A 107346-nucleotide genomic window follows, 5' to 3' on the forward strand; every position below is an offset into this window, starting at 1 on the left:
CAGCCGTAGCTCCAATTTGACTGTGAGCCTGGGAACTTCCATATGCTGTGGGTGCAGCCCTAAAAAGAAAAAAAATTTTTTTTTAATTAAAAAGAGAAATTGGTAGTTCTGAAACAATTTTCGTAGAGTTCTAGCATGGTCAAATCTGGGAAAAACCTGATAGGTAAATTCTAATCCAACCTCTTTCATTGTGTAAATGAAGAAAAGTTTCCAGGAAAGGTTTTTATTTTCTGAAGATGTGACCCTAGCTGTTGCAGTATCAGCACTTGGACAACCTTTTGGTTTGTAAGGTAACTTCAAAAATGTCCAGGGCACCACCTAAAGAAGAAGTAAACATGAAAACTTTTTAGATTGGAAATTGAAGTACAATGAGGTCAAAATAAAATGACAGGAGCAGAAGTTCCCATGTGGCGCACAGAAACGAATCTGACTAGGATCCATGAGGTTTCGGGTTCGATCCCTAGCCTTGCTCAGTGGGTTAAGGATCTGGTGTTGCTGTGAGCTGTGGTGTAGGTCAAAGATGTGGCTCAGATCTGGCGTTGCTGTGGCTGTGGTGTAGGCCAGCAGCTGTAGCTCCGATTCAACTCCGTAGCCTGGGAATCTCCATGTGCCTCAAGTGTAGCCCTAAATAGCTAAAAAAAAAAAAAAAAGACAGGACCTAATCTGTCAAAACTACAACTAGTTCCTGCATTATTCATCATGTGCAAGTTACATTATCTGAAGTTCTTAAACTGTAAACATCTGTTTTTTTTTTTTTTTTAACCTGGACATCTGTTTAAAAGATGAGTCCCTAGATATTCCTCTCCGATGTTGATTCAGGATGACTGGGGGTAGGACCTGAGAATCTTCACTTTTAATAAGCTTCCAAGTGAGTCTGATGTAGGTGTTCCACAGACAAAATTTTAAAAGTGCTGAATAAATGCTAAACCATTCACCCTCAGGCAGTTACCCTAAGAGTAAACAGGAAAAGGAGTTCCCATCATGGCTCAGTGGTTAACAAATCCAACTAGGAACCATGAGGTTGCGGGTTCGACCCCCCGGCCTTGCTCAGTGGGTTAAGGATCCGGCGTTGCCATGAGCTGTGGTGTGGGTCACAGATGCGGCTCAGATCCCGAGTTGCTGTGACTCTGGTGTAGGCCGGCGATTGTAGCTCCAATCAGACCCCTAGCCTGGGAACCTCCATATGCTAGGGGAGCGGCCCTAGAAAAGGCAAAAAAAAAAAAAAAATGAGTAAACAGGAAAATTGCATTGATGAGCATTTACTATTATAGGACTAATTTTGCTTAACTGCAAAATTTTAAAAACAATCTAAAATTATCTTTGTACGTTATGGCGCTCTCCGAAGGCCATAAAAGGAAACAAAAGCACTTATATACAAGGTATATAATGCTGCTTACCATATAAAGCCATGCACTACAACTTTCAGAGCACTTTAAAATAGTGTAGCAAAGTTCTCTTTAATAATGCCCCAGCACTGCTACAAGGTGCTATGGAAAGTTGTCATTTTAAAAGCATAGAATGAGGAAGTTTCCATTATGGCTCTGTGGGTTAAGAACCCGACTAGTGTCCATGAGGATGCGGATTCCATCCCTAGCCTTGCTCAGTGGGTTAAGGATCCAGCATCGCCACAAGCTGCGGTGTAGGTCACAGACACAGCTTGGATCCCGCGTTGCTGTGGCTGTGGTGTAGGCTGGCAGCTGCAGCTCCAATTCAACCCCTAGCCCCAGAACTTCCATAGGCTGTGGGTGCGGCCCTAAAAAGAACAGAAAAAAAAGCATATAATGGGAAGTGACCTTGTGGTGCAATGGGTTAAGAATCCGGCGTTGCTGTAACTGTAGCACAAGTTTGATCCCTAGTCCAGGGACTTCCACGTTGCCACAAGTGTGGGGAGCGGAGAAAGCATATAGTGTTTTTCCTTTAGAAGCAATATAATAACTGGCAGAAAAGATGAAATCAAATTTCTAGGAATTTACTAATGAATCGCCCCTTGAATGCGGATGTAGAATTTGTCGCTGATGTCTGTTAGCAATCAGCAAACCAATTTCGACAATAACACTTCTGTTCCAGTTTGATTGTTCTCTTCGTCTAGGGAGTACAGGCTTTATTATGAGTTTTAACATCAAAGTGGTAGTGCTGCTAGCAAAATAACAAACTATTTGAGTTTACTCTGACATAGACCGTAAGCTAAAACACAGGACATTTAAACTTTTCAGTTCAATTCCATGAATAATAGTTAAGTAATTACTGTGTAGAAGTTGCTACAAATACCAGGTCCCGTGAGGGAGGGATACACCAATGAGTCATCAACCGCTATAACCGGATAGAAAGGTTTATATTTGCATTGTGCATCCGCTGAGATTTATTCATCAGGTGCTACTGCAGATTCCCTCAGCTCCTCCCCTCTGCTGATAATTGTTGGTTCCCACTTGAGGGGTCCGCTCCAAAGCTAATCCAAGAAAGGACACGAAGTGGGGAGATAGCTCCTTCAATGATGTCTCATTTTCTTATTTTCTGTCGTCCTGTCCCCTTGACTCTCATGGGATTCCTGATTCCAGACTATTTTCCTTGGATTTCCAACTACCATCATGTCTGCCTTCCTTTTGACCTGCTGCTTTCTGCCTCTCTGAGAGCATGATGCCTGTTTGTCTAGTTTGCTGACTCTTGGCCCAGTCAGATGCCTGATATCTCTGTTTGTCTTGACCATTCATCTCCTCCTTCCCCAGCCCTTGGCACACATTGAAATCTCCCTTTTCCTGCAACTTACCCAGTCCAGTTGACCCCATGGCAGTTATGTCCAGTTTGCTAATGTCCAGTGTACTCCTGATTAAAAAACAGAACCTACAATAAAGGAAGCAGTGAAATAACTAACAGGAATGCGTTTGAAAGAACCAGAATTAAAAACTCTTAAATGTTGGAGTTCCCGTGTGGCTCAGCAGGTGAAGGATCCAGCAGTTGTCACTGCAGTGGCTTGGATCGCTGCTGTGGTGCATATTCCATCCCTGACCCGGGAACTTCCATATGCCATGGGCGGGCAGCAAAAATAAAATTCTAAATGTTAAAAAATAAACGAGGAGTTCCAGCTGTGGCTGCAGTGGGTTAAGAATCTGACGGCAGCAGCCCTGGTTGCTGTGGAGGTGTGGGTTCTATCCCTGCCTTAGCACATTGGGTTAAATATCCGATGGTGACAGCTGTGGCCCGGATTCAGTCTCTGGCCTGGGAACTTCCATATTCCTCAGATGTGGCCAATAACTAACTAATTAAACACATAAATAAATAAATAAATAAATAAATATAAACCCAGAACAGGATTTTGTTTGAGTATAACACGTGGGTCATAAAAATTAATGGAATGCATGGACTCAAAGGTATGAATCAATGAATATTTGAGTGCCCACAATAGGCAAGGCATTGTATTTAAAGGGAAAGGATCTCCAGCGACTGGAAGATGTTTGCTTTTCAACAAATAATCAAGGTTGCAGAAGATACTCCTTGGGGAGCCTGTTAAGAAAAATTCCACAAAGAAACAAGGAAGAAGAAAAAAAAAAAGACTATGAAATCGATTCTACTGATGCAGCAGCAGCTTAAATGATGGATCTTAACTTACTTCCCGCTGAACTGGTTGATGGCATATTTCAGCAGGGCTTGGAAAACCAGTTTGGTGTTTTAGATATTCTGAGAGAGGTGACTTTCAGTTTATCACGTGGGATTCCCAAGAGTCCAGTTCCTCATTCCAGTCCACTCCATGTTTACGAACGTTCATTAGCTGGAACAGTAGGAAGCAAAAAAAAAAAAAAAAAAAAAAAAATGGCAGGGCAGGAAGTTATCCAATCCTGATAAGTTGACCTGTAGAATAAAGTTGATGGTGTTATTTATTGCTAAGGTAGTCCTGGTGAAGGGTTACATGTGTGTACAGTTGGAGGAGGGGCAGGCAAAAGAGAATGTAGATAAGTAAAGTGAAATAGAGCTGATGTATTCAGAGCTTAAGTTGCCAGAAGTGAGATCAGTTACCTCCTTGCAACTGAAATTTCAAACTTCTGCTAAGCGGGGACCTGAGTGGACGAGTGGTGACTGATAGTTGAAAATATCAGCAGACATCTTAAATTTTATGCTCCAATGAATGAGCAATGAACCAGGAGAATAAGTCCAGTCGTTTTCGGCTGCTGCTAGTTTTTACCGTTTTATTTAAAATCACAGCGCCTTTTTCAATGAATGCCTATGTGACTGTGACTTATTACAATGAAACCAGCAACGACACTTCGACAGAGACATGCGAGTGTGGTGTTTATGGATTAGCCTCGCCAGTGGCTGATGCCGTGGGGGTGGTGGGCATCCCTAAGAACAATAACTACCAAGCTTGTGACTACAACACCGAGTTTACTAATACCAAGAAACCCTGGATTGCGCTGATAGAAAGAGGTAATTGTACATTTTCAGAAAAAATTCAAACAGCGGGCAGAAGAAATGCTGATGCTGTTGTGATTTACAATGTTCCAGAGACTGGCAACCAGACGATACAGATGGCGAATTTCGGTAAGTAATAACTGGCTCCCAAAGAGGAGGGGTCATATCTTTGTTTATCTTAAAATGGTATTTCCATCTAGGACTACTCTAGGATCTGGCCATGAGGTTGTAAAACAAGAGTATTTTGAAGTTTCTTGCCTGGCACTACTCGGAATTGCTCCTCTATTACTTAATATTTGTAATTAATTTGTTCCAAGGACAAAATAACCCATGAAGTGGTTTCTGTTTTCTTTCACGATGTTCTTAGCTCTCTTAGTGTTCTCAGCGTGTATTTTAAAACTGCTTTTTAATAAATGTGCCTTTACCTGTAAGCATGCAAGGAAATATAAATATTTTATTTCATTCTTCATTTGTGCGTTTCATTTTGATTCATTTTCTCATGCAAAAAGGGTTTGTATGTATTCAAGTATGCAGTTAACTGCAAAACCGATTCATTATTATGATTAAACAGTGGCATATTGTAAGTGTGCAAAATGTTTCCAGAAATGAGAATTTGACGCCCTGCTGCAGGGAGGTGAGATTTTGATGTTTGTGGATCTGAGATATATATTTATATATAACTATTCTGTAAGAAATATTACACATTGAAAACAATATGGCTGAAATAGGATACCACTATAATTCACATCAAAAGTAGAGATTTACCTTTAAAATGTTTACATATGACTTCTTAAGTAAATATAATCATCAACTTATTAACTTTATAAAGGAATATACTTCTTAGAATTGCTGTTTTTATTTTGTTTATTTTGTAAAAAAAAAAAAAAGCCACTTTCCTAACAAATGGTACAAATGGTTTTTAAACTAGTGAAGAAGTAGACTTCTGACCCAAGCTGTCTATACTGTGGATGGGTATAGGTATTTTTGACCCCAGTCTTGGCCCAAGGAAAAAATGGTAATTTCAAACAAGGTAAGAGCTGATAGAACACAGTATCAGGATAATTGGTAATGTCACCAGCAAATCTGGCCTCTGAGAAAATTAATATAAATTGAATCAACCAGATTTCAGAATAGTGAGAGAAAATTGAATTTGTGTTAAGAGTAGAGTGATTGGACCATCCAGGTCGTATACACAATCTTACGATTTTGTACTAAAGTTTGATAATTAAGCTGCTGGTTTCTCTGTGTATCAAAAAATCAGGTAGGATGCTCTTTAGCAGTGCAAAATTATTGTAACTGAGCAAAACTCTACCTGCTACCTTTTGTAACATTACCCAAACTCAGGTATTCACGTTATTTTTTCCTTTAAAGAGCATTCCATAAGCATTTCCTGAAAGTTCCTATATTTTTTTACAAGTGACTTTTACTTCTGTAGAAATAAAATGAGGCATCTTCCTGTTGAAAATTGGAAACGAAGCCTGTTCTAAGAAATCTACTTCCTTTATGGTTCAAGTTAGAAATTATGAGTAGTCTAGGTTTCTTTTGCATGGACAATCAGATTCTGTTGTCCACTCCCCTGCTTTTTTTTTATTACTCAAATGAATTTATCACATCTGTAGTTGTATAATGATCATAACAATCTGATTTCACAGGATTTCCATCCCCTGCTTTTTTAAAAGTATGAACAGTGTCAAACAAAATAGTAGTCATGTTTTCAAAACTTGCTTTGCAACATTCAGTAGGGGCCAACTAGTGGAAAGTAGGTACCCAGCCACTGAAATTAAAAGACTGACCAAGAGTTGTTTTGTGGCTCAGCAGGTTAAGGATCCTGTGTTGTCACTGCAGTGGCTTGGGGCGCTGCTCTGGTGCAGGTTTAATCCCTGGCCTGGGAACTTCTGCACAGCCAGAAATAAACAAACAAAAAGACTGAACAAAAGAGTAAATCTCTCCAAAAGGCATATCTATCTCTGAGCAGAGTTTAAGAAACAAAGCAGTTACATTTATCATTGAATATATACTTTCAGTATAATCAAGGATTATACCTGATCAAAGACATTTTTTCAAAACTGTGGCATTGCCCTTGTTTTAAAATAAGCACATTGGGGAATTCCCAGGTGGTAGGGCGGAGTAAGGACCTGGCGTTGTCACTGCGGTGGCCTGGATTGGATCCCTGGCCCAGGATCTTCCGCATGCCTTGGGCGTGGCCAAAAACAAAATGAAATTAAAATTAATAGTAACATAAAATAAGCACATAGGAAAAAACAGCATGATCATAGTAATTGTAAGAGTTAATATCTATTGCCATTTAATATATAGCAGGCACTGTTTTAGACTATTTTTTTTTTTTTTGTCTTTTGTCTCTTTGTTGTTGTTGTTGCTATTTCTTGGGCCGCTCCCGCGGCATATGGAGGTTCCCAGGCTAGGGGCTGAATCGGAGCTGTAGCCACCGGCCTACGCCAGAGCCACAGCAACGCGGGATCCGAGCCGCGTCTGCAACCTACACCACAGCTCACGGCAACGCCGGATCCTTAACCCACTGAGCAAGGGCAGGGACCGAACCCGCAACCTCATGGTTCCTAGTCGGATTCGTTAACCACTGCGCCACGACGGGAACTCCTAGACTCCTTATTTAATAAATATTGACCCTTAACATTGAAGCGTCTCAACCTCGAAGAATTTAGACCTGTCAACTAGTGTGTCACTGGAGTTCTTCCTTCCTAGAAATTTCTCTTACATAGACAGGATCCTATGATGCAGCTGAAAAACATAGGGAAGGAAATGTGGATATGACAAATCTATGACCAGCCCCCAGACCCTTAAAGATTAAGTCCTTATTTTATAACACAAGCCAAAATGTTGTTTGTTTTTTGCTGTGTTTCATTAGAGTTTTGTTTAAGCATGACAGCAACAATTCCCCTTCCAAAAGCTCCAGACTTTATCTTCCATCACCTTATCTTGTATCACCCCTAGAAAACACCTTTTCAGCAAACCCCACTCTAGGACCCCTCAGGCCTGTGGCCTCTTTCCACTTTCTTGGTTCATCCATGCCGTCATTCCTTCAGTTCCACTTTTCTGAAGCCTTCCTAGGCTTTCCACCATGTTACACATCTTTACACCTTACTGACGTCAGTGTCCTCAAACCAGAGCCCACTTGGAACCAATCTGCAGTTGAAAACGTTGGGTTTCTTACCTATTGCAGCGAAGGGAGAATACACACCATGGGGGGGGGGGTCTCAAGAAGAGGGTGTTTGAAAGGATTTCTAGAATATGGGCTTGCTTCAGATGACTTGGGGGAGGGTTTAAGGAAACAGGCCATTGACCAGTCATGCCAGTTTGCCTGAGACTGAGGGATTTCCTGGAACATGGGACTTTCGGTGCTGAAACCAGAAAATTCCTGGGAAAACCAGGCTGAGTAGGTCACTGTAGCTGGCTTTGTTCTGGATTCAGAGGCTGTCAGAAAGTGGGGGGTGGGGAAAGGTAATTCCAAGATTGGATTTCTAAATAAATCTTATTCGTGAGTGGGGAAGACTAACCTGAAGCTACAGATAAAATTGACAAAGAAGCAACAGCCACTCGGAGCTCCCCGGCCTGGCACAGTGGGTTAAGGATTTGGCATTGCTGCAGCTCTGGTGTAGGTCCTGACTGCAGCTGGGATCTCACCCCTGGCCAGAGAGCTCCATTTACAGTGGGACAGCCAAAAATGAAAGAAAAAGAAAAGCGACAGTCACTCATGTTAGCCAGGATGGGAGATGTTTCATCATTTTTGTGGCTTTGGTGCTGTTTGTATTTTAACTGGGTTCAGACATAATTACAAAAAGGCCTTATATTTGTCTTGACCCATCACATTCACAGAATGCCCTTTTCTACTATTGATGCTCTGGGAAATTATGTTCAACCAGAAAACACCTGATTGGGAGTTCCTGTCGTGGCTCAGCAGTAACAAATCCGAGGACACAAGTTTGATCCCTGGCCTCACCCAGTGGGTTAAGGATCCAGCATTGCCATGAGCTGTGGTATAGGTCACAGAAGCAGCTCAGATCCCTCATTGCTGTGACTGTGGCGTAAGCTGGCAGCTACAGCTCCAATTCAACCCCTAGCCTGGGAACTTCCATGTGCCACGGGTACAGCCCTAAAAAGACAAAAAAAAAAAAAAAGGAAAGAAGAAAGAGAAAGAAAGAAAGAAGGAAGGAAGGAAGGAAGGAAAGAAAGAAAGAAAGAAAGAAAGAGGGAAAGGAAGGAAGGAAGGAAGGAAAGAAAAGGAGAGAAAGAAAGAAAAAAAGAGAGAAAGAAAGAAAAAAAAGAGAGAAAGAAAGAAAACAGCTGATTGGTAGTGCCTGGCCAGGTCCCACATGTCAGCAGCCGATTGTGTCTTTCTCACTGACAGTACCCGATGGCCATGCTTTTACTGTTGTGCAGATACATTCTCTCCCTCCCTTTTACATATCGGTGCTTCCCCATCCCCTGTAGCCTGCCTTCAAGAACCCTAAGGAGCCTAGGCGATGCTTCTGCACCCCTTGTCTCTCATGGTTTCATGATGTGGCTACAGAATACTTTTTTTTTTTTTTAAGGCCGCACCAGAGGCATATGGAAGTTCCTGGGGCAGGGATTGAATCCAAGTCAGAACTGCAGCTATGCCAGATCCTTTAACCCACTGTGCCCGGCTGGGGATCAAACTCATGCATCCACATCCACCAGAGCGGATAGAGTCAGGTTCTTAACCCACTGCACCATAGCGGGAACTCCCAGAATGTCTTTACTCCTGGGCCCAGTCCATTCATAGCCCTCCTTCTAGCAGAATCTTTTTTCTGGAGGGGACAACTTCAATCTGAGAAGTGCTCCCACTTTGGAGGAATGGGATATAGCCTAGTACTTGGAGGTAAACTTTTTTTAAGTTTTCCAGTTTGCAGTGTGTTTTGATTTGTATTTTGATGCGGTTGGTTATCGAAAGATACGCTTATGGAGTCCTTAAGTAATTATGTAACTTCTTAACAACGCTTTCCAAATGCTTCAGAGATATCCAACTAGTTCTGTACTAGATGTGCAAGAAAAGGCAGGACTCCCCAGTTATCAAAGCAGAAATTTTGGAATCCGTTCAGTACTTGCTTGCTGACCAAACAGGTTTTGAAAGTTAAATATGCTATTCATAGGTTAATTGCCCTAAGAAACGATTTGATATGAATGTGGTTTATTTCAGCAGTTGGTAATTTGAGAGGGATAAAATAGTTCTTACATTTTCCTCATTTTGGCTGTGTTCAGCAAAGTAGATTACAGGGTGAGGACTGTCTGCAGCATTTCAGAATCCTCCAAACTCACCAATTCTAGAGCAATTAACTGCATGGAAAGGAAGGGTTTTTTGTTTTGTTTTGTTTTTTCGTCTTTTGTCTTTTTCGGGCCGCTCCTGCAGCATATGGAGGTTCCCAGGCTAGGGGTCTAATCGGAGCTGCAGCTGCCGGCCTGCACCACACAGCCCCAGCAACACCAGATCCAAGCCTCATCTGTGAACTACACCACAGCCCACGGCAACGCCGGATCCTTAACCCACCGAGCAAGGCCAGGGATAAAACACACAACCTCATGGTTCCTAGTCGGTTTCATTTCCACTGCACCACGATGGGAACTCCGAAAGTAAGGGTTTAATCAGAGCAGGGAACTCACATATTTTCATAAAACGTTTTCTAAAAATGAAAGGGGAAATAAAAACATAGTAAGTAAATGAAGTGAGAAGGTAATAAAAACATCAATAAGGGAGTTCCCTGGTGGCTCAGTGGGTTAAGAATCTGGCTTGTCGCTATGGTGGCTCAGGTCACTGCTGTGGTGCAGGTTCAATCCCTGGCCTAGGAACATCTGCTTCCCACTGCTGAGGCAAAAAAAAAAAAAAAAACTTCAATAAGTTTTAGACTTAGATATATACCAACTAATCAGTTCCACTTCAAATGAATCTCCAATCTGTCTAGCTACATCTATCTCCAAGACTGCATCCTCAGACCAATGCAATAACTTCCTAACTCATCTCCCTGCTTCTCTTGTCCCCTTTCAAGCCCACTCCCCACACTGAAGCCAAAGTGGCTTTAAAAAAAAAAAAAAAAGAAAAGAAAAGAAACTGGAGTTCCCGTCCTGGTTCAGTGGTTAACGAATCCAACTAGGAACCATGAGGTTGTGGGTTCGATCCCTGGCCTTGCTCAGCGGGTTAAGGATCCAGCGTTGCCGTGAGCTGTGGTGTAGGTTGCAGATGTGGCTCGGATCCCGCGTTGCTGTGGCTCTGGTGTAGGCTTGGCAGCTACAGCTCCGATTTGACCCCTAGCCTGGGAACCTCCATATGCCGTGGATGCAGCCTTAGAAAAGGCAAAAAGACAAAAAAAAAAAAAAAAAAAAAATCACACCCTGTTTAAAATCCTTCAGTAGCTTCCCATTGCCCTTAGCGTAAATTCAGACTCCTTTCTATGTCCTTATCCGGCCATGAATCACCTGGCTCCTGCCCACCACTCTGATCTCATCTCCTCTCACCTCCTCACACGTCCCCCCGCCTCCCCTACTGGGCTCCAGCCACACTGGGCTCCATTCAGTCCCTCCATCCCACTGAACCCTTCCCTGCTGTGAGTCTGAAAGTACTTGAAACCGCCCGCTTCTTCACACTCCCACATCTCATTAAACATAAAATCCTGTTGATTCAAGCTCCAAGCATTTCTGAAATCCACCCCTGTTCCCACCTCTGCTGCTTCCATCTAAGCCCAGGCTGATATCCTGTCTCACCTAGACTATGGCAATAACCTCCCGGGGTGGGGGGGATCTCACTCCTCTCTCGCCCCTCTACAGAGTCTTCTCTTCCACCTGGCAGCCAGAGTGATCCCGTGGAAAATGTACTTCAGTCCCCATGACAACAAAAGCAAGGCTTCATGCCATGTCCTCCAAGGCCCGATGTGATGAGACCAGATTCCACACCCTTCTCCCCTTCATGACTGTGCCTCCGCCACTCTGGTCTTCTGTCTGTTTTTCTAAACCAACAGAGAATGGTTAGCTAGCTTTTTTTGCATTTGCTGTTCCCTCTCCCTAAGTCATTGCTCTTTCATATTTTCACATAATGCTGCCTCCAAAAATATTACCATGTCGCTACCCCCAGTCCAGTGCTGGCTCCTAGCATCTCTCATGCCGACTCCTGCAAACGGCTTCCAACAAGGGCTTCTGCTTCCACTCTTGTTGTGTACCCCAGATTTACTCAACCTGGCAGCTGGAGTGATCCTCTAAAAATAGAGGTCAGATCACATTGCTCCTCTTCTCAAAACCCCCCAGCGACCTTCCATTGTTCTTGGAATGAAATCGAAACTTTATCACACCTAAACGGACTTGCATGATCTGGCCGCTGCCTACCTTCTCCAACGGAGCAGTGCCACTCACCCTCCTAATGCCTAACTGCTCTGACCTTCAGATGTGTTCTCCAACACACGAAGCTTTTTCTGGGAGGCTCTCTGTGCTTGTTTTTCTCCCCATCATCACCATCACTATCAGACATAACAGGTTATCCAAATCCCCGGGGTTTTTTTGTTTTCTTTTTAGGGCTGCACCCGAGGCATATGGAGGTTCCCAGACTAGGGGTCAAGTCAGAGCTGTACCTGCTGGCCTACGCCACAGCCATGGCAATGCCAGATCCGAGCCTAGTCTGCAAACTACACCACAGCTCATGGCAATGCCAGATCCTTAACCCCCTGATCGAGGCCAGGGATCGAACCTGTGCCCTCATGGATTCGTTTCCACTGAGCCATGAAGGGAACTCCCCAAATCCCAGATTAAATGTCTTTTCTTTCAAGAAATTTCCTTCTGATCAAAACCCACTGCTCATTTCTGTTGAAATCTCTTATAATGGGTAATGATTCTCTTACTTGCTTGTTATCTGGCTCTTGCACTCGATTGTAAGTTCCAGGAGGGCAGAGACCATGACGTCCATTGTATAGAGCATGGTGTGTGGTCTTCATAAGTTGTTAAATGAATGAAAGTTTAAGAAACTAGAAAGCAATTCCTTTTTGTAGCTGAAAAGATGGATGAGTTTAAAAGAAGTCGATTCGGTGAATTCAGCAAATTATTGCATTTTAAAATTGTGTTTATTTTTACTTGTACAAGTAATACTTTCTCCTTTAAAAAAAAAAAACACAAGATATAAAGACCTCCTTGACTATTTCTCCCCATCTCAGGCTAGCTATTCATTCAGCAGGTCACCTTTCAGTGTTTTTAAAAATTAATTAAAAAATTAATTTTTATATATGTATACCTATAGCAAATACAAAGTCAACCTGTGTTTTATTTTTATTTTAATTTTTTATAATGATTTTTATTTTTTCCCTTATGGCTGATTTCTGTGTTTTATTTTTAACATTAGCAAATGTATTCTTCAGCTTGCTTTTGTTACTTAATACTAGGAACTGCAGTTATTTCCACGTCAACAAATTTACATTTAGACCTAATCCATTTTTAACTACTGCATAATATTTCATAGCGTGAACAGACTCATAAATTAGTTAACTACTCCCCTATTTAATGGGCATTTGGGTTGTTTTCACCTCTACTCTTTTAGTGACAATATGTCAATGAACATAATTACTGATACTGACCCTGCATCACTATTGATGTTGATCTTGCATCTGGCCACGATGTTGAATGCCTTTTCATTTTAATAGTTTGCCTGCTGAGGCTCTTGAATTTTCAAGATAAATCACCATTTCCGCTACAAAGTTTTTCTTCATCTTTTATATTAATCGGACCTCTGCATTCTTTCCTGTGGTCTTATTCTATTGCCTAAGGCTCCAATAGAGGTAGTACGTACAACTTTGACTTATTTCTGCTTTTACTAAAAATATGCTCTCCCTGCTCCACCATTAAGAGTGTTTGTTTGTTTGTTTGTTTGTTTGTTTTTTGTCTTTTTTAGGGCTGCACCCACAGCATATGGAGGTTCCCAGGCTAGGGATCAAATCAGAGCTGTAGCCGCCAGCCTACACCACAGCCACAGCAATGCTAGAACCCACTGAGCGAGGCCAGGGATTGAACCTGCATCCTCATGGATGCTAGTCAGGTTCATTAACTGCTGAGCCGTGATGGGAACTCCCCTGTTATTCGATAGAAGATTCTGGGAGATACTATTTGTCAAGTTTTGGGATTTCAGTGAGGCTTGCAAATCTTTTATTCTTACTGGCAAGCTATAATATAAATACATATGTATATATACGTATATTTATATATGTATGTGTGTAGGTAGATATAATTACAGCTATAGTCACTATTGTAGGATATTACCCAAAGGGGAAATCCAATTAGTTTACTGTCAGCTAAGGGTAAATAAGAAAGTGATATACAGAAGCAATAGCTAAAAGGGACAGCTTTGTTTTTTAAGATATTGTTTTATTGGCATCCTGGTTAAAAGGATTGAAAATGTTTTTGTTACTTGTACATCTGACTCCAAGGTGAGTGTCAAATCGTAAGCCACAAACAAAATGGAAAAGCATCTCGACGAATTAGAGATACTGTTTATTAAAACAAAATGAAGTACCAAAGGGAACGGTAAAAGAATAACAAAGGTAGAGACATATAAAATAGAAAGAGATGGGCAAAAAAGACACGGTTATAAGGAAAATATTTGCCTGTCACACGGGACCACAAATTAAATAAAGAATGACACGGTAATTTTATTTTTTAATTTATTTTATTTTATTTTATTTTATTTTATTATTTTCCCACTGTACAGCAAGGGGATCAAGTTATCCTTACATGTATACATTACATTTACATTTTTTCCCCACCCTTTGTTCTGTTGCAACATGAGTATCTAGACAAAGTTCTCAATGCTACTCAGCAGGATCTCCTTGTAAATCTATTCTAAGTTGTGTCTGATAAGCCCAAGCTCCCGATCCCTCCCACTCCCTCCCCCTCCCATCAGGCAGCCACAAGTCTTTTCTCCAAGTCCATGATTTTCTTTTCAGTGGAGATGCTCATTTGTGCTGGATATTAGATTCCAGTTATAAGTGATATCATATGGTATTTGTCTTTGTCTTTCTGGCTCATTTCACTCAGTATGAGATTCTCTAGTTCCATCCATGTTGCTGTAAACGGCATTATTTTGTTCTTTTTTATGGCTGAGTAGTATTCCATTGTGTATATATACCACATCTTCTGAATCCAATCATCTGTTGATGGACATTTGGGTTGTTTCCATGTCCTGGCTATTGTGAATAGTGCTGCAATGAACATGCGGGTGCATGTGTCTCTTTTAAGTAGAGTTTTGACACGGTAATTTTAAAACGAGTATGATCGTGAGATGTACCAACAAGTACATAACATGTGAGGTCTCCCTCTCCCTCTCTCCCCCTCCCTGCCCCCGCCTCCCACCATACAGGCACACACATGCATAACTGCATTTAAGAGTTGATATTTTTATAAGGTAGTGAAAGATACAGTACATCTCAATGCTGGTTTCCAAAAAAACAAGCAAAAGAAGTAAAGTCACTATGAACTCTTTAAAGTACATTTCATCTCCTTTTCTCCATTTAAAAATGTAGAAATAGGATTCCCCTTGTGGCGCAGTGGACTAAGGATCCCGTGTTGTCACTGAAACAGTGTTGTGGCTTCACTTCCTGGCCCGGGAATTTCCACATGCCCTGGGCCTGGCCAAAAAAAAAAAATTTAGGAGTTCCTGCTGTGGCATAACAGGATATGGGACTCGGGTTTGATCCCCAGCCCGGCACAGTGGGTTAAGGATCTGGTGTTGTGGCAGCTGTGGCTTAGGTTACAACTGAGGCTTGGACCTGATCCCCAGCCCAGGAACTCCATATGCAAGAAAATATTCTGGGAATATTTATTAATCTAAGAATACTTTGTAAGAGTCTAAACATATGCTTTTTGTTTTTTGATATATTCTTTTATTTTATTTTTAAAATTTTATTTTTTTATATAACGATTTTTACTTTTTTCCATTATAGCTGGTTTACAGTGTTCTGTCAATTTTCTGCTGTACAGCATGGTGACCCAGTTACTCATACATGTATAGATTCTTTTTTCTCACATTATCAGGCTCCATCATAAGTGACCAGACATAGTTCCCAGGGCTACACAGCAGGATCTCATTGCTAATCCATTCCAAAGGCAATAGTCTGCATCTATTAACCCCAAGAACCCCATCCATGCCTCTCCCTACCCTGCCCCTTGGCAACCACAAGTCTGTTTTCAAAGTCAATGAGTTTCTTTTCTGTGGAAAGGTTCATTTGTGCCATATATTAGGTTCCAGATATAAGTGATATCATATGGTATTTGTCTTTCTCTTTCTGACTTACTTCACTCAGGATGAGTCTCTAGTTCCATCCATGTTGCTGAAAATGGCATTAGTTTGTTCTTTTTTATGGCTGAGTAGTATTCCATTGTGTATCTATACCACATCTTCCTAATCCAATCATCTGTTGTGGACATTTGGGTTGTTTCCATGTCTTGGCTACTGTGAATAGAGCTGCAACGAACATGCGGGTGCATGTGTCTTTTTCAAGGAAAGTTTTGTCCCGATGTGGGCCCAAGAGTGGGATTGCTGGGTCATATGGTAGTTCTATGTATAGATTTCTAAGGTACCTCCATACCGTTCTCCATAGTGGTTGTACCAGCTTCCATTCCCACCAACAGCGTAGGAGGGTTCCCTTTTCTCCACAGCCCCTCCAGCATTTGTTATTTGTGGACTTGTTAATGATGGCCATTCTGACTGGTGTGAGGTGGTATCTCATGGTAGCTTTGATTTGCATTTCTCTAATAATCAGGGATGTTGAGCAGTTTTTCATGTGCTTGTTGGCCATCTGTACATCTTCCATGGAGAAATGTCTGTCAGGTCTTTTGCCCATTTTTCCATTGGGTGGTTGGCTTTTTTGCTGTTGAGTTGTGTAAGTTGCTTGTATATTCTAGAGATTAGGCCCTTGTCAGTTGCATCATTTGAAACTATTTTCTCCCATTCTGTAAGTTGTCTTTTTGTTTTCTTTTTGGTTTCCTTGGCTGTGCAAAACTTGTCAGTTTGTTTAGGACCCATTGGTTTATTTTTGCTTTTATTTCTGTTGCTTTGGGAGACTGAACTGAGAAAACATTTTTTCTTTTCTTAACTTTTATTCTATTCCTCTTCAACTTTTAATATTTTATTTATTATGAATTGCTGCTATTACATTGATTTTCCCCCAAATTACTGATAAGTGCAAGGAAAGAATGTGCACACATACGTGTGTGTGTGTTTAAGTACAGAGAAATGCCCAAATGGGATTGCAGAAAATAAAATAGTTCCTCTTAAGTACCCTCTCCCTCTCTTTTCAGCATCCTTGGTTTCAAAGTCCTCTTACCCCAACTTACCCCATCTACCCCTCTTCCGTCTCTCAAGCCTACCTTCCCTAGAAAGCAAGGACTTTGTGTACATCAATTATATCCATTTCCATCTAAACTTGCAAGTCCTATTTAGGTCATTGTTTGACATGCTGGAGCTACTTTGATAAAGTATCCCAGGGTAACTTCACTTTCTGTACCTAGAAACAGTGTGACAAACAAAGAAACCAGATGATAATATCAGGACCTTTGATAGAACTGCAGAGCAGTAAATTGGGGGAAATCGTATTTCAGGGCATCTTTATCACAACGTATAAGCAACAACCTACTCCACATAATGTTTTAGATTTTTAGATGTTTGTCATATTTCTATGCAATTTTCCCCTTTTTTTGACTACACCCATGGCATATGGAAGATCCCAGGCAATGCCACAGAGGTAAGCTGGATCATTAACTTACTACGCCACAACAGGCACCCCATCCACATCTTTCGATAATCTATATAATCGTGTGATCTTCGAATGACTTCACCATTCCATGATTGTGGTCCGATGTGGTTAAATAAATTAGTCTCAGACAGTAATCAATTGGCATCTCCTCAATGGAAAGTACGACTAAAAGGAAATGAAAATTTGCTTAATAATCCATTTGCTTTCAATTTCTGTTTTAAATGACTGTCTCTGCATTATTATTCCTAGTATGTGGAGCTCTTCCTTTTCTTTCAGTCTTGCACAGAATTCCTATTAAAATCTGTTTTTCCTTGCCCTTGGGAAGGCAACTGTTAACGGTAAATATTCTATTAGCTATGTGCTGCCCATTCTTCTAAATGTAATTAAACATTTCGACAATCCATGAGGTACAAAATGTTAGTATCCCCACTTTATATATAGGGAAACTGAGACTTAGAAAGATGATAGCGAAGAACTCAAAGATCAGCAGTGAGAGTATAAACAGGAGAGCTCCAGGGTAGGCAATCAGAAAGTGGGATATTTCTGTCATGATTTCAGAAGTTGAACAGGAGTTCCCGTCGTGGTGCAGTGGTTAACGAATCTGACTAGGAACCAGGAGGTTGCAGGTTCGATCCATGGCCTTGCTCAGTGGGTTAAGGAACCAGTGTTGCCATGAGCTGTGGTGTGGGTCGCAGACGCAGCTCAGATCCCGCATTGCTGTGGCTCTGGTGTAGGCCAGTGGCTACGGATCCAATTCAACCCGTAGCCTGGGAATCTCCATATGCCACAGAAGCGGCCCTAGAAAAGGCAAAAAAACAAACAAACAAAAAAAGAAGTTGAACAGATCAGGATGATAATAATGTCCAGAGGACGGCTGAGGCAATGGGGTGACTATAGTGGAACAGAGACAAAGGTCCCTAGAGTTGAATAATAATGAGGCCTGAGTGTTGGATGACGGAAGAACTTAGGGTGGAGAGAGTGATAATGTGATCCAAATGACGAAGTCTTCATATACGTGGGGAAATGACTAGGAGGTTGGCCCATGACCAAACAGGAAAGGAAGGCATAGAAGGTGATAAAACCAAGGACCATGAAGCCTCTTGACTGCCATGATTCTCCAAGAAACAGGTTTTACTCATGAAGGCAGGGGAAAGTGGTCTGGAAACAACCATATGGGAGTAGGGAGACTCTTACAGCCCTGAAATATGTGCAGTACAGAAGGATGAGCTGCCTCTCCTAAAGTAACTCAAGGAGAAGTGGTGTCCTCTGGAGTAAGATGGATCAGAGACCATAAGGAAATATTAGAAGCTTCAGTATTATCCTCAGTGAAGAGGAAGTGAAGGACTCTTACCAGGTAAGCATGGGTCATGCAACCAGAGATCTAGAAGACCCAGTGGAAACTTTGGGGGAAAGAGAGGTGGAAGAAGAAAGTAATGGACGGTACAGAGAGGGGAGCACAGAAATGAAGATTAAACAGGAGTTCCCATCGTGGCTCAGTGGTTAAGAAATCCGACTAGGAACCATGAGGTTGCGGGTTCGATCCCTGGCCTTGCTCAGTGGGTTGAGGATCTGGCATTGCCGTGAGCTGGGGTGAGGTCGTAGATGCAGCTCAGATCCCGTGTTGCTGTGTCTCTGGTGTAGGCCGGCAGCTACAGCTCCGATTCGACCCCTAGCCTGGGAACCTCTATAGCCCGCAGGAGCAGCCCAAGAAATGGCAAAAAAAAGAAAAAAAGAAAAGAAATGAAGATTAAACAAATGAGCTTCCATTTGGGGCAATAACTAAGGATGACATGACCATGAGATCAGGAAGCATTAGTGTGAAGGTTTCAAACCACATTTTGGAATAAAGCTGTCTCAGACAAATAGAGGACTAGGTTTGCCAGTGTAGAAGGCTGGCAGTGTAGATAAAACATAAGACAATTAGTCACACAAGAGAGCAGGCATTCTTGCAGGAGCTGAGAAGGGTAGAGATGAATAGGTTGGAGATGAAAATATGAAAGAATTTAGATTTGTGGGGTCCTAGAGCTGTAGCTGTAGATCACAAGGGGGAAAGAGGGCCATGTTAAAGTTTGGCCAGGAAGGGGGGAAATACACTGGAAGGTAATAGGTGTTGAATGACCCCGATACAAAATTAACCAGCCCTAAATCTCCGCATGGAACTTCTTTAAAGTCATTTTTTTTTTTTTTTTTAGGCATGGGAATATATTTTTTATTTTTAAATTTATTTATTTTGATTTGGATGTTACAAGGATAACTGGAAGATGTTTCATAAAAATATGAAACCCTTATAAAGAATGAGTACAGGACAAAGTTCTTTGGGGCCATTTTAATAAATCAAATGTTCTGGGAAATGATCTGTTTGCTATGACTAATGCTAATTACCTATCTCTACATTCAGGAGGCTTTTAGTAAAAACTGGTAGAAACCTAGTCAAGGCCTTAGGATGTCAAAATTGCAATGATTAAATGCCTGGATGTTCTGCATTCCAGAATTGAATTAAATCCAATCGACATTTACTTGTGTATATTTTTAGCTTTTAAATGGAAATGTAAATTGAGTTCTTCTCCTCAAAGCAGTCAATTCAGTGGAGGAGGCTGAGGAGGAGGAGTGGAGAATTAGTCAAATAGGATGTTGACATTATATCTGAGCTCCAAAAAAAAATGCCCGCATGGACCAACTAACCATTTGTCAAACTTATTTTCCACTGATTATTTTTATTAACCTTATAGACGAGAGAACATGCATCTAAAGACTCAGTAACTTGTGTGTGGTTACGATTAGCTGCAGTTGGAGGCTACAGTGGTCAATTCTGAGAAATTCAGTCCTATTCCAACCATACAGGCGAATGTTCTTAGAGAATTAGTCTTGTCAAAAAGCCAGGATATGCAAAAAGGCTGTATTTACCAAAGGGCTTTGTGGAGAATTCTTGGAACAGAACGCAGATGGAGAGAGGGGTAGGTTGCATTTTGGCTAAAGGAAGATGTGTGGTTTCTCTGACCATTTCACAAAGAACGCATGCTTTCTCCCCCGGAAAACTGTAGCCCTTTGGCTGAACAAGGGAAGCTTAAAGAAGCCCTAAAGAGAAATACTAGGGTTCTAACCTGATGCATATTACCACAGGACACCTCAACCACCTGGGATCCTAGGGGTGAGGTTAAACACTAGGGCACAAATTCCCCGGGGTGCTATTTGTTCTTGTTTACATATCCATAGCCTGAGCCTAGGGATAGCTCTGCAGTGACTAAGAGGTAAGCACTTAGGGAGGGCAAGCTCTAGCTTACAATTGGGAATAAAAGAAGACAGAAAAAATGTGGGGTTTGGAGTTCCTGCTGTGGCACAGTGGGTTAAGAATCTGACTGCAGAGGCTCGGGTTGCTATGGAGGCATGGGCTTGATCCACGGCCTAGCACAGTGGGTTAAAGGATCCAGCCTTGCTGCAGCTGCAGCAGAGGTTGCACCTGCTGCTCAGATTGAATACCTGGCCTGGGAACTTCCATATGCCACGGGTGCGGCTGTTTTAAAAAATAAATAAAATTAAATTAAAATAAAATGTGAGGTTTTCCTTTCCCTTTCATCTAAAAAGCAAGGGTTTGCTTATTCATTCAACAAATATTTGCTGAGGGCCAATGATTTGTCCTATCGTCCCAAGTTTTCCATTTCACAGGTCTCTCTCTCAGCCTTCAAGAATACAACATGGGTTCTATGAGAAGCAGTGGCATGTGTAGTGATTTAGGGTATGGGCTTTTAGGGATACAGATCTGGATTTGAATACGAGAATCTACTATTTGTTTTCCAGCTGAGTATTTTTTTTTCTCTTTTTTGCCATGGTGTGCAGTGATTAGATGTGAGATCTCAGTTCCCAGTTCAGGGATTGAACCCGGGCCGCAATGGTAAAAGAGCCGAGTCCTAACCACTAGACCACCAGGGAACTCCCATTAACTGTGTGATCTTGAACAAGTTATTTAACTTCTCTGAATTCCAGTCTTCTCATCTGCGTCATCTCATCTGTAAAACGGGAAAACTATTTTTGAGTACTATTACTGGGTGATTGTAAGGATAGAATGAGATAACACATGTAGAGCACTTAGCACGATGCTGATTCTATAGCAGACAAAAAATGGTAGTAGTCGGAGTTCCCATTGTGGCTCAGTGGAAACGAAACCGACTAGTATCCATGAGGATGCAGGTTCGATCCCTGGCCTCGCTCAGGGGGTTAAGGATCTGGTATTGCTGTGAGCTGTGGTGTAGGTTACAGATGCGACTCAGATCCCGAGTTGCTGTGGCTGTGGTGTAGGCTGGTAGCTACAGTTTGGATTCGACCTCTAGCCTGGGAACCTCCATATGCCATAGGTGAGGGCCTAAAAAGAAAAAAAATTTTGTTTTAAATGGTGGTAGTAGTAGGATGATGATGACTAAGTACTTCCACTTCTCCCTTTATTCTCCCTCTTCTTTGCTTATCCATTTCCTTCTCACTTTAAAATCTTGGACAAAATTTATGTCCTAGGAAGTTCCTGTTGTGGCAGAAACGAACCCAACTAGGATCCGTGAGGAGGCAGGTTCAATCCCTGGCCTCCCTCAGTGGGTTAAGGATCCAGCGTTGCCATGAGCTGTGGTATAGGTCACAGATGTGGCTCGGATATAGCATTACTGTGGCTGTGGTGTAGGCTGGCAGCTCCAATTCAACCCTTAGCCTGGGAACTTCCATATGTCGCAGGTGTGGCCCTATTTAAAAAAAAAAAAAAAAAAAAAGGCTATAAGGTCATTGAGTCCCTGTTTAAAAGGCACATGGTCCTGGGAGAGGTAACATCTTAACCTTCACAACGGATACCACAGCAAGGATTGATTCATTGATAGTGAGCGGAGTGCAAAATAGCAGATAGGATGAAGTGTGTGACCAGGAAGCTGTACTAGACAGTGGAGATCCAGGGACCTTGTTTTGTGCATCTCAGTAGAGCACTTAGCACAGTGACCGACTAACACTGGGCCCTCAGTGATGAATGAATGAATAAATGAATGAATGAATGTGGCTGAAAAGGAGAGCATGTGATCTCGCAAACAAGTATTACCTACTTCACAATTCTACCTCCAGCCCAACAGAGTGTGGTAATACCAGAAATATTGGGGTTCGCCAGCTTAATGACAGCCTTGCTGGCTATTGGCTATTAACATGTTCTTTTTATCTCCATTGCCTCTCCCCGAAGCTATGTGGTGTCTCACCTTCAGCTGGCAGTCAGGGACATGACTTCTTTGTTAGGCTGCTTCTATATAAAGCTCTGGCAATAGGCACTGCCTAGATTACGACCAGTGATTCACACACCTACACAGAGTGCCTATGCCCACACGGGGTCATGGAGTGAAGGAAGCAGATTCCAATTCAGGTCTGGTTTCACCGCACAGTAGTGTGGAATTAAAATTCCTCTTTTCACTTTTTTATATCATGGATTGAAGATGCAGGGCTCTGCATCATACCAGGTGAACTGGGGTAGAATAAAAGGAAAATCTCATTAATTCTCACCAGTGTTTAAATTAAAAACCTGGGGTTGACGCTTAGAGAGAGGAGTGGGGAGATGATTAGCTGCCTTCAGAGAATAGAAACCCTTTTTATGCAGTACATAAAAGCAACTATTTTCCTGCAAACAATCTTTGCCTGTTCATTAAAGGATCTCCAGCAGCGCTTCTCTTCAGCATGATTTTAGCACCAGTTCATTGATGTTCTTGTATGACCTGAAAATAATAAAGCTGCATTTTGTATTTTGTTAAAATTTTAACAGGAAGGCCTGTCTGACAGGAAATGTCTGAACCATGCAAGGGCATTTTTAAGCCTATTTTTCAGACATATGCGGTAATGTAATCAAAGCTAATGAAATATAGAAATCTGCTTCAAAGAACAATGTAAATGATTTAAATTAACAGTCCAATTGCTTTTATGTAAATGAATACTTCCTAAAGCACTAGAAAAATTGTGGGTTTTTTTGTGCAAGGTAACTATTCGCAGTGCAGAGCTTATACACATTGTAAATTTTCTTTCATCATAGTATGAGTCTTAGCCCTCCTCCAAAATAATGAAATATCACTATAGTCTACAATTCCAATTATAGAATTTGCCAACTTCAAGCAAATCTGATTTAGTAAAGTTTTATTCTGTTTGCAAAATAATTTCATAATGAAAGTAGAATACACTTTTCTTTATTCTGTATGCTTTGGCTATACTTTTGGCACTGAAAAACGTTAAATAAAAAGAATATCTATTTTGTTCCTTTGTGAACATTGATTAAACTATTGGATATCCTGTGAGTACTTCTCTGAAGAAACCAATATCCATGGCCCATTGATCCTCATTCTGAAAATAATTAAAATATTAGCAAAGTGGTAAATACTGACAGTATGTGTCTTCTCTAAGCAGTAATACCTTACAAATCTGGTACTGTAGCCTTCCATTTGAAGGACCTATGGAGTTCCCAGTGTGGTGCAGCAGAAACGAATCTGACTAGTATCCATGAGGATGTGGGTTCAATCCCTGGCCTCGCTCAGTGGGTTAAGGATCCAACGTTGCCGTGAGCTGTGGTGTAGGTTGCAGACGTGGCTCAGATCCCTCAGATGCTGTGGCTGTGGCTGTGGCTGTGGCTGTGGCTGTGGCATAGGCCGGAAGCTGTAGCTGTGATGTGACCCTTAGCCTGGGAATTTTCCGTGGCCCTACAAAGCAAAAGAAAGAAAGAAAGAAAGAAAGAAAGAAAGAAAGAAAGAAAGAAAGAAAGAAAGAAAGAAAAGAAAGGGACCTGTGCCTTTAACCTATATTTTAAAAACATGCAGTTGTGGGAGTTCCCATCAGGGCTCAGAGGTTAGTGAACCCGACTAGCATCTATGAGTACGTGGGTTTGATCCCTGGCTTTGCTCAGTGGGTTAAGGATCCTACGTTGCTATGAGCTGTAGTGTAGGTCACAGACATGGCTTGAATCCTGCGTTGCTGTGGCTCTGGCGTAGGCCAGCCACTTCAGCTCCAATTGGACCCCTAGCCTGGGAACCTCCATATGCCACAGGTACAGCCCTAAAAAGACAAAAGACAAAACAAAAACATGCTGTTGTGGTATTATATGGGCTTTTTTTCCTGATATTTATTTGGGACATTTTCATGCTATGACTTCTTATGGGAATATTTCCACTTCTTTATAGTAAGATCTTTACGATGGCATATATTTTTAAAATATCTTCTCAGAATTCCCATCGTGGGGTCAGCGGAAATGAATCTGACTAGTATCCTTGAGGACACAGGTTCCACCCCTGGCCTCGCTCAGTGGGTTCAGGGTCTGGTATTGCCGTGAGCTATGGTATAGGTCGCAGACGCAGCTTGGATCTGGCTTTGCTGTGGCTGTGGGGTAGGCCGGTGGCTACAGCTTCGATTCAACCCCTAGCCTGGGAACCTCCATAGGCTTGGGGTGAGGCCCTAAAAAGACAAAAAAAATTAAAATTAAAATATCTTCTCAAGTCACATATCCTATTTGCACTTTAGAGAAAGAAAATATTACTCAGAGTACAAGGGTAATTCAAGACTTCTTTGCCTTCAGCAAAACAGAATGGCAAAAACAAACAAAACCCTATTATCCTAAATATACCTTCAGATAAATTTACTTACTGCACAGATTGTAATATTCTGATTTCGGAGAGACTAATCAGTAAAGTCCCATGTTCTACTGAAATATGAAAAAATAATCTAAATTCCTTTGATACGTTTGTTTTTCTGTCCTTGAGCCAGTTTCACGCTTGTCATTGACATACCACTAACATTCATAACAAAAGGAAAGCAGTGAAGACTAATACACACCAAAGGCGAATTTCTAGTGCTCCAATCATTATTTTGCACCTGGTTTTATTTATTTCATTAATGGTGTAAGTAATTGGGTGTTTCAGAAAACTCAGAGAACAATGATTTCATTGAGGGCATTGACTTAAGGAAGTCCAGAAGAATCTCTGGATTTTTGTCTAGTTTTGTTGATTTTCTTCTTCTGAAGCTATAGGCAGGAACATGTGGCCAACTAAAACGTGGCTGTGTGTATAATTTACACAACCAAAGTGTATATATTCCCATTTGACTATAAGGAAGTTGTAGGGAAGATATTTGCTGAATATTTGTTACTTTACCATAGAGGATGTTAAAAAATATTTTGATCCAAGAAAAACATGGAAATAATTTTTGTGAAAGAAAACACTGAACCTAAATCCCCATTCTTCTGCATAAGCCAAACACTCTCTTAATTTATAGGAACACCTGCTGATTTATAGGATTTGGTCTCAAAACCCTTGGAATGGGGGCGAGATTAAGTAGAGATGCATCTTTGCAAACCCTGCAAAAATTTGGAATTAAAACCCACCTCTTCACAGATCTCTTATGGCAGAATTATTTAGTAGGTTTGCATAATAACATAATAATTACATAAAACATAATAATGGTAGAAATATTCAATTGGTTTATGGAGAGATTACCTGACTATCTTGCTTCATAAAACACAGAAGAGTCCCAAGCACATAACAAACTTTTTTGTTTCTTTGGGCCTAGATAACACTTCATATCTTCCTTTTGAAACTGAGCCAGACTATGCCAGAAAGAGTCATGAATCTATACTTAGGATTCATTCATCGCATGTAATAGTTACAGTAGAATTCCTTTTCTCAACCCAATGTACAATCAGATGACACAGCATTTTTCTGTTCTGATCTTATAAAAGAAAGGCCCAGCAGAGGGCACGTTGAGCATTTTTATGGCTAATCCAAACAAACACCTTGGCACTTGTCTCAAGGATTTTTAAAGAGTAATGTGCTACATTGGTATCTGAAGTAAAATTTACAATTTTTTTTTTTTTTGGCTGCGCCCACGGTATGTGAAAGTTCCCAGGCCAGGAATTGAACCAGCACCACAGCAGCAACCTGAGCCGCTGCAGTGACAATGCCGCATCCTTAACCTGCTGCCCCACAGGAGAACTTGTCAATGTCTTTTGACATCATATGGCAACTCTTTCAATGAGGAGAATACCAAGATACTCAGTCAAGTTCAGCCAAATAGATTTAAATAAAACAAAAATCAATCTAATTGATTACTTTAAAACCAAGCACCTTGAAGATGTGAATAAATTCCCGGAATGCATAAGACCAGTGAGTTCATAGATCCTCTTTGGTGGTTACATGCTCATGGAAGTAATGTGATACACAGAATATAAATATGCTAAATTATGCCCTTAATTTAATTATCAGAAAGCAGTTAGTCCATTGGCAGTGTTTAAATCTCAGGCTAACTTCCTTGATCACTCAAGCTACTTCAGAGTTACCTCTCGTGGGTCTGAAGGGAATGTCTGCATAAAACATAAGATGAAAATGTGCTGAAAAATGCATTTCAAAGCCAAATCCAAGTGTCTTTGATAATCTGCTCTTTTGTATTATCTACATGACTGCTTCCAGTCTACCAGTATTTGTAGCTGAGATCTGACTCAATTCTTTTTTAGGGAACTAATAGACAACAGCCCTGAGAAAACTACACCTTCAATATGATTGTGCTGTGTACCTAGATTTAAGCAGAAAGTGAAAACCAACCCAAAAAAATTAAAAAGTTGATTTCGATATCGGAAGTAGAGAGCCAGGAAAGCAAGCATATTGTTTATATTTTAAGAATATAATCCTTCTAATAAGGGAAAGATGATCAGTGCTTTGGTAAATGACAACTGCTTTAAGCATGAAGGCCCTCTATTCCTAAATATGTGACAAACTGCAAGGAACCAGAAAACTACTTATTGCAAGACACAAGTTCCCTTACATTTTCTGCCACATTTTTCTGCCTACACATCTAAAACGTTACTCGACTCAGTTATTTATTTTCCCCTCGAGTGGCATTGAAAATTCTGCTCTTCCCTTTGCCACAGTATCACATGTGTTTACATGACACCAAAATAAATAAAAGATACTAGCTGAACAAGGCAACTGAATATTTCACTTTTAACCAATTGTTTTGGTATTATGTAGGTAATGACTATATCCTAATACCTATTCATCTGTATCTGTGTTCCAAAGTTGCTTTCTGCACTTGAAACAATTCTTCTTATTTGCAAGTACCAGCCCTGTCTTCTGCTATTATATATAATAATTGAAATGATAAATATGTAGGGTTTTTTTAGATAAAAATTCAAGGGGATTTCAACTAATCCCTTGGTTAAACCCAATACAAAATAAGACATTTATGGATAAAGTAGAATTCATCTAAAGAGGGGGTTTGGGGAGTTCCCTGGTGGCCCAGCAGTTAAGGATCTGGCACCGCAGGTGGAGGAGTTCCCAGCTGGGGTAACTGCTGTGGCATGGGTTTGATCCCTGACCAGGGAATGTCTTCACATTTCAGGGCAGGTGCACCCCTACCCAATTTTTTAAAATAAATACAAATATATTTAAATAAATAAAGAGTGGATTCTTAGGCTGGGGTCCTTGGAGATGCAGGGAGAGGTCACCCAAGGTCTTTAGGCAGCTGAAGTATACTTGAAGTTAGTATATGTGGTCAATTTTTTAAAAATCAAGTAAATCTTATTCTGAAGGTCAAGAGCCATGCTGTCCAAGAAAATATTCTGCAGTGGAGTTCCCATCATGGTTCAATGAAAATTAATCTGACTAGTATCCATGAGAATGCGAGTTCGATCCCTGGTCTTGCTCAGTGGGTTAAGGATCCGGCATTGCTGTGGCTGTTGTGTAGGCTGGTGGCTACAGCTCTGATTTGACCCCTAGCCTGGGAACATCCATATGCCATGGGTGTGGCCCAGAAAGACAAAAAAAAAAAAAAAAAAAAAAAAAAAAAAAAAAAAAAAAAAAAAGAACATTCTGTGCTGATACAAACTTCTATCTCTGTGCTGTCCAACACACAGCCACAAGGCTCCTGTGACTATTGAGCACTTGAAATATGGCTAATGTGCCTGAAGAACTTAATTTGTATGTATGTGTGTCTTTTTGCTTTTTCTAGGGCCACTCCCGAGGCACATGGAGGTTCCTGGGCTAGGGGTCTAATTGGAGCTACAGCTGTCGGCCACAGCAATGCAGGATCCGAGCCACATCTGCAACCGACACCACGGCTGATGGCAATGCTGGATCCTCAACCCAATGAGCAAGGCCAGGGATCGAACCCGCAACTTCATGGTTCCTAGTCGGATTCGTTAACCCCTGCGCCATGACGGGAACACCGATTTTTCATTTAATTTAATAATATTTAAATAACATATTTAATTATAGAAAATATTAATGCTATTTAATTATAAATAGCCACATGAGGTTACTGACTACCATACTGAACAGTAGAGCAGTAGATGAGCATCATCACAGGGTCGCAGTATAAATGTCACAAAGTCCATAAAGCTCCTTGAAATTGTGCACCTAACTGTGTGTTCATGTATTCTGCACACAGGTTTCATCACATTTTCGGAAGTAATTCTGACTCCAAAAAGATTAAGAACCATGATAGCAGAACAGAAGTAATTGCCCCTATTTGGGCTCTATGCCTCCTAACAACATCGTTAGAACATGAAACACAGTAGCTTTTACTGTTTTTAAAATTTTTTTTTATGTTATGGAGTTCCCATTGTGGTTCAGTAGGTTAAGGACCCGACATTGTCTCTGGGAGGATGAGGGTTTGATCCCTGGCCTCGCTCAGTGGGTTAAGGATCCAGCATTGCCATGAGCTATGCTGTAGGTCACAGACGCGGCTTGGGTCTGGCATTGCTGTGGCTGTGGTGTAGGCCAGCAGCTGCAGCTCCAATTCAACCCCTGGCCAGGGAAGTTTCATATGCCACAGGTGTGGCCATAAAAAGGGGGAAAAGAAAGAAAAAGAAAGAAGGAAGGAAGGAAGGAAGGAAAGAGAAAGAAAGAAAGAAAGAAAGAGGGGAGGAGGGAGGAAGGGAAAGAAAGAAAGAAAAAAGAAAGAGGGGGGGAGGAAGGAAGGGAAAGAAAGAAAGAAAGAAAGAAAGAAAGAAAGAAAGAAAGAAAGAAAGAAAGAAAGAAAGAGAAGGGAACTGTATGTTATAAGAAAACATCCAAATTCCTTCGCAAAAAAAAAAAAAAAAAAATGGCCAAAATAATTTCCTGGAGTCAAACCCAAGTAATGTACTGTACTATACTGCAACCAACACATACTCTTCTTTTTAAAAAAAGCACAGGGAACTATACCTAGTCACTTGTGATGGAACATGATGGAGAATAATGTCAGAAAAAGAATATATATATATATACACACATATATATATATATATGACTGGGTCACTTTGCTGTACAGTAGAAATTGACAGAACGCTGTAAATCAACTATAATGGAAAAAATAAAAATCTGAAAAAAAATAAAAACCTCTTTTGAGAAAATTGTAGATTCACATGCAATTGTATGAAACAGAGACCCCATTTACCATTTACCCTGTTTCGCCGAACGGTATCACCTTATATAACTACAGTACTCACATCTAAGAAATTGACGTTAATACAAGCCACCCACCCTATTTAGATTTTTACGAGCCTTACATGCACTCACTTGCATGTTCTCTGCAATTTTATCACATGTGTGGTTTCATGTGACGACTGCCCCAGTCACGTTTCAGACAATTCCATCACATTGCTCCCTCATGTGGCCCTTTAACAGTCACAGACACCTCCACCCCATACCTTCTCCTTAACTTGGGACAACCACTAATTTGTTCTTCGCTGCTACAATTTTTCATCTCCAAGACATTATAAAATGGGATCCTACTGTATATAATTTGGGGGGATTGGCTGTTTTCACTCAGCATAAGTCTCTGGTGATCCATCCAGATTGTTGCATATATTTGTAGTTCATTCCTTTTAATTGCTGAGCAGGACTCCATGGAATAGATGTATCATAATTTGTTCACCATTCACCTATTGAAGAACATCTGGGTTGTTTCCAGGTTTTGGCAATTATGAATGAAGCCACTATAAACATTTGTATACAGGTTTTACTGAACATAATTTTTCATTTATCCGAGATAAAGGCCCGTGACTGATATTGCTGAGTCATAGGGTAGTTACATATTTCATTTTATAAGGAAGTGCTAGGCTGTTTTCTAAGTTGGCTGTACCATTTTACATTCTCGCCGACAATGTATGTGCATATGTGATCCAGTTTCTCCACATTCTCACCATCATTTGGTGTGATCACCTTTTTCAGCCCTTCTAATAGGTATGACATGATATCACATTGTGGTTTAGTTAGCATTTCCCTCATGGCTAATAATGTTGGACATCTTTTCATGTGCTTACTTACCGTCTGTCTATCCTCTCTGGTGAAATATCTGCTCTTGGCCCAGAAAAAAAGCATCCCAAATAGGAATGTGTTCTTTTTACATAGGAATGTGAATATATTACAGTGGATAATACAGTTTTACGAACGAAAGAAATGCTTTTCAACCAGGATTTTTTTTTATTGGCTATCTGCTAAGACAGAAGCCATAACATTAACTCTTACCCCGGTGAAGATGTTTCTGTAGAGAACCAGGAAAATAGAATCCAGGAACCACATTTGGCTTTTTGATAACTTGCCCATAAAAGAGAATTGAGAGAAACAAATGAATGGAGAGATAAGAGAGCCTTAGGTAAGTATTAGATTCAGTCATCACAGGAACGCATTTTCTAGCAAGCACGGGTAATGCATGTATTTTATATCCTCGGTATGCTATTGCTATACTTATATATATGTCATTTGTTGCCTTGTTTTATGAGTCACAGTTGTATACTCACCCAGATAGAGAACAGTCTACTTCAGCTCAGGCAGGACAGCAGCATTACCTGTAGGTAGAACTATTACTCTCTTCCGGAAGGAGCTTGAATCAAAAACTTGCAATGACCATCCACTGCCTAACAAATCAAGACCAAATTCCTCAATACATTATTCAAGGTCAAAAAAGCCCTAACCTACCTCTTCTGCCCTGTCTTCTGCTACTCCTGCTTTTATGCTCTAAACAAACTGAAAAAAACGTTCCCAAAATCCACTCTGCTCTTTCCTGACTCTGAGCTTTTGTTCCTGCTCTGTCCTTTGCTGAAATATCTTCTCTCACCATACATACCTGCGAAAATCCTACCTATCCCTCAAGGCCTGGCTCAGACAGACGTTACTTTCCCCTTGAAATCACCCCTAATTCCTTAAGTCAAAAGCAAACATTCCTGCCTCAGTGGTCACACAGGACTTTGTACCCTCTCCCAGCACCCATCTCTCTGACCACTCTTGCATTTAAGTGGCATGCCAGCGCAATAACAGGTATGAAGCTCACATTCATTTTACGAAGTGAAAGAAGTCAGACACAAGAAGCAACATACAGTGTGATTCCATGTATGTGACATCCTAGAAAAGGCAAAACCATAGGGACAGAAAACAGATGAAGGGGTTAAGGGGGGGAGGCTTTGACTATAAAGGCATAGTATGTAGAATCTGGGGGGGGCGATGAATGTTTTATATCTTGATCGTGGTAGAGGCTACATGACTATGTATTTGTCGAAACTTACCGAACTGTACACTAAAAAAAAAAAAAAAAAAAAAAAAAAAAAAAAGTTTACTGTATGTAAATTATACCTCTACGAAAACAGTGGAAAATTTTCATACCAGCTGGCCAGGAAACTAACCAGTCCACCAGTCAGTTCTTGCCATCTATATACTTGCTTTTCTCTAATGTACTCTAATGAGCCAGGCTAAAAGCTGAGGCTACAAAGAAGAAATGTACACCGTCCCTTCCCTCAGGGAGCTCAGTCTCTGGTAGAGGAGACATGAAAGTAAATAAATGCAGCATAACACGGCAGATACTCTATATAATACAGGTATATGTCAGACACAATGCCGGTATAAAGGGGAAAGCGGTCAGATGGACCTAGATTGTTCAGGACCTAGTGCTCCAAGCTTAGAAATTTCTGTTCTATTCAATACACAATGAGAAGTGACATAATTGTAGCCATGTCTTAGAACGTACACTATAGCAGTAATATGAAGGATGACAGAGTGGGAGAGAAACTAAAAGCAGGGCGATCAATTAGAAGGCTATTTGCAATAGACTAAGAGAAAATTAACATCGCTTCATTTCTTCCTTAGTACGCAATTGAAATTAGACTAGGCTTTCAACGAAAGCTTCTATTGCTTATGATCTAGATGAACACAGGCAAAAACAAAGACAGGGCTCACCAATTTTTCCTTGGTACAATTTATCCCCAGTAGACTAAGATACTTAATGGAGGGACCCTGTTGCAATTATCAGAAGACTTTGTAGATGTTAGAAGCTCTAAAAATGTTTACTCTTCTAATGAATAAAGAACGGGTGGATTTTCTTTTAAATCCCCGAAACTACAAAAGAGAAAATGATAAGTCCTGTATGCCTAGTGATGATTATCACTTACCATTTTGTACGTCAGACAGCCCAGAGGGTCAAGGTTAGTAAAAATGTTTTCCTAAATGTGTATGCTGACTGCAGGGATCAGGTGGGATTAGTCTAGCACATTTTTTAACCAGGAAAGTCTGGTTGTTCACTGCTACGTGACACGACTTGCAGTGACAGGGCTAAGAGTCTGGGTGGTTTTTCTTTTTTTTTTTTTTTTCTTTTTAAAAAAAAGCTGGAAAACAGCAGGCTTTGTAAATCCACTTTGTTCCAGTATACTACTCTTGAGCAATTGACTATCACTTTGGTCTTGGATCTTGAAACCTCTGCTGAAAATGCCTTATGTAGGGCAAAACTGAAAGCACTGATATAAGATAGCCTGGTTCTTGGAATGTGTGTGCACAAAAGTTTTCATCCTGCCTGGAATCCAAACAAACAGAAGGTCCTAAGACCAGCAGGGTGCTGGGCCCTAAACGCCTTGTAGAGCCCACATGTATGCTCTCATCCGGTCTCTAAACACCTCACCCATCACCACCTAAGCAGAATGAAGACGTTTATTGAATAGGTGGGATTATTGAAGGTAAACTTGACGAACCTCTTCTTCAAACAAACAGGAGCTTTAAGCTTTCAATTTCTGCTCGCTCGCTCTCTCTTTTTTCCCCACAGAAAGCAAACACCGCTGAGCCACTTCATTGCTTCTGGTTAAAAGGCTTTTTGTGGCTCCAGAGTTGACAACATCCAGAATATTAAGCAGTCACTGACTTCTGGGTCCAAACTAGTTTGCTCTGAAGCACATGGAGTATACTGATACCATCTACAGCCAACGTTACACAGAGACGACTTAGAAAAAAGTGTCACTGGCCCCTGTTACCTAGAAGACTGTGAGCTAAGGGAGAAGTGACTCTGTGGATTCCTGGGTGTCCTGTGGTTCAATGGACCTAGGCATTTTTTTTCCTTTCCATTTGTGTTTTTCCTCGTTAAGGTTCCTATGTTTTCTACTGCATGATTCGTGGTAAAGTCAAACCAAAGTAATTGTTTGTCGCCATCAAATTGAAAGCCTTTTTGTTGAAGGCCTGTTTATCCCTTGCCTGTTTCCTGTGACCAGCACAGTCATGACACTTATCTAATTCTGGTGTGACAGAACTTAATTACTGAGTGGGAAGCCGGCTGATTTCAGTTGTCTCAACTATGTGCTAGTACCTAGTCACTTATTGCCAGATATTTGTTTACTCCCAGTTATTGATCGATTTTGCACCCTGGCCAGCTGCGACTAATCCTAATGCATATAGTTGGCAGCTGTGAATTTTTGACTTTGCCCCTTGGAATACAAAGGCTGCCTTTACCCACACTCAGGCTGACTTAACTTCGAAAGGGCAAGCTTTGGCCTCAGTAAGTGATTATGATTATGCTCTTCAATATAACTATGCTTATCCTTAAACTGCTTTTCAGAAGCCCTGGCTTTACTAGGAATTATCAAAGTCAGCTCCTATTGAAAAGGAATTCCAGGGAGTTCCCGTTGTGGCACAGCAGAAACGAATCTGACTAGGAACCATGAGGTTGCGGGTTCGATCCCTGGCCTTACTCAGTAGGTTAAGGATCTGGTGTTGCCGTGAGCTTGGGGGTAGGTCCCAGATGCGGCTTGGATCCCTCATTGCTGTGGCTCTGGCGTAGGCCCCCGGCTGTGGCTCCGATTGGACCTCTAGCCTGGGAACTTCCATATGCTGCAAGTGCGGCCCTTAAAAAAAAGAAAAGAAATGAAAAGGAATTCCATTCTTTCTGCAGGTTAAAAAACAAAAAACTCCTGCTGTATAGCACTGGGAACTATGTTTAGTCACTTTTTTTTTTTTTTGGTCTTTTTTGTCTTTTTAGGGCTGCACCCACAGCATATGGAGGTTCCCAGGCTAGGGGTCGAATCGGAGCTGTAGCCACTGGCCTACACCACAGCCACAGCAACGCCAGATCCGAGCCGCATCTGCAACCTACACCACAGCTCACGGCAATGCTGGATCTTTAACCCGCTGAGTGAGGCCAGGGACGGAACCCAGGTCCTCATGGATCCTAGTCGGGTTCGTTAACCACTGAGCCACAACAGGAACTCCATGTCTAGTCATTTATGATGGAGCATGATAATGTGAGAAAAAGAATGTATATATGTATGTGTGACTGGGTCACCTTGCTGTACAGTAGAATATTGACTGAACACTTTAAACCAGCTATGATGGAAAAAATAAAAATCATTTAAAAAAAAAACCCTTACTGCCCATGTGCATTTTAAAGAACTTAACCCCTCCCTAATTTTAGTAAACTGATCTTGTCCCTGCCTGCCAGGCCTACTCCCTTTCTACAGCAATTCTGTCATTTGTCCTCGACAATGGCAAAATCATAGATATTTATTTTAGATACACTAGCTGATTTGGTAGGCTTGAATCTGAAGGAACACGAAGTGGTTCAAAATATATCTACACGCCTTTTCATTCTGAGTATCCCTATACTGTAGCTGAGAAACAAGAAAGAGAAACTTCCTCGGTGTCACATAACCAGTCAACGGCAAAGTTAAAAATAACAACAGAGACTGGAACAGGGGAGTCCTGTGGATCTCGTCTACTGAGCAGCACAAATGGATTGAAAGTAAACGTCAAATATGTGGCTGTATCTGTAGGGCACAATTCATTAAAAACATATTTTTCTCACGCTTTCCCCAAGCAATTGTTTTTCTTTCCTTTTTAAATGTTTTAATTATAGTTGATTGACAATATCCTGTCAATTTCTGCTGTATAGCAAAGTGACACAGTCACACATATATGTACCTTCTTTTTGCTCAGGCTATCTTCCATCATGATCTATCCTAGGTGATTGGATATAGTTCCCTGTGCTGTATCGTAGGACCTCCTTGTTTATCCATTCTAAATGGAATAGTTTGCATCTACCCACCCCCGAATCCCAGTCCTTTCCACTCCCTCCTCCCTCCCCCTTGGCAACCACAAGTTTTGTTTCTTCATGTCTGTGAGTCTGTTTCTGTTCTGTAGATAGGTTCATTTGTGCCATATTTTATTTTATTTTATTTTATTTTATTTTATTTTATTTTATTTATTTTATTTATTTTATTTTATTTTATTTTATTTTATTTTATTTTATTTTATTTTTGTCTTTTTGCCTTTTCTAGGGCCGCTCCCATGGCACATGGAGGTTCCCAGGCTAGGGGTCTGATCGGAGCTGTAGCCACCAGCCTACACCAGAGCCACAGCAACACGGGATCTGAGCCGCGTCTGCAACCTACACCACAGCTCACGGCAACGCCAGATCCTTAACCCATTGAGCAAGGCCAGGGATTGAACCCGCAACCTCATGGTTCCTAGTCAGATTTGTTAACCACTGAGCCACGACGGGAACTCCTGTGCCATAATTTAGATTCCACATATAAGTAATATCATATGGTATTTGTCTTTCTCTTTCACACAGAAATCTCTTGTGGTCACAGATTTAATGCTTTGGAAGTCTTCACCTTACTAGAAGCCGGAGAGAGGGAGGGAGAGAGAGAGAGAGAGAGAGGGACTGCATGAGAAGAGATGAGTTTCCCAAGTAGGTCATCCTGATACCACGGTGGAGGGCAAAAATCACTCATGTCTATCATTCCCTCCAAGCACCTCCACTGTCCAACTTTCCCCAGGAACCATTGCTGCCCCCATATCGTGGGCCCTTCCCCACTTATCCCCACTTATTGCTAAAAAGCAATCTGAGATCCCCTCAATCATTTCCCCAAACTCAAGAAAGATTCCCCCAGTAGCAATCAAGCTGACACAATTCAGCTCAAATGTTCCACATTGTCTGCTATCTGTACAATTCCTTTCTGTGCCAGTTTTCATCAGTGGACAGAAAATATCTTTTCCACGCATCACATTTGTTCAGGCATTCCTCTCCACACACAGCATGAGAGCGAGTGTGTAAACTGAAGAGTAGACATTTATAAATGATGATGAAACCACTGGCCTAAGTGTACTTTCATAATCTCTGTTATCTAGGATTTCTGAGGTTGCTCAGCAAGAAATCAGATGAGGAGGTTCTTAGTAGGTTAAAGGTGTTACTGGATCTGGCTGAAAAACACCAAATCTTGCCACTGTATAGTGGCATATGATATCCTCACTATGTTGTGCAAAAGCAGTACAGCAGATGAAAACAGCATAGAATTTGGAGTCAAATATACGCCCATGTGAATTCCAGTTCTGCCACTTACTAGCTGTGTGAACTTTGGCAAGATACTTTACCTTTCTGAGCCTCATTTTCCTTCTGAAAATAATAGGATTTTATTACTTTGGTAAGAGTCAGATGATCTAATTAACACATGTAAAGTGGCACATAGTAAGTTCTCAATAAATGTAAGTTTCCTTCCTACTTATTTTTTCTTTCTTTTTTTTTTTTTTATCACACCCTTCAGCATGTGGAAGTTCCCAGGTCAGGGATTGAACCCGAGCCACAGCAGCAACCTGAGCTGGGAACTCCTCCACCTACCTCTCCTTTTTTTTTTTTTTTTTTTGGTTTTTTAGGGCCACACCTGAGGCATATGGAAGTTCCAAGGCTTGGGGTTGAATCAGAGTTGCAGCTGCCAGCCTACACCACAGCCGCAGCAACACTGGATCTGAGCCACATCTGTGACCTACACCACAGCTCACGGCAACGCCGGATCCTTAATGCACTGAGAAGGGTCAGGGATCGAACCCATGTCTTCATGGATACTAGTTGAGTTTGTTACCAATGAGCCATGATGGGAATGCCAACCTACCTCTACTTTTGAAGATGGTGTTATATGGAGTGGAAAGTTTCTTAAGGAGAAGAGTGTAGTTTTGTACCAAGACTTGGAGTCAAATTCCAATCCTATCATTCGGTTATTCCCTAATGGGTGAGCTGAGCAAGTTACTTAACCTGAGTGTGCATTTCTTCTTCTGTAAGATGTAGCATATAATACGTATCTCATGGGTATAAGGAGCCCTAGCAGTCTCTCGATGGCAGCTTTTACTGTTATGGGTGTGAGAAGACTGTTCTGTTTCAGATATAGCACACTGTTGTTAAAACCCTCTCTGAAATTCTGTCTTTTCTTTGATTGCATCGAAGTTTTGTTTAAAAAAAAAAATCCCCTGAGCGTTCCCTTTGTGGCTCAGTGGGCTAAGAACCCAACTAGTATCCATGAGGACGCAGGTTCGATGCCTGGCCTTGCTCAGTAGGTTAAAGATCTGATGTTGCCGTGAGCTGTGGTGTAGGTTGCAGATGTGGCTTGGATCTGGTGTTTCTGTGGCTCTGTTCGCAGGCTGGCAGCTGCAGCTCCAATCGGACCCCTAGCCTGGGAAACTCCATGTGCCTCGGGTGTGGCCCTAAAAAGCCTAAAAAAAAACAAAAACAAAAACACAACCCACTTGAGCTGGCTGAGGTTTACTTGCATGTATTCACAAGTGGTGTTATATTACTTGAAAGTATGCTGCAGCATCACATTTTGGGCTTTTTGTTTTGTTTTGTTGGGCTGCTCACTCTCTTCACACCACCATCATCTTCTTGCTATCTGTATGGCAACTGCCTAGAGAGGAAATGTGTTGCCATCTATTCTCTACACCTATATTGTTGAGCTGTGTGGCCACAGCATTGCTTTGATGCCAGGACACTAGTTGTCCCAGATGGGGCTTTGCCATTTATTCAATGGTAAGAAGCCAGATGTGGTATCTCATTTCCCGCAGACATATTAAACGCAGAATACTACCGTCCATCTCGGCACCGCTACAGAAACTTAGTGTGATCAGAAATTAAATCAGCCACAGTGGTACCCTGCTGTTGCTTGGGCAGGATGCTGCTCTGTTTGCCGGTTCATCATTAGATAGTGCACCGCTCAGAATGGCTTTCAGTCAGTGTTGCTGATACAAATAATTTGGCAGGGCTAGACTTTGTGGTAAGATTTGAGGAATTCAAAAAGGCTCCTGGCCCAAATATATCTCCGTGATTGGTCACAGTGCCTGAAATGGATGCAAGAAACATTTCACATGAACTTTCTTGGGTAAAAGGCAATGTTAGAATGCGAATGGCGCTCCCCAGAGAGAAGATATTGGCTATTAGTATATTGAAGAGTGTTGGAATCCTGATTCTGTTACTAGCTACATGAGTTTTGGGGGTTGCTAATTCTTTCCGAGCTAGTTTCCTTTTCTGAAAATGGGGATCATAACAGATGGCGGTGAGAATTTAAGGAGATAACGCACGTAACGAGTATAGCAAATGCTCAATGAACAATAGCTGTTATTAGCCCTCACGACAGTAGGACCCCCAAAGGAATACATCTAGGGCTGGTCAATTTGGTTTGAGGGTCAGGAATAAGGTGAAGTCTGGTACAGGGAAACTGCTCAAAGCAAACGTCCTGGTGGGGTGGCGATAATGCAGTCAGGGAGTAGGATGGAAACTCTGGGGAGCAGGGGTTGGACGAGTTGGGTGGGAGAAAGAGGAAAGATGGAAACAAAATCACACCGCATTTATATGAATGTTCCAACAAGAAAAGTGCAGTACTCCTCAGGATGCAGTTTGCTTTGTGGGGCAGTAAGTTCTGACACTGGGAGTGTTCAAGCAGAGGCTGGGTGCTGGCTACCAGTCAGGAACACTCTAGTCTAGCCCGAGGCTTCTCAGACTTATATGTGCAGACAAGTCACCTGTTCAGATGACTTGTTAAGATGCAGACTCTGATTCAGCAGGGCTGGGTGGAACCTGAGATTCTTCATTTCTCCTGAGCTTGCTGATGAGGTTGATGCCTCAATCAACAGATCTTATTCTTAGTAGCAAGGCTCTGTTGCGGCTTGAAGGGAAGTCACGGCGAGACAGAGGGATATGATTAGGGAAAGCCAGAGAGTTACCCAGACACGTCTCCATAAAGTGGGGGGACTCTAATGCAGTCACAATCTAGGGTCTGGTTCTTAGCCTTGTAAGCTTTGAAATTTGATTGGTAGTATAAACAGAGCCTGGACTCCTGGGGATTGACTCACACTTAACCAAATTCACAAGAGACCAATATATAAGCCAGAATGCCAATTGATTAATTTATAATGAGAAGTATAACTTCCAAGTGGAACAGACACTAGTGTTTGCTGATCAGCGCATTATCTCCCTGTAGGCATATTTACATGAGGAGCTAAATGATAATAAGAAGGTTGCTTGGTGAGGATGGACTCAGAGCAAGGGGAGTTCCTAAGATGATTTTAATAGTCATGTCATCAAGCTCTGACACTCTGATACCTCCGTCTCCACCACAGGGCTAGGCTTCCACCCTTCCCAGTCTCTCTGCTCTTGTCTCACCCTCATACAATCCAGATGATCTATGTAAGCCTAGGTCTGATAACATCAATCACTTGATCCACTGACTTCGCTATACATTCACAGTCTAAACTCATCATTCGAAACAGTTTAAAATATAGAGAAAAGTTGAAAAATATCATCCGTGTGGACCTATATACCCACCATCTAGATTCAACAATTGTTATCCTGGGAGTTCCCTGGTAGTCCAGTGGTTAAGATTCAGCACTTTCACCAATGCAGCAGAGGTTCAATCCCTGATCTGGGAACTAAGATCCCACGTGAAGCTGCTGCATGCTGCGGCCAAAAAAGACCAAAACCAAAAAGCAATTTTCATTTTGTCATATGCATATTATGCACTGAGCCCACACTCTTTTTTGGGGGGGTGCTTTTTAGGGCCATACCTGAGGCATATGGAAGTTCCCAGGCTAGGGGTTGAATCAGAGTTGCAGCTGCTGGCCTACACCACAGCCGAAGCAACGCACGTCTGTGACCTATAGCTCACAGCAACACCAGATCCTCAACCCACTGAGCAAGGCCTGGGATTCGAACCCACAACCTCATAGATCCTAGTCGGGTTTTTAACCCACTGAGCCACGAAGGGAATTCCTGAGCCCACATTCTTTAACATAGTTTTCTAAACTGTTCATGTTCTGGCACAACCCATTTCACTCCCCTTGGCTCCCCCTCTTTAACTTATATCCCAGATATACCTAACTACTGAATATTAGTTCCCGAATGTTCCCTGATGGTCTCATGTAATTTACTATTGCCTATGCCTGAATATCCTCTCTCTCTCTCTCTCTCTTTTTTTCCCTTCAGCTACACCTATGGCATATGGAAGTTCGGGCCAGGGATTGAATCCCACCTTCAGCTGCGACCTATGCTACAGCTAAAGCAATGTCAGATCCTTAACCCACTGAGCCGGGCCGGGGAGTGAACCTGCACTGCTGCAGAGACAATTCCGGCTCTTCACCCGCTGTGACACAGCAGGAACTCCCACTCTCTCTTTTCTTGATTACCTCTATTTGTTCTTAAAGACTCAGCCATGCCTGTGTTGCCATAGCACCATATACTCTTCTCAGTGATAATACGCATTACCCTGGACTGTTAGTTATTTTTGTCTCTCTGACTCTCCTACTAAACCGTGAACTCCTTGAGGGCAGGGACTCTTTCACTGGTGTCTGCCTACCTGCACCTCTCGAATGTCTTGCACTCAGGAAGGGTTCAGGAATCAGAAAATTCAACTGCCTTCCAGAACAGTTCTGCCTAGTTACATCATGGGTACCTTGAAGTCAACATGTCTAAACTGAACTCATTTCTCCTCCTACCCACTCTAGACTTTGAAAACCCTCCTCCTAATTAAATGCCATCCAGTCTTCTAAGCCAAAACCCTCAGAGTAATAACCCCTGACTCTTCCCTGTCATTCATCCTCTGAACAAGTCCTGTTGATTCCATCTCCAAAATACTCTTACCCATCTGTCCATTTCTCTTTATCTCCACTACCTATCTAGTGCAAGCCACCTTCGTTTCCCACCTAGAGCACTGCCAAGAATTCTTTAGCTGGGCTCCCTGCTTCTACTTTGTCTCCTCCAATCTATTTTCCACAGATAAGCCATAATGATCACTAAAATTCAGATCAGATTACATTACTCCCTTAAACCCTGGTTATATTACTTCTTGCCTCTGGATCAAGTCCAAACTCCCTAGCTTTCCCCAAAGGACTCTCAAGAACTGACCCCTTTTTACCTCTATAACTTTATCGCTTGTACTCTGGGTTCCAAACACGTTGTGTTTATAGAGCCTGTGGTACCTGTTGTTTCTCAACATTTTCAGTTTCATGCCCCAATGCCTTTTCTTGTATTGTTCTCTGCCTAGAAAGGCTAATGCGCTCCAACTCAGCCCAGGTGTAACCTCCTCTGGGAAGTTTTTTCTTACTGCCCAGTCTGGGTTAGTTTCTCTTCTCCATCACCCACTTCTGGCCCATGCATATCATAGCGCTTCCACTGTATACATACAGCACTCTATACATATTACAGTTATCAGTTTGCTTGTTTGTCATATCGAAGGTGATTTATGAGCTTTTTGAGAGCAGAGTTAATGCCTTATTTTTTTAATCCCAATGCTTAGACCATGATTGGCATATAGTAGATTGCAATGTCTTTAAGAAAAGAATGAATGCATATGAACAAATGTCTCTCTAAAAATCCTTTTTTTTTTTTTTTCCTGATGGCATGGGATGGGGATGGGGCATGTGGAAATTCTCAGATGGAAGCCACACCACAGCAACCACCTGAGCCACTGCAGTAACAAGGCCAGATCCTTAACCTGCTGTGCCACAAGGGAACTCCAAAAATTGTACACTTCAAGTAAGGAGACATTTTTAAATTTAATTTAATTTTTTATTTTAAAGTAAGGAGAAATCTTATGCAATAGTGCCATGAGTGAATTGTCAAGGCAAGTCAGACTCTTTTTAGTTAGTGGGAAATGGGAAAAGATTAAGTAGTTAAGGTCATGAGTGGTGCAGACATATCCTTTTGGGCAAATCTGGTTTGCGGAAGATGGAAGAAAAGCAGCTTAGTTTTGAGGAGTATGAAAACGGTAATTCTTTTTTGAGGGCTAAGATTACTGTTAGAAGGGGCATCTGATGCAGTATATTTAGCATGAGGTAAGGCAAGAAGTAAATATACAGGTATGACCCTTGTTTGGAGAAAGAAAGGAAAAAGGTTAAAAAAAAAAAAAAGTAACGTGCTCTTCCTGCTCTTCCCTCCCCTCCCAGAGAATTAGTAAACAGCCTGCCTAAGCACCACCCACCTACCCAAATTCTCTTGACTGCAACTCTGACCTTTCGGATCTGTGCTTTTTAGAAGTACTTTCGCACTCTGGCACCCTAAACCTGAAAGGCCCTGTAGGCAAACGTTAGGAGGGACAAATAGATTCTTGCAATTTAAAACGGACTCGAATCCTACCAGCGAGCCTTTCTATTCACTGATTCTCGAGTTCCTCGCCTGTCCGCACCCCCCCCCTTTTTTTTTTCATAAAACGACGCGACATACCTGACCACACAGCCTCAGACCCTATCCTAATGCCTGCCCATCCTGTTACCCTTTTAAGAGGCGGATCCCGCAGTGTCCTTTTCTCCCTCCCAGCCACCTCTACCCCCAGTCGGCTGGGCGGAGCTTCAAGCTAAAGCCCCGGAGCCCGACGCGGCCGCGGCAGTAGCGAGGAGGACTGGAGACGCCAAGAACTGCACCTGCCGCAACATCTCCAGCGACGCTACGTGCCTCTCGGCTCCGACCCAGCTCGCAGCGCGTGCCAGTCTCTCCCCGCCCCCTCCCCACCTGGCGCGCACCTGGTCCAAGCCGGGGTCCCGCCGAGAGCCAGGAGGGCGCGTGCTAGGGGCCCTAGGGAACCGCAGAGCGCGCGCGCCATGGGGCCGCCGCCCGGGGCCGGGGTCTCCTGCTGCGGTGGCTGCGGCTTTTCCCGATTGCTGGCCTGGTGCTTCCTGCTGGCGCTGAGCCCGCAAGCCCCCGGCTCCCGGGGAGCCGAAGCAGTGTGGACCGCGTACCTCAACGTGTCCTGGCGGGTTCCGCACACCGGAGTGAACCGCACCGTGTGGGAGCTGAGCGAAGAGGGCGTGTACGGCCAGGATTCCCCACTCGAGCCGGTGGCTGGGGTCCTGGTCCCGCCCGACGGGCCGGGGGCGCTCAACGCCTGTAACCCGCACACGAATTTCACGGTGCCCACGGTGCCTGGGGACTGGGGCCACAACGTGCAAGTCTCTTGGCTGGCCCTCATCCAGCGCGGCGGGGGCTGCACCTTCGCAGACAAGATCCATCTGGCTTACGAGAGAGGGGCGTCCGGAGCCGTCATCTTTAACTTCCCGGGGACCCGCAATGAGGTCATCCCCATGTCTCACCCGGGTGAGTGCAAGTACAGCTCCCGAATTGCGCCCCAGGAAACCCCTGCCAAGGCCATTTTCCTTATTTTCTTCAGTGTTCTCCCCGTATCCCTTTGCCCCAAAGGAAGACGAGTGTCCTTTCTGTCCCCACCGAGTGAGGCAGGGTCCTCTCTTCCCGGAGATTCACCCTGCGTGGGGGGTTGGGCGGAAAAAAAATCCTTCAGAATTTGCCTCTCTGGTAGAAAAGGGTAAAAACAAACGGAGTACGGAGGCTGGCCACTCAAGGAGGACTGTTTGGGCTCTTTGCGTCGCCTTTTCCGGGTGGTTCACGAGGGTGGCTTGCATTGGATTGATTGCTTGGTGGTGGGCATTGGCTCTGAAAGGACTGGGAAGAAGCCCACTGAAGAAGCCTGCCTGGAAATCCCTTCCTCAGTCCCTTCCTCCTGTTTAACAACCTCAGTCAGGCCCACAGCAGATTTTTTCCCTCCTCTCTCCCTGTATTTCTCTGCATGTTTCCCAGTATCAGGTACAAGATTGTGTTACTGTGCCCTGTTAACCTCATTGCAGTTTTGGTGGAAACTTTGCTTAGCTCTCCCGTTCTTCTCTGCCCAGGGGTCTTGGGTCCCAAGTGATTGTTGGTATCAGTGCTTTCCTTTGCCTTTGCAAAAAAATCTGATTTAGGTTATTGAATGGCAAAACAGGTGCTTGGTGTTATTTTCTTGAAAAAAGAAGGGGTTTATGCATGAGGCTAGCAAAGGCCTAGACTTTGGAAAATGTAGTCCAGGTAGGTTTTAAATTTGTGCAGAGGAGGTAGGTTACTGTTTTTCCCTCTTCAATTATCCTTCCACAATCCTCCCTATTTGTGATTAGGTGTCCATACCATAGGTACCTAGTGATCCTAGGCCCCAAAAGACAAAGGAAAAAAAATGGGGGAGAAAGAGGCAGAGACACGTAATAGCAGTATATTGTATTTGTTGAGAGCTGGGCCTCAAGTCAGACCTTGGTTAAATTCCGGCTCTATTGCTTACTAGTCCTGTGACCTTGAGCAACTTATTTGAAGTCTTTTAAGTCTGGGTTCCCTCATCAATCAAATGGGAAAGAACTAAGTATGAACCACTCCCACAGGTTTGCCTTGAGGATGAAATGAAATAACGCCAGTAAAAGAGTTTAACACATCATCCTTCTCTGTAAAGGTTAGGTGATAGGATTAGCCTTTTAGGCGTCACTGGAGAGATGAATCTGCTTGTTTAGCTACTAGAGGTTCTGTGTTTTTCCTAAAACAATATGTCTGGCCCTGCCTAGAGAGCACTTGCTTTGAGTGGCTGGGTGGTAGAATGGAAAGAGCACTGAACTGGAACTCAGGGGATTTGAGTTTTAGTCCCTTCTATGCCTCTACCAGCTTGGTGACCTTGTACAAAGTTACTCACTAGTCAAATGATATTATAGAGGTAGGAGGAGGAAGTCAAGTTTGGCAGATCGGGCAGAGACAATTGAGCTAGATGAACTCCCTTCCAGCTCCAAAATGCTCTCATTCTTAGATTTTTATAGTGTGATTAAAGGAGCAGCTGAAGCTCTTTTGGTTGATAATTCATTGATTAGAATGAAATTGCTTTTTAAAGGCTGATAGAAGCGAAGAATAAGGGCTGCGTAAATTTTAAAGTCCTTACAGTTCAATTGGCGACCTAAATGCACGGGTTTGACTTTGCCTCCTCCAAATGAGATTCATTTGCACGGATGATTTGGAATTGAAGAGTGCTCTTTAATTAGAGAGTTCCTGTTTAGACCGCTTTTATCCTACTTTTGTTAAGGATATAAACATATTTATCTGATAGTTCTAGGGGGACAATGAAATTAAATTTGTTGAGCTCCTACTATGTGCCGGGCACTCTACATACATCTTACTTATACTTTATTGAGAGACAGTATGGTGCACCAGGAAAAGCACAGGAATTGTAGTCAACACTGGGAATCAAATTCTGGATTTACCACCCAATGGCTTTGTATCCTTGGTCAGATTATGTAACTTCACTGAGTCTCAGTTTTCCCATCTGTAAGATGGAGAGAATATTTACATGGCCGTGATTATTGGAGATAACATACATAAACTACCTAGCAGATAATAAACACTCAAAGTTAGCTATGATAATAGGCTAACAAGATGCAAAAAATTAATGAGCAAACATATGCTTATGCAACTGTCAAGGTAGAAACATGAATAAATACAATGAGACCCTAAGCATGGCTCCTTTGTTTCAGGATACAATATAGAAATAAAGTCCTAAATATTGATCTCTTAATTAACATCCAGAGGAATTTTTTTTTTTTTGGTCTTTTGTCTTTTCAGGGCCACACCCGAGGCATATGGAGGTTCCCAGGCTAGGGGCCTAATTGGAACTGTTGCTGCTGGCCTATGCCACAGCCACAGCAATGCCAGATCCAAGCCACATCTGTGACCTACACCACAGCTCACGGCAACGCCGGATCCTTAACCCCCTGAGTGAGGCCAGGGATGGAACCCGAAACCTCATGGTTCCCAATCAGATTTGTTTCTGCTGCACCATGACGGGAACTCCTGGAGGAATGTTTTGATACTTTAAAAATGTATTATTATCTAAGATGCTGACTGTAGCAATGTTTACCCTTAGGCTAACTAACTAAAAGAGCTAGCTAGTTACTTAAGGAATGGAATCACATTTCTCCCTTGAACTGTGGAGAAACACAGGGGAAAATCACTGCATTTCATCCACGTTATGCTGTTAAATATTTGTTTGCAAAGTGCTGTGCCGTTTGCTTTGCTCATTCCTGAGAGTAATCCCAGGGTCATTGTAGTCTCTTGGATCTTAATGGCAAAGAGGTGGTATTGAAGTTTCAAGTGTTGATTAACTTAATATATGCCATGGGCCACCAAAGGTGGAAAAGCCATTGCTGCTATTGATAAAAACTATTATAAACTACTTTATTTACCTAAACTATTCTTCATCCACACTCCCACCTGTCACAGGCCTGTGACCATGAAGACCCATTTGTTTCAAGTAACAGAACTAACTGGTTTAAAACAGTAGCTTTTTTTTCCCTTTTATTTCTTTTTAGGGATGTACCTGTGGCATATGGAAGTTCTCGGGCTAAGGGTCGAATCAGAGCTGCAGCTGCCGGCCTACACCACAGCCGCAGCAACACCAGATTTGAGTCGCATCTGTGACCTACGCCGCACCTTGTGGCAATGCCAGATCCTTAACCCACTGAGCAAGGCCAGGGATCAGACACACATCCTCATGGATACTAGTCAGGTTCTTGACCTGCTGAGCCACAGTGGGAACTTCTAGAGACAGTAGATTTAACTTTTGTGTGTTGGAAAGAAACTCCATTTTCCAATCAATTATGAAAATGAGGCTGCTTTTTAATTAAAAAAACTTTTTTTGTCTTTTTGTCCTTTATTTTAGGGCCACACTCGTGGCATATGGAGGTTCCCAGGCTAGGGGTCTAATCGGAGCTGCTGCTGCTGGCCTACACCAGAGCCACAGCAACGCCAGATCTGAGCCATATCTGCGACCTACACCACAGCTCACGGCAACACCGCATCTTAACCCACTGAGTGAGGCCAGGGATCCAACCCGCAATCTTGTGGTTCCTGGTAGGATTGTTTCCACTGCACCACAGTGGGAACTCCAAGGCCGTTTTTATGTATACAAAATTTTCCCAAAGGGTAGCTGTAGCCTTGCAGCAACCCATGCAGTTTATTTCTTTTGTTTTGCTTTTTTTTTTTTTTTTTTTTTAGGGCTGCACCTGCGGCATATGGAGGTTCCCAGGCTAGGGGTTGAGTTGGAGCTGCAGCTGCCCGCTTTTGCCACAGCCACAGCAGCGCCAGGTCTGAGCTGCGTCTGCGGCCTACACCACAGCTCATGGCAATGCTGGATCCTTTAATCCACTGAGTGGGGCCAGGGATGGAACCCATGTCCTCATGGAAACTAGTTGGGTTGGTTACTGCTGAGCCACAATAGCAACTCCCCATTAGGTTTATTTCTGCTTATTATTTTGGTTGTAAAGTATCCAGAAAATCCTGATTCACACAGATTGCAAATGATAGGTTTTTTTTTTTGTTTTTTTTTTTTTTTTTTTTTTTTACTAACAGCTGATCCTGCAATCTCTGGATATTTTTCATTCAAATTGATCCAGAAATTGGGAAGAAAATTCAAAGAAAATTTTGGTTTTACAGTTTAATCACTATTCATATGTCTTATTTAAATAAGAAAATCATGGAGTTCTCTGGTGGCCTAGTAGGTTAAGGATTTGGTATTGTCACTGCTATAGTGAGGTTTCATTCCCTGGCCTGGGAACTTCCATGTGGGTGTAGCCAAAATAACAACAACAACAACAATAACTAAGGTAGGCTTATTTTTTTAAATAAATACCTATGAAAATCAGATAAGAAGCAGCGAAAACAGAGTAAGCAGTAAAGCCATCAAAAATGCAGGATTGTCGCACATTAGCGCATGTTCTTGTTATTGCACAACTAATTAGCCTGCTTTTGCTAAGCAGATGAGCCTGAGCCTTGCACGCTTTCTAATTGAACACAGCCCGCAGGTTGAAGTGGCATGGGTACTTCCTTGTAGAATTTTCCTTGAGTCAACATACACAGGCGTGAATTTATTGAAAGACCTGCACAGAGCGTCACCCTTCATAATCCATGACTGATGTATAAGAACTTGAAACATATGCAGAGGGATGGCAAGAGAAGTATTATTCCCGAGGGCTGTAGCAAAATGAATGAATCAAGCCATTTAAGTTAGGATTTGGTGGTGTTCCATGGAATATAGTTTGCTGTCAGATACAGTTGCTTGTCTACATCATTGAAAGACCTCTTAATAAGGATGGCCTCTGCTACTTACTATTTTTAAAATCTCAGACTGGTATTTTACTTCTCCAAGTCTCAATTTGCTCCTGTGTAAGATGGGCATATAATAAACTTGCTTGACAAGGGTTAATGGGATTAAATGAGATAATACAAAGTGTATAACACAGAGCCTGACATTTAGGAAGCTACTATAATTTTTCTTTTTCTTTTGTTCTTTTTTTTTTTTTTTTGACTTTTTAGGGCCGCAGGTGCAGCATATGGAAGTTCTCAGGCTATGGATCATATTGGAGCTGTAGTTGCCAGCCTACACCACAGCTGTGGCAACACCAGATCCTTAACCCACTGAGCAAGGCCAGGGATCGAACCCACATCATCATGGATATTAATTGGGTTCGTAACCCACTGAGCCACAATGGGAACTCCAAGATAGTTCAGTGTATTTTAGAAAATGAAAGTTGAATTGAATGTTTGTGGTCTAAAATTTGAAAATGAATAGCCTAGAGTACTTTAGAGTCCATATTACTTGACCTCTAACTGTAACCATTTAGGAATTAGTTGAGTAGACTGGATGCTTTACAAGAAAATGATCTTTTGGCCACTTAGGTTTGTCATCCTTTTCTCAAAGAATTGCTTCTCCCTTGAGCAACCAATCTCTTTCCATTCACAAAGGACTTTGGAATAGGAATTTCCACTGATTTATCACCACCTAATCCCTTCTCAACCACTTGACATTTAGTTTTTATTCTGTTGTGACTGTTGTTGGTGGGTTTTGTTTTTGTTTTTTGCCCCCTAGGAATTTGATATCAAAAAGAATCTTTTTTAAAAAAATTTTTTTATAGCTGCTCCTGTAGCATATGGAAGTTCCCAAGGTACAGGTCGAATCAGAGCCACAGCTGCCAGCCTACACCACAGCCACAGCCATACCGGATCTGAGCCATAGCTGCAATATACCACAGTTTGCAGCAATGCTGGATCCTTAACCCACTGAGCAAGGCCAGGGATTGAACACGCATCCTCACAGACACTGTATCGGGTTCTTAACCTTCTGAGCCAGGATGGGAACTCCTGAAAAGAGCCTTTTATTGATAGAATGATAGGCCGAAAAGAAAATGAGGGCATTACCTTGTGGCACAGCAGATTGGGGATCCAGTGTGGTCATGGCAGCAGCTCAGGTCCTTGCTGTGGCCTGGGTTCCATTCCCGGCTGGCCCAGGAACTTCTGCATGCTGTGGGCACAGCCAAAAAGAAAAAAAAAAAAAAAGAGAGAGAAAGAAAAATTAAAAAAAAAAAACAGGCAAAGAGATTGGGTGATGATGATTTACCAAGGCATAATAATAATAATACTATTCCAAAATCTGTTCCCACGGGCATCCTTTTTGAGCACTCTGCAGTACTGTATTTAATACTCTTCACCACTCCGTCTTCGAAATGCTTTCCCAAGCAGTCTCTTGCTTCTCTTGTTTCATTCTTGTTGTCTTATTAACACATGTATTTCATACCTCTTCTTCCTTGCCTTCACACTCAGACCCTCAACGCTCTCCTTCCAATAAACATCTGCCACTCCAGTTGATTCCATTATTTTCAGTCTTCTCAGCTATGTTCCTTTCTCCCTTGCAATTGTTATTCCACAGCTTTCAGTCCTAGGTCTTCTCATGAGAACAAATGCTTGGCCTCCTCATTGGTCTTCCTGCCTCCAGTGGTTTCTTCCTCCTGTTCATCTTCCACGTGGCTCCTGGAACACAGCTCTGCTCACACATGTGCCATTGCTCCCAAACCCATTACTCATCAATTTTAGTCTATGTTTCTCAACATAGCGTATCAGACTCTTAGTAATCTGGTCCCAACCTACTTTCGAAGCTTTATATACTTCTTAGCTCATGTTGATCCCTACACATGTTCTCTACCCATTATCATTATCATGGCTTTGTTCATGCTTCTTTTACTTTAAATTAAATTTTTTTTTTTTTTTTTTTTTGCTTTTTAGGGCCACACCATTGGCATATGGAATTTCCCAGGCTAGGGTTGAATTGGAGCTGCAGCTGCTGGCCTACACCACAGCCACAGCAACACCAGATCCCTAACCCACTGAGTGAGGCCAGGGATCCAACCCTCATCCTCATGGATACGAGTCAGGTTTGCAACCCATTGAGCCACAATGGGAACTCCCTTTGCTCATACTTCCGCTTTTGCCTTCATACCCATTTCTTCCCAGCCTTGCTGGTCAAAACTTACCCTGCCTTCAAAACCCAGCACAGATGCCTCTTGAAGCTTTTCACAGTTCCTTCTTTTTCTCTTCCTGTCACAGCCCCGACACCAAAACCTAAATGATCTCTTCTTTTAGCTCCCAGAGAACCCATCTCTTATAGTACTTTCTGCATTTTTGCTGGTAGTTTTGGTTTATATATTTTTCCTTCCTACCTGATTGGAATCATTTTAATGTTTTGTTATTTTCATATTCCCCATAGGAACCTTTGTATTGTATCTGCTCTGGAAATGCTCCTTGACCAGCCTTTTTTTTTTGTCTTTTTGCTATTTCTTGGGCCGCTCCCGCGGCATATGGAGGTTCCCAGGCTAGGGGTCCAATCGGAGCTGTAGCCGCCGGCCTATGCCAGAGCCACAGCAACGTGGGATCTGAGCCGCGTCTGCAACCTACACCACAGTTCACGGCAACGCCAGATCGTTAACCCACTGAGCAAAGGCAGGGACCGAACCCGCAACCTCATGGTTCCTAGTCGGATTTGTTAACCACTGCGCCACGACAGGAGCTCCCAACAAAATAGATTTTAAACAAAGTCTATAATAAGACGGGAACTCCTCCTTGAGCAGCCTTAAATACACAGGAATGCCAGAGGGCCATAAGATTCCTAGAAAAGTATCTAATAGAAAGGGATTGAAATTCAATTCATTGATCAGTTATCAAGAGTCTTTTGTATGCTAGGTCCTGTGCTTCTCGCCTGAATGTACAAAATAAAGAGAAATAAGAGTGTACAAATACTTCAAGCTTGCCGGTTCCCTAATTTTTATGATGGTTTCCATCGCATGCCAGTTTATAAGCTTTTAATGGCAAGATGACCTAGGTAACAAAGAAATAGTGACAGCGCATATTTACACTGAACTTTCCTTGTTCTATTTTTTTTTTGATGTTCAAAAGATTTGATTTACACCATTCAATTTATACCTCCAATTAAAGTGCTTCCCTCGAACATGTTGGTAAACGTGTAATTCCATAACATAAAAATCCTTAAAGAATATAGCTTGATTGATGAAATGTTTTTCTAAGCTCATAAAGAACTATTTCCCTCAGTCCGTGGAAGATACGTGTTTTCTCATACAGAATGCTACATTTAATCTCTATCCTCGGGCTTAAATCGTGGAAATAGAGGACAGTGCCAAAGATATTCTCTAAGTTATTTTCTGATTATGAATCCAACCATGCTTCTTGCAGAAAATTTGGAAAATACAGGCAAGTGTAAAACTAAAGATAAAAGCTACACATAATTCCACCACCCAAAGATAGTACCAGTGATATTATTGTCTTTTGTTCCGTGTATAGGTGTAGTTTTGTATCCTACTTTTATCATAATGGCTATTTTTCATGAATATTAATGGTAGTACTAAGAAAATGCAATTTAAAGGTGAAGACACAAAGCCATAAGTATAACTGTTTTAGTATTTTGAGGTGTTCTGGTTGTCATTGTCTTTGCTCTGCATATATATTATTTAAAGAATTATAATTATATACTGAATATACAGTTTTGGATCTCACTTGTTTTTATTGGCATTTCCCCATATAATTAAACATAAAGAAGTTTCTCTATACCTAGCCACTTGTGATGGAACATGATGGAGGATACTGTGAGAAAAAGAATGTGTGTGTATATATACGTGTATGTGTGTGGTTAGGTCACTTTGTCATACAGCAGAAATTGACAGAACATTGTAAATCAACTATAATAAAAAAATTTTTTAAGGATTTGAAGAGTCAATGGTATGGTAAAAAGTGGAAGTCATAACTATTGAACATGTACTTGACAAATTTAGTAACAAAAGTTAGATAATAAATAACAAAGAATGGTAAAAAAAAAAAAATAGAAGAGTTCCTGTTGTGGTTCAGTGGGTTAAGAACCTGACATAGTGTCCGTGAGGATACGAGTTCAATCCCTGGCCTCGCTCAGGGGATTAAGGATCTGGCATTGCCACAAGCTTCGGCATAGGTCTCAGATGTGGCTCGGATCTGGTTTTGCTGTGGCAGTGGTGTCGGCCTCTGCTGCAGTTCTGAGTAGACCTCTAGCCTGTGAACGTCCATATGCCACAAAAACGAAGGAAGGAAGGAAGGATGGAAGGAAGGAAGGAAGGAAGGAAGGAAGAAGGAAAGAAAGAAAGAAAGAAAGAAAGAAAGAAAGAAAGAAAAAGAAGGGAAGGAAGGAAGGAGAAAAAAAAGAAAGAAAGAAAGGAAAGAAAGAAAGAAAGAAAAAAGAAAAGAAAGAAAAAGAAAGAAAGAAAGAGGGTTCTCTTAAAAGCTGAAGATGGTGGTCTTTCACTGGGGCGGGAATTGAGCTAGCAGAAAGGAAGTGCAGAATGGTGATGGGGAGGGGTGTGAATTGGAACACTTAAAACAGAAATATGTACCACAGACAGAGCTTTACGTAAAAAGGTACTTACTAGCCATAATGTGATCTGGTCTAACCCATATCCATTGCCTCTTGTGGCCTTGGTCTTTTGAAAGGTTTGATCACCATCGATCCTCTTCTCCTATACTGTTCCTCCAGGTGATGTCTTCATCGCAAATGGGCTTTGCACTCAGTTTTCTTGTTACTTGGTTAAGTAGCCCCTCATTGGCTAAAATGGCTTTTCTTTTGCATGATGGCCACTGAACTGTAACCTGTTGTTGGGGTTTGCCCCAAAGATTACTTGATGGGGTACCACAAATACTGCCTCAGGGTGAATACTTTTTGTGTATTGTAAATTTTATTGACGGATAATATACATATCAAACAGGTACCAAAATGATTAACGTGTGGCTCAGTGAATTTTCACAAAATTTTTTTGCACATCTGTGTACCAGCACCTGGCTCAAGAAACAGAACAGTACCAGAACCCCAGAAGACTACCTTGTACCCCAAGGTGAAGAATCTCTGAAGCAGCACAGTTGTTAACTTTGTCTCCTAAGGACACGACTTTTTGCACCTTGGTTATGAGGCCAGTCACCCACAGAGACAAGTCCTGCGCTGCATTGGAGCCAGTTAACTGTGGCGATGCTCTGTAGGGAGCTATTGCCAAGCACAGAGCACACGCACATTTTGACACAGTTACTATGCCAGTTCATAGTTGCCACATTTTGCTGTCAACAGCGGCTTTGGAGCCCTGTGGGCAATGCAGAGCACAAGGGCTCTTTGTTATTTTTCCATTTCCTGTTCTCGTTCAGCTGTATGTATGTCTTTCTCTATATCATGCCATATAATTAGCGCCTGGATTTACCCACAGGCTTGTTACAGCATTGATTTCTTTTGAAAAGAAAGTTGAGTGATTCATGTCTGACTTGATGGAGGCTGTTAGGTTCAGAACCTCGTTGTTATTTACTTGGTTTTAATGCTTGAATGCTCACGTTAGATACACATCAGTGATTCTGAGTTAACTCTATTCATTTTGACCTTTTTGAAAGAAGATGGTACTTGAAGGCACTTATGGGGGGGGGTGTTTCTCTCAAGATATTAATCAGTCATTTCAGATGTAACTCACATAACGGCGAATGTGTGTGGTCCTTTCTTGTTAACACTAACTGGTTTCTTCATATGTAAAATGAGCCTTGAACACTAAAGAACTTTAAAGACTGACTTTTTCTATTTTCATATGGAATATTTCTCTTCTCTAGACCCTTTGTATCACAGTTGTTACCCATATATCACCTTTCTTGGTATTTTTGTTACTTTCCCATAGGGGCCAGCTTCCTCTCACTAGTCCCCTTCGATATCTATTCTATTCAATACTTCTAAGATTAGTGCTAAATTTAACGGCATAGTGTGAAGACTCCAATGTATTGGCACTTTTTACCCGTGACACACTGAGTTCATCTGATGACAATAGCTTTTGTCATTCGAGAACAAAGGAAAAAATGTTATGAGGGTAAGGGCAGAGGAGAACCATGAAGCTCTTCTTTGGCACTTTATTAGTGAGATGGAGAACATACACGTGCAATCAAAATTGCGCTTAAGACATCATTAAAATTGAATTACAGATCTTCCTTGACTTACGATGGGGTTACATCCCGATAAACCCATTGCACGTTGCAAATATAAGTGGAAAATGCATGTGACACACCTAACCTGCCTAACGTCAGAGCTTAGCCTTGCCTGCCTTTAACGTGCCCAGAACATTTGCATCAACCTACGGTTGAGCAGAATCATCTAATACAAAGCCAATTTGAGAATACAGTGTTGACTCTCTCATGTCATTTATTGAATACTGTACTGAAATTGAAAAACAGAATAATTGCCTCGGTCCAGAATGGTGAGTGTATCAATTGTTTACCCTCATGATTGCGTGGCTGGCCGCTGCCACCCAGCATCACAAGTGAGTATGTACCACACATCGCAAGCCTGGGAAAAGATCAAAATTCAAAGTCCAGTTCCTACTGAATTCGTGTGACTCTTGCACCCATCGTAAAGTCAAAAAATTGTAAGTCACACCCTCACGAGCTGGGGACCGGCTGTACTCATGTTTAAAATTGGCATTTCCTGGAATTCCTGTTGTGGCTCAGCAGGAATGCAACATAGTGTCCCTGAAGCTGCAGGTTTGATCTCTGTCCTCGCTCAGTGGCTAAGCATCCCGCATTGCCAGGAGAAAAAAAAAGAAGGAAAAAAATGGCATTTCCCTTGAAATAATTTGCTATGTGAAACTCCACAAGTTGGTTTTCACAAGAAAGTCAGATTCAGGGATCGCTTCTGTATCACTTTTCCTCTTAAGGTACATTTTGTGTCCTACTTTTCTTTCTTTTTCTTTTTCCTTTTTTTTTTTTTTTTTTTTGTTTTTGTTTTTTTTTTTGCCTTGTCCATGGCTTGCAGAAGTTCCCAGGTCAGAGATCGAACCTGAGCCATAGCCATGACAACGCCATATCCTTAACCTGCCGCACCAGCAGGTTATTCCATGTGCCCTACTTTTTTACATGCTTCTTTTTCCTCTCATATCTTGATTAATTCTACCTTAGATATTCTGTGTGTGTGTGTGTGTTACTTTGCCCCATCTTTTCAAAAATTTTTGAGCTTCTATCTGAAGCCATTTCTTTTGAAGTGAAATTAAACATCATAAGAAACCAGTGCTCTCGGGGTTCTCATTGTGGCTCAGCGGGTTAAGAACCCAATTAGTACCTATGAGGATGTGGGTTCGATCCCTGGCCTTGCTCAGTGGTTTAAGGATCTGGCGTTGCTACAAGCTGCGATGTAGGTCGCAGATGTGCCTCAGGTCCTGCATTGCTGTGGCTGCCGTGTAGGCCCGTAACTATAGCTCCAATTCTACCCCCAGCCCAGGAACTTCCATATGCTGCAGTTTCGGCCCTCAAAGAAAGAAAGAAAGAAATCAGTGCTCTCAATATCTAATGACCTTGAATGTGTCCATAACTCATTCCCAGAACCTCCACAGAAACTTCCCATCAACCGTGTAATCCTCCTGATTAAATATGCATTTTGTCATGTCCGAGTATTTAAGACATTTTAAATGTTTTGGGGTTTTCTTTTTGCTTGAATTATTTCTGTGATTTTTTTTTCCTGAGAACTTTTTTATTGCAAATATGGGTTAAATAAAAACTTTTATTTGCTTGAAAGTGTTTAGTCCTCAAAGCATTTCATATGGAAGTAAGCTGTGAGTTCATTTGGGAACTCAAACACTCTTTAGCAGCATTATTGTGGGAAAATGTACTGTCTCTAATTCCAAACAACTCATTGACCGATGAATTTTTGAAACACAACCCATCAGTGTTGCTGTTGTGGTTATTGTTCATAATGATAGCTCCATTAAATATCATTTATTATGTTCTCCCCAATCATGCTGGTTTAAAGAGTTTTCTCTACTTACTCAGCTTCTGTGTAATGTTGACCAAACCTCTACCCCATCTTTTCCATGTGTTTCAACTTAAGGGCTTTGTGTTTGGTTTTCCTAACCTATGATCATCTCAGAAGTTGGCTTATTTTAATAGCGTTTATAATGTCGCCCCAGTTTTAAGAACAGAATTTTGACTTGTGGCTTAGTGAGCCATTAACAGATTTCCCAGGCGCTACCTCTTTTCTCATTTTAAAGGACTTCAACAGTCATTGAGAGGAAGGCTAGACAAGAGTGATTATATTGAGTGAGGTTTTCATTCACAGATCTACAAGCCACCTGTATTTAACACAGTTTCAAAGTGCTTTGAGGTGTAGGAGCATTGCGGGCTTTTGTTTTCCACCACCATCCGTTCATTTTGGCAAAAGAACAGGATATGTAAAAGAAACTGAAACTAGCCAGTGCAGAAGCACCAGTCACCTCCCTTGCCCCAGCCCTCAAACCCCACCACCACCACCACCCATTTTGCTGCTTCTTTCTGGCTGGTGCCTTCTGGTTGAACTGGCAAACAAGACAAGGAAATTGTTTTACCTTGAGTAATATAATTAAAGGCTAACAGATTATCCTTTGATGCTACGGAAAGCTACATGATTGCTCTATTTTTATTTCATCCTGTTGTACCAAAGGCAAATGTGTTCCATTTGAAATTGCAGATAACAGTGCAAGAACAGGTGTCCTTGAGTCAGACTTCTCTGCTTGAATTCCAGCCCTCCCAATTAATAAATATGTGATCTTGGGCAAGCAGTTGACCCTGACTTCAGTTATCTTGATCATAAAAAGGGGGATAATGGCATTCCCCTTGTGGCTCAGCAGAAATGAATCTGACTAGTAACCATGAGGACACAGGTTCAATCCCTGGCCTCATTCAGTGGGTTAAAATCCAGTGTTGCCGTGAGCTGTGATGTAGGTCAAAGATGTGGCTTGGATCCCAGGTTGCTGTAGCTGTGGTGCAGGCCTGTGACTATAGCTCCTATTGGACCCCTAGCCTAGGAACTTCCATTTGCCTTGGGTGCAGCCCTAAAAAAAACAAACAAACAAAAAAAAGTGGGGGTAGGGGGTGGGCCCTAATGCCCATTTTTCTATGGAATTGTAAATAAAGTGTTTGGCATGTAGTGGTCATTTTGTAAATGTTGGTTCTCTTAAACCTTTTGCTAAAGATTTTTTACTAATCATTGTATTTCACTGTTGGTTATTATACTGTTCACTACCGCATTTTGAAAGATGTAATTGTTTTATATGTCGACCTGGGGAAAAAAACTTGTGACATCCACATTACTATTTTTATGGCAATTTCTGAGAAATGCAGGTAGAAATATAATCAAGAAACTGAGGAATTCCCTTGTGGTGCAGTGGGTTAAGGATCCAGCATTCTCATTGCAGCGTATAGGGTCACTGCTGTGGAGAGGGTTCAGTCCCTGGCCAAGAAACTTCCACATGCTTCAGGGTGTGGCCGAAAAAACCCAAACCAAACCAAAAAGTAATTTAAGCCATGCTTGTCCTTCTCCCATGTGTATTTCCATTTTAAGCAGCAGCAAGACCTTAAAATCATGATGTTAAGCTTTAACAATAGAAATGGCTTTGGACCTTTTAATGGCAAAGTGGTAAAGATAAGGGGACTGAGGAATCAGGTGGATTTATATTTGGATCCCAACTCTATTATGTAATAGCTTTTTGACCTTAGCCAACTTAACCTGTTTAAAACTCAGTTTTTTTTAATCTGTAGTTGGGGGATGATAATTGTACTTCCTTCATATGGGTAATGTGAGTGATAAATTAGATAATATAGATTAGATAAATTATAATATAAAATAGATAAATTAGCACTTGGTACACAGCCTAGTTTGTTTATTTATTTATTTAGCTTTTTTTTTAGGGCTGCACTTGCAACATATGGAGGTTCCCAGGCTAGGGGTCTAATCAGAGTTATAGCTGCTGGCCTACACCACAGCCACAGCAACGCAGGATCCCAGCTGTGTCTGCAACATATACCACAGCTCACAGCAACGCCAGATCCTTAACCCACTGAGCAAGGCAGGGATCGAACCGCAACCTCATGGTTCCTAGTCGGATTGTTTCCCCTGAGCCACCACGGGAACTCCCATACAGCCTAGTTTATTAAGGGTAGCTTAACCACCTCCTCACCCTCAGGTAAAGCCCTGTCTTGGGGAAATGTGGGGCTTCTCAAGGCCTCTGATATGCTAACTAAACACTGTTATCTCAAAATACTTAAAATCCGAAATATCATTTGGAAAACACTGATTGCTACGCACTTGATAAGGTAACATCTTTCCTCTCTTCCTGCCCTCTCTCGCTCTCAGATTTGCCTCGTATCTTCATTGTATCAAAGTTCTGTCAATGTCGAGAAGCGACTAGACCAGTTATACTGATTGGATGCCTGTAGCTTTTGCACCTTGGGTTCTGGTGGCAAGGTCAAAATGAATACCCTCTGTCTCAACATAATGCGGTTCCTAATTGTAATGATTAATGCAATTTCCAACCGAATTCCCCTATTGCAAACTATTCCCGAAGAGAATGTACCCAAAAAGCAGTTCTAATTTCAACAAAAAATTTGAACACCCCTTTTTGGCCAGTCTTGTGGCTGGATGTTGTGGTAGGAGAAGAGTGAACAGGAAGTAGCTAAAGATAAACTATGACCTAGTCCTTTCCGTCTAGCCGTCTAGCTTACATTTTCAGCCTATATTGCCTTTTTTTTTTTTTTTTTGGTGTGCTAATAATAACATTTTAGTTTGGCACTCATCAATTTAGGTAGGGCTTTTAGACCTCTACCAAAAAAATGTCCCTCTCTAGAGTTTGGTAATATTTAAGGTACAGGGTACATTTCCCTTCCATACCTCCTTGTATTAGTTTTGCCTCATCTGAAAATTGGAGGGTAAGGTGGCAAGTGATGAAGGCCATGTTCAAATTTTAAGCCTAGGCTATGGCCTGTTTTTGTCTCGTGTCTTTTTTAGAGCCGCACCCACAGCAGATGGAGGTTCCCAGCCAGGGGTCGAATCCGAACTGTAGCTGCTGGCCTATACCACAGCCACAGCAACACAAGATCCCAGCCGCATCTGCGATCTACACCACAGCTCACGGCAATGCCAGATCCTTAACCCACTGAGCAAGGCCAGGGATCGAACTCACATTCTCATGGATACTGGTTGGGTTTGTTAACCACTGAGCCACAAGGGAACTCCTGTGGGCTGGTTTTGTGCTCATTCTTCCTCCCTGGAATACAGCAGGAATTTATTCAGTGGAATTCACCTCCTTCCCAAGGTCTCACATTACAGGAAAACAGAATCATTGGCTACAAGGACAAAAGAGCACCGTAATTTCTAATGCTCATTTGTATAAATTTTTTCTCCCTGAAACCTTTCTCCTGCTTATCTTTTTACTGCCCAACAAATGTCTAATTGTTTTTGACCTGTTGTGTATATGTTGTTAGTCAGCAATTACATCGCCTTGAGCCATGAAGTATTCCTACCAGATTCTGAAGAGCTCTGGGTATTGTGCAATTTATTACCCCCAAAGGCTGAATACATTGATGCTGTGGAGTTTACGGACCCCAGCATTCCTCCAGAAAACATTAATAAATCGTAATGACAAATGCTGAATTTGGTTTCTGGAAGTCTGACTACCCCCAAACAAAAACCATGACAATAGAAAACTTTCACGTAAACATTTTAATATAATGGCAGAAGACCCTATTAATCAAATGAGACACACACGACAAATGCTGCGTGGCCTGGCAATAGCATATCTTGTTATTTTCTTTTCTTCGGCATCAGCACAAATTTAAGGATGTACAAACAGTCAACCTGTTCCGACTGCTTCAAGACTTCTCTTTTATGGCCTCTGAACTTCCTCATAAGTGCCTAAACAGCCAGTCTCTTAGTGGAACAGGATGGCTGGGTTCTAAATTGAACTTGGTCCTAAAAATGGCATCTGTCCTAGCTCCCGAATGGAAGTGTGAAACTGCCGTGGGCTCAAGCCCCAGGATGAAAAGGGATTATTGCCCTAGCAGTATGGTGACTTCAATGAGATCAGCTCCTGAGCAATAAGCAGCACACTAAACCCAAGGTCTGTAGAGTAGGATTAGTATTGAACTTGTTATCTGTGTGTAGATAATATGTCCTTGCTGTAGGCAGCCTTGTCTTGAGTATGTGTCATCTTTGAATGTAGGGAGGAGACACATCTTAGACTTTGTTCCCCACAGTTATCTTTCAGGATGAATTTGTTTTCAGACTCAATCAAGATTCAAAGCATCACTAAATATAGCATATTAAAATCGCATTCCTCAAACATTTGTCCGATTTGTGTTATTGTGCCCGGTACTCTGCTAGACGTTGTAAGTTGTAGTTACAGTGATGAAAGACCCCCATCCCTCACCTGAAAGAGTTAGTTCATAGTTAAGTGAACTCAAGTGAACCAGATAACTTCAAGGGAGGCCTGCACTAGACAGTGTCAAAGCCGAATATCCCACAAAGATGAGTCAGGATCTTATAAAAGGAGGTTGAACTTTATTCTGCAGGTGACATGGCGCTCTTTAAGGGCCTTTGGCAAAGGGATAACACAAACGTTTTTCCCATTTAGAAAAATTTATCTGGTAGCCATGAGCAGAACGAACTGGAGGACCAAGACTGGTGTCTAGGAGACCAGTTGGGAGGTTGATACGATGATTTAGGTGACAGACAATGGTGACACCACAGATGTATTGTCACAGGAAAGAAATGGGCCTGTTTCTTATGTGACTAATTTTCAAACTTCCCTCTGTGAAGTACTCACTGAGAAAAACAAGTCTATCGGCAAGAGTTTTTCTATGCAGGGTGAAGGATTGGCATTGATCTGGCTGGAATGACTATAGACTACCTTGAAACTGCTCAACCATAACAGCAGTCAAGCTAGAATCAAACAAGAATCAAACAAGAAAAACAGATCACAGTAGATCTAAGGCAGAAGCAGATCTGAAAATCCAATGCTCGTCTATTAAGTCTGACATTAGAGATTTGCACAAATGTCAGTGCCACTCTAACTGCATTTTGGGGGAAAATATAATTATTTTCAATTAAAATGTTGATTACATTAATACAGCTATTTAAAGTGAATGGATACATAAATATTTGTAAAATTCCTCTGTTCATTTCTAATATGGTTCATGTAAATAGGAATAATCTGTATAAACACAAGTTCTCTTTGGAGTCCTTATTGGAGTATAAAGGAGTTCTAAGTCCAGAAACTGGGAGAAATGCTGATCTAGCTCTTGGGATCCTAACCATATGTTAAACATACCGCAAGTGGAAATTAGAATAGGCCAGGCAGGACTAGTTTTTTAAAGAATAATTCTAAGGATTGTTTACCTGTGAATATGATATGTCATCCACAAATTATGCATCTGTGATCTTTTGAACAGCATTGCTTCTAATTCCCTAGTGTCTTTAATATGCTGTTTCCTGAGGGTTCCATCTGCCAGAGATTTTTTTGGTGCGATGTCAAATCGGTGACCCATTCCCTAGTGTAGTATTACCTTCAAAACCTATAGCAGGAGTATCTGGAGGTACAGGACAGAAAGAAGGGCAACTTGCTGAACTACACATGGCGGGCCATGAGCCTCTGTTGCATTTGTTGGCTTAAAAGGATGATAATAATAAAAGGTGATTTTGTTCATCTTCACAGTCACCACCCCTCCCGCAAAAAGATAATTTGTAACAATGCAAAAAGTTAAGAACCATTGCTTTAACCAACAGGCAACCTGTGCTAATGCCTATTTCACATTTTGCAATAGATTAGAATTTACCTAAAGGTTAGTTAGGAATGGAATGACATAATAAAGAGATGTGCAGGACTGATTTGTCTGGTTCCCAGTAAACCCCAGACATACATTTGCAGGTACTTTTAAGAAATCATTTGTATATTTGTTGAAATGCAATGATAGAACTAATTTTATTAAGTCAAGAGAGCTGCTATGAAGCAGTCAGTTTAAGAAACTAAATTTGGTTCACTGGTGACTGGCAATAACCAAAAAGGGGCAAAAAAAAGTTTTACAAAACAGGAATTTGAAGAAAGAGCAGCTGGTCTGGCTTAAAATTTTAGGTAATTTTTTTTTTTTACTGGTTTAAAAAAATGGCACTTTCCTGTTGTGGCTCAGCAAGTTATGAATCTAATTAGCGTCCATGAGGATGGGGGTTCGATCCCTGGCCTCACCCAGTTGGTTAAGGATCTTGCTTGCCTAAAGCTGTAACGTAGGTTGCAGATGTGGCTCGGATCTGGTGTGGCTGTGGCTGTGGCGTAGGCTGCAGCTCTAGCTCCGATTAGATCCCTAGTCTGAGGTACCTCCATATGCCACAGGTGTGGCCCTAAAAAGCAAAAAATAAAAATAAAGAAAATGGTACTTAGACATTTGATCAGGCCAATGGATCAGTGACTCGATCTGGGGAGCTTTAGCATCCCTCTTTGTTTTGTTTTGTTGGTCTTTTTGCCTTTTCTAGGACCACTCCTGCGACATATGGAGGTTCCCAGGGTAGAGGCCACAGCCACAGCAACTCCAGATCCTTAACCCACTGAGCGAGGCCAGGGATCAAACCTGCAACCTCGTGGTTCCTAGTCAGATTCGTTAACCACTGCGCCATGACGGGAACTCTGGGGCATCCCTCTTTGAAATACCCTGAACTCCCCCAGTTTCCCAGAGAGTTTGGGCTATATGGGGGAAAACAGCCTTTAAAAGCTCCTGTAGACAAAACGAATATCCAGAAGTTCACTTGAGTTGGTTCCAGATTTTCTAATGGAGGTTTCTTAGAGAATTATGCTGAAATTCTTCACACCTAGAACTAGTTCCCTCCAGACACAAGTGAATTCAAAAGTGCTGACCCTATTGAATTATCAGGATATTGGGCAATCTCGAATGTCTGCTTTGCTTTAAAAGAGCTACTTTGGCCTACAGTTGCCCTTATTGGCTTGTAAGCTGCTCCTGGTGAATACTTCTTTTCTAATATAAAAAGTGGAAAACCGGTTGAAAGGCATACAGGTACAGCTTTCTTCACCTCTTCATATTTTGTGTTTGAATGTCAACATACTGTAAGTATGCCATCATTATACTTAGGATATTTCATATATTGTAAAATGTTTTAGAGTTTATTTCACATTTTGACATGTTAATACTAAAATGTGGAGGGAAAAGATCAAGAAACACAGGGCTCACTGCATGGTTTGCACTTGATAAATAATTTATTCAATGAATTGGTCTGTGTTCACAGATAAATAAGATTAAACCAAAACCACAATATCATTAGTTTTGTGTTTTTTTTTTTTTTAAGAAATGCATGGGGTTGGCCACTAGCAGGATCCTAGGATCAAATATTATATATTATGAATAATAACTAGAAAGTGGTTTGTTGTTGTTGTTGTTTTCTCTTTAGGGCTGTACCTGTGGCATAAAGCAAGTTCCCAAGCTGGGGGTCAAATTGGAGCTGCAGCTGCCAGGCTATGCCACAGCTACAGCAATGTGGGATCCGAGCCACATCTGTGACCTACGCCACAGCTCACGGCAACTCCAGATCCTTAACCCACTGAGCGAGACCGGGGATCAAACCTTCGTCCTCATGGATATTGATCAGATTCGTTTCTGCTGCGCCACAATGGGAACACCCTAGGTAGTGTTTTTTAATCTGTTCCTTCTCTCCGAATACTCTAGAGAGCAGAGTGAAAATGTGAAAAAGGTGAGCAACTCATGTTATTTATGATTTTTAAGTACTGTGCTCAAGGATTCCCTATAGAATTGAGTGACCGCTACATTTGTCCTATCAAGATAAGTGGTCTTTAAGTTTTGCTAGACCCAGGAGCATGTGTTTAAGCAATAAGGGTCCAGATTAGCTCTTCTTTTTTTTTTTCTGTCTTTTTGTTTTTAGGGCCTAACCCACAGCATATGGAAGTTGCCAGGCCGGGGGTCAAATCAGAGCTGTAGCTGCTACCCTAGGCCACAGTCACAGCAACGCAGGATCTGAGCTGTGTCTGCGACCTAAACCACAGCTCACGGCAATGTTGGCTGTTTAACCCACTGAGCAGGGCCATGGATTGAAGCTGCATCCTCATGGATACTATTTGGGTTTGTTACCACTGAGCCATGATGGGAACTCCCAGATAAGCTCTTGTTGACGATTAAATTATCAAGTATAAAGTGCTGCTAATACACTGAAATTGTAAAAATAACAGTTTTTAAAATCAGATACAACGCATTAAAATTTATGAATATGAGTTCCTGTAGTAGCTCAGCAAAAATGAATCTGACTAGTATCCATGAGGACGCAGGTTCGATTCCTGGCCTTACTCAGTGGGTTAAGGATCTAGCATTGCCTAAAGCTGTGATGCAGGTAGCAGACACGGCTCAGATCTGGCGTTGCTGTATCTGTGGCATAGGCCAGCAGCTGTGGTTCCAATTCAACCCCTAGCCTGGGAACTTCCATATGTCAAGGCTGCGGCCCTAAAAAGGCCAAAAAAAAAATTATGAATAAATCCTTGAAACAAAGTGCAGATTTAGAGAGATTCAAATCCTGAAATGACAGCTGTTCTGTGATCAGGGTTTACACCATAATGGTTTGTTGTCCAATTAATGATCAGTTTTCCTCATCGAACACTTTTAGCATATTAAGGATTTATATTGAAGATTTTTCTTTTTGGGGGGGTGGGTGCAATGATTTTTGGAAAAACAATGAAATTAATAGTTGATTTGGAAATTCTGTAAGGATAGAGGAAGAGATGTAGTCATATAACTTTGTCGGACTTCATTTCAGAGCTTAGTATAGCGCCGTCTCCTTCCGGCAAAAGCTGCAACCCAGTGGTCTGATTCCCACCTCAGGGTTATTTTTGCCACTTTATACTTCCTTCCGTCAAACTCTAGTCTGTTTCTGAGTACCACTTTTTAAAATAAAGAGCACTGCCAAATTCAGAAATATCAAATTAGGAGTTCCCGTTGTGGCTCAGTGGTTAACGAATCCTACAAAGAACCATGAGGTTGCAGGTTCGATCCCTGGCCTCGCTCAGTGGGTTAAGGATCCGGCGTTGCCGAGAGCTGTGGTGCAGGTCACAGGCGAGGCTCGGATCTGGGGTTGCTGGGGCTCTGGCGTAGGCCAGTGGCTACAGCTCTGATTAGACCCCTAGCCTGGGAACCTCCATATGCCGCAGGAGTGGCCCTAGAAAAGGAAAAAGACAAAAAAAAAAAAAAAAGAAAAGAAAGAAATATCAGATTAAATACAGTTTTTTTATATTCAAATTATTGGACATTAAAGGAAAGTAAGTTGTCTTTTTTAATACAGGAAGCTATTTCTTCTAACCCGGTGTCAGTTTGGAATGTGATTTAGAAATTATTTTTTCTGCTACTGGCCATGGTAATGGATATGCACAATTCGTTTCACTGGCTTAGGTCAGATTGTTCCTGGTGCTGAATGGTTAATATATACCAGACATTTGCAAGTGCCTAGAGGGCAGAGATTATATTTTATTCCTTTCTGTAGCCCCAAGGCCTAGCTAGCACAGTGTCTGGCATGTGGGTAGATACTCAACAAAATACTTAATGAGTTTGGAAGTACTGTCTTCTGGATAACTGATCCATAAGAAGATGACTTGAATGATAGCCTTGATCTTATTAGCACTGTGTTTTAATCAGTTGGGCTGTGCACCCCCATATTTGGCTTCTTATGCCTGGTACTTTTCAAAGGAGATCGTTTTTATAGCAGATTTTGGATAGAAAAGTGGAAAGCTTGACAACTTGTATAAGAGGTTATATATTAGTACATCAGCATTGGTTTTAAAGATCAACTTTTAAGTGGCCCAGTGGGTTAAGAATCAGGTGTTGTCACTGCGGTGGTAGATTTGATCTGTGAACAGGGAACTTCAATGTCTGCAGGCAAAATAAAAACCATCAACTTTAAGAGTGGTTTAAGGAAATAGCAGTTTTTGTTTTGTTTTGTTTTTTGCCTTTTGTCTTTTGTCTTTTTAGAGCCGCACACGCGGCATATGGAGGTTCCCAGGCTAAGGGTCTAATCAGAGCTGTTGCTGCCGGCCTACAGCACAGCCACAGCAACGCCAGATCCGAGCCGCATCTGCGACCTACACCACAGCTCTCGGCAATGCCGGATCCTTAATCCACTGAGCAAGGCCAGGGATCGAACCCGCAACTTCATGGTTCCTAGTCAGGTTCGTTTCTGCTGTGCCATGACGGGAACTCCGGAAATAGCAATATTTTTAAAGATTGTGGTAAAACTATTTCCATTTAATACACTGTTTACTACTGTGAGAGAGTAAACAGATATGCAAAATTCTGCCACATAAAGAACACAGATTCAGTGATATGTTAGTTTTCTGTTAACTGCACTTGTTTCTTAGGTGTCTGAACTCCCGTATTCAAGAAAGATCCAATTCTATTTATTTATTTATGTATGTATGTATGTATGTCTTTTTAGGGCTGCACCCACAGCATATGGAGGTTCCCAGGGCAGGGGTCGAATCAGAGCTGTAGCCGCCGGCCTATAGCAGGATCAGATCTGAGCTGCGTCTTCGACCTACACCACAGCTCATGGCAATGCCGGCTCCCTAACCCACTGAGGGAGGCCAGGGATCAAACCTTTGCCCTCATGGTTGCTAGTCAGATTGGTTTCTGCTGAGCCACAGCAGGAACTCCGATTCTTTTTTCTTTTTTTTTCTTTTCTTTTTAGCGCAACACCTGCAGCATATGGAGGCTCCCAGGCTAGGGGTTAAATTGGAGGTGTCCCTGCCAGCCTACACCACAGCCACAGCAATGCAGGATCCAAGCTGCATCTGTGACCTACACCGCAGCTCCCAGCAATGTCGGATCCTCAACCCACTGAGCAAGGCCAGGGATCGATGGATACTAGTCAGGTTCTTAACCCACTAAGCCACAAATTCCCATCCATTCTTTTAATCAGTAAAGAAGCGCTTTGAGCTTCTCTATCTAGGAAGGGGATGGCAATACCTCATCCTTCCAAATAGGCAAAAGATTGTATTTTAATTATAGCTTTGAAAAGAATGTCATTCTTCACATTTTCTAAATCTTATGTAAGATGAGAAAAACTTCTGGCCTTTGTGTGCATTTTCAGTGTTCCCTTCACTTTATGTTCCTCCACATGCCAGAAATCAGAGAAATTCAACGTTCAGAATAGGTTCTGAATATGACCACATCTATATTATAATAAATGGCTAACTTAAGATACAGAATAAGTTCTATGATGAGAGTCCTTGCACTGAAGCCCTCGAGCTCTCTCTGTAAGACTGTTTTATTCTTTGTTTAGATCCCAGCTTGATTGACTTTTCAGAGTTACACTTTATTGAAGTGTGAAATTAGAAAGAGGGGAGAGATGCTGCTAGAAGCAGCAAGTGAGAACCTCTCTCTCCCTGAAAGAAAATTTCCCAAAGTGAGAACTCAAAAAAGATTCCGACTGGGTGACTTCTAAGGTCCATTCCAGCTCCCCACATCTATAATTTTGGTGATAAATCATACCAGTTTGGGAACAGGTAACCTAACTACGGTATTACATAATGGCTTACAAAAATGATCCCCTGTCAATAACAAACCATAATTAGTAATCGGTATATCCTTGTTAGGAAAAATAGGGCAGCATAGATGACTTTTTAAAATGTTCATTGAAAATGGTTGAAATTAAGAAGTTCCCTGGTGGTACAGCAGGTTAAGGATCTGGCATTGTCACCTCTGGGGCTCAGGTGTGGTGCCGTTTCAGTCCCTGGCCCCAGAACTTCTGCATACCACAGATGCAGCCCAAAACAAACAAACAAAAATGTTGAAATTAAGTAGTTGTATAAGACTTTTTTGTGACTTGGAAATTCTACTTATATGGAATACCTAATTCCCTGACAGTAGCAGATAAACAGAAGCATTACTGTAGTTATTTAAAAGACAGCCTCTGCCCTTAAAATGTTCCTGATTGAGAGAGGGAGCATGGCATGCCAATTGAAAAGCAAAGGAAAATAAAGTACCAGCTAGGCGTTAAAAACGACGTGACCGGGGACCGGAGAAGGAATTTACATTTTTCACTTGGAACTTGGGAAAATAACATTTGAGCTGGGACTTGAGTAATACACAGACGGGCAGAGAAGGAAGGGGGCGTGTCAGAGCAGGTATAAGACGTTTTAGGCTGAGGGAACAGAATGAACAGAAGGCAAGTTCGGAAAAATGAATAACAAGAGCCGATCCCATGTGGCTCGACCTAAGTGTTCATGAGATGGAGTGTAGTGGGGATACATCAAATTGGAGAGGCTGGTTTGCGACCAGATCTTACAAGGCTTTAAATGCTAGGCCCAGGAGTCAGAAATTTAATGAGTAATAAGGAGCCACTAAAGACTTTTGAGCAGGAAAGAGGCGTGATCTAACCAAGTGATGGCAAGAGGCAGCCTGGAAGGTAAATGCCAATGAAACTTTAGGGGAAGGGGAAAAATTGAGGCCAGAGTGACCAGTCAGGAGGTTACTAAAATAGTTTGGGCAAGGAAATTATGAGGCCTATATTATATAGGCAGCAGGAATGGAAAGAAGGATCTCTTAATGGGCGATGCCAAGGAAGCAACATCTACAGGACTGCCTAGGTTAGCAGTCAGTATTCAAACGTGGTTCTGACATTACTAATCCAGGTGACCTGAGCATTGCAATGCCATTAACTGTGATTGGGAACAGTGGGAGGGGAGCAGTTTTTAAAGAGTTTCAAGAGAGTGAGGAGGAGGAGATAAATAATAATGCTTAGAAGTAAGTCTTTTATGGGCGTTCCCTTTGTGGCTCAGCGGTTAACGAACTGGACTGGGATCCATGAGGACGAAGGTTCAATCCCTGGCCTTGCTCAGTGGGTTAAGGATCTGGCATTGCTGTGAGCTGTGGTGTAGGTCACAGTCGAGGCTCGGATCCTGCGTTGCTGTGTCTCTGGCATAGGCCCGTGGCTACAGCTCTGATTAGATCCCTAGCCTGGGAACCTCCGTGTGCCTCGGGTGCGGCCCTAGAAAAGACAAAAAAAAAAAAAGTCTTTTATGTGACTAGAAAACTAATCAACAGGTAGTTGGACTACATATAGCATATATGAATATGAATTGGGACAACTGGAGCACAGCATTGTTCCTTATGTGTAGACAATGTACGTTCCTTGACTATCCTTTTAAATCTCTATTTGACCACAATGGCCAGTATGTTCCTGAGTATACACCCCCACCACCCACCTCATATCTTCTAAAAGAATGCAAACTTATTTCTAGGAGTCAAAAGTATTTAGAAGGGCACAGCTGTGATTTTAAAAGAATTTTTTTTGTCTTTTTTTTTTCTTTTGCTATTTCTTGGGCCGCTCCCTCGACATATGGAGGTTCCCAGGCTGGGGGTCGAATTGGAGCTGCAGCCACCGGCCTACACCAGAGCCACAGCAACTCGGGATCTGAGCCACATCTGCGACTTACACCACAGCTCACGGCAACGCCGGATCCTTAACCCACTGAGCAAGGCCAGGGACAGAACCTGCAACCTCATGGTTCCTAGTCAGATTCGTTAACCACTGCACCACGACGGGAACTCCTAAAAAGAATTTTTTTATGGCTGCACCTGCAGCATGTGGAAGTTCCCAGGCTAGGGATCAAATTGGAGCTGCAGCTGTCAGCCTATGCTACAGCCACAGCACCACTGGCTCTGAGCCACATCTGAGACCCACACCGCAGTTGTAGCAACGCTGCATCCTTAACCCACTGAGCAAGGCCAGGGATCGAACCCAAATCCTCACAGAGACAACTTTGCTGCACATAAGAAATTAACACAACTTGTAAATCAACTATACTTTAATAAAATTAAATAAAAAATAGCCAAAGATATGAAGGCAAAACCAAATTATCATGTGTCCTCAGGCCTCATTTTTAGAATGATCTATGCTTTCAAAGATTATACAGGTTACAATATCAGAAATGAATGCTAGGTTATATAATTAATCAAAACATTATAACCAGAAAGCTTTCCTGCTAGCTTGTCAAGAGAAAACAAATAACGGCAACAAGAATAAAAAAAAACTGAAATAATTTCTGTACTTTTAGCGCCAAAGCTAGAAATTTAAAGGCCCCAAATAAATAGAAAAATGAGCCTCTCTCTTGCAAAAGAGCCAATTCTCTAGGGATATTTGGATTATCTACTGATAGAAAAGATGCAGCAGAAGACACGTCAGCTTCCTTCGCCTCCCATTGCTTTTGAGCTTTTCCTCATGTAAATGAGAAGAGTGAGTCGCCAGTGTTACCAAACTGAGTAATGGCAAATGAGTCAGTAAAGTTATATAGAAGGCTTTAACTCGATGGCTATCATTGGTAAAAAGTGTCTTTTGGCACATCTAGGATCTTTAATAATACTCTACACATATATTTTTTGAATCAATAACTTCAAGTGGGGAAAGGCTGTTGATCTGAAGACTTTGGCCACTGAGGGCTACAGATTTAAAGGATTACTTGGGTAATAATTCTCTGTTCGTTGCCTTTTAAAGCCTCTACTCTTGGTTTGATCATTGAAAGTATGAATACTATTAACATTCAAAGAAGCCTCTTCTTTTCCTAAATATTATTGGTCTCAGGTGATTTAAACTAGAAGGAATATAAACTTTGATAAGCATTGGAATATTGTGAGTAATCTAACATTCCCACACCATTGGGAAAGATAAAGTCTGTCCTTTATTTTTATCACAAGATTATAAAGTCCATAAAGAGAAGAGTGTTACACAGATTTGGCCTTTAGACTAAGACTTAGACTATTAAACAAGTAATAAGTTTATGCAACAGAAGAAAGGGTGGGGGAAAAATGTAATTGTAATGTATACATGTAAGGATAACCTGACCCCCTTGCTGTACAGTGGGAAAGTAAAAAAAAATATATTAAAAAAAAGTAATAAGTTTAGTCTTGACCTTAATTGTGGTTGAATAAAAACACATATTTCTATCAATTTTACATATTACAGTCATTACTCACCTGATTAGGTCCACGCAAGACCTTAGAGAACCTTGGACAAATTTTATATTGCTTTTGAGGATATAGAAAAATGGCACATGGACACACACATTTATATACAAATATATATGTTGTACATTTGGGCTTGTAATTATTATTTGTCTTAAATTACTAATCCTGATATGTTGATCTTTATACATTTTAGTAGTGAGCTCATGAGACAATCTATCTCTTTATAAATTGGGAAACATAGAGTTAAATATTTTTGTCTTTCCCAAATCTCAGATTCTCTAGAATGATTCCCTACCATCCAGGTGACTATTTGTCTTTAAGTAAGCCTTCAGGAGTTCCCGTCGTGGCGCAGTGGTTAACGAATCCGACTAGGAACCATGAGGTTGCGGGTTCGGTCCCTGTCCTTGCTCAGTGGGTTAACGATCTGGCGTTGCCGTGAGCTGTGGTGTAGGTCGCAGACGCGGCTCGGATCCCGCGTTGCTGTGGCTCTGGCGTAGGCCGGTGGCTACAGCTCCGATTCAACCCCTAGCCTGGGAACCTCCATATGCTGCGGGAGCGGCCCAAGAAATAGCAACAACAACAACAAAAAAGACAAAAAAAAAAAAAAAAAAAGCCTTCGTATAAGAGGCAAATTGGGCCCCAAACATGATATACTTTTGAATTATAGGGGGCAAACATGAGGTGAGAGGAAGTATTTGTTATATGTCATAGCTTCCTTACTAAACTGTGAGTTCTTAAAGATCAGTAACTAAGTCTCAGTATATTTATATTCCCTGTAACTTACATATGTGTATGTCCCCAAAAATGTTAATTGAGCGAATGAGTATCTTTCCTTTGTCTCACTGGGTATCATTTGAAATCACTTTAGCAATTGGATTTTTATACTAAGAATGCTTTACCAAACTAAAACTGAATTATTCTTCTTTTACAGGTGCAGGAGATATTGTTGCAATCATGATTGGCAATCTCAAAGGCACAAAAATTCTACAATCTATTCAAAGAGGAATACAAGTGACAATGGTCATTGAAGTAGGGAAAAAACATGGCCCTTGGGTGAATCACTATTCCATTTTCTTCGTTTCTGTGTCCTTTTTTATTATCACGGCAGCAACTGTGGGCTATTTTATTTTTTATTCTGCTCGGAGATTACGGAATGCAAGAGCTCAAAGCAGGAAGCAGGTTTGTAATGGTCCTTATTTTCCAATATAAAAATATTTCACTGTTTTAATTGTAGACGCAGTGTCATGCATTTTAATATACTTCACTTGCTAGACAACAATCCATGCATATGTAAGTATGTTGGCTTCCAGCCTCTCATATCTCTTATTTTCTGAAATTTGTTGATGGCCTTAATCCTTCCTGGTTAAGTCTCCTAATACCTCATTAGGGAGCACAGCTGGCATTTAAGTATATATGGGTGCAAATACATATGTTCTTTTACACATTTTTTCTAAATTAAAAAAGCATTTTACATGCAATATAGAATATTTAGAAACCAGAAAGTACAAGAGCAAAGACCTTCACCCCAAACTCCATATAACAACAGAAAAACCGTATTCACCACCCAAAGGGAACCATGGTTATTTTACATATGTGTGTGCCTTTGCATGTGGGGGTAGGGCTGGGAGGAGAGACTAGGCCGACTGTCATGAGCAGGCAAGTTTAAAGATCTAATTGTGCATAATATAGTGCTAGGCTCCAAACAGAGTCACACATTCATAATGTCTCCCATATTTTACCCACTGATGTAGAAACAGGTGCAACGTATAGAAATAATAGAGCAAAAATCCAAAGGTGTTACTGAACAGGGAAGTTTGTATGACATAGATCCTACCACCTTTAAACCGCCCCTCATCCCCCTGACTGAGGGTATTCTCACTTCTCTCCTTACCCAGCTTACTTCTGCGGCCGCTCCCATGCATACATCTTCGGTTTCCTTGGCCCTTCTCTCCCTTTGTTACACTTGCTGTCAAACCCCAATCCGGATTCAATCCTCCTTCCCACCTACTACATGCCCGTTCTTTGCTTGACTAAAATAGCAGAAAAACATTGTTATCTATACAGGCTCATCTCACTTGCAGTTTATGACCACAGACTCAGTGTGAGCCCTTAATGCTGCCCAACAGTCACGCCATGTTTTCTTAGCCATTTCCTCTCCTTTTCTAGGTGACTGATCAAGCATACATATTCCTTTCTCCTTAAACCTCCAACACTTCCTCCAATTTTTTTTCTCTCACATTGTATTTTGGATCCTGTTCCACTGAGAAAATTGAAGTCCTCAAGAGTACACAAGCTTCCACCACACGTACCCATCTAATCTGCATCTATGTCTGTCTGTATCTTATATCTTCTGCCTTGTCTTCTGTGGCTGTAGACACACAAACGTGCTGTTAATTGCTTCCGTTTTCAAAAGAACTTTTCTTGGCCCCAGGCTGGAAGCCTAGGAGTTATTCTTTATTCTTCTCTTTCTCTCATTTCCCATATAACCTCCATCAGCAAGTCCTGTTGTTTCTACCTTCATTATATATCTGGAATCTGAGGACTTCTCGCCACTTTCATTGTTTCCACCCTGGTCCACGCCACCATCATTTTTTTAACCTCTTCTCCCTCTCCAGAATTCTCAACACAAGAGGGGAGCGTTGTGCCACTTCTCCAGAATGCTTACTAGGGTTTTAATACTTTCAACTAACCATATAGTAGGGGCAAGATTGTATTTTATATGTATGGAGAAGTTGTTCCAAACGCAGTGAAATCCTGGCCATTTCATGTACTTTTTTCTCCAATAAGCAAAGATGAACCCAATTTATATGAGAATAGGGGAGCAGTGAAGATTTCTATATGGCAAGAAAATCAATTAAATTTAGGAATGGATGAAAAATTGAAATCTTATTATAAAACCTTGGTGAAGATTTAGACACCAGCATATGGTAATAAGTGATCATTATCTCAATGTCTAGAGTTAATTGCCTTCTGTACTTCTCCTACAGAAGCAGCTTATCACTTTGGTGGCAGGTTCAGCCTGTTACTAGCTGTGGTCAAAAGGATGTTTAAAATTCCTGTGTCAGCCCATTCAATAGCTCCACACTGTGTTAATATTTGCCATTTGTACATTGTGCTGATTTTATCTCTGAGGTTGGAAAAATATTGGTATCCAGTATGACAGACTATTCAAAGGTTATAGTTACAATGTCACTGTGTTTGATTTGGGTATGTTCATGGTGGCATTTGGATTTCTGTACTCCAGGTGGGATAGCGAATCCATTAACATGATATTTAAGCCCCATTAGCTAGTAATATAGTATATAAAGAAATGCCTGGTGTTGCAAAAGTCCCACTGGATATTTAACTCTGGTCTCATCGCTCATTTAAGTCATTTTCATAGTTTGTAATTTATCTTAAGAAAATTAACGTATATACAAATGTTCAAGAATAGCATTAGGAGTTCCCATTGTGGCTCAGCAGAAATGAATCTGACTAGCATCCATGAGGACACAGGTTCGATCCCTGGCCTCGATCAGTGGGTTAAGGATCTGGCGTTGCTGTGGCTGTGGTATAAGCCAGCAGCTGCAGCTCTGATTCAACCCCTGGCCTGGGAACCTCCATATGCCATGGGGGCGGCCCTAAAAAGACCAAAAAAAAAAAAAAAAAACCCAAAAAACTTCTTACCTTTGCGAAAAGTCTTTCAAGAGGGCATCTTTCACTACTTACTGGGCTTTATCTGTTTATCCTTTGGTGACTACAACATTAAATATATGACTAGTAATGCCTTTTGCTTATATATACTTGAGAGTGCTAAAATCTTATTTACATGTCTTTTAATTTTCCTGACCTCCTATATATTTTTTAAAAGTAGAGCTCGATGCATATGATGGTTATAAATATCACTAAATATTTAACTGCATTATTCCCATTTTTGCCGGTAGAAATGGTATTGAAACTGAGTTATGGAAATTTACCTTTATTAGAATATTGGGAATTCATTAGAATATTCAGGATATCTTTCCTCTGAACCATTATGACACAGTATATAATGTCAGGCAAACTGATAAATTTCAATGACCAAAATGTCCAAGTATAATGGGCAGCACACGGTGGCCTCATGCCTGTAGTATGATGTATAAGAACACACATCATCCCTGGTTTTGTGAAGGAAAACTTTTAAACAAGATGAAATTATCAATGGGTCGTAAGTGAAAAATAAAATATTAGGCATTACAGAGTGGATTCCTGTCGCCTCTGGGAACAAACCTAACCTAAGACAAGGAAGATTATGGGAAACCTAATGACATACTCAGACTAAACTGCATGTGAGAGTGACCACTATACACTTGACACTGGCGTAGGACACCCAGCATTTTGGGGATAGAGTACATGCACCTTAACCATACTCAAGCAGTCAATACTCACTCAATGGAAACATAGTGTGTGTTTGATTAAACATTGGCAGTGAAACAAAAAAGGGCTCTAAGTGAAATATAAGCTGTCCTTGGTGTAATGGAATAAGCTCAATTTACTTCTTGTTTTTGTTTGTTTGTTTGTTTGCTTTTTAGGCCCCACACCTGTGGCACATGGAAGTTCCCAAGCTAGGGGTCAAATTGGAGCTTTAGCTCCTGGCCTGCGACACAGCCACAGCAACTCGGGATCCGAGCCTTGTCTGCGACCTACACCACAGCTCACAGCCATGCCAGATCCTTAACCCACTGAGTGAGGCCAGGCATCGAACCCGCATCCTTATGGATGCTAGTGGGATTCATTTCTGCTGTGCCACAAGGGGATCTCCCTACTTTTTTGTTTTTGTTTTGTTTTGTTTTGGCCACACCTTCAGCATATGGAAGTTGCCAGGTCAGGGGTCAAATCCAAGCCGCAGCCATGACCTACGCCACAGATGTGGCAACACTGGATCAATCCTTTAAGCCACTGTACTGGGCCAGGGATTGAACCCGCACCTCTGCGGTGAGCCAAATGTCTGCAGTCAGATTCTTAACACACTGTGCCACAGTAGGAACTCCTCTGAATTTACTTCTAATGAAGGGTGACTTTTGGAAGAAATGAATTTACTCTCTGATAGAGAAAGATTGGTAGGGATCATCATCCAAGGGCAGAGAAAAGAATGAAAATCCACTTGGAAAGATGGTAGGACTTGGAAATATGGTCAGGGAGACCCAATACGTAATTCTATAGAATGTTAACACTCAACACTGGGAAAGAGTGTATATACTTCCAATGCAAACCCAAGTAGTCATGGGGTAATGATCTTCCATTTTTACTTAGGGAAGTTCAGGAAGAACATCTTTTTTTTTTTTTTTTTTTTTTTTTGGTCTTTTTGCCTTTTTCTAGGGCTGCTCCCACGGCATATGGAGGTTCCCAGGCTAGGGGTCGAACCAGAGCTGTAGCCACTGGCCTACGCCAGAACCACAGCAATGCGGGATCCGAGCCACGTCAGCGACCTACACCACAGCTCATGGCAACGCCGGATCCTTAACCCACTGAGCAAGGCCAGGGATCGAACCCACAACCTCATGGTTCCTAGTCGGTTTCGTTAACCACTGAGCCATGACGGGAACTCCAGGAAGAACATCTTTGAGACACATATAGATCCTCAAATTTATGGAAATTTTCTGGGTGAAATTGTACCTTACATTGCTGATCTCTGCCTGACCTTGACCAAAGTCAAGAAAACAGAGACCAAAATGAGATGAGTTCTAGGAGTAGGAATAATACTGAATGATACCCGTGTAGTCCCGGTGGGAGGGAGATGACGTTGCTGCGCAACAGTCAGTGGAAACCCATGACTATATAATAGTGTGAATTGAGACAAATGTTTGGCTTTGTCCTCAGCTAACATGGAACCTAGAAACCTAGAAATGACAGAATCATCATCACTGGCAGTATAATAATTTTTGGTATGTGGGCAAATCTTCTAGGAAGATTGAATAAATGCTTCTGTGATACTTTATGATTTTGTTTGTGACCAGTGAAACTGTATCAGCATATTGTGCTATGGTGTAATACCGATATTGTTGGTAAGATTCAACTGCCTTATATAAATAAAATCTTATGATAATCTAATGTTTTGGGAAACCGAACTAAAACCTCCCCAGGATGTGATAGCAATGGAGAGTGACTGGCCTGAGGAAGACTTAGATTTAGGTGGTTACTTTAAATACCTCCGTATAAGTTTATCACAAAGTTCAAGTGGACATAGATCAAGGCAGTAAACAGATAATTAAATTGGTATATCAATATAGAGATTTTTAAATGGTCTTTTCGACTGGAAGAATTATTGCTTTGGACCTATTTTCATCCTTCATTGCCTTCATAAGTATTAGATATGGTTATGTTGTTCTTGCTTAACTTTATATATAAATGCTGTGCTAACTGTAAAACCCCAAATATGTATGAGTGTTTTGTTGCTAAAAAAGACCTTTCTCAAGAGAAGGGGAGTGAATTTTAAGGAAAGAGACAACATGGTAGATCTAGTTGCCTACTTCTTGAGAGTCTCCCAGGAAACCATGCTTGGCCCTTGGCCACCTCTGGGAATGTGGCTTTCAAAGTAGTTTTATTTTGTTTTGTTTGCTTTTCTAGTTTTTTTGTTTGTTTTTGTTTTTGTCTTTTTGCCATTTCTTGGGCCACTTCCGAGGCATATGGAGGGTCCCAGGCTAGGGGTCCAATCGGAGCTGTAGCCGCCGGTCTATGCCACAGCCACAGCAACGCGGGATCCGAGCCGTGTCTGCGACCTACACCACAGCTCACGGCAACGCTGGATCTTTAACCCACTGAGCAAGGCCAGGGATGCAACCCGCAACCTCATGGTTCTTAGTTGGATTTATTAACCACTGAGCCATGACGGGAACTCCTGCATTCCTAGTATTTTTTTCCAGTTTTATTGACATATAATGATGCACCGTGTAAGTTTAAGGTGTACAATATAATGATCATAAAATGATCACCACAGTAAGTTCAGTGAACATCCATCGTCTCATGTAGATACTCAGTAAAAAAAAAAAATTCTTTATGATGAGAACTCTTTAAGATTTACCCTCTTAATAGCTTTCATTTATATTGTACAGCAGTGTTAATTATGCTTGTCAGGTCATGCATTACATCCCTAGTACTTATTTATCTTATAATTGGAAGTTTGTATCTTTTGACTACCTTCATTAAATTCTCCCTCCTGCACCCCAACCATCTGCCTCTGGTAGCCACAAATCTCATCTCTTTTTCTATGAGTTTGTTTGTTTTTGAAGTCTAATTGACCTACAAGACTATGTTAGTTGCTAGTATGTAACACAGCAATTCAGTATTTTTTACATTTCAAGATGATCACCATGATTAAGTCTAGTTATCATTCGTCACCATAAAAAGATCTTACATGATTATTAACTATATTCCCCACGACTCATTTATTTTGTTATCTCCCCATATGCAGTGGAATATTACTCAGCCATACAAAAGAATTAAATAATTCCACTTGCAACAACATGAATGGACCTCTAAGATATTATGTTCATTGAAGTAAGTCAGACAGAGAAAGATACATACTGTAGGTTTTCACTTATGTGTAGAATCTAAAGAACAAAACAAATGAAGAAACACAACCAAATAGAAACAGAGTCATAGATAGAACAAATGTGGTTGCCAGAGGGGAGGGTGTGGGGGGAGGAGAGAAATTGGCAAGGGAGATTAAGAGGTACAAACTTCCAGTGACAAAGTAAATGAGTCGTTTTGGGTTTTTTTTGGATTTTTTTTTTTTTTTTGGTCTTTTCTAGGGCCACACCCACGGCATATGGAGGTTCCCAGGCTAGGGGTCGAATCAGAGCTGTAGCTGCCGGCCTTTGCCAGAGCCACAGCAACGTGGGATCTGAGCTGCATCTGCAACCTACACCACAGCTCACAGCAACGCTGGATCCTTAACGCACTGAGCAAGGCCAGGGATCGAACCCGCAACCTCATGGTTCCTAGTCGGATTTGTCAGCCACTGAGCCACAACGGGAACTCCTAAATGAGTCTTTAAGTAAAGTATTCTTTATGTTAGTGATTGGTGATTTTGTTAAACACATCTGGAGCAGTGGACGATGTTTTACCAGCTTGTCATGGGTGCTTAGCACAACAATCAAGATTGATTATATCGACCCAATTTCATTGTTGAGGTCCTGAATTTTGAGCAGGATGTCTGAATGCTAGCAGATTATCTAGTGATCAGTCCCCCATCTTAGCCCTGGACCCCCACATTGACTTCCTGGGCAGAAATACATCACACATGTCTTTGTAGCATGCTGCCAAAGAGATAGTACTCCTGTGTGGTCTCAGATGAGGAAGAACTTAGTTACATTAATACCTGAAAATTTGTCCTTGAACTTAAAGCATGGCTAAAACTATCTGAAACATTTCTGGTTACATTAAATTTTCTCTACTCTCCTGGTGTATGAAATTAACTGGAAGACTTAGCAGGTATCTGCAAACCGGACCACTATCAATGCATACATATTTGTAGTGGATCTATTTGTGTGCATCTGTTTCTGCTCAAATTTGAGATTTAGCTCCCTTTACAAACACCACTGCTTTGGCTCTTGTATAAGAACAGATTAACAAAGCCTTGGCTGAGCAGGACCTAGTTTTATCGTCTTCTCTGACTTTCTCACTGAACAAAAGGAAGCTCTTATGATGGGTCCCTCGGGATTTTTTAAATATTCACTTACTCTAATTTTATATTGCTATCACTAATTCTAAAGATTTTTATTGTCGTCTTTGGAAAATGCTATGATCTGAGCCATAATCTATCTACTGGGTCAAATTCCCCCTTTTCTCACTGCTCCTCCATACAGTGCATTTCCTCACACTGTTCACGGTGATCACCTTTAGCAAGGTCTCTCCTCCTATTTCTGTCGTTCCATAGACCTATGGGAAACTGTTTTATGGTCTTTACCACCTCTTTCCTTAGGAGTTTTTTGGCTTTATCGTTTTTATTTTTTTTTTATTTTATTTCGTCTTTTTGTCTTTCGAGCGCCGCACTCGAGGCACATGGAGGTTCCTAGGCTAGGGGTCGAATCGGAGCTGTAGCCTCCAGCCCACACCAGAGTCACAGCAACACGGGATCCGAGCCACGTCTGTGGCCTACGCCACAGCTCACGGCAACACTGGATCCCCAACCCACTGAGCAAGGCCAGGGATCGAACCCGCAACCTCGTGGTTCCTAGCCAGATTCGTTTCCGGCTGCGTCAGTCATGATGGGAACTCCGGCTTTATCTTTTTTTAATTGAAGTATAATTGACCTGCAGTATGATACCAGTTTCAGGTGTACAACACACTGATTTGCTGCATAGGTTTTCCACTGGGGGAAAAGTTGATTTCTCTCAGGTCTCATACATCTAAACAGTGACATCACTCAGACTTTGATTTTGTTCACAGGACTACATCTGAGGAAAAGAATCTTCTTACTAAAATTCTTTTTTTTTTTTTTTTTTTTTGTCTTTTTGCCATTTCTTTGGGCCACTCCCGCGGCATATGGAGGTTCCCAGGCTAGGGGTCAATCGGAGCTGTAGCCACCGGCCTACACCAGAGCCACAGCAACGCGGGATCTGAGCTGTGTCTGCAACCTACACCACAGCTCACGGCAACGCCGGATCCTTAACCCACTGAGCAAGGCCAGGGATCGAACCTGCAACCTCATGGTTCCTAGTCGGATTCGTTAACCACTGCGCCACGACGGGAACTCCTTTTTTTTTTTTTTTTTTAACTTTACGTATTCTGTTTTATAAATTCTGAGACAAATTTTTATGAAAAAAACTTTTTTTCTTTTTAAGGCCGCACCCGTGGCATAGGGAATGTCCCAGGCTAGGGGTCAAATAGGAACTGCAGCTGCAGGCCTATGCCACAGCCACCGCAATGCCAGATCTGAGCCACAGCTGTGACCTTTACCACAGCTTGTGGCAATGATGGATCCATAACCCACTGAGTGAGGTCAGGATTGAACCCACATCCTCATGGATACTATGTCGGGTTCTTAATCCCCTCAGCCACAATAGGAACTGCTATGAGAATTTTTATTCTAAAAAGGTAGTGATTTCAGAACAGGAAACTCTAGTTTGCTTATTATCCACCCTCTTTCCTTGCTTTTGCATACCCTGTCCCCCCCCCCATCAGATAATCATGTTTGACTACACGCCTAGTGTATTCATGTGGGTTTCGGTTAAACTAAAAACTGAACGCCTTAGGACGCAAAAAGCAGGCCAACAAATCACCAGACTGAACCATTTCTTTTACTTCTTTGGGTATAAATTCACAAATGAACTAGGTAGCATATTTTTTAGTTCACTGTCATTTAAACACTTAACACTGTAATATAGGATAAGAATTGACCTGACTTGTCATTTTCAGCCCAAAGAAAGTGTCACTTAGAACCAAACTATAACTACGTAGCTGAAATTTTTCAGTAACAAGAACCTCCCAGCTTTTGAATAGAGTAATGACATTAAGCTTCTGTTAAGAAAACTGGCTAACAATCAAGCTGCTTTGAATCAGTCTTCTACTCTAACTGCCGCATATTCTCAGACCAAGTATCTCTTAGGATCAGGGAGGAGGCAGGGAACATCAGTTGATATAAAATACTTGTTTAAAAGAGTTTTCCAGGAGTTCCTGTCATGGCGCAGTGGTTAACGAATCCGACTAGGAACCATGAGGTTGCAGGTTCAATCCCTGGCCTTGATCAGTGGGGTAAGGATCTGGCATTGCTGTGAGCTGTGGTGTAGGTCGCAGACATGGCTCGGATCTGGTGTTACTGTGGCTGTGGTATAGGCTGGCGGCTACAGCTCTGATTAGACCCCTAGCCTGGGAACCTCCATATCCTGCGGGTGCAGCCCTAGAAAAGACAAAAAAAAAAAAAAAAAAAAAAGAGTTGTCCAAATCACAGTAAGTAGCCAATTTAGGAAGGAATTGAAGATGGGATAATAGCTGACTTTGATGGGGGGTTTTTCTTATTTCTTTCATTTATCTCCTTCATGAGGAATGTGGATTCCTTTAAAGGCTTCTTTGCTATTACACAATGGAAGCAGTGTACTATAGTGGAGAGATCATGGGCTTTAAAGCCAGATAGAACCTAGGCTTGAATTGAATCCCAGCTCTGCAACTAACCAGCTGCCTGGACGTTAGTCAACTTTCTGAGCCTTTTCTTGTCTATAAAATGTGGATATTAAAATACCTATTCCATAAGGTCATTGATGATTAAACAAGATGACACATGTGAAAAGCTTAGGGTTAAACCTGATGCATGGTAGGGACCCAATAGATGTTCCTTAAACTTTTCTTTTTCCCAAATTTGATAGAGGAGAGGCTTTTTAATGAGTAATACTGACTTGGATGAGAAAATCATGAAAAACTATTTTTCTAAATTCAGAAGCTATCTTTAAGCAACTATCAGGCATTATGAGAAAAATTTTGAAATGATTCAGGCCCAGTCATCCACCCACTCACTACCTACTAGGAGGAAAAGACACATGAATAATACAACTATGGCATATCATTCGGGGTCAAAACAATATGCTGTTATTAGCATCTAGGGAATTCTGATATAATGGAGACCGTTTATGGCCATACTATCCTGAACACGCCCAATCTAGTCTGATATGGTGGAGAGGTACTGAAAATATGACCAAAGTAATTTGTGTAACAAAGTAGATATGCTCTTGATGTTCTGGTTTTTTGTTTGTTTGTTTGTTTGTCTTTCTGCTATTTCTTTGGGCCGCTCCCATGGCATATGGAGGTTCCCAGGCTAGGGGTCGAATCGGAGCTGTAGCTGCCAGCCTATGCCAGAGCCACAGCAACGCGGGATCCGAGCCGCGTCTGCAACCTACACCACAGCTCATGGCAACGCCAGATCGTTAACCCACTGAGCAAGGGCAGGGACCGAACCCGCAACCTCATGGTTCCTAGTCAGATTCGTTAACCACTGCGCCACGACGGGAACTCCGATGTTCTGTTTTTTAAGGAATAAAATACAAATTCCATTTTGCATTGGGGCATACTGTCTTGAAATGGTAAATCATATTTGGGCACCCAGAAGTTTGACCTAAATAATATCATCCAAATGTATATTTAATATGAACCTCTTGGTCTTAAGGTTGTTCTCATATATCGCTTTTTAGAGGAATAGGTGCATCTTGGAAACTCTTGCTCTCAGCGTGACAATGAAATATTTTAAGTACTAATGGTAGTTTTAAAAATGACCTTTACTCTAAAGGTCTAAAAATGCAGTTATGTGCTTTTTAACAAAACCACGTCGCACATCCATATTTAAAGAAATGGCTTTTCTTTCTAAGAGCTCGGTAGGAGTTATTGGGAATATTCAAATTTCCTTTTAAATGATTTTAAAATTCTAGAGCTGCTTTGTTAAACATTGGCTTATGCTATGCTGCCGGATTTTTTAGAGATCTTTCATAATCAAGTCCTTGCTTAGGATCTTCTGGAATCTTGGATCTTTCCCTACATTTTTTTATTCCTCCCCCACTTTTTTTTTTAGCACTGGTCTTAAAGTAAGTTCCACTTTTCTCATCACCATACACTTGGATAATAAAGTTTGCCTTCGATCTCACCTCTCAAATTAATTTGCATTAGTCTTGGATGTGATCAAAGTTATCGTTAGCATTCATCCCTAATTAATTGATAAGCACTAGCACTGGAAACTCATGCATTTATATTTTGTTGAGTATTCTAGAATGAGAAATCAGACCGTTAGACTTAATCAAGTGAATATACTAAAGATGGAGGACTTCCTTGGGAGTGCATTTCCCCAAATGTGTCATAAAGTTTGTTGCTTAAACCTAAATCAGAAGTGCTCTAAAGACAAAGTGTAAAATGATTGTCAAAGGGAGTTCCCGTCGTGGCTCAGCCATAATGAACCTGAACCCGACTAGTATCCATGAGGACATGGGTTCGGTCCCTGGCCTCACTCAGTGAGTTAAGGATCTGGCGTTGCCGTAAGCTGTGGTGTAGGTCTCAGATGAGGCTCGGATCTGACGTTGCCATGAGCTGTGGTGTAGGTCTCAGATGAGGCTCAGATCTGGCGTTGCTGTGGCTGTGGTGTAAGTCGGCAGCTGCAGCTCCAATTCAGCCCCTAGCCTGGGAACTTCCATATGCCACAAGTGTGGCTTTAAAAAGCAAAAAAGAAAAACAAAGTGATGGTCAAAGACTTATCATGAACTACGTTTTTTTTCTTTGTCCTGTTTTCTCTTGTTGGCTCTGTTTTTGTATCATTTGCATTTTTCTCATCTTGGTGTCTAAATGGCTCATGCTTTATATGAAAATAAAGTAGTCATGTTTGGAAGTCTAGGCCAGGACCAGAATCCTGTGGGCATACTGGCTGTTCGCGCTAAGGACTGGCCACAGTTTGACCGTAGAATCCAAGAGTTGGGAGGACTTCAGAGGGTTTTGGATGGATGTATCATAATGGAATCTTGGACTATGAAGAGCAGATTTCCAGTACTGGCTCTATCATTTAGGGGCTGCATGCCCTTTCAGACAACTTATTTTACTTTTTCCAAGCCTCCACTTGCTTAATGTTAAAATGGAGATATCGTCTCCTTAGGGGATGGTTGTGAGGGTTAAATGAGGTATCAAAAATAATTCTAGGAGTTCCCATCGTGGCGCAGTGGTTAACGAATCTGACTAGGAACCATAAGGTTGCGGGTTCGATCCCTGCCCTTGCTCAGCAGGTTAAGGGTCTGGCGTTGCCGTGAGCTGTGGTGTAGGTTGCAGACGTGGCTCGGATCCCGCGTTGCTGTGGCTCTGGTGTAGGCTGGAGACTACAGCTCCAATTCAACCCCTAGTCTGGGAACCTCCATATGCCATGGGAAGCGGCCCTAGAAAAGGCAAAAAGACAAAAAAAAAATTCTAAAGTTTAAAGTAACTATATAAGGAGTTCTCTTGTGGTGCAGCAGGTTAAAGATGAGGTGTTGTCACTGCAATGGCTTGGGTCACTGCTGTGGTGTGGCCAGGGAAGTTCCACATGCCATGGTGTGGCCAAAAAATTTAATGAAATAACTATATAAATACAAGGAAGTAGTAGTACTAGCTTCCTGCTCCAAGCCACAGTGTTTTTTTGTTTTGTTTTGTTTTGTTTTGTTTAAAGTAACTTCCTTGATGTTAGAGTTAAGTGTTCCCAAACTCTGGGCTTCAGTAAGACCAATACTGAGATTTCAAGCAAAGCATTCTTTCTGTTTGGGCATCAGTTTTCTTTTCTTTTCCTTTTTATTTTATTTTTTTTCTTCTCATGGCCACACCCACAGCATATGGAAATTCCCAGGCTAAGGGTTGAATCAGAGCTGCAGCTGCTGGCCTACACCACAGCCACAGCCAACTCGGGATCCGAGCCGTCATCTGACCTATACCACGGTTTGTGGCAACCCCAGATCCTTAACCCGCTGAGCAAGGCCAGGGATCGAACCCATGTCCTCATGGGTACTAGTCCCGTTTGTTACTGCTGAGCCACAAGAGGAACTCTGGGAATCAGTTTTCTTGTCTCTCAGATTAGACATCAGGCTAGGTGAACTCTTAAGAGTTTTTTGAGCTCTAAAGATCCTAAGTCTACTTCCTTTCATTGTCACTCTCACTCTATCATTTAGTTGTGAAGTGTATAACAAAATAGAAGGGGAAATGTTTGTGCTCGAAGTTAGGTACCATCATAGAATGCCCCTTGTGAGTGAAATCACAATTAAGTCCCACAGAGGGAATGAAAGGGCTTCAGTTAGCACCTCTTTCCTTCTAAGGGCTAGACTTTCCTATTAACGATTTCTGTGAGCTATATTTGCCAGTCAGGTAACAATCTGAGAAGTTTCTGCTGTTCCTGTGACAGCAAAGAAATGCTTTGGCAGGAATCCCCCTGGCATCAAGCCAAATACCTTTCATTAAATGATATCTTATTATAGGAGCGGGTTTGGGCATTAGGAATTTCCTCACATAGATAGAATACTCATGAATTATTCCATACCAAAATATATTTGCTATAGATATGTTTAAATCTGTTATGCTTGTTGACAAATAGTATTTTATATTTTCACTTAATAAATATTTTTAGTGAGTGTCTGCTATAAGCTGGACATTATGCTGGATACTTGACTCAGCTCACTCCATGTCCACTAGGGGTCTCCCTTTGGGGGGCTGGTGGTACATAAGGAAGCTGTTACCATTCTCACAATGACCTCTGGTTCTGAGCACCTCCTGTTGGCTGAATTTCTTTTCTATAAGTACAAAATAGGAAGATTGCTTATCATCTTGCCATGCTGCACATGCTATCTGTCTATCCTACACAGCACCACTCAGGTGTGAGACGTAGCCTCTGCTTCATTTACACATATATTATCTTCACTTGAGGCATTTGTGTTCTGTGGTAGATATTACTGACATGGAAGGAAGATTTATTTGCAGCATCACAAGTAATTTTGCATCAACACTGAAAATCTCATACCACTCATTGATTCTTCTCTTTCACACCTTTCTGTCACCTTTTAGATTTCCCTCTATACCACAACCTCACTTCGGATTCAAAAACATACATATATACACATGCCCTAAATGAGCCATGGCCTTGCCTTTGCATATCTAATGTTATCTAAGTATATGTTTAGTGAAACAAACCGAAAAAAAGGGGTTACCACTCTCAAGTTCCACCTTCCTTATAAGGCAGTAGTGATGATAAACAGCAGTTTTTTCCTAATACCAAATAACACTGTAAGGATTGGTATTATTGTCATTTTATAGGTGAGTAAACAAGCGTAAAGATTTAATACCTTGTCCAGGATTATTCATTTAATAAATGACAAAGTCAAATTTTAAATCTAGGTCCATTTGAATCCAAATCCTATGCACTTTCTACCAAACAAGATACGATTCATAAAAAGAAATTGGAAAAGACACACTTTATAAAAGATCCTCTGGGCTTTTGAAAATAGGAAAATTGCTTTGAAAATTCATAGCATCTGAATCCATTTGGAGTAGGGACACATAGCTTTACCATTGTGGCCCAAAGCTGCTGTTTAAGAAGGTAGGGAAACATAATAGGTGAAAGGTTTCAGTAATTTAAAAAAATCCTGTTTGATATCAGATAAATGGACATTTATTATGGTTAATTTAAAATTCACCTATACATTGACTTTTGCCTGATAAATATTTATTAATACTCTCTACCTTTTTATGGTATTTCTTTTAAAAATAGTTTTTTGTAATACCTGTTTTTTATTACAGAGACAATTAAAGGCAGATGCTAAAAAAGCTATTGGAAGGCTTCAACTCCGTACACTGAAACAAGGAGACAAGGTGCGTTTGTATGACTTTTAAATGCCATTTGTTTAAAGCAATGCTACCAAGCCATTGTTAAAAGCTAAATGTTCTTTAGGAGTTCCCGTCATGGCTCAGGGATTAATGAATCTGACTAGGAACCACGAGGTTGCGGGTTCCATCCCTGGCCTTGCTGAGTGGGTTAAGGATCCGGTGTTGCCGTGAGCTGTGGTGTAGGTTGCAGACGCGGCTCGGATCCCATGGTGCTGTGACTGTGGCTTAAGGCTGGTGGCTACAGCTCCAATTCGACCCCTAGCCTGGGAACCTCCATATGCCACAGGAGCGGCCCTAGAAAAGGCAAAAAAAAAAAAAAAAAAAAAAAAAGCTAAATGTTCTTCTGTAGCATGGTTTTCATTGGAGTTTATAAATCTTAGTGATATTTTAAATCTATTTGATGCTGGAGGTAGGCTGAATTCATCTAGGTCCTAAGTTCCCCAAATTCATCTCAGTTCTAATCCCTAAAACCTGTAAATGTTCCCTTCTGTGGCAAAAAGAACTCTGCAGATGTGATTAAGTTAAGGATCTTGAGATGGGAAGATTATCCGGGATTATCCAGGTGGGTCCTACATATAATCACAATGTTTTTATAAGAGGGAGGAAAAGGGAGATTTGACTGCAGTTCAGTAGGAGATGTGACAATGGAAGCAAGAAGTTGGAGTGATGTAAGACAGGGGCCATTGAGCAATAACAGTAAAAGTTTGTGTCATTTTAAGCCACTAAGTTATGGTAATTTGTTACAGCAACAACAGGAAATGAATACAGTGCTCCAGCACAACTTTACTTGACTATCCATTTTCAGATGCAGCACAGTTGAAAACTACCATTGATGTATAGAACATGCATCCAAAGATAGCTATAGAAGTCTGTACTATACTTCAGTGAAAACAGAGCTGTGGAACTTACTGAAATAAAAAAGAAAAGACCATTTATAATAGCACCAGAATCATTACATACTTAGGTATAATCTTACAAAATATGTGCAAGATCTATATACTGAAAACTGCAAAACACCCATAAAAGAAGGAAATCAAAGAAGACCTAAAGAAATGGAGGGATATACTGTGTTCATGAGTTAGAAGATTTTCTGTTGTAAAGATGTCAGTTACCCCCCCCCGCCCCCTCAAAACTAATGTATAGATTCAGTGCAGTTTCAGTCAAAATCCTAGTTGCATCTTTTGTAGAAATTGACAAGTTGATGCTAAGTTTATTTGGAAAAGCGAAAGAACTAAAATAGCCAAAACAATTTTGATAAAGAGCAAATTTGGATGACTCACATTATCTGAGCTGCAGAATTATTTTAAGGCTACAGTAGTCAAGAAAGGATGGTATTAGCAAAAGGATAGACCTGCCACGTCCAACGCTGGAAACAGGGAATCCTGGAAGAGGGACAGCGCGGTATAACAGAACGCCCGAGACTCTTACATTTAGAAAGTGGGGGACCAGAAGACACTCTGTTCCGCAGAACAAAGGCACCTAGGCTTTAGCCCACACGATTTTTATTAAGGAAGGTGATGAGATTATTATTAATGGGATTAATGAAGGTGACAAGATTGGGCAGGGAACCGGCATAGGCAATGACGAGATTATCTTCTCTAGTGATATCAAAGGGGGTATCCTTAGGACCTAGTGCAGTTGTTTATGGAATAACATGGTTAATGCATAAGTCCTTTATTTTGTCTTTGAAGGAGACTCTGTACTTTAGAACTCTGAGTCCATGGATGTTTGCCTTCTGCAGGGTTCTGCTGTTCCATGGTCTCCAACACAGACCTTTAGATCTTTGAAACAGAAAGGAGAGTCTAGAAATAGACCCACACATTTGTGGTCAATTGATTTTCAACAAAAGTGCAAAGGCAATTCAAGGAAGAAAGGGCAGCCAGTTGTTGTCTCACGAAGATTACTTTGCTATGATACCAAAAATGAGTCTATTAAAGAAAAAAATGAGGGGAGCTCCCTTCATGGCTCAGCAGTTAAGAAACCTGACTAGCATCCATGAAGATTCGGGTTCAATCCCTGGCCTCCCTCAGTGGGTTAAGGATCTGGCGTTGCCATGAGCTGTGGTGTAGGTTGCAGACACAGCTTGGATCCTTTGTTACTGATCCCTGTTGCTGTGGCTGTGGTGTAGGCTGGCAGCTGGAACTCCAATTCGACCCCTAGCCTGGGAACTTCCAAATGCCATGGCTATGGCCCCCCCCAAAAAAAAAAGAAAAGGAAGAAAAAATGAGAAATCTGTCAAAATTAAGGTCTTTTGCTCTTTGAAAGACACTGTTAAGAGACTGAAAAGACAGTCACACATTGGGAGGAAATATTTGCGAATCACATATTTGATAAAGGCCTGTTTCCAGAATATATAAAGAACTCTCAAAAATCAACAAAAGAAAACAAACAACCTAGTGGAAAATGGGAAAAATAGACATTTTACCACAGAAATGTATGGCTGGCAAAAAAAAGCATGTAAAATGATGCTTAACATCATTAATCATTAGGGAAACACAAATTAAAACCACAATGAGACACCCAGGGCACATTCATTAGAATGGCTAAAACCAATTCAGCTGACAACACCAAGAGCTGACCAGATGTGGAACAACTGGAACTCTCATTCATTTGCTGGTGAGAATGCAGTGTACAGCCAGTTTGGAAAACACTTTGGCAGTTCAGATATACATACGCTCTCCAAAGAACCCAGCAATCCCACTACTAGGTGTTTACCCTAGAGGGAAAAAAAGTATGTTCACATTAAAACTTGTTCACAATTATTCATGTCATGGCAGGTTTACTCATAATTACTAAAAACTGGAAAGAGCTCATTTGTCCTTCAAATGATGAATGGATTAAAGAAAAAATGGTGGTACATCCATATCATGGAATATTATTTAGCAATAAAAAGGGGAGAACCCTACTGATATTTACAACATGAATGGATTACAAATGCATCATGTTAAGTGAAAGAAGCCAGACTCAAAGAGTTTATAATGCACAAGTCCACTTATATTCTGGAAAAACCAAAACTGTAGGCACTGAAAACATCTGTGGGTGCCAGAGGATAGGGGTTAAAAGGAGGAGTTAGCTACAAAGGGGTATAGAGGAAATTGTTGGGGTAATAGGGCTATCCTATATCCTGATTTTGATGGGGATTCAGTGACTGCACATTTGTCCAAACTTGCAAAAACGATACTCAGCATTTAAGAGGGAATTTTACTGCATGTGAATTGTGCTTTAATTTTTTTAATGGCAAACCATAGCCATAGAACTTTTGGCATTTTGTGAATTCCAAAACCAGGAACAGGTTTAAAGCAGTGCTATGTGTTTCTCTTTGTCCTTTGCCTCTTTCGTTGACTTTATTGTTTTACTTTTAAAAGTCTAACTTTTTTGTTTTATTCTCCAATTTCAGTTATATAGTACAGTGTTATTGACTATGGTCACCATGTTTTATGTTAGATCCTCAGACCTTATTCATCTGACAGTTGAAAAGTTTGTACCTTTTACTAAGTTCCCCCCATTTCCCCCATTCCTTAGCCCCTGGAAACTACTTTTCTGCTCTGTTTCTTTAAGTTTGACTTTTAAGATTCCAATTAAGCCTAAATAATTTTAAATGCTTTATTGCAACAATTAGCTTAGTGACGTGATCCTCTTCCATCTGTAGGAATTTGTGTTATTTATTTATCTTTTTGCCATTTCTTGGGCCACTCTCATGGCACATGGAGGTTCCCGGGCTAGGGGTCCAATTGGAGCTGTAGCCACTGGCCTACGCCAGAACCACAGCAACATGGGATCCAAGCCGCGTCTGCGACCTACACCACAGCTCACGGCAACACTGGATCCTTAACCCACTGATCGAGGCCAGGGATCGAACCGGCAACCTCATGGTTCCTAGTCGGATTCATTAACCACTGTGCCACGATGGGAACTCTGGAATTTGTGTAATTTAAATACATGTGTATGCTGATCTTGCTCTGTAGTTTAATGAATTTTTCTTATCTATCCAAATAACAATAACTATTCGTTCCTAGGAAATTGGCCCTGATGGAGATAGTTGTGCTGTGTGTATTGAGCTGTATAAACCAAATGATTTGGTGCGCATCTTAACCTGCAAGTAAGTTTGATTTTCTTTTATGTCTGTAATAAGAATAGCTGACTTATCTAAATGATTGTAATGGGGGAAACTATTTTGCATATTTCCAAGTTGATGTAAAGAAAGTGTTTATTTTTAACTTCTTTTCCAATATCATTGGAAATGGTATAAGGCTAATTATATAAAGTTTCCATAATCTGGTACAATTTGGAAACCAGTTCCATAAAAAACTGAGAACTTAGCCAGCACGACTGTTTATTGATTATTTGTGTGTGTGTGTGTGTGTGTGTGTGTGTGTGTGTGTGTGTGTCTCGGGTGGGGTGGGGGGGTACTGGATTATTGAATTCAAAATAATTCTAACAATCCTATTGAGAAGAAAGTAAAATCAACTAATGAGCACCTATTTGGAAGTTTTCATTCTTCAGTTTCTTATTATTCCTCTCCTGGAAGTTGTTCTTAACACTCTTCCTTTTAGCTATTAAAGAGTTCCATCCTTGGAACTTATCACATTGCCCAAAATATCCGAATTATGTTACACACAATACTTTACTAGATTATTGAGAATGACTAACTCTATCATTTTATGGTTTGGGAATAACAAGATAATTACGATCTGAATTACTGAACCAAATCTTAGGTCAGGTAACATCTTAGCCATTTTTCAAGTAAGCAGTAGTGAAAATAATTTTTATGAAGCTAGGGTAATGAGGCTTTTATATTTAAAAGTACTATATTATGAAATTTCCAAATTTTGTTTCTGTAGTAGTGTGTTTAAAAGGGGGAAAAAAGCATCCACTAGAAGACTAAGTAAAATTATAGGATAACTGAGATTATTAGGGTAAACTGGGTTATTAGGCAAAGTCTTGTTGCTCATTCACAACTGATAACCAACTTATGTGTTTTTCCCTTCATTAGCCATATTTTCCATAAGACATGTGTTGACCCATGGCTGTTGGAACATAGGACTTGCCCCATGTGCAAATGTGACATACTCAAAGCTTTGGGAATTGAGGTAAACATTGCTAACTACTATTTATATAAAGGAATTTAAGGACTGTGTTATTTATATATCTAGGCCTTCAGGAAAATAACATCCTTATATTTTTAGCTATATAATGGGCTAGACTTACAGTTTATACCAAAAATTGGACCTACATACATCATAATGACAGGTGCCATGCCGGACCCACCTCCATTTCCCTCTTTCTTCCCTCTCCTCAAATGTCCTTATTATTTGGTCAGAATGTAAAGTGATGACCCCAGCTGATTTCTGATACCTCTTGCTATTTTTTACTCTTTTTACTATTGCATAGCAATCAAATGTATAGTTAATTGAGCATGTGAAGTTTGAGAAAGCATAGCAAATCTCGAGTGATATTTGGTAAACGAAAAGAACTGTCAATTTCACGGTACACACAGCAGAAACTCAAGCTCAACAAAGTCTTCCTGAGTTGAGGAGATATATATTATGACAATGATTCTCAATACCCCTAGGAGAAAGCATAAGAATTTTTTTGAGTGCCTTCCCTGTACTGGGCGTGATGTTAGGAAACGGTTCACCCAGATGAACATGTCAGATGTGATGGCAATCTTCCTGTAACATCTTTCACCCCACTGGACCCAGTTGCTCCAACTGCTGTGGCTGGGACCAGCAAGAGATTTTTGGTGATCATCAAAAAAGGATTATATATAGATTAGAAAGGTTAAGAAGCATTGCTCTATTATACATAGATTGGAAAGGTTAAGAAGCATTGCTCTAAGTCACCTGTGAAGAAACTTTGTAACATTATGTCAAGAAAAAGCATATACCCCGGGACCTCTTAATGTGTTCAAATGCTTTCCAAAGGTGGATGTTGAAGATGGATCAGTGTCTTTACAAGTTCCTGTATCCAATGAAACATCCAATAGTGCCTCTCCTCATGAAGAGGATAATCGCAGTGAGACTGCATCGTCTGGATATGCATCAGTTCAGGGAGCCGATGAACCGCCTTTGGAGGAACACGTGCAGTCAGCAAGTAAGCCCCGTGCTGAGAGGCAGCCAGTGCCCCCTAAACGATCCATTGTGGATTAGACACCAGGCAGGGTACTCCTGCTCTTTAGCATTTATTCTCTTCATCCATTAAAACATTCCAGGTTTTGATTTCTAGGAGCAATGGTCAACACAGGATGCGCCCCTACCTTAACTTAATATATACATATGCAAATGTACCTGAAACAGAGGAAGCATTAATAGTGGAGATTATTCACAGAAGAAAAAGATTTTTTTATTGGAACGCTTCTCTCCAGTGCACTTAAGTGATGGCTTATTCACTTAGAGAAGCTAAGGAGAAACTTGGAACTTGAGAAGCCATTGTTGATTGCAGATCAATCAGAGATTAAGATAAAGAAGGCCTATAATGATAAATAATAACATTTACTTTTCAAAAACTTGATTAATATACAACTTCTCCAGAACCCATCTTTGGCACAGATTGGAAACTGTCTTTAAGAATGATGTGCTACCACCTGTTGATTATTTACCATGAAGTGAACAAACTGTGGAAACCAGAACTGAATGTATTAATTTCAAAATTCAGAGTTCCGCTGTATGTTGCTCAGTAGGTTAAGAATCCTACTGCAGTGGCTCGGGTCTCCGTGGAGTTGTGGGCTGGATCCCTGGCCCAGGGCAGTGGGTTAAAGGATCCAGGGTTGCTGCAGCTGCAGTATAGGCCGGCAGCTGCAGTAATCAAAAGCCCTCAAAATCGTGTGAATCAGTATTAACAACTTAGTCATATCCCACCAGTAGAGACATTTTAGAGAATTCTATTACTTTTTTCCTTAGAGAAAACCCCTATACAAAAGTATTTTCTCATTCTTTAACTTCTACATTTTTCATGATTTTTGTTGGTTTAATAGATTTTCCTCAATCCTCATTTTGAGATAACCTAATTCTGGCATAGAGTAGAAGGAAAATAAAACATCAGGAGGGCTTGTAAAAGTTTCAGCTTCCTTTGACAGGAACCTTTGTCCTTAGTAGGCTTATCGTGCCATAGATAGCATTTCTGCAGATGTCACAAGGAATACCATCACACAGATGCAAACCCCACGTTGTAATCACAAAAATCTTTTGTCTTTTTTTTTTTTTTTTTTTTTTTGACTGCTACGATGGCATGCGGAAGATCCAAGGCCAGGGATCGAATCCGTGCCACAGCAGTGAAGTGTTCTGTTCTTGAGGGAAAGGGTGGGAGAATTTGAGAAGCCAAACAAATGATGATCCCATTCCTTCTCCTGTATTCTTTATCTGCACGAGTGGTAGTAGCCCCTACCCAGGTGCCTCAAACTGGAAACTTAGGAGATCCTAGATTCTTCCCTTTTCTGTTGATTCAATATCATTTTTTTTCTCTAAACCATCCCCTAATTTCCAACCGTAATTCAACAGTCATAGTTAGAGCCACTATCTTCTCTCTGCCCACTCCTTCCACTCTTTCTCACCCAAGAAACTGGGGAAGCCCAGTTAACTCCTGTTCTTCCTTTAAAACTTTCTCCCCTGGGAGTTCCCATGGTGGCTCAGCGGGTTAAGAACCCAACATAGCGTCCCTGAGGACAGGCCGATCCCTGGCCTCACTCAGTGGGTTAAGGGTCTGGCGTTGCTACAAGCTGCAGTGTAGGTCGCAGATGTGGCTCAGATCCAGCATTGCCATAGATGTGGCGTAGGCCAGCAGCTGCAGTTCCGATTCGACCCCTAGCCTGGGAACTTCCATATGCCACAGGCCCTAAAAAGCAAAAAAACAGCAAAAAATCCAACCCTTTGAAAAGCCTCCCTTGCATCACATGTGTGGCCCTACTGTCTGTTCCATACAACTCTGTCATTGCACTTATTGCACTGGTTGTATTAAAACTTTTCAAAGTCTCTTTGGGTAGGAACAGTGCCTTATTATTCTCCACTGTATATCCAGCACGTAGCACTGACTGCCATGTAGTAAATAATCAAATAAGTGTTGAATGAGTGACCACATAGAATAGATTGAATCTAATCTATGATTATATATTAATAGTTTGGAAGTCTTTCCTATTAAACCATAGATTATGGTGATAGTTGACTTAAATAACTTTGTAGACATACAGTTGATTAGTTCATGCCTGTGTGTTCCATCATCGCACAGAATTTTCTTAGAGCACTGGCTTTCAAATTTAAACATATAAACATCTATCAAGCCACTTGGAGGGCTTGTTAAAACAGAGGGGCAACCACCAGTTTCTGACTCAGTAGGTCTGGGGTAGGCCCTGAGAATTTTCATATTTTTTTTTCAGCTGACTGTGTTTTTATTTTAGTTTTTCAATTGACTTATTTTTTAGAATTGTCATTTCTAAAACGTTTCCAGGTGACACTGATGCTGCTGGTCCAGAGACCACACTTTGAGAACTGCTGACTGAGGGCCCTAGTTCGTAACTACCCTGGCTGCACATTAGAATCCCCCAGAGAAATTGAAACATTACTGATGCAAGGGCTCAACCCTAGAATAATTAAATCAGAATCCATGAGATGTGGGGCCTGAAAACAAAATTATTAATTTTGAAATAATAACAGCCTGAGAAAAAAGTTTCAAAAATATTACAGAGAATGCCCATATATATACCCATCACGTTACTTCTCCAAATGCTAACATCTTGTGTAACCATATACAATTATTCAAAACCAAAAAATTAAATGATAAATGTGATTAACTAAACTGATCTTACTTACTCCAGTTTCACCAGCTGACCCACTAATGTCCTTTTTCTGGCCCATGATTACCACATTGCATTTCCCCTTTTCTCATTTTTCCCAAGTTTTATTGAGGGACACTTGACATATAATCAAAGTAAGATTAGGTAAAAAATCCATCTTCTCACATAATTACAAATTTGTGTAAATGTGCATGCACAAGTGTGTGTGTGTGTGTGTGTGTTTGTTTGTGGTGAGAACATTTAAGATCTACGCTCTTAGCGACTTTCAAGTATTTAATGCAGTATTGTTAACCATAGTCACCATGCTGTGTACCCCAGAACTTATTAACCTTGTAATTGGAAACTTGTACTCTTTGATGAACATTTCCCCATTTCCCCCACCTTCCAGCCTCTTTCTGCTACCATTCTACTCTGTTTCTATGATTTTGGCTTTTTTTAGGACTCTGCACAGAAATGAGATCATACAGGATTTGTCTTTCTCTGATTTATTTCACTTAGGACCGTGCCTTCAGGTCCATCCATGTCATTGCCAATAGCAGGATTTCCTTCTTTTTCATGGGTGAATAGTATTCCTATCTTTTATACACACGAACACCGCATTTCCTTTATCTGTTCATCAGTCAGGAGACACAGGTTATTTCCAGGTCTTGGCTATTGTGATCAATGCTACAGTGAGCATGGAGGTGCAGATATCTCTTCAACATGGTAATTCCGTTCCCTTTGGATATATACCCAGAAGTGGGATTGCTGGATTATACGGTAGTTTCAATGTATAATTTTTCCGGCACCTCCATACTAGTTTTCCATAGTGCTGTACCAATTTACCTTCCCACCAACAGTATGCTAGGGCTCCCTTTTCTTCACATCCTTGCCAACACTTATTTGTTGTCTCTTTGATAATGGCTAGTCTAACAAGTGTGAGACAATATCTTACTGTGGTTTTGATCTGAATTTCCCTGATGATTAGTGATGTTAAGTATCTTTTCATGTACCTGTTGGCCATTTGTATGTCTTCTTTGGGAAAATATCTATTCAGTTCCTCTGCCTTTTATTTTTTATTTTTTTGGCTTTTTAGGGCCACACTTGCAGCATATGGAAGTTCCCAGTCTAGGGGATCAAATCAGAGCTACAACTGCTGCCCTACACCAGAGCCACAGCAATGAAAGATCCAAGCGGTGTCTGCGACCTACACCACAGCTCATGGCAATGCCAGATCCTTAACCCACTGAGTGAGGCCAGGGATCGAACCCCGCATCTTCATGGATCCTAGTCGGGTTCATTACCACTGAGCCACGACAGGAACTTCCTCTTCTGCCCATTCTAGTTTTAATTTTTATTTTTCTTCTGCCCATTTTTAAATCAGATTTTTTGCTTTCTTGATATTGAATTGTATGAGTTCCTTATATATTTTTGGATATTAACCCCTTATCTGATATATGCAAATATTTGCAAATATTTTTCCCATTTTGTAGCTTGCCTCCTCATTCTGTTGATTTTCTTTTGCTGAGTAGAAGCTTTTTAGTTTGATGTAGTCCTATTTGTTGATTTTGGCTTTTGTTGCTTTTGCTTTGTGGTATCATATTTTAAAAAAAAATCATTACCAAGACCAGTGTCAACAAGCTTTTCCCCTGTTTCCTTCTATGGCTTGAGATCTTATTTTTAAGTCCTTAAACTGTTTAGAGTTCAGGGTTTTTTTTCCTTTTTTTCTCTAGTGTTCAGTTTTTAAGTGGTGTAAGACAGAGGTCCAGGAGTTCCTATTGTGGCTCAGTGGTAATGAACCTGACTAGTATCCATGAGGATGTGAGTTCAATCCCTGGCCTCACTCAGTGGGTTAATAAAAGATCCGGCATTGCTGAGCTGTGGTGTAGGTCACAGACGTGACTTGGAGCTGGCATTTCTGTGGCTGTGGCATAGGCCTGCAGCTGCAGCTCTGATTTGACCCCTAGCCTAGGAACCTCCATATGCCATGGGTGCAGCCCTAAAAAGAAAAAAGACAAAAAAGATGGGTGCAGTTTCATTCTGTGGTGTATTTATCCAGTTTACCCAACACCGTTCATTGAAGACTGTCTTTTCCCTATTGAGAGCTTTTGGTTCTCTTGTCAAATATTAATTGATCTCATGTACATGGTCTGATACCCATTGGTTAATTTCTGGGCTCTCTCAGTTCTTGTTTCACTGATCTGTGTGTCTGTTTTTATTCCAGTACCGCACTGTGTTGATTTCTGTAGCTTTGTAGTATATTTTTTTGTCTTTTTAGGGCCACATCTGTGGCATATGGAAGTTCCCAGGCTAGGGGTCCAATTGGAGCTGTAGCTGCTGGCCTATACCACAGCCACAGCAATGCCAGATCTGAGCCATGTCTCCGACCTACACCACAACTCATAGCAATGCTGGATTCTTAACCCACTGAGCGAAGCCAGGGATTGAACCTGTGTCCTCATGGATGCTAGTCGGGTTTGTTACTGCCGAGCCATGATGCAAACTCTAGCTTTGTAGTATATTTTGAAATCAGGAAGTGTGGCGCCTTCCATTTTGCTCTTCCTTCTCAGAACTGCTTTGGCTATCCAGGGTCTTTTGTAGTTCCATATTAATTTTAGGATTTTTTAAAAATTCTGTGAAAAATGCTGTTGGAATTTTGATTGGATTTGCACTAAATCTACAGACAACTTTGGTTAGTATGGGCATTTAAAGAGTATGAATTCTTCTGATCCATGAACGTGAGATATCTTTCCACTTATTCGTGTCCTCTTCAACATCTTTTATCAATGTCTTACAGTTTTCAGTAAAAATCTTTTACCTCCTTAGTTAAATCTACTCATAAGTATTTTATTGCTTTTTGATGCTATTGCAAATGAGACTGTTTATTTCTCTTGCAGATATTTCATTGTTAGTGTGTAGAAATACAACTGATTTTTGTATGTTGATTTTGTAACCCACACCTTTAATGAATTCATTTCTTAGTTCTAACAGTCTTTTGGTAGTAGCATTCACATTTTCTCTATATAAGATCATGTCATCTGGAATCAGACATTTTTATTTCATCCTTTGCCATTTTGATATGTTTTTCCTTTTTTTCCTTTGATGTGTTTATCTTTTCCTTTGTAAGCGCTGTGGCTCTGGGTGGGACTTTTGGTACTATGTTGAATAGGAGTGGTGAGAGTAGGTACCCTTGTCTTTTTCCTCCTGAGTATGATGTTAGCTATGGGTTTGTCATATGTGTCCTTTATTACGTTTGGATATAGTCCTTCTATGCTCAATTTGTTGAGAACTCCATATTGCATTTAATTGTCATATCTTCTTAGTCTCCAATCTGTGGCTGTTTATTAGTCTTTATCATTTATGACCTTGACACTTCTGAGGTACACTGGTCAGTTATTTTGTAGAGGGTCCCTCCATTTGGAATTGTCTGCTGTTTCCTAATTATGACATTAATTGTCCATTGTCGATTTCTGGCAAGAACACCACACATATTATGTTGTGCCCACCTTTGCCTCATGTCATATAATGAGGCACATGATGTCCATGTCTTAATACTAATTGTTTTAACTTTGTTCACTTGTTTAAGATGGTATCTGCCAAGCTTCTCCTTTTAAAGTTATTATTTTTTCCTTTGTAAATATTAATTATTTTATAGAGAGACATTTGGAAACTGTAGAAATATCTCGTTTCTCACCATACTAATTTTAGCAATCATTGATGTTTCTTGCTTGCAATAATTATTGCTGAAGTGTGTGGCAAATAATGATTTTCTATTTTCATCCTTCTTTCTATATTAATTAAGCTTCTGTTCTGAGGAAGATCTATCCTTTCTCCACCTGTTCAATTATTTATTTATAGTAGTATGGACTCATAGATATTTCTTTATTCCATATTATTCTCATGATTTATTCATAATTAGATTGTCCTAGATTTGGTCATTCATTGGGAACTCCCTCAAGTTGGTTTGTTTTCTTTGAACATGTCCCAGCTTTTTTGAGCACTTCCTTGCTTTTTAGCACCACAAGATGTTCTAGGCCAGAGATTGGCAAATTTTTCTGTAAAGGGCCGGATAGTAAATATTTTAGGCTTTCTATTTATTTATTTGCTTTTTAGGGCCACACCCACGGCATATGGAGGTTCCCAGTCTACAGGTCTAATCAGAGCTGTAGCTGCTGGCCTACCCCACAGCCATAGCAACACAGGATCCGAGCCTCATCTGCGATCTACACCACAGCTAACAGCAATGCCGGATCCCTGACCCATTGAGGCCAGGAGTCAACCTGCATCCTCATGGATACTAGTTGGATTTGTTTCCACTGCTCCACAACAGGAACTCCCATAGGCTTTGAAGGCCATAAGTCTTTGTTGTTTTGGGGGAGAAGGTTGTTTTGCCTTCTAACTTCTTAAAAATGTGAAAGTTACTCTTAGTTATGGATTTGGCTTGCAAGCTGTAGTTGCTGACCCCTAGGCTAGAATCTAGGTTAATCCTGTGCTCTTCTTGCCCTAGTCCTAGAATCAGTTATGTTTTGGTGGGGGTGGCTTTTATTGAAGAACAGTACCTTGAAACCAACATCTAGGCACCAGGTATGCTCATTGTTATTGGGCTGGCATTGCTATGTGCCCTTTCAAGGAACGAAACTAGGGAATATGTGTATGTATTCACACAAATATACACACACATCTATATGCACCTATCTGAAGAACAGCTAGTTCTTACCGAGACATCAGATTCCAGTTCAGAGTTTATTTTAGCCTTCCCCTTTTCCTTATTTGTAACTCCTTTTTCTGACATCAAGAAACCTGGCTGTTAACATCCACAATATGTTTACTTATTTGTTCATTCCTAACATACAGATAAGTTTCAACATTGCTAACACATCCCTGTGAAAAACAATTTCACTAATCAGTGTAGTTCTTTGATATTAGCCTTATAGGATATAGTCAAAATACCATTTAAGTCACTTAGGTTTTCTTTCTCACGCTCTTCAGGATGGCAATATATTTCATCTGTAGTATAATTATATTCACTTCTTACTATTTGCATTCCATTTTGGGAACTCTCCCCCAACAACTTCCTGGTTGATTATTTTAGTCTTTCTGTCTGTCTGTCTGTCTATCTAACTATGCATATGAAAAAGCATAGGTAATTGTTTAAAGTGCCCAGGTGATTGAAACATGAACTCAGTATTAAGAACTGTCACCTTTAGAATAGAGAAGAAGTGGAAGATATATCTTTTGCTTTAAGGATGCTATCATCCAGGTAGAGGTAAGCACACATACAAATCAATAAAAGCATAATCATGAATCAATATATGCCATATGTGTTTTATGTAAGATAGCACAAATTATAAAATTATTAAAGGAACAGGGAATGAGTGTGATAATGAGAGTATGATGGAATTAGATAAGAAAGGCTTCCTAAACATGTGTGTTGAACTTGAGCGAGGGGTGAAACCATCCTAAAGGTGCCATTTCTTTTTAAAGATGAAAATCTACAGCTGGTAAACCATGAAGCAAGTTCCATGGCAGTGGATGTTGTTCCTCACGTTGACAACCCCACGTTTGAAGAAGATGAAACTCCTGGTCAAGAGACTGCTGTTCGAGAAATTAAATCATAAAATCTGTGTCAGTAGAAAACTGGAAGCTTTAGTAATAACAGAACTGCCAATCAGGGCCTAGTTTAGTATTAATGAACTGGATAAACCTAATAAAATAAGAATGATACTGAAAGTGCTGAGATGACTAATATTATGCTATAGTTAAATGACTTAAAATATTTAACCTATTAACTTTTTTCCACAAACTCATTATAATGTTTTTCATAGGCAAGTTTCCTCTCAATAGTGGTAGCAACATTTTTAAACATTCAAAACTCTCGTCAAGTAGTCATGTTTTTCATTTATAACAGTTTTCTTATTAAAAAAATGTTGCTTTTAAAATGTGGAATAGCTGTAATCACTTTATTTTATGATAGTATCTTAATTAAAAATAATACTATTTTAGCTTGGGCTATATGTGTCAGGGTTTTTCTCCAGGTGCTTATATTAATCTGGAATTGTAAAAAGCAATGCAAACTTAGGCTAGTACTTCATGAAATGTCTATTTAAGCTACATTAAGTTGATAGAACAAGATTAAAGCAAAATAATCATTTTACTTCTTTCTTATTTTTAAAATTAGGCTAAATGTACTTCATCTGAGTGTCAAGCATAGTTTATCAGAGAATATGGACTGGACTGGATTGATTGGTATATTGGTGACACAAAGTTGGCAAAAGATTATAGACAAAACCTTTCCTTACAAAAACTCTGTATAACTGTTTCTAAACTTACGGGATTTTCAAAAGCAGAGTATATAAATCACCATACTATTTGAAAATGATTAAGTCATACAAAAATTGGTAATTGATCTTTGTGTATGAATTTGTCTACAGAACTTAGTCTGTAGAAAATATTTTCCAAACAGTGCTGACTTTGCAAATTGAGTTTACATTTTATCTAAATCGGCTAAAATAACATTAGGCAAACTAAAAGTCTGTCCATGTAGCTATAAATTTCGTGAAAGCATTTTCTTGGTGTTTGAAAAAGAATGGGGGGGGGGATTCCAGGTGCCTTAATATAAAGTTTGAAGCTTCATCCACCAAAGTTAAATAGAGCTATTATAAAAATGCACTTTAATTATATTCTCTGTAGCTTATCTTTGGTTTTAGCGTTTTGTTTCCACTGCAAATTCCAGCAGAATTTAGGCAAAAGCGGAATAGACATGTATTTTTGTTGGCTAAATGTAGAATGGATGAAACCATTGCATTCTTGTACACTGATTTGAAATGCTGTAAATATGTCCCGATTTGTATTGATTCTCTTTAAATATAAAATGTAAATAAAATATTCCAATAAAAGTTTGTGTCTGGTGTTTAGTTATCATATACTAACTTTTAATATATGCTTGGATTTAGGAGGGGAAAATGCTTTGATGTAAATGGTCATGGATATATGTGATCATTAAAAATTAAAATTTTAGGAGTTCCCGTCGTGGCGCACTGGTTAACGAATCCGACTAGGAACCATGAGGTTGCGGGTTCGGTCCCTGTCCTTGCTCAGTGGGTTAACGATCCGGCGTTGCCGTGAGCTGTGGTGTAGGTTGCAGACGCGGCTCAGATCCTGCGTTGCTGTGGCTCTGGTGTAGGCCGGGGACTACAGCTCCGATTCAACCCCTAGCCTGGGAACCTCCATATGCCGCAGGAGCGGCCCAAAGAAATAGCGAAAAGACACACACACAAAAAAATTAATTTTATTTATTTATTTATTTATTTGTCTTTTTGCCTTTTCTAGGGCCACATCCGCAGCATGTGGAGGTTCCCAGGCTAGGGGTCTAATTGGAGCCGTAGCCACCGGCCTACGCCACAGCCACAGCAACTCGGGATCTGGGCTACATCTGCAACCTACACCACAGCTCACGGCAACACGGGATCCTTAACCCACTGAGCAAGGCCAGGGATCGAACCCACCACCTCATGGTTCCTAGTCAGATTCGTTATCCACTGTGCCACAATGGGAACTCCTGGACATTACATTTAAATGGAATCATATGATATGTGGTTTTTGTTACTGCTTTCTTCCACTTAGCATAGTATTTTCAAGGTTCATCCACGTTGAAGCATGCCACAGTACTTCATTGTTTTTCATTGCTGAATAATATTCTATTGTATGGGTATTCCATATTTGGTTATTCATTCTTCAGTGAATGGATGCTCATATCGTTACCACTTTTTGGCCATTATGGGTAATGCTGATATATACAAGTCTTTGTGTAGATGTATGCTTTCACTTCTGTAGGGTATATGCAAAGAAGAGGGATTCCATTATCCCTTGTGAATTTTCTTCCTGTTATCTTTTGATAATGAAAAAAAGTTTGAACAACAGACTATTACTTTCTCATAGTCAAAATATAAGCTAATTACTGTAACAGTGGCAGTAGGATTCGTTTATGTACAGGTGGTCTCCAACTTAAGGAGGGGTTTTCTGAGTTCATTTGTAAGTTTAGCAGAAGTCAGGTTGCATTATCTTATAAGTAAGAATATACATGGTTCCCAGGTAGATCAGTAGAATATATTTAAGGATACAATTGGAATGCTAGGAACAATCCCCCCCCCCATTTTGGTTCATTTACTGAATATTTTATGTTCTATAATATGTGGATAAATTTATTATCACTTTGGGTTATAATTTTTTTTTCTTTTTTGGCCAAACCCCCAGCATATGGAAGTTCCAGAGCCAGGAACCAGATCTGAGCCACACCTATGATCTACACTACTGCTGTGGCAATGCTGGATCACTAACCGCTGCACCACAGCCGGAAGTCCTAGGTTATAAAAATTTTGAGTTATTTATCTTACTCATTGTCTCTTCTGTTGGGACTGGATTTTTAAAATATTTTCAAACATATTAAACAATGTAAATTTTAGATTCATATACTACATGAGACTTACAAGAAATTCATGATTATGGTAGGCACTTTGACCTCCAGAGAAAAATGTTCATTGTTCTCTACCTTAGAGGCATTTCAGTGAAAAATTTGAAAACCACTACTCATCAGTTCTTAACTTTTTTTTCTCCAGAAACATACATCTCATGAATGTGAACTCTTGGGAACAAACCTAGATTTTTGATAGGGAGACAATTGTATGTATAAATAGGGTTTTGCATGGATAGCAGCAATTTCTCTTCAACTAGCATCCTGGTTCTGAACCACTGCCTGGGAAAAATTTAATGGGCATATCCTGATATAAACTTTTTAAAAAAAGCAATTCAATCATCTAAAATTCTTTAATAGAGCTTATTTAAGAAAAAAAAAAGATGCCTATGGAGTTCCCGTCGTGGCACAGTGGTTAACGAATCCAACTAGGAATCATGAGGTCGCAGGTTCAATCGCTGGCCTTGCTCAGTGGGTTAAGGATCTGTTATTCTCGTGAGCTGTGTTGTAGGCTGCAGACGCGGCTCAGATCCCGTGTTGCTGTGGCTGTGGTGTAGGTCAGTGGCTACAGCTCTGATTCGACCCCTAGCCTGGCAACCTCCATATGCCACGGGAACGGACCAAGAAATGGCAAAAAGACAAAAAAAAAAAAAAAAAAAAAAAGATGCCTATGTAGCACTTAATGGAAATGTGGTTGAATAATCACCCCCAGTTTGCTATAAAGTTTGGTTTTGTCTTTCTATGCACCTAAAACGTTAACATGCCTACAAACTACCTGGGGATTTTTTTTTTTTAATGCACTCTCTGATTCAGAAGGTCTAGAATAGGTTCTGAGATTCTGAATTTCTAGCAAGCTCCCAGATGATGTAGGTGTCACTGGTCTGGGGTCTGTATTTTGAGTAACAATGCTTTAGGTGGCTCTCCTCTCACACTGCTCCACCTGTTTGGAATCTTACTGCTTCTAAACCTGCTGCAGACTGTAAAACCTCAACTAAGCTTGTGAAATTCATTTCAAGAATCCAGTGGAACCTTGAATGACAGCCTCAGCTTTTCCATAGCACAAGGGTTGAATTCTATTTGGGGGTTTCCTAGTACCTTTTCGCATAAGTGTTTTAGGACTATGATTTAGAAACCTGAGTCAGCTGGAAGACTGACCTCTGGATATCTGAGATATTATTCATCTCTGCATGGTATAACATTGTGTCCATAAATACATAGTCTGGATAAGTCAGAAAACAAGGATGGAAGCAGACAGATGAGTTGGAAGCTACTACAGTGTAGCTGTAAAAAAGAATGAAATAATACCATTTGTGGCAACATGGATAGACCTAGAGATTATCATACTATGTGAAATAAGTCATACAGAGAAGGACAAATACTATATCACTTATATGTGGAATCTAAAAAATAATACATGCATTTTAAGTCAACTATACTCCAATAAAATTTAAAAAATGATCCAGCTAATAAGACAAAGTGTAAACAGTTATTGAATTTGAGGGAAGGGTTATATGGCAGTTCCTACTGCAACTTTTTCTACATCTTTGAAGTTACATAAAAAGAACATAAAGCCATAAGAAATAAAAAACAATACAAATGAATCTATTTGCGAAATAGAAACAGACTCACAGATAGAGGAAACAAACTTTTCCCAAAGGAGAAAGGGAAGGGGGAATGAATTAGGAGTATGGGATTAGCAGATACACACTACTACATAAAAGATAAGCAAGTATTTACTGTATAGCACATGGAAAAATTTTCAATATCTTGTAATGACTATAATGCAAAATAATCTGAAAAAATGCATATAACTGAATCACTTTGCTGTACACCTGAAACTAACACAATATTGTTAATCAACTATACTTCAATTTTTTAATTAAAAGAAGAAAAAAACTATTCCAAGGTTCTTAGCTTGAGCATCTTGGTAAACAGTGGTGTTCTGAATTATGAGAACTTAAGTAAGAGAAACAGCTTTGGGCAGGAGGGGTATTGGAGAAATAAGATTGGCTTTGACATACTGTGTTTGAGGTATCTACAAACCATATTCATAGATAGTACATTGTTATGGTTTATAGCCAGACAAATCCAGGTTCAAATCCCAGCTCTGC

The 107346-nt window shown here is 40.9% G+C and overlaps 1 protein-coding gene across 2 annotated transcripts; it reads left to right on the plus strand.

The window, feature by feature from the left end:
* On the plus strand, window positions 3931–103661 carry RNF128 (ring finger protein 128, E3 ubiquitin protein ligase). 2 transcript variants are annotated; one of them, XM_021079706.1, is made up of 7 exons: window positions 3931–4530; window positions 72613–72860; window positions 87915–87986; window positions 92018–92100; window positions 92995–93091; window positions 93926–94094; window positions 102250–103661. In XM_021079706.1, the coding sequence occupies exons 1-7, from the start codon at window positions 4125–4127 to the stop codon at window positions 102381–102383; spliced, it is 1209 nt and encodes a 402-aa protein (XP_020935365.1). In that variant the 5' UTR covers window positions 3931–4124; the 3' UTR covers window positions 102384–103661. The 2 variants fall into 2 exon arrangements, with proteins under 2 accessions (XP_020935365.1, XP_003135339.3); XM_003135291.6 differs by lacking the exon at window positions 3931–4530 and adding an exon at window positions 42716–43781.

Source organism: Sus scrofa, chromosome X (assembly GCF_000003025.6).
Source record: "Sus scrofa isolate TJ Tabasco breed Duroc chromosome X, Sscrofa11.1, whole genome shotgun sequence".
NCBI classification, from domain to species: Eukaryota; Metazoa; Chordata; class Mammalia; order Artiodactyla; family Suidae; genus Sus; species Sus scrofa.

Coding starts and splice junctions, on each gene's coding strand:
- RNF128 (XM_003135291.6), top strand. CDS start 43,289: ATGGGGCCGCCGCCCGGGGCCGGGGTCTCCTGCTGCGGTGGCTGCGGC. Junction 72,861..87,914: donor GAGCTCAAAGCAGGAAGCAG/GTTTGTAATGGT, acceptor TTTTTATTACAG/AGACAATTAAAGGCAGATGC. Junction 87,987..92,017: donor CACTGAAACAAGGAGACAAG/GTGCGTTTGTAT, acceptor ATTCGTTCCTAG/GAAATTGGCCCTGATGGAGA.